This window comes from Bos grunniens, chromosome 16, assembly GCF_055505025.1.
Source record: "Bos grunniens cultivar Pamir isolate PY7600 chromosome 16, Bosgru_T2T1.0, whole genome shotgun sequence".
Classification (NCBI taxonomy): Eukaryota; Metazoa; Chordata; class Mammalia; order Artiodactyla; family Bovidae; genus Bos; species Bos grunniens.
Genome location: NC_141180.1, coordinates 42,755,287 through 42,899,465, shown reverse-complemented (window position 1 = coordinate 42,899,465; position 144,179 = coordinate 42,755,287). Strand labels below are relative to the sequence as shown.

Genomic DNA, 144,179 nt, shown 5'->3' with positions numbered 1-144,179 from the left:
ATTCTTTTTTTCTCTGCATCTCAGTTTAGGAGTTTCTACTGACATTTCTTCAAGTTCTATAATTCCTTCTTTAAGTTGTGTCCAGTCTATTGAGGAGCCCATCAAAGCATCCTTCCTTCTTGCTACAGTGTTTTTGACTTTTGGCATTTCCTTTTGTTTCTTCAGACTGTATTTTTTGTCTTTTAGTATGTCTTGTAACTTTGTATTGAAAGCTAGAAATGGTGTACTGGGTAAAAGGAACTGCCATGTGTGAAGTTTTATGTTTATCATGCTAGGAGTTAAAATGTATTCACTGTTTGTTGTAGCTGTAGATGTCAGAGGCTAAAATTTTCCTATGGTAGTATTACAGTTGTCTTCCTTATTGTCTTTGGGTTTCTTTAGTGATATCATTTTTTTAAAAGTCTACTGCTTCTCAGTAGAACTACAGAGAATATGTTGATACCTCCAAGAAGAAATGGCTGATTGGTGCTCAGAAGGATAGAAAGTATAAGAGATCTCACCAAGAAAGGGTTCCATGCTCCAAATATGTGTGGCAGCAGTAGGAATCTATTGGTATTGAAATGTTCATGTGGGAAGTATACATTTCAATGGGTATGAGTATGGCAGAAAGATTAAAGAGGAGGCAAAAGACTTGTACTACAAAAAAATATGTTGATGAAAGAAATAAAAAATTATACAAACAGATGGAAAGATATACCACTTCCTCAGATCAGAAGAATCAATATTGTCAAAAGACTATACTATCTAAGGTAATCCACAGATTCAGTATAATACCTATCAAATTACCAATGACTTTTTTTTTTTTTACAGATCTAGGACAAAAAAAAAAAAAAAAAGCTTAAAATTTTTATGGAAATACAAAAGACCCTGAGTAGCCAAAGCAATCTTGAGAAAGAAAAATGGAGCTGAAGGAATCAGGCTCCCTGGTTTCAGACTATACTATAAAGCTACAATAGTCAAAGCAATATGATATTCAATGTTATGTGTCAGCCTGGATGGGAGGGGAGTTTGGGAGAGAATTGATACATGAATATGTATGGCTGAGTCCCTTCGCTGTTTACTTGAAACTATCACAGCATTGTTAATCAGATAAATCCCAATGTAAAACAAAAAGTTAAAAAAAAAACACAAAATCCCAAAACAGTATGGTACTGGTACAAAGACAGACTTACAGATCAATGAAACAGGATAGAAAGCCCAGAAATAAATCCATGTATCAGTGACACAAAGAACATACTGTAGAGAAAAAGCAGTCTCTTCAATAGCTAGTGCTGGGAAAGCTGGACAGCCACATGGAAAAGAATGAACTTAGAAAATTCTCTAACACCATACACAAAAACAAACTCAAAATGGATTAAAGATATAAATATAAGACCAGATACTATAAAACTCTAAGAGGAAAACAGGTAGAACACAATTTGACATAAATCACAGCAGTATTTTTTTGGATCCACCTCCTAGAGTAATTAAAACAAAAATAAATAAATGGGGCCTAATTAAACTTAAAAGCTTTAAGGAAATTATAAGCAAAGTGAAAAGACAACACACAGAAGAGGAGAAAATATTTGTGAAAGAAGCAACCAACAAGGGCTTAATTTCTAAGATATACAAACAGCTCATGAAGCCCAATTTTAAAAAATAAAAATTAAAAAATGAGAAGATCTAGACATTTCTCAAGAAGACATACATATGGCCAAAAAACACATGAAAAGATGCTCAACAACACTACTTATTAGAGAAATGCAAATGAAAGCTACCATGAGGTATCACCTCACATTAGTCAGATTGGCCACCATCAAAAATTCTATGAGCAACGAATGCTGGAGAGGGTGTAGAGAAAAAGAAATCCTTTTGCCCTGTTGGTGGGAATGTAAGTTGATACAGCTACTATGGAGAACAGTATGGGGGTGTTCCTTAAAAAACCAAAATTAGAGCTACCATATGATCTAGCAATCCTACTTCTGGGCATATATGCAGAGAAAATAATAATTTGAAAAGGTACATGCACCCCAATGTTCATTACAGCACTATCTACAATAGCCAAGACATGGAAGCAACCTAAATGTCCATCCACAGATGCATGGATAAAGATGTGGTATACATGCACAATGAAATATTATTCAGCCATTAAAAAGAATGAAGTAATGCCATGTCCAATAAATGGACAGACCTAGAGATTACCATACTAAGTGAAATAAATCAGACAAAGATAAATATCACATGATATTTATATGTGGAATTTAAAAAGTGATACATATGAACTTATTTACAAAACAGAAACAAATTCACCGATTTAGAAAACAAACTTATGGTTATCAAAGGGGAAAGATGGCATGGAGAGATAAACTAGGCGGTTGAAAGTAACAAATACACGCTGCTGCTGCTGCTGCTGCTGCTAAGTCACTTCAGTCGTGTCCGACTCTGTGCGACCCCATAGACGGCAGCCTAGCAGGCTCAGCCGTCCCTGGGATTCTCCAGGCAAGAACACTGGAGTGGGTTGCCATTTCCTTCTCCAATGCATGAAAATGAAAAGTGAAAGTGAAGTTGCTCAGTCGTGTCCGACTCTTAGTGACCCCATGGACTGCATGAAGCCTACCAGGCTCCTCCGTTCATGAGATTTTCCAGGCAAGAATACTGGAGTGGGTTGCTATTGCCTTCTCAGCAAAGACACACTACTGTACATAAAATAGATGATCAACAGGATCTACTTATTACAGGGGACTCTACTCAATATAAAAGTATTGGGAAAAGAACCTGAAAAATAATAGATCTGTGTATGTATAATTGAGTCACTCTGCTATATACCAGAAAGTAACACAACACAGTCAGTCAACTATACTCAAATATGAAATAAAAATTAAATTAAATAATTTTTTGAAATTTACAATAAGGAAAAGGAAGTTGCAAGATTTCTTTCCAGCCTGAATTTGTAGACACATTCACATTTTTATTAGATTCCCATGCTCTTCTTTAAATCAGTGGGTACACATCTACATTCAAATGATTTCAGAAAGTTATTTCTCAATTCTCTTTTAATAAGATTCATTTTCTAGAAAATTAATAAACATGGAACAGAAGTTTTGAGCAAACTAGAATTTATTGTTGCAAAAACCACTTTGGATTAAACCCAACCTAAATAACTCAATAAAAAACTATAGAAACTCAAAAGGAATAAGATAAAATAACAAAATGACAACAAATAAGAAACTCAAAAGGGTCAAACACGCTAATACTGGACAGTACGATGAGCTCCTTGGCCAGCTAGATATGACTTAAATCCCCTATGAATATGCAGTGGAGGTAATGAATAGATTCAAGGGATTAGAACTTGTAAACAGTGCGCCTGAAGAATTATGGACAACGTCCATAATATTGTACAGCAAACAAAACCATCCCAAAGAAAAAGGAAAGCAAGAAGGCTAAGTGGTTGTCTGAGGAGGCCTTGCAAATAGCTAAAGAAAGAAGAGAAGGGAAAAGCAAGGGAGAAAGGGAAAGATATATCCAACTAAACGCAGATTTCCAAAGAACAGCATGGAGAGACAAGAAGGCTTTCTTCAATGAACAGTGTATAAAACTAGAAGAAAAAAACAGAAGGGAAAAGACTAGAGATCTCTTCAGGAAAATTGGTGATATCAAGGGAACACTTTGCCCGAGGATGGGCACAATAAAGGACAGAAATGGCAGAGATCTGGTAGACACTGATGAGATCAAGAAGAGATGGAAACAATACACAGAAGAACGGTACAAAAAAGATCTAAATGAACTGGATTATTACGATCTGGTGTGATCAGCCACCCAGAGCCAGACATTCTGGGGAGCAAAGTCAAGTGAGCCTTAGAAACCACTGCTGTTAATAAACTAGTGGTTGTGATGGAATTCGAATAGAACTATTCAAAACCACAAAGGATGATGCCATCAAAATGTTGCATTCAACATGTCAGCAAATCTGGAAGACCCAGCAGTGGCCACAGGACTGGAAAAGGTCAATCCTCATCCCAATTCCCAAGAAGAGTCATACTAAAGAATGTATTAACCTTAGGACAATTGCACTCATTTCCCATGCTAGTAAGGTCATGCCTAAAATCTTGCGTGCTAGGCTTCAGCATTATGAGAACCAAGAACATCCAGATGTCCAAGCTGGGTTTACAAAAGAAAGAGGAACCAGAGATCAAATAGCCAACATTCACTGGATCATAAAGAAAGCTAGGGAATTCCAGAAAAATATCTACTTCTGTTTCATCAACTATGCCAAAGCCTTCGACTGCGTGGGTCATAATAAACCATGGAAAGCTCTGAAAGACATGGGAATACCAGACCATCTTACCTGTCTCCTGAGAAACCAGTATGTGAGTCATGAAGCAACAGATAGAACCCCATTTGGAACAACTGACTGGTTCAAGATTGAGAAAGGAGTATGACAGGGTGCTGTCACCCTGTTTGTTTAATTTATATGCTGAGCGCATCATGAGAAATGCCAGACTGGATGAGTAACAAGCTGGAATCAAGATAGGCGGGAGAAACATTAACAACCTCAGATATGCAGATGATACCACTCTAATGGCAGAAAGGTAAGAGGAATTAAAGAGTCTCTTGATGAGGGTGAAGGAGGAGAGTGAAAGAGCCAGCTTAAAACTAAACATTAAAAAAATTAAGATCATGGCATCTGGTCCCATTATTGCAAATACAGGGGGAAAGGTGGCAGTAGTGACAGATTTCCTCTTCTTGGGCTCTGAAATCACTGCAAATGGTGACTGCAGCTATGAAATCAGAAGACATTTGCTTCTTGACAGGGAAGCTATGACAAACCTAGACAGCGTGTTGAAAAGCAGAGACATTACTCTGCCGACAAAGGTCCGTATAGTCAAGGCTATGGTCTTTCCAGTGGTCACGTACTTGTGAGAGCTGGATGATAAAGAAGGCAGGGTGCTGAAGAATTGATGCTTTCAAACTATGGTGCTGGAGAAGACTCCTGAGAGTCCCTTGAGCAGCAAGGAGAACAAACCAGTCAATCTTAAGGGGAATCAACCCTGAACATTTGTTGGAAGGAATGATGCTGAAGCTCCAGTATTTTGGTCACCTGATGAAAACAGCCAACTCGTTGGAAAAGACCCTGATGCTGGGAAAGATTGAGGGCAGGAGAAGAGGGTGTCAGAGGATGAGATGGCTGGATGGCACCACCGATGCAAGGGACATGAACTTGGGCAAACTTTGGGAAATAGAGACAGAGAGGCCTCGTGTGGTACAGTCCATGAGGTCACAAAGAGTCAGACACGACTGGGAACTGAACAACAATAACAACATGAGCTCTTATTATTAATATTAATAGTGTCACAACTTAGCCCTGTTTTACGTCATTGCTACTGTAGTTCTTTCCATCCAATGTTTCTACCCATTCAAATTCTCTTGTCTGAAACATTACAGCTGCTATAGGCATCACATAAAAAGTTGCTGCAATCATTAGCTTTTCAGTTTAATAACTACCTAAGCATTTTTTGTTTAATCATTCTGAACTCTTCTTCTCTTAAATTTCCAGTCTCCCTTGCCTCTGGATCTTGGTTTGCTCACCTGTTGATGGCCCAACCTCAGACCATCCTGATTGTTATGAGTTGAATTGTATCTCTCCTCCCCACCCAAGTTATGCTGGAGTCCTATCTCCCAGTACCTGAGACTATGACCGTATTTGGAAATAGTCTTAATAGAGGTTCCCTTGTAGCTCAGCTGGTAAAGAATCCACCTGCAATGCGGGAGACCTGGGTTTGATCCCTGGGTTGGGAAATCCCCTGGAGAAGGGAAAGGCTACCCACTCCAGTATTCTGGCCTAGAGAATGCCATGGACTGTATAGTCCATGGGATCAAAAAAATCAGACATGACTGAGCGACTATCACTTTCACTTTAATAGAGGTAATTAAGTCAAAATGACTGGTGTTCACTATGACTGGTAGCCCTATGAAAGGGGAAATCTGGATACAGACAGAAACATATAGAAAGACAATGATGTGAAGAGACACAGGGAGAAGATGGCCATCTATAAGCCAAAGAGAAAGGGCTGGTACAGATTATTCCTCACAGTCCTTAGGACTCAATCCTAATGACACCTTGATTTCAGAGTTCTAGCTTCTAGAACTGTGAGATGACAAACTTCTATTGTTTAAGCCACTCAGTTTGGGGTACTTTATTATGGCAGTCCAACAAACTAATACGCTGATCCTTATCTGATAGCACCTTGTGTGTGTGCTTAGTCTCTCAGTTGTGTCCAGCTTTTTGTGAATGGTACAGCATGCCAGGCTCCTCTGTCCATGGGATTCTCCAGGCAAGAATACTGAAGTGGGTTGCCATGCCCTCCTCCAGGGGATCTTCCCTACCCAGGGATCAAACCCAGATCTCCCGCACTGCAGGTGGATTCTTTACTGACTGAGCCCCCAGGGAAGCCGAAGAATACTGGAGTGGGTAGCCTATCCCTTCTTCAGGGGTCTACACCTTGGGATACAGCTCTGATCACTGTTCCTCAGCTCCAGGCACAGAAACCAAATGCAGGATATCCCATCCCACAAAACACAGCAGCAAAACAGTATTCCTTATGCTCTCTATCAGGAGAAGTAAACTGGATAGCCACACTTTGGGCTTCAAGAGCATTTTCGTTTTATGCCTCTGTATGAGTAATAATTATTAATCTCTTTCAAAACACGTAATTCACTATTGCATTTACTAGTCAATATTGTTAAAGGTATTGTTCACCATATCATCCATAATCCTACATGGAATTCTGTGTGAGAAACTTCTGAAATTCAGTGTTTCATAATTTGGCAATATCTATGAAAATTAGAAATGTAATGATAATCTATGCCCAATAATTCCACATTCCCCTTAAGGTGGATACAAGCTTGGAGTGTTTGAAGATCAAAAAAAAAGGCCAGTCTTAGTCTTTCACCTTAATGAACAATCAAGAGTGGAGTAGAGTGAGAAATATTCTCTAAAAAATAAACTACTTTCTATTTGATCTTTTTGGATCCTTGGAATCTGGGGCATTTAGACTAAGAGTTTCAGTTCAACGTATATCTTGCCCATGCCATGTAGGTGTGACTCTTCACTTTGTGGATCCTCAGATATGAGAGTAAGACTACTTTCTGATACTGTTATGAAACGGGTCAGAGAGTCAAGAAACCCATCAGATGTGTCTTATAAAGTAGCTCTATAGTGTAGCCCAGATAGCACTCAAACTGACATATAGCAAGAATAGGCTGCTTATAAATTATTAATATGAAAGCTCAGAAGCCTTATACACCCAGAAGAAACAAACACTTTGCACCTGCTTCTGTAATTCTTACATAAGTGAAGGAAGAGCTGAAATTTAGACTGTTTTGTGGTTTCTTTGGCTTCTATCTGCCCCAAAGAAAACAAATACACACACAGCTGTTATAGCACTTGCTTTCTGCTCCAGAAGAGGATAAATATGGAATAGAAATCTTGAGTGCCTGCAGACGTTGCCTAATAACTAAAAAGAGACAAACACAGCAGGTCTCTCCTGGCTCCAGTAAGGAGGCAGTAATTCACTAAAGAAGGGACTCTGCACCTGCTGTGATGGCTGCTTTATGCTCATGTGTGCACCAGAGGCTGTCTGTGCATAACCATATAAGTGTAAAGTGGAGGAAGTAACATCACTACTGTGGGTCTGGAGGTAGAGAGCTGTATGAGGATCCCAAACAAAAAAAGGTAAGTGACCAGTCCTACTGAGATGAAAGCAGTCTCCCAAGCTTGGTCCCATTAAGCCAAGGGTGCCAAGGCCAAGTGTGACTCCAATTGAGAGGTAGTGATGAGAGATGGAATCAGTGCAGTTTTTTAAAAGTATATATTTTATTTTTTACATTTCATAAACCAAAGATTTGTGAATTTCCAGATCATGTTCAATTTAAACATTTTCAAAGGGTCATGCAGTTGCAATACAATAAGGTGGTTGGCTGGGGTTGGTGATGTTAATAAATTTAACACTTGTTTTTGACTGTTATTTCCTGTTGTAGCTATTGGTTGTATTGGCCAAAGATGTTATTGTTTTTTTTTAATGCCATTGATTACAGAGAGACAGAATAGCCTTCAAAGTTTCCTTTGGAAAGCCCTTGCTTTTTCTTCTACTATAAATAATCTGGCAGTGGTTTTTAATAAGAATCATTTGGCAAAATATGAAGATATCAATCACAAGTGCTATGAAACATTTCAGAAAAACTCATCCATTCATTCATCCAACCAGCTTTGATTGATTGCTGAGGTGACCTTGAAACTGACACCTGAAGGATGAGTAAAGCTAATCTGAAGCAAGGTAGGTGTGATGACCATTATAGATAAGCAAATGGCATAGGTTCTGATATATGAAGGGGGCTTGGAGGTAAAGTTACTCCAGTTAATGAAAGGATGTATGCTTCTAAATTCTGGTAGAATAGAGGACAAATAAGGAACAGTCCCTGCCCAGTGGGAGCTTACATTCCAGTAGGGGGAACTAGACACGTGAACTAATAAAAGTAATAGAATGTGATCAATTTTGTGATAAGAAGGTGAACTATGGTTCAAAAGGGCCCAAAGATAACTCTACCAGGCTTTCTATAATGCTTGAGCTGAGTCATGAAATATGATCACATACTCCCCAAATCCCCATTTGTCATTTCAGAGAATAACAAGTGCTCCAGACAGAGGAAACTGAAATATGAAGGCAGAAGTTAAAATAGCTTGATACATTCAGACTGCTGAAGCTAACTCCATTTAGAATAAGGGTTCATTCATATACTCATTTATTAAACAAATTTCTGGGAAGAGTGAACAAGATGTGTTCAGTCTATGCATGCATGAAACCTACTTTATAGTGATGAAGGCAGATTTTTAAAGTAAAATAGGTAGCCAGTGGGAGTTTGATGTATGATGCAGGGAATCCAAAGCCAGTGCTCTGTGACAACCTAGAGGAATGGGAAGGGGAGGGAGATGGGAAAGGGGTTCAAGAAGGAGGGGACATGTGTGTACCTAGTGCGGATTCAAGTTGATGTATGGCAAAAACCATCTCAATATTGTAAAGTAATTATCCTCTAATTTAAAAAATAAAATATAAAAATGAAGGGGTATAAGTCATGGCCCCCCCAAAACAAATCACTGTGTAAGTAAAGATAAAATTACAAATTTTAAGTGTTCATAAAGGAAAAAAGTGAGAGCTAAGGTAGATACAGAGAAAGGAACACAAGGAGGAACAGAAATATTCTTTAAAGTCTAGGAAGTGCTCTTGTAAGAGGTGACTTTTAAAGTGACACCTAAAGAATGAACAAAAACTAATCTTAAGCAAAGTAAGTGTGATGACCATTATAAGTAAGTAAATGGCATAGATTCTGACATGTGGAGAGAAGGGTGGGAGGTAAGGTTAATTTATTAGTTAAAGGAACGAAGTGCACGCCATCACTTTACTAAGGTATTTAATCTCAGTCTTGTAGGCAATACAGAACCACAGGGTAATGTTGAAAGAGACAAATATGATCATATTTGCATTCTTTCTTGGCAGGGTAGAGAGATATTAGCCACAAAGTAACCAGTTAGGAAACTGATGCAGAGGTCCAATCAATGGAGAAAGGAATGATAGAAGTGATGTTAAGGAAGGAAAATAGTAGGTGTATAAAACAAGCCCACATTTACTCAAAAAGCTGTGCGATTCGGAAAATTTAGGGCAAAGGGAAGATCAAAAAATGAGAGGAAAACTCATTGGATGTTATTTTTCATGGGACTTCTTTAGGGCCTCCTTTGTGACCCTAACGATTCTTTTTCCTTGGTTTTGAGTTTGCCTACTTAGCGTGCCATGTTTACCAGAGGTCTACATAACTTTCTAAATATTTCAGAGTTATAGTTTTAGTTATGCCTAGGGCAATATATTTTTACAAATTTAAAATTTTAATTTTCTGTTAATTGTAATTTATTTTCATACTTTTCAAAAGGAAATTTTGAGCTTTATTATCTTATGGTCAGAAAAGACCTATTTTATTTCTCCTTTCTGTGGTATTCTTTATGTCATAAACTGTAGTAATAAATGGCTCTTGATTGTAATAACCACAATCAGTTCAACTCTTCTTTGTTTAATCAGTCACAGAAGCCAGTCTTTGACGATCTAAGATTTATATCCGACTTGTTAACAGAATCTTATATGCTCATTAAGAAGTTAGTTCACTCCTGCCTGAGATACAAAAGCAATTAAATTCAAAAGGTATAATATCAGGTAACATTGTGTTTGCCTTCAAAGTGTCTATAAATTTCAGCAGGTGTCTTTTGGGTACTCAAACTAGCTAGCTTTATCCCAGCATCAAAGAGAATTGAGAATTGTAACATGACTGTATTCACGCAATGATGTTCTACCATTAAACTTTATTAATCAAACGTCTTTCAGCATGGTATAGCTGAGCTTCTGCTCACATGGGGAAAGGGGGAATAGGGTCAGCTGGTCATAGGGTGAGATGCACAGGGTATCAGTGACTTAATGGATCACCAAGTCCCACCAGAATTATCCTTCCTTAGGCCTGTGCATGTATTGTACACTTCCAAATATATTCCAAAGTATTCAATGTTAGTAATACTTTTTGTGAAAGTTGCTGAGTTGTGTCCAACTCTTTGTGACCCCGTGGACTATACAGTCCATGGCATGCTCCAGACCAGAATACTGCAGTGGGTAGTCTTTTCCTTCTCCAGGGGATCTTCCCAACCCAAGAACTGAACCAAGGTCTCCTGCACTGTGGGCAAATTCTATACTAGCTGAGCCACAAGGGAAGCCATTTGATTTGTACTGATGTTAAAGATGATAAAGCAACATTATCCTACAGCCTCTGAAGTCTCTTTTTTAATTAATAAACTGTATGATAGCTCCCCACCTGATTTTCCTTCGGTCTGGGTGGCTTATTGGAATAGACTCTACATTTTAGACATTGTCCTTGGAAAATTTATGATTTATCAGTGAAAATCCTAAGAAATAATAATAATGAGAAATTTGATTGAATCTCTTGCTTAAGTTTTCCAAAAGAAAGCCAATTATAGCAATTTAATTATCTTGTTCTTTGACCCTAATATCTATAAAGTTATGTGTTCCTTCTTGGTGTTTCCATTGTAGCTTATGCGTCTAAAAAGGGATAATGTATTTTAAAACACTGTGTACTTGCATGTTATAAAACTACAAATATATAATTTATTTTAAATGTCATCAGATAAATATACATAATATGTAATAAACATTAAAATATAAACCTTTCTTTTCTATTTCCATGTAACTTTCTGTTTATTAGGAAATATCCATCTGCTGGAAATGGCAAATAGAAATGGAAAAAAAGAGTAGTTGATATTCAACTACTGACTACCAAAATGGCATTTTTGAGTCATTTTTTATGACAAGATTCTTAGAAGCCAAGCACTGTGGAAAGAGAAAATAAATCTCTAATTTTTTTTTCTACTCTTCTGAAATATCAAGAAGCAGGACAGGCTGACCTGAACATCAAGTTCCCATGGGTAGAGAGAATCAGAAGACATACATCCTTTCCATATAGGAAAGTGAACAAATTTTACTTCTTTCAGCATAAAAGACTGTGGGAAGAAAAATTTAAAGAGACATGGAGGAAGTTCAGTTCCTTAGGCATTCTCCCCACAAAGCCCCACCTCCTCCATTTTCCCACCAACTCCAGGGGATTTTCCTCCTACTTTCTATTTGCAACTCTTAAAAGAGATGATCTCATAGGGTACTATCTTGTATCAAAACAAAAATAAAGAGCAAACTACATAAAACCAGAAAACAATGGAAAGAGTTGGCTGTTTATAAGACTTGAGCTAGCCCTGCAAATTCTCCATCATCTCCTTTAGTGTATGAAAAGATTCAGAAATTTGTATGCAAGAGGAGGAGCCATAAGGAAAGCAATCAAGCCATTAGACTTATATGGGATTGCTGCAACAGTGTTCAGAGCTCTTATCAAAAGGATCCTAATCTTAGGAAGCTGAGTACAGTGGGCTGAAACTGAGAGGGTTATGCAATGCTAGACAAGAGCCACATTGGAGCTTAGTGAGCTAGGGTGGAGCTCTGGGGCCTAACCAGCTAAGAGAAACAAAAGCACAGTAAAACCTGTGAGAGAGAGAGGAAATAAGTCCCAACCAGCTTTGTCATAGAGGACCTAGAAATCAATGCAGGATTTATTCATGGGCAATGGATCTTATTTGTGGATCTTAGATTCTCTCTCTCCAGCCTTTGTGAGACTTGAAACCCCTAACATTCTCAGAAGCTATCCTAAGGGAAAGCCAGGGGTATGGAAAGCAGGCTGAAAGAGTGAACATTAGAATCCTCAAGGATAAGGAATTATCTCTGGGAAACTATTCAATCCCCAAGAGTCTGTGATACCATTACTTACTGAATTTAAGTTTATTTTGGCCATCCTGGATGAAGGACTAGGGGAATAGATCCATTTTAGAAATGAAAGAAATTACTTTTTTTTAATTTGAAAAATAAAGTGTTCAATCATCAACTCTACTACACAAATCATTTTCTAAACACGTTTACCTTCCCTTTTAGATAGTGAGTATATTGTGTAAAGACCCGAGTTTTCTGTTTGTTTGCTTGTTTGTTTTTTTTTTTAAAAATCTTCAGTGCAGTGTTCAGAGCACTTATCAAAAGGATTCTAATCCTAGGAAGCTGAGTACAGTGGGCTCAGCTTTCAAAAATGGCACCTTTCAAAAATGGCAATGGGTGTGAATATAGAGAAAAAATAATCTAAGTATCCTTTGATTTATAGGATATATAAGCATACATTTTATAATCCTTTCTTTTCCATTTTTCTACCAAGAAATTAGATTGATTATATTCTTTGCATGTGTTAAGTGAGTGAATCAGTGAATGAATGAGTATCTAGTGAAGAAAGGCCTGGGGAATCATTTTAAAAGTACACATTTTGCTGGTTAGGATCTGAGGTAAACAGACATGAAAAGTGCAATGAAGACAGACTGTTGAGAAGGAAAGCTCTGGGTGAAGAGATGAATACTTCGAACCTTCCAATATAGAAAATTAAGCCTCACAAGGATTACCGCATTGAATTATATTTGACCTTTAATCTCAAATGCCATTAAAAGCAACATAAGCAAAAAAAGAATGTTGGAATCTTCACTTCATGTGCTGTCTGACAAACTATTTATACTTTTCATTTGAACTTCAATAAAGCTCTCTTTGTTCTTTTACATGAGTAATGGGTTCAAGGTTTTTATGAGTCTTCTTGCTGCAGCAGGGTGCAGTAGCTGAACTTCTTCAACCTGTATGAGTACAGAGGATATTATCTCTAGAAGGAATATATTTCTCCAACACAATTCAAGAGCAGAGTCATGATAACAAGTCTTCCCAATGGTCTAAGAACAGGAATCTGGCTTCTGGCAGCTGAAGAACATGCTGATGCCAATATGACAAAGGCATCTTTCACTGCAAGTAAAAAATGGCACCTTTCAAAAATGGTAATGGGTGTGAATACAGAGAAAAATAATCTAAGTATCCTTGGATTTATAGGATATACAAGCATACACTTTATAATCCTTTCTTTTCCATTTTTCTACCAAGAAATCAGATTGATTATATTCTCTGCAGCCAAAGATGGAGCTCTATACAGTCAGCAAAAACAAGACTAGGAGCTGACTGTGGCACAGACCATGAAATCCTTATTGCCAAATTCAGACTTAAATTGAAGAAAGTAGGGAAAACCACTAGACCATTGGGGTATGATCTAAATCAAATCCCTTATGATTGATTATACAGTGGAAGTGACAAATAGATTCAAGGGATTAGATCAGATAGAGTGCTTGAAGAACTATATATGGAAGTTCATGACATTGTACAGCAGGCAGGGATCAAGACCATCCCCAAGGAAAAGAAATGCAAAAAGGCAAAATAGTTGTCTGAGGAGAACTTACAAATACCTGTGAATAGAAGAGAAGTGAAAGGAAAGATATATCCATTCGAATGCAGAGTTCCAAAGAATAGCAAGGAGAGAAAAGAAAGCCTTCCTCAGCAATCAGTGCAAAGAAATAGAGGAAAGCAATAGAATGGGAAAGTCTAGAGATCTCTTCAAGAAAATCAGAGTTACCAAGAGAACTTTTCATGCAAAGATGGGCACAATAAAGGACAGAAATGGTATGGACCTAACAGAAGCAGAAGATATTAAGAAGAGGTGGCAAGCATATGCAGAAGAACTATACAAAAAAGATCTTAATGACCCAGATAATCACGATGGTATGATCACCAGCCTAGAGCTAGACATCCTGGAATGGGAAGTCAAGTGGGCCTTAGGAAGCATCATTATGAACAAAGCTAGTGGAGGTGATGGCATTCCTGCTGAGCTATTCCAAATCTTAAAAGATGATGCTGTGAAAGTGCTGCATTCAATAAGCCAACAAATTTGGAAAACTCAGCAGTGGCCACAAGACTGGAAAAGGTCAGTTTTCATTCCAATCCCAAAGAAAGGCTATGCCAAAGAATGCTCAAACTACTGCACAAAGGCGCTCATCTCACATGCTAGTAAAGTAAAGCTCAAAATTCTCCAAGCCAGGCTTCAACAGCATGTGCACCACAAACTTCCAGATGTTCAAGCTGGATTTAGAAAAGGCAGAGGAACCAGAGATCGAATTACCAACATCCAATGGATCATTGAAAAAGCAAGAGAGTTCCAGAAAATCATATACTTGTGCTTTATTGACTATGCCAAAGCCTTTGACTGGGTAAACTACAACAAACTGTGGAAAATTCTTCAAGAGATGGGAATACCAGACCACCTGACCTGCCTCCTGAGAAATCTGTATGCAGGTCAGGAAGCAACAATTAGAAATGGACATGGAACAACAGACTGGTTCCAAATGGGGAAAGGAGTATGTCAAGGCTCTATATTGTCAGCTTGCCTATTTAACTTATATGTAGAGTACATTATGAGAAATTCTGGGCTGGATGAAGCACAAACTGGAATCAAGATTCCCAGGAGAAATATCAATAACCTCAGATATGCAGATGACACCACCCTTATAGCAGAAAGTGAAGAGGAACTAAAGAGCCTCTTGATGAAAGTGAAAGAGGAGAGTGAAAAAGCTGGCTTAAAACTCAACATTCAGAAAACTAAGATCATGGCATCTGGTCTCATGGCATCCGGTCCCATCACTTCATGGCAAATAGATGGGGAAACAATGGTAACAGTGACAGACTTTATTTTGGGGGGCTCCAAAATCACTGCAGGTGGTGACTTCAGTCATGAAATTTAAAGATGCTTGCCCTTTGGAAGAAAAGTTATGATCAAGCTAGATAGCTTATTAAAAAGCAGAGACATTACTTTGCCAACAAAGGTCCATCTAGTTAAAGCTATGGTTTTTCCAGTAGTCATATATGGATGTGAGAGTTGGACTATAAAGAAAACTGAGCACCAAAGAATTGATGCTTTTGAACAGTGGTGTTGGATAAGACTCTTGAGAGTCCCTTGTACTGTAAAGAGATCCAACCAGTCCATCCTAAAGGGGATCAGTCCTGGGTGTTCATTGGAAGGACTGATGTTGAAGCTGAAACTCCAACACTTTGGCCACCTGATGCAAAGAGCTGACTCATTTGGAGATGGTTGGATGGCATCACTGACTCAATGGACATGAGTTTGAGTAAACTCCGGGAGTTGGCGATGGACAGGGAGGCCTGGCATGCTGCAGTCCATGGGGTTGCAAAGAGTCAGACATGACTAAGTGACTGAACTTAATGAACCAGGAAAAATAGTATGCCTGAATGCTATGATACAACTTCTCTTTTTACTCTACCTCCAGAAAAAGAAAGCAAAGACTGAGTCTCAAACAGTCAATGGTACCCTACTTGAGAATGGGAACCCTTTGGTGAGACAAACAAAACGATTAAAATTCTGTTCCTCCCCATGATATATCTAGATTTTTCAATTGCCACTGTAGAGTAAAGTGACTCAAGAGAGTCAAGTGAGGATAAACTGGGGGCTAAAGGTAGGGAAACAGGGAGTTTTGAAGCTAAATCTATACCAAATCTTACATTTACAGTTTCAAACCATTGAACTGGCATTTCTTTACATCACTGATACACACCAGCACAACACACCATTTTGCAAGGTAGTTAATTAAGATCGCATGCCCGACTGTCAGAGAGAACCAAATACTAATATGGCTGGGTAACTCTCCTGGGAAAATTACCTAACGGTAGTTTCCTTATCTAAAACAGGGGATAGTAAAACCTCCCTCCCAGGGTTATTGCAGAGATTAAATGAGATAATGGTTATAAAACACTTAGCACGGTGTTTGGCATACAGTAAATACTCACAAAATAGTAGCAATTATTACTATTATTACAGCTCCAAAGTTATGAAGTTGAGATCACCATGAACACCTGTGTAACTAGGAGAACACTGTCATGTCCTTATATATTTTAGACATCTGTTTTCAGTGCTATAAACCTGTTATATCATTTAATCGAACACATAAAAGCATAGTTAAGGTTCTGCTAAATATCAGAAGGCAGTTTGTGAAAATGATTAATGCTTCTTAGACCAAGTGATATTTAAAGCATTTTTTCTTATGCTTCTACTTACTCTTACAGAAATTCTCTGTGGAAGACACGTGGTAAATGAGTGGCAGTTTCTGCAAGAAACATAATATGAGATATCTTCAGCTTTTGAAGTGGAACATGGAGGGAATCAACTTTTAAAAAAATAAATGGAACAAAAAATAAATGCTCTTTATGTCTGGAATTTTTATATCAACATTATCTTTGTGAGACCCATCCATACTGTTGCATGAAGCAGCAGATACTATTTAAGTATATAAATATGTACTAAGTTGCTTCAGTAGTGTCTGACTATTTTTGTGCTATGGACTGTAGCCCGCTAGGCTCCTCTGTCCATGGGATTCTTCAGGCAAGAATACTGGAGTGGGTTGCCATGCCTTCCTCTAGGGGACCTTCCTGACCCAGGGATTGAACCCGTGTCTCTTGCATCTCCTGCATTACAGTCAGATTCGTTACCATTAGCATCACCTGGAAAGCCCAATAACATAATTTATTTATGCATGATATTGTTGAGTATTTGGGTTATTTTCTCTTTGAGTATGTCATAAATAGTACTGTTATATATTTTTAAAATAATTTAAAAAAACATTTATTTGGGTATATATTTCATATGTTGAACTATCCTTGCATTCCCGTAATAAATCCCACTTGGTCCTCATGTACAATCCTTTTGATATGCTACTGAATTTGATTTGTTAGGATTTACTGAGAATTTTTATTTATGTTCATAAAACATATTGGTCTGTTTTCTCTTCTTATACTGTCTTTGTTAGACTTAACTTCCTGTGATTTTGTCTTTGATCCTTTGTTTAAGAGTGCATTATTTAACTTCTACAAATATGTGAATTTTCAAGTTTTACTTCTACTGTTGATTTCATTCTGTAGTAGTGACAGAATATAATTTGAATCATATCTGTCTTTTTAAATCTATTGAAACTAACCTGAAAAATGCCCCAGGTACAATTAAGGAGAATGCATATGCTGTTATAGTTAAGTAGAGCACTCTGTATATGTTTGTCGGATCTCACTGATTTACTGTGGTAAGTTTTCTATGTCCTTTCTTATGTTCTACCTATTATTGAGAGGGGAGTATTGAAGTTTCCTCCTGTTATTGTAGAGCTGTTTTCCCCTTCAATTCTGTCAGATTTTGCTTCGTAAATTTTGCGAGTCTGTAATTAAGTATGTAAATGTTTATAATTATAACATATTCTTGATGTACTGAAGCTTTTATCAGCACATACTGTTCTTCTTTGTTTCTTTCAACTTATTTTTGATTTAAAGTCTATTTTTTCTGATATTAGTATAGCCACTCTTGCTGTCTTTTGATTACTGTTTGCATGGACTATCTTTTTCCTTTATTTCACATTCAGTATGTTTGCATTTTTGAGGAAAGTGAGTCTTTTAAAGATGGCATATAGTTTGGATCATGTGGTTTTATCCTTTCTGTCAGTCTGTGTCTTCTGATTAGAGTATTTAATATATTTACATTTAAAGTAGTTGCTGATAAGTAGAGGCTTACTTCTGTCACTTTGCTATTTGTTTTCTGTATTCCTTACAGCTCTTTTGTTCTTCTTTCCTGCATTAGTGTCTTCTTTTATGGTTATTTGATTTTTTGTAGTGAAACATTTAAATTTCTTTCTCATTTCCTTTTGTATATTCAATGGCTATGTTCTTTGTGGTGACCATGGTGATTGTATTTAACATCCTAAGATTATAACACTTAAATTTGAATTTATACCAACTTAACTCTGATAACATACGAAAAATTGAATCCTCTAGAGAGGATTCAACCTATTTTAGAAGGAAAGAAAGAGGAAAATCAGCTCAATTTAATCTAGGACTAAACTCTTCACAGCTCTGTCACTATCTGTTCCAGTTGCTGACATCACAAATTTACTGTTCATATTGTGTGCTCTAAGACCTAAATTAATAATTCTTTCTAGAAAATGCATTAGTCTTTTAAATCATGGATTTGACAACATGTAGATTTACAAACGAAAAGTACAATAATACTAACTTTTAGACAATAATTAAAAATGTATTAGTCTCTTAAATCATGTGTAATAGAGAGTGGAGTTACAAATCATTGTATGATAATATTACCTTTTGTAGCTGCCATGTATTTAACTATTGAGATTTTTATTTCTTCAGATGGCTTCAATTTATTGTCTGATTTCCTTTCATTTTACCTTTCCTTTGCGCATTTAACAGGGAAGTTCCAATGGTAACGACGTCTCTCAATTTTTATTTATCTAGGAATGTTTTAATTTCTCCCTCACTGTGAAGGACAGTTTTGCTGTACATAGGATTCTCAGTCGACAGTTCATTTTTCCCTTTGAGCACTTTGAATATATTGGCTCCTGGCCCCCAAAGTTTCTTACGAAAAAAATCTGATGATCTTATTGAGTATCCCTTGTATGTGATGAACTGCTTCTTGCTGCTTTCAAGATCCTCCATTAATCTTTGATTTTCAAAAATGTTATTTATAATGTGTCTTGGTGTGGATCTCTTTGAGTTCATCTTACTTGGAGTTTGTTGAACTTCTTAGATATTTATATTCATGTCTTTCATCAAATTTGGAATGTTTTCTGACATTATTTCTTCAAATACCCTCTCTGCCTACTTTCTTTCTCTTCTCTTTCTGGGACTCTTGCACTGAATAAGTGGTCTGTTTGATGGTGTCACTTAGGCTATGCTCAATTTTTCTTTCATCTTTTTTCTTTCTATTCCTCACTTTTAGTAATTCCCATTGTTCTATATTCAAGTTTGATGGTGTTTCTGCCTGTTCAAGTATGCCTTTGAATTCTTCTAGTGAATTTTTCATTTCAGTTATTGTACTTTTCAGCTCTGGGATTTCTTTTTGGTTTCTTTTTATATTTTCTATCTCTTTACTGGTATTTTCAATTTGTTTACATATCAGCTTCTTGAGCATCTTTAAAACAGTAGTTTTTAATTTCTTCACCCTGTATTTCTTCCAACAGGTATTTTAAAGGAACAATTATTTATCTTTAATAGGCAATACTTTTTTGCTGCTTTGTTTGTCTTACAACATTTTTTGTTGAAAACTTGATGTTTGAATCTAATAATGTGAAAACTCTGAAAATCAGATTCTCTCCTTTCCCCAGGGTTTGCTGTTTTTCTTTCTTTCTTTCTTGTTTTATATTTATGTTTTCTTTCTCTCTGTTCCAAGGATCAGCCTGAGGTGTAAACTTAAAATCTTCTCAGGTTTTTTCTAAGCCTTTACCTTTCCCATGCATGGCCATTTTCTCATTTTCCTCTGTTTGTGCAGTTGCTTTTGAATGCCTTAAGCTTTAGTGTCTGTCTCCCAAAAGGGGAAAAAAAAAAAAAAAAGAGAAAAACAAAGTAAGGAGAGAGGGCTCTGGCCATTTAGGTCCCTTAGAAATCACTTCAGCTTGAGGGGAAGAGCTTGAAAATGGGGGAAATACAACAGTTGCCACCCTTCTTTCTGCACCTCTATGATCACAATCAGTGATCAACAATTACAGCACTATTTCCTGATATTTGGAGAGTAGGGGCTTTTTGCCTACCCCTGCTTCCACAAGCTGTGTCTAGCTGCTGCAGCAATGTGTGTATAGTTGCCTTCCGTGAGGCTGAGGCTAGGAGATGGGTAGTTACTACTGTGCTAAGAGCTAAAATTGACTCGTTAACCTCAATTTACTGTCCATGCTTTCCACTGAAAGTTGCAAGCCTTCAATATATTCCAGAGTTTTAATTTAATTACATAAGACAGATTCTGCCAGCAAAATTGTTGTCACAGTAGAAAGACAGTTTTCTGGTGCTTTCTATTCCTCCAACTCCCTAGAATTCTACTTCTCGTTATTTCTTTTCTCCACACTTCAGACTGGTTATTTTCTTCTGATCTATTTTTCAGCTCACTAATTCTCTCAAACCGTGTTAAACATCTAATTAAACCCATCTAGTCCATGGGGTCACTAAGGGTCGGACTTGACTGAGCGACTTCACTTTCACTTTTCACTTTCATGCATTGGAGAAGGAAATGACAACCCACTCCAGTGTTCTTGCCTGGAGAATCCCAGGGATGGGGGAGCCTGGTGGGCTGCCGTCTATGGGGTCGCGCAGAGTCGGACACGACTGAAACGACTTAGCAGCAGCAGCAATTGTTTAAGTTCACTTGTTGTATTTTTTAGTTCTATAAATTCCATTTGATTCTTACAGTTTCAGGGGCAGAATTCCTAGCCTATTAAAATATAATTACCTTGATTATATTAATTATTGCTATTTTAAATCTGTGTCTGCTACCTCCCATATTTGAGGACACCTTGTTTCTGCTGTGTATTTTTTCTCTTGGTATTATTTCCTAATATAGCTTTTTTTCCCAAATGCTGGCCATTTTGTATGAAAACAATAGTGACTCTGGATGTTATATTCCTCCAGAGAGTATTCAACCTATTTTAGAAGGCAAGAAAGAGGAAAAGCAGCTCAATTTAATCCAGGACTGAGCTCCATCTTTGTAAGTTTCAATCTTCACCTAAGTTTCTTGCATTCTTAGGTTGTAGGTTTCTATATTTCCTAACAGAGAGCCTGAAGAGTTTCCTGAGGATTCTCCTCCTTGATATGCCATGAATTTCAATTTTGGTCTCCTGACCCTTTTGGATTGACAAAATTGCTAATCTGCTTTTTATTCTCATTATGTTATACTGAGCCTTTTGCCTTATGGAGATAGTTAGCAACATCCTGATGGGGAAATGGTATTAATGTTGGTCTTATTTGTCTCAGCCTCACTTCTCTATGAAATCTCAACAACCCCAAACTCTAATTTGTCTTTCTTCATGTTCATACAATTGCATAAAGCTCTGCTGGATTATCTGCTTCTTAGCAGGTACTTTTTCTTTTCTCTTTTTAAAAAAGTCTGTTGTTCTATTCCAAAATGTGGCAGAAAGTGGCAGTCAACCCAACAATTAAGGAGGCTTGGAGAAAGTTTGGTTTACTTCAAAAAGTATTCTTCTCTGGAAGACGATTTTCAAGTGTTGGTTGCCTTGGAAGCTCTTAGATATTCAGGGTAAGGAAGATATAAGTATTTCAGATTTTCTAGTTGCTCTTGAAAAGAGCATTGTTGGTCTGCTTTTAGCAGACATATTAGAAAAAGGGGGAAATTTTGAACTTTTGTTGAGTATTTACTATTGCCAGGCATATAGTAAGGATCTGCCAGGAGTAGATCCTTACTATGTTACATTTTTTTCAGCAGTACCTTCAGATGCTGAGACTCAGATATTAGACTCAAAGGGGCTACATAACTTGCTCAAAGTTTTTAAGAGGCAGAATCAAGAAATACAGTTCCAATGTTTTTAAATCTTTTTCATGATACTAAACTCAACATGGAACATAATAGACTATCTGGTAATGATTACAGGTTAATGTTAAAGTCCTACTTTATGCCATTTGGCTACATATAATTGGATATCTGAAGTCCCATATAATAATTTTAATAAGGAAACTGAGATAGCCAACAGTAATGAAAATTAAAGAGGTCACTAAATTTTGCCCTTCAGATTCAGGTAAATGATTCAGACTTCTGGCTTGAAGAAGAATATGCTCAAAAGAAAAATTGCAGCAAGAGGAAAAAGTAAAAAGATGAGTAGAAAAGGGGAGCTATTTAAAATCATGTATGTTGGAGAGAAGTGATTCTTGTGTATTAAATGCAGAACTGGACATCATGTTTAAGAAAAGCAAAGGTATAATTTGCATAGAAGAGGTGAATAGTAACTTAAAGTGTTGAAGTAATAGGTTCATGATCAGCGAAGTGTTGAAATAATACATTGTTTTAGACTTAAAAAAAAAAACAGATTTCTAAATTCCATTATGTAAATTCTTCCTTCTTATCTGTAGTGATGAAAAGCAAGAAAAGAAAGAATGGCAGGAAAATGTGACTGGAGGTAATAATCTCTGCAACTGGTATACATACGCATTACCTCACAGCACCCTTTTGAGGCAGGCAAGAAAAGAAATGTGAAATTTGTTACTACTATTTACTGTTGAGCAAAATCTAAAATAAGGCAGATATAGATGTGTTCAACATAATAGATAAAAACTTTTAAAGGAGGTAAAATATATACATACCTAACCAAACAAATAAAGGACAGAAATAGTATGGACTTAACAGAAGCAGAAGATATTAAGAAGAGGTGGCAAGAATATACAGAAGAATATAAAAAAAGATCTTAATGACCTAGGTAACCACGATGGTATGATCATTCACCTAGAGCCAGACATCCTGGAGTGCAAAGTCAAGTGGGCCTTAGGAAGCATCACCATAAACAGAGTTAGTGGAGGTGATGGAATTCCAGCTGAGCTATTTCAAATCTTAAAAGATGATGCCATGAAAGTGCTGCACTCAGTATGCCAGCAAATTTGGAAATCTCAGCAGTGGCCACAGGACTGGAAAAAGTCAGTTTTCATTCCAATCCCAAAGAAAGGCAATGCCAAAGAATGTTCAGACTACTACACAATTGCACTCATCTCACACACTAGCAAAGTAATGCTCAAAATTCTCCGTACGTGAACCAAGAACTTCTAGATTTTCAAGCTGGATTTAGAAAAGGCAGAGATCAAATTGCCAACATCCACTGGATCATAGAAAAAGCAAGAGAATTCCAGAAAAACATCTATTTCTGCTTCATTGACTATGCTAAAGCCTTTGACTATGTGGATCACAACAAACTGTGGAAAATTCTTCAAAAGATGGGAATACCAGACCACCTGACCTGCCTCCTGAGAAATCTTCATGCAGGTCAGGAAGCAACAGTTAGAACTGGACATGGAACAACAGACTGGTTCCAAATTGAGAAAGGAGTACGTCAAGGCTGTATATTGTCACCCTGCTCATTTAACTTATATGCAGAATACATCATGCGAAATGCTGGGCTGGATAAAGCACAAGCTGAAATCAAGATTCCCAGGAGAAATATCAATAACCTCAGATATGCAGATGACACGACCCTTATGGCAGAAAGTGAAGAGGAACTAAAGAGCCTCTTGATGAAAGTGAAAGAGGAGAGTGAAAAAGCTGGCTTAAAACTCAACTTTCAAAAAACTAAGATCATGGCATCCAGTCCTATCACTTCATGGCAAATAGATGGGGAAACAGTGGTAACAGTGACAGACTTTATTTTGGGGGGCTCCAAAATCATTGCAGATGGTGACTGCAGCCATGAAATTAAAAGATGCTTGCTCCCTGGAAGGAAAGCTATGACAAATCTAGACAGCATATTGAATAGCAGAGACATTACCAACAAAGGTCCGTCTAGTCAAAACTGGTTTTTCCAGTAGTCATGTATGGATGTGAGAGTTGGACTGTAAAGAAAGCTGAGCACTGAAGAATTGATGCTTTTGCACTGTGGTGTTGGAGAAGACTCTTGAGAGTCCTTTGGACTGCAAGGAGATCAAACCAGTCAATCCTAAAGGAAATCAATCCTGAATATTCATTGGAAGGACTGATGCTGAAGCTGAGGCTCCAATACTTTGGCTACCTGATGAGAAGAATTGACTCACTGGAAAAGACCCTGATGCTGGGGAAGACTGAAGGCAGGAGGAGAAGGGGACAACAGAGGACGAGATGATTGGATGGCATCACCAACTTGATGGCCATGAGGTTGAGCAAGCTCCGGGAGTTGGTGATGGACAGGGAAGCCTGGCATGTTGCAGTCCATGGGGTTGCAAAGAGTCAGACATGACTGAGCGACTGAACTGAACTGCTGCTGCTGCTGCCGCTGTTAAGTCACTTTAGTCGTGTCCAACTCTTCACGACCCCATGGACTGCAGCCTACCAGGCTCCTCTCTCCATGGGATTTTCCAGGCAAGAGTACTGGAGTGGGTTGCCATTGCCATCCCCGCTTAACTGAACTGGAATGAACCAAATGAATGGAACAGACAACAGAAGGTGCAATCAGGATGGTTGTTGATCTATGAGCTAATACTATGGGAATAGTGGAGAAATTGGGGATGAGAAGTGAAGACCTGTTTAGAAAATTAGAGATTTATAGGATTCAGGAGAGGAAAGCAGGTGGAGAATGGGTTGTGCTTGGTTCCAGATTTATGAGAACAGCAAGCCCAAGAAGGTTATCCAAAGTGGTACACCCACTGGATATGCTATAAATAAGCACTAAAGTCAGCTGAAGAGCCTTATGTTTTAAATTGGCAGATTTTACCCAGGCCTGAGGCATTTTGTACCTGTCCTATAAGAGTCTACCCCACTTTTCCTTGGCTTAGAAACAGAGCTCTAAGGGCCCAATGTTTGGGACTCTGCAGAGGCAGCAAGCCAGCCTGGGCCCTCAACTCAGATGTGTTATTTAGGGCCAAGAATCCAGTGAGCATGCAGGTTCTCTATCAGATTGTGGTTATTAAAAAAAACAAATCCACCAGGCTTGAGCCCTTCTGAACAGGACTGAAGGGTCAGCAATGGTTTCCCTGGCAGTGCAGTGTGCTGCTGCTTGCCTAGAACCATTCCCAGTTTTAAGCTTCCTAGTCACAGGCAATTCCCCAGGGTTTTTCTAAAATAAGAAGATAGCAAGAATTTAGTGTCCTATTTTTCCTTAGAGTCCAAAGGAACCTTAACCTGGCCATCTGAGAAAGGAAATCAACAAAGCAGAGGAAGGGAATTAACATTATTTAAATGATGACTATGATAAGGTGATTCTGCTTTTGTTTTCTTCTTGTCTAATCCTCCCTATGGCCATTTGTGGTTTATCTGAATCTGACTGTTGATTAAGACTTGATTTCCTTAGGACAGAGAAGGTATGGCACCTGTACATTCATGTTTCCTCTGAGAGCATTTGGCACATCTTCCTGACTACTGATTGTTATTATGTTTATAAATATAATGTGAATATCCTAAATATTATAGCTACATACTCACATGTAATGTTGCCTATTCATTTGCTCCAGTGTTACTTAAACATCATTTGCAATTTGACAAGCACTTATTCAACTACTTAGTGGCTCAGACAGTAAAGCGTCTGCCTGCAATGCAGGAGACCCGGGTTCAATCCCTGGGTTGGGAAGATCCCCTGGAGAAGGAAATGGCAATCCACTCCAGCACTCTTGCCTGGAAAATCCCATGGACGGAGGAGCCTGATAGGCTACAGTCCATGGGGTCGCAAAGAGTCCAACACGACTGAGTGACTTCACTCACTCACTCACTTATTCAACTACTTAGTGACAGGATTGACACTAGATAAAATAGGCAGAACTGAGTGGTTACCTGGATAAGCTGGAGGTGGTGTCAAAGCGAGAGGAATTTGAGGTAACTGCTAGGTTTCCTACTGGGGAAAGGGGAGGAGCATGGGAAGATAAGGCTGAATTCAGTTTTGGACTGAATTCAGTGAGTTTAAGGTTCCCTAATACAGTGCATGGGCTTCCCTGGTGGCAAGAATCCACCTGTCAATTCAGGAGATGTGGGTTCCATCCCCTGATTGGGAAGATCCCCTGAAGAAGGAAATGGCAACCCACTCCAGTATTCTTGCCTAGGAAATCTCATGGACAGAGGAGTCTGGTGGGCTATAGTTCATGGGGTAGCAAAGAGTCAGACAGGACTTAGTGACTAAACAACAACAAAATGAAGTGCAAGTTCATCAAGAAAATAGCTATTCTTTTTTTCAGGGTTTACTATACAGTAAGTACTATGTCAAATAACCTGCATGCATTCTCATGAATATTTGTGGTTTGTCTAATTTGGAAAGATGAGTAAACTGAGGTGTAGAGAGGTAAGTAGCTTGCCCAGTTTGCCCAAGGTGACAGTGAGTAGGTGGCAAAGCTTAAGAGTTAGATGTTAGGCTCACTGACAAACCAGTGGTAATTGACCCATGAAAGTATGAGATCTTCTACCCGTTTATTGGAAATGACAGAGAGGATGAGGAACAGAACTCCGATAATATGAATATTTAAGGCGTAAGCTGAGGAAAAAGAACCCTCTATGAAAGCCAAGAAGAAGTGGTTAGAGAAACAGAGAACCAGGAGAAATCTCGAAAACAGAGTGCTCAATACTGTCAGTTACTGCAAAGGCATTTAGCAAGTGAAAGTCTGAGAGTGCATTTGCCAACGTGCAGGTCCCCAGTGTTTTTAGTGGCACATGCAAAGTCAGCATCCAGTGATCTGAAGAATATATGGCTCCATTGAAACCACATTAGGTCCCGTGTGAATATGTTGGGCTTCCCAAACTGTAACAAAATGAACCTATTACCAGCTCACTACTTGGAAATGTGTTTTTAGTCCTACTTTCTTTGATTATTGCAAAATTCCCAAATAATCCAATAGGGCTATTGGATGGAGGTGGGATGAGTAAAAAGCATTTACCCATGCATAGGGAAAATGTGTCTAAAATGCCACTTACGATAAGAACCAGAAGTGGGAGGGCAAAGGAAAGTTTTTTCCAAGTCTAGCATAAAAAATCACCTCAGAAACACTAAAGCATGGGAATGCTGCAGAGTCTATCTTGCATTTTACTCTTTCCCCCTGTTTTTTTTTTTTTGGTTGTTGTTGTTGTTAACGAATATATATACTAGAATGTCAACCACGAGGAGTAAAGCATTTCCACCCCTACAGCATGTTATTTGCGTGAGGGTGGTATTGTCTTGTTTACATGTCATGGAACCTGTGACCTGTCACACGTGATTATCATGTCAGCTTATGAAAATGTCAGAGACTGCAACTCCTGGCTTCCACCTCAGAGGGGAAACTGCTTAGGGTCGGGGTGGGGGGCATTCTGCTAGCCAGATGAGGCAGAGTTCTGCCAACCCCCAGTGCCAGGGAACCCCTGGGCAATAATCAATACCAAACCTAACTATGAATAGGACCACCCAAGGGCACATGGCTGGAAACCAAACCTCCTTCCTACCTTGGTCTGATCTCTTGGCAAGTTTCCTTACTAGTCCCAGACTTCCTCCCACTTACTTGGGGAGGAATCTAGAAACAGGAGTTATTTTTAAAAGGTTAGGGCAGGAGGAAGGGTTGGAAAGCCACTCTCAGATACTGGAGCAGTCATGAGGAAGAGAGTTCCGGTTAATTACACAATCCAGAGCTTCACATTTTAATAATCGCTGATGGATGGACGGAAGTCAAGACAAAAGCCAAGGAAAGATGTACACATGTTTGGAGACTTTGAATTAGAAATGCTCTATTCTAACTCTTCCCCAAAGGAAGTCACATGGGGAAAACAAAGTAGTGATTAGGGAACTATACAGGCCACAGCCTCTCTGAGGCCTTCTAAGTTCCCAGGCAAAGCCTGCCGCCTACTTGGGAGATGAACATGTGCTCAGAGCCACAGCTTCTCCTCTTCTGACATCTTTCTGCCAGATGGTTGTTCTCGCATTCTAGAGGTGCTTGGCCCTCCTGGTTCCTGCAACCTGAGCCCAGAGAACTTTGATCCACCAGTTTTCCCCTCCCTCTACCCCGCTGATGATCAGGACCTGGCTCCTAGAAGAAAGGAGAGGCCAGGTGCAGAGACCCTTGGTGCTCAAAAGGCGCTCCCTCTCCTGCCTCTGTGTGCTCGAGGTACCGTGTCCCCACTGACTCCAGGGCTGACGCTGAGGGTTCCAGGTCAGCCATCTCCCGCCTGGCCAGCTGGCAACAGGAATGGACACCTTTTACCATTTACCGGGTGAATGAGCTCCTTGCTCATGAATTTCCCTGTAGAGTTATCCCGATGGCTTTTTATTACAATCCAGAATCTCAATACATTACAAATGTCTTGTGTAAACATAATAAGGGTGTGGATCCAATCCACTAGTAATTGTTATTAGAAAAAAAAAAAAGGCAAAAACCCCCACAAAGACCTAAACAAGCAAAGATCAGTTCTGCAGGATTTGTGCCAGAAGGATTTGCTTTCTTGGGGACCTTCCTGGAGGGTCCTCCCAACTCACCCTGCTTCCCTAGATCCCTGCGGTGAGAACTCTGGGACTTGGTCTCTGCTGTTAAGGCCTATGGATACCCTTGAAGGAGCTGCCTTCTGGAGCAGTGAGGAGTCCTGGGGACCTTTCCCACAGGATTTCAAGAAAGCATGCCTGACTGCAAGAGGTGGAGGTGGGAGTGGGGTGCCACCTGCCTTCAAACCTGGTCCCAACCTGGCATCTCTCTTCCCTTGGACACCCAGGGAGTCTGACCCTTAGTTCCAACTTATTCTGGGATTCAAGGACACTCTGTCTACCTTCTTCCCCTCAAGTAGCTCTCGAAGGCCAACCCATTCCTGGAGCGGGCCTCCCAGGCTTCGGGACTTAAGCGCAGAGCAGACAGCCCCGCTGCGGCAGCCGGACAATCCCGGCACAGTCTGCTGGTATTTGGGCTCTCGGTCCAGAAGACATTTTGGGGAAATATTGCGCATAGAAATGTACATATACATATGTATAAATTACATATTTGGTCGACAAATGTTAAGCAAATGTATCTGGTATTTCGTTGAAATTGTTAGCATCTTGGTATTGGCAAGATCGGTTGATATTATCCCAAGCGGATGATATTAGAGAGCACCTGGTTTCCCTGGAAAACACGGCGGAACAGTACTGGAGACGTTCAGTTACGTTTCCAACTGTTCATCTCTTCCCAGTCGCTCGCTACCTCTCGGTCACCAAGCAGGCAGACGGCACACCCTGGACAAGGCAACTTTCTCCGAAGCTCAATCTCCTCTCAAATGACGGAGGTCAGTGGGTCTTCGGGGTAAGTGGCAAGTCCTGTGGAGTGTCAGAGGCCTCTGGTTCCTTATCCAGACCTTTGTCACAAAGCGCAATTCGGTCGGTATCAAGGACGAGAAGAAATAGTAAAATAGAACTGTGTAATGAGGGTGGGGGAGGAGAGAAAGGCTAGGGCCTGCTCCATTTCTGGGAAGATTCGAGGAGGCTGACTCGGCTCCGGGGACAAACCCAGCGGCTCCTCGCAGTGCGTGGAAAGAAGGGAGAAACAGCCCCTCGGCCCTTTCACCCAAGCGCGTGCAGCCGGACGCCGGGTGAAAAGCTCTCTATGCGATAAAGTCGCGTCCGTTCCAGCCGGTGGCACTGACACACGTGGCGCTCGGCTTCGGGCGCGCAAGCAGCGGTTTTGGAAACCGCGCAAGGCACCCGGCTCCAACGCTCCCACTCCTGCGGGCCCACCCGGGAGTTCGTCCGTCTCCCACCAGCCTTCCGCTAGCCCTGCCGCGCAGCTCGCCCGGGCCCAGACGCGGACAGATGTTTAGACTTGGAGCCGCGACCACTGGGGAGACGGAGCGACGGGCTCGGCGCAGTGCGCGACGCTGGCGGGGCTCTGGGGCTCCCGGTCGGGGGGTGCGAGCTGGCGGGTGCGGAGGAGGGGGCGGAGGGGGTAGGAGGGCGAAGGGATGGAAAGAGGAGGGGGGAGTGGGTGGACTAATGATGAAAAAGTCTTCTCCATCCCGGCTCCTTAATTAAATGCATGGAAAGAACCGAGGCGAGCACATCTGGTTTCAATCTGCAGCCCTTTGATGGCATCAAATGTTCTTTTCCTAGATCAGGGCTGGAAGTTCTGGGCTAACGATGGCCGTTTGGAGCCCAGAAACCATTTACACACACCCGGACCCTTCTTTCTCTCCAGCCCAGCCTCTGGGCTATAGCAGGAAAAGTTTACTTATCAAGCGAGTGGGGGAATGTGTGTGTGTGTGTGTGTGTGTGTGTGTGTGTGTGTGTGTGTGTGTGTTTAAAGAACATAAAACGCCACAAATAAGCACTTAATATTTTACTTACTCGTCATATAGTAACTCATTTCTAATGAGACTATTAAAGCTGTTACTAAATTCCAACAGGTCATGAAAAAATCGCTCAGCACCTCTCTGTCCTCTGTCAAGTTAGGGCTCAGCAGTCGGACGACAAAGCCTTATCCGTAGATTTAGACGCGAGTTGGTCCACCCCTCTCAGTCCTTCCTCCCCTCCCCCATCCCGCGCCAGCCGGCCTGGACCCTGAGCCTCCGCCCGCAGCTGCTCTAGGAGTGCCCTGCTTCCTCCGCATCTGGGCAGCGCGACCCTCTCGGCTTAGCGTTGTAGCCTGGGGAAGCAACCTTGGCCGCACCAAAGAGGTTACGAAATTGGCCAGGGTTGGGGGAAGGGTAGCAATTATGACAAACTCCTAGAGTCCTTTCTTCCAGCTAAATAAATATGTAAATTTCCTACTGCCTGGCCCTGGGATTCCTAGCTGCGCGGAGAGACTCGAATCGATTCAGCGCCTTCTAGATCTTCCCCAACCTGCCTTTAGTCCACGGAAGAAGCGTGGAAGAGCCTTCCATTATGATCGCTCTTGTCATTTTATCACATTATTTAATAGACTCTTTGCAGAACCGAATGTAGCCTTAATCTCCTTGCTGTCTCCCCTGCTCTTAGGCGCTCCTTCCACCCCCACCACCCCCAAATTGTTAGAACAGCAGGAAATGTTATTTAAAAAAAAAAAAAAGCAGAGAGAGAAGAAAATTTGATTGAGACAGTTGTGGATTTTTTCCAACAAATTTCCCCGCAGCTGTTATCAAAACATGCAAATGAGATTTTCCAACAGGATCTTAAATCTGGAGGAGTTAATGCCGAAGCAAAATAATCAGCCCGTTTGAAGTGAATGTGGGTTTCAGTTTGTCTTTTCTCCCCGTGATACTATTGCATGGGAATGATAATTAGACCTTTACTTAAAAAATCCAAAGGGGCTCTCTTCCTTTCTTTTCCCTCCCTCTTCTCCCCCTCCTCCCTCTCTCCCTCTCTTGCTCCCTCCCTCTCTCTTTCTCTCTTGCTCAGAAGTTGGCAAAGGGGGTTTTCTTAATCAGACTGTTTTCTGGTCCGGGGGAAAGGAGGAAGAAGGAGATTGTGATGGAGAAAGGGGGTCTGTAAACCGTCAGGCACCGCACAAAGGCTTTGCCACGTAATTACAGGCTCCTATTAAGTCGAGATCTGCCCTCCCAGGGGTCTCCAATTTTCTTGTATTCCCTACAAAGCCTCCTCTGCATGCCAGTTTGTGCCTTTTGAAGTGCCAGAGAGCTTCTTGATCCAACTGAGAAGGAAAAGGGAGCTCAGCGAGAAGAGGGGGAGAAAGCGAAGGGAACGGGGGAAGCCCACTACCACCCTCCTTCGGACTCTTGGAGCCCCCCGCTTTTTTTACCCCTCCTTACGAAAAGTAAAGTGAGACTCCTGCTCTCCAATACATCTGCAAGACATCACCCTCTCCTCCTGAAACTTTAGTCACTCCTGAGAATCCACAGGAGTGCAGAGAGGGGGAACACGTTTTCTTGAAGATGTTTTAAAGCTGGAACAAGCCTTCTTCTGTTGGTGCTTGAACTCTTGCCTGGGAATAACTTTTTTAACCTAAAAAAAAAAAAAAAAAATCCACTTTGATTCTTCTCTCCCACCCCTTCTTCTTCTCTTCTTCTGTTTGCCTAACTCCCCCGCCCTGCTGGCCTCTCCTTTCCTCTCCCCCTTATTATTATTTTTAGTGCGTGCGTGTGGACGCTTTTGGAGAGCTGGAAGGGATTTTTTTTTTTTTTTTTTTCCTCTCCTGACTTGAACATAGGGTGACTTTTCATTTTATTTTTTGGTGTGGATTATCTCTTTGGACCGCGCCGGACTTGGCCTCAGGAAAGCAACCGAGGCTGTCGAAAGCTGCTGGTGCAGAACTCTCTGCTCTTACAGAAGGGGGTCCCCCGCCCTCTTTCCACTTTTTTTTTTTGTTCTTCCCCTCCTTCTCTCTCTCTCTCCCTCTCTCTCTCCACTCCCCCCCTCTCTCTGCCCCACTCGGCTCCTCTCCCCCCTCGCGCCCACAGCGTTTGGTGTTGATTCGAGCGGGAAAGGGGGGTGGGTGGGATCGGAGGGGAAGACCATGACCTCCAGCTACGGGCACGTTCTGGAGCGGCAACCGGCGCTGGGCGGCCGCTTGGACAGCCCGAGCAACCTCGACACCCTGCAGGCTAAAAAGAACTTCTCCGTCAGTCACCTGCTAGACCTGGAGGAAGCGGGGGACATGGTGGCGGCGCAGGCGGACGAGAGCGTGGGCGAGGCGGGCCGGAGCCTATTGGAGTCGCCGGGACTCACCAGCGGCAGCGACACCCCGCAACAGGACAGTGAGTGAGGGGGCGCGTGCCCGCGGGGTGTGTGTGTGTGTGTGTTTGTGTATGCCGGATCGGGGGCGGGGGCGTCCGGGCTGGGTGGCTGGAGCTCGCCGGGCGCCGGAGGGAGAAAGTCCGGAAAGAGGAGAGGTTGGTGGCAGTGGCCAGAGGAAGGGCCGATCACAGACGGAGGGAAGAGGAGGGCTCCGCTGAGGAACGAGCCCGGGCGGACGCCTGAGGGAGGCTCCGAGGCCCCGGCTGGGGTCGGCGACACTGCCCGCCGCGGACTCTCGCAGAAGCCGGCTGCGCTGCCTCTCCGTCCCGGACGAGCGCGGCTGGCGGATCTTCTCTCCAGCCGGTCGAAAGGGCTGGGCAGGAAAAGGGTCCCAAATAGGTGCAAACTCTGGGAGCCCGCCCTGTTTGAGAAGACATCGGGTTAAGGATGCTGAGTCGGGTCCGAAGGGCTTCTCCTGGCTGGCATAAGCGGGTTGGAGGGCGGAAGGGACCGAAGAGGCGGAGGGCACCGCGTAAAGCGAGCTAGACCCGCGCTGCTTCCGCGGCGCAGCGCGCGCGGGCTCCGAAGGCCGGAGGTGCCAGAGGGGCGGCCCTGGAGCGCCCAGCTCGAACGCTGTATCCGCTTTCTGTCTAGGAATGTAGCCGACACCTGCCTAAGGGTTTAAGACTCTCGGTAGAATGAAAGGCCTGAATGACAAGGGAAAACTCAGACGAAGCAAAGGGAGGGTCCTTTAGGGGTGAAACCCGAGCCGCTGCCCCGCATGGTCCCACACAGGAGAGATGCGCCACGGAGGCCCGGGCTCCAATGCCAAGCCCGGTGTTACATTGGAAGAACTCTCCCTAATAGCTCTAAGATTTCCAGAAAAGTCCATGTAGAGTCTCCTTTTGGCACTCTCCTTGATTGCTATCACGTCCCCAAGGAACTCTCGCCTTGTTACTAGCTGTGCCTTATAAAACGTGACTTCAGGTATATCCATACGTCCTAGAAGAGTCTGTAACAGACCTGTCACATGGCTTATCCCAGGTGAAATGGGGTTGGATATTTCCTCCTCAGGGTTGCAAGAGTCAGAACTTGGCTGAAAGTTTTTAAATGAGGCTGATCCCTTTCCATTCTATTATTTGCTGACTGCTCTTTTGTCTTGGAACTCAGAGGCTGTGGAACCAGGGAACCCACTGGCAATCTATGGTTTTCAAATAACAGTGCCAAGGTCAGACTCTTGGAAAACACATAGCAAAGCAAACAGGATTTAGAAACAGCTGGAAGCAAGTCCTGTGCAAAGTGGTGGGAGAGCAGCACTGAAACAGGCCGCAGGGAGAGCCCATCCCTACCGCAGGCCGCCTGCCCGTCGCCCTGCATCCCTGGTCCAGGCCTGGGCTTCCCTCAGTATTTTAGCCAGAAGCAAACTAGGGCCCATCCACCCTACTGTGGGCATGGGCAGAGGGTGATGGGGGATCTGACCTGGCCAGGCTCTAGGGAAAAACTGAGGAATGAAGACCCGGTGTCCCCAAGTCCTGGATAACGGCTAGGTGCAGAGGTGTCCTTGTTGAGGTTATTGGCACCTTCTGGGGAGCTGCTCGCTGGTGGCACAGGCAGGGAGCAAGTTAATAGATGGTGTAGGCACTTGTAGCTCAAGAAAATGCACTGTGAAATAATATTTAAACACTTTACTAGGGAATATTTTACCAACTGAGCTATCAGGGAAGCAAAGAGTAGGGAGAACAGTATTCTGAATTTTCACGTGCCTATCACTCAGCTTCACAGCTAATTATTAATCACAGCATTTACCATTATTCAAAGAAGGCTGGAGCCACAACAGAAATCAAGGTTGTGAAGAAACTGCAGCACAGAAGGTCAGGGTGCATTGAGGGAGACCAGCCAGAGTTGCTTTGTCCCAAGAGCAAGCAGAGGGCTGTGTAAAGCAGGCCCAGGTAGGTGGCCAGAGCAAGCCCAGGGTCCACACAGGCCAGAGCTGGAGGGATGATGATCGTTCCTGTCTTTTGACTTTATGTGGATGCAAAGAGAGGAGAGTTTGGGTCCACGGTGGCCTCCTAGTGGGTACCCAGCAAGGCTGGGTTGAAGAGACCAGCTAGGAATCACCCCTAATCTGAGGTGAGGCTGCAGGCTGGCGTGGGGAGGTGACTCAGGGATGGCTTCTTCTAGACCCAGGCCTGAGGCTGGGCTGAGCACGTGGCAACTGTGGGGCGCTAGTTCGCTAGGGGACAGGCAAAGGGCAGCAGGAGAAGTTGGGGACGGTCTGTCCTGAGGAAAAGGGATGAGACCTGTGGAAACCTGCCCACTTGATACTTAAGTACATCACAGAGTTTCTAGGAGTAAGGAACGACCCAGAAAAGGAAACTGAGATTCTGGGGGAAAGCGTGCTTGAAGAAGAATGGTAGACAAACAGTTCCAGCAGGAGGCCACAGAATGCAGTACGAAGTGATGGGGATGAACTTTTGGACATCTGGGGAAGTAGCCAAAATCACACACACACCCAAACACCGCCATAGACCTTGCTTTCTGGGGATGACCAGGGCCCATCCTTCTAACAAATGGGTAGTTGCTTTTAGAAGCCGTGTTTCCTCAACCTCCTTCCCCATCTCTGGGGTGAGAATAAGAGGGTCTGGTAAGTTGAGTGGTTGCAAGTGTTCAGGAGGACCTTTGTCCTTAGTCTTGGGCCCCAACCAGGAGATGCCAAGGAAGCTGTCACAGTTACCCAGAAGTCAGGACTGGTGGAGGGCTACTGGGCTTTCAGTTTGCCATGGACAGTGAGGCTCAGACTGTGAATCAGAGAAGAGTCTCCAGGCAGAGGGCAAGAGCTAGGCTTGCCAGCTGCAAGGGACAGAGGATGGCACCAAGAGTCAGGCACTTTTTGCAGCATGCTGGGTGTCTACTCAAGTGAGAAACCATAATCTCCTTTGGAGAGATGGGGAACATTTCAAAGACCCCTTTTCTTCTCAGAGCTATATAGAAACACGTCCTCCCTAAAGTTTCTATTCAACTCAAATAAGTAAAACAGACTGTATTTACACTTGCAATGTTAGATTATTAATTTTGCAGATTTTCCAATTACAAACTGGACCCATCTTAGCAAAGAGGAGCCAAGCACTGTCCAAAGTGAAGGCTTCCCACTGATCCCCTGCAGGCCACACCACAAGTCTGTTTCCCCCCTTTTTATTCACTCCACTTTCCTCTCTGTTGAAGTATTTCTTTCTCCTTTTACTGATATTCCCAACCTAGTAAATTTCTCAAATTTCTGGGTTCAAACACTTTCAGTGATTTAAGAAACGGTTCTTTAACATCGTCAGAAATCCAGTGGCTAATGGGGGAATGTGGCGTGTGAAGGGTGGGTTGGCGGTACAACAGAGGTAGTCAGGGAGAGGAAAGAGGAACAGGGCATAAAAATAGGCAGAACTACCCCTAGGAGGACGGTGCATCCCGCTGTCATTTCTTAATCTGAACTTCTGCAAACTCTTAAAAAAGCGCCTGCCTTCCACGTTCCCAACCTCTAAATTAGTGAAACCAGATTGTCCTAATAAGACCTTTTGTTGGAAACACATGTAGTCATAAAAAGGTAGACGGAAAGTCAATTAGACACGCGCGCGCACACGCACGCATTCACAAGGCGGTGCTAAGTGTGCACCCGGAGCAGCTGGGCCCCGGGCCGCTGTGCGAGGCAAATACAGAGCAGCGGCGCGGGGAAATCGATTTGTCACAAAGGGAGAGGTGTAAACGCGGCGCGAAGGAATCACCCGCCCAACCCGCCTGCCGCACTCCCGGGGGCCCATTTCTGCCGGTTCTTCAAGGCCAGGGAAGCGCCCGGGAGAGCACCGGGCGCTTGCTTCCCTGTTGGAATTCACATCGGAACATCGGGCCCCTCCGGAGTCTCTGTATTTGCAACACCTATGGCACCAGAAATCTGCGGCAACACCCCGGGAAACCTGGAGCCGGTGCCGCCACTCTGAATTTGGGCCTCAGTGATCTCGATTCAAGGGGGAGTCAACGAAATAGACCGTTTTAAGCGTAGCCTGGAAATATTTTTTACTCTTTAGAGGAGGCAGTGAAATCCAGGATCAAGGGAGGTCACTGAGTCCCCAGCGTCGAATGTCAAGTCCAGAAAAGATGTGGTGAATCTTGTTTATCTCACATGCAGGAGCAAGGGGCTGAATGGCCTCAATATTTCGAAGAAACTGACAGTCTAGTGACTTCCTCCCGCTTTGGAGCGAAGGGCGCTTGGAGTTTGAAGCGTCGGGGAGGTGAGCCTCTAAAATCCGAGGCCCCGGCTGCTAATATTCCCCGGGGCTCCAGATCCCCCAATTTTAGAAGTCAGTGAGTCACTGGCTCTATCGTACATTTCGCTGAGGAGGCCCTGGCGAGACTCCGGAGCGCCTTTCTCTCACCTTGGGCGTCATGCAACCCTGCTTTTTTGCTTGGCGACCTTAACCTTCCCCCGGCAAGCTCAGTTCAGAACTAGGGGCGTCGGGCGAGCAGCAACAGGTCACACGGGTCCCTGCAGTTCCTTCGTCTTCCCAGGGGCGTCATTTTAGATTTTACGACACGGGTAAATAAATCATCTCCAAATCAACAAGAGTCACCCCTCTCCCGCCCCTTGCGAAAAAATACCTCAGCAATTTCAGAGCCAAAATTATGTTTCTACTTCACCGGCTCAGATCCCCTCAGATACGAATTTTGAACGTTGCTTTGGCCAGTAGCCACCTCCGAGAACATTACATTTTTTCACTTTTAAATAACATCTATAGATTTTCAACGATGAGGATCTCTAGACCAATTTGATTTTTCCTTTAAAAGATGTGTTTCTTTTACAGTTCCTCTCCCCTCTCTTGTTTACCTGTTCCCTCTCTTTAGTAGGGCAAACCGTCTAAACAGACCTGTAGCTCCCGGAAAACCCCAGTCCTTTGCCCGAGCAAGCGCCAGGGCCTCGGGTACAAGGAAGTTGCAAATGTGTGCGCGCCTGTGCGTGCGAACCTCGCGTGCCTCCCGTTCCTGGAGGTGCGCACTTTTAATGACTCTCAGAATATGTATTTATTTTTTACCCTTTAGTAGAGATGGGTCAGTAAAAGCCATAAGAAGTACACATTTTAGGAATGGGGGAGTGGATTTGTAGAAAAGGAGATAAGGCTTGCATTGTGCTCATATTTTTCTTTGCAGAGGGTGGAAAAGCTTTGGGGGGAGGGGGTGACAATCCTTCCGAGGAACAAAAACGGAGGTTCAGCATCCTCCATACAAGTGATTTGTAAGTTCAACCAACAGGATCCTCAGATCATTCCTCCGAGCTAGGGATCCCGACATTTACAGGAAAAAATTCGGTAAAGGTCCAATTCCCAGTTGCCACTTGGTGTCCAAACATTTACAGAACTACCTGTGATTGCGCACGATTGTAATCTGATTGGACGGGTTTTTTTTTTTTTTTCTTTTTCTTTCTTTCTAATTGGGGTTTTAATTTAAGGTGGGGCGAGTGCCAGTCCCATAGATTTGGTACCCCCTAACTTTTAAAAAAGTCAAAAAAGATGCACATGTCAACAGCATTATTATTATACACAAGATTTTGGATTCTTGTAAAATCAAATAGTTTGATGAGCAGGTTAAAAACACTCAATTAAAAACCAACCATCTCAAACAGTAAATAATGGTATCAACAAACCACCACGACCTCCTTTTCTCTGAATGCTGTTTGTTATAAAATCAATAAATGCGGAGATACAAGGCCGGGATGTCTGAGGGACAGTCATCGGTGTTTAGCGGTCAGAGGGTTTGATTTTCACGTATGAAAATTTTTGAGCAAGGAGTCTCCACCGTGGTCTGAATATTAGATTCTTGGCGTCGTCATTTGTCCAATTTAGTGAGGCAGCCTGAAGGAAGCAGTCGTACAGAGAATTATGGGCTATCAATTTTAGGTTTAAGACCAAAAGAAAGAAAGAAAAAAATCCCACTACATTTCACTTGTCCTGGAACCACTTTTCTTGATGAAAAAATATTTGGGAAGCCGATTATAGGGGCAATAGCCACTTTAGGGGAGGGGAAGGGGAACAAAGGCATAAGTGGTGGTGGGTTAGGGAAAGTTTATGAAAGAAAAGAAAGAAAACATGTCAGAACAAATCAATCACAAACACAAGTGGCTTCTCAGACGAGTCTGAGGACAAGCAGAGTCAAGGATTCCGCTGCTCCCCCTGAAGCTCTCAAATGCAGGAATTTATGTAGGTCTGAGTTGGGACCAGAATGCTGTCTTTGGGTCCTTGGAGCACCGGATGGCCCAGTTGCTTTGCTGCACCACGGTAATGAGGGAGCTCTAATTCTTAAGAACTTTGGGCCTCCTTTTTACCATTATTGGTTTTCCCCAGACTCAGCTCCAAAGGAGAAATGCGTTTGAAAAAATGTGTATTAACTTGAATCCCCAGGACCCGAGTTATGAGAAAAGACAGGGACAGCTTCTCTGGTTCCTATTTTGTCTACTTTCATGGAGTTATTTGCAAGCGATTAGAAATGTTCTTAACAAGCGGATGAGAGACTGTAGTGAAACTTTCATGCAGGAATGGCGATCGCACTGGCCAGAACTGCAGACTCTGACTCTTTTTGCCGGGTGGGTTGCAGGCGATGTGGCGGAAGAAATAAAGAGTAAGGGAAAATTAATTCAGTAAATCAGCGAAGATAAATAGAACCATAGTATTTTAGATTTTAAAGTTCTCCATCTCTGCTGGCCTGGACAAAGATGCAATCCCCCGCCCCGTCCCACCTCAACCCTTGTCCTTCCAATTCCAAGGGCGCTGGGGCGCAGCTCTCAGCTAAATCGGTCTCTCGAACCTTCCTAGAAGCTCCTTTCCTTGCTTCCTCTCGCCGAAAGGGGGCGCATTCCTCCTAGGTCAGGGCTGGAACTTAACCCCCGCCTTCAAAAACTCTTGGGTGCCAGCAGGAGAGAGAGAAGTACTGTAGAGAGAAGACCCCTCTACACAAGTAGCAAGAGATGGGAGATATCACTAGCGTGCAGTCACTTCAGGGACTGCTGAACTGTATGCTCCACATGCGTTTTAACGGAAACAACTTCTTTGCAATGAAAATGGTGAGGATTCCAGGGTTAGCAGGGAGAGGCAGAAGGAGAGTGGGACTAGATGACCCTGGATAAGTGGGTGATTGGGCTGACGCCTGGGTCCCATGGAGAAGGAGAAGGTTTGTCCCTGTGGACGTGGGTGAGACTTTTCTGTAGATGAACTCCAAGTATTTACAGAAAGAGGGGCAGATTTGAGAGACAGGGAGCTAGCCGTATCAGTGAGACACTGCAAAATGGCCACAGAAACCCTCATAGTACCTGGAATCCTTAGATAGGGCTGAGCTTTGGCCACCTTAGAGTTCCTTTTCCCCTCAAGAAAGAACAGTAGCTGCCCCCACTGTCTTATGTGTGCATGCAACTTGGGCATTTCCAACCCCTGAATCTAACTCCTGGCCTCCACTGATCTTCCTTTTGGGGCAAGGGTTTCAAGAGACTTACGGGAAAGATGAGGATATACCTTTAGCAAGTCTTGGGATTTTTCTACTTCTCTCTTGGTTTATTTCTCGCTCTTTGACCTTGGAGGGTCAATAGGACAAGTCAAAGCTGGGAAAAACAAAGTGGCAGAATGAATATTTTGTCTTCTTAGCATCCATGGTGGTTAATACATACTTTCCAAGATAATCTTGAGCTTGGGTATTCACTAGAAACAGAAGCATGAGGCCAGAACTGGAAGGGAAATTGCTTTCCCACAAAGGTTTGTCTGAGCGTAAGAACATTTACCTCATTCACTTAATTTCTCACCATCAGCCATGTCATTATGTTTTAAAGGACCTCACAGGGCTGGAAGGTCTGTGTAGTTTTACAAATAAGCATAAAAACAGATGGGTGCTCTTCCAGTGCTTTGAATATATATGGGGAGGCCAAATCTTTTCAAAGACAATTGAGATATAAAACTTAAAGGCCAAGGGGCCCAACTCAATAAAAATTTGAGCCAGAATATGCTAAGTTCAATCAGCTTGACTATGGGCAAAGTGAAGGGCCTAGCCAGCACTTTGGATATATACAGAGAACCATGTTTTCTCAAGTTTCCATTGTATTTATCCACACAAAGTCATGCTAGTCTGCAAAGGGTTTAGTAGAATTGGCTTGGGCCTGGTGAATGGTAGGGAGACAATATCCTGCCCTTCTGAGCTTATCCATCATCCTTTTCTTTGAATTCATTCCCTGTACCCCAACTGGCTATCCACAACCTGTGTGCTGCAGAAAAAACTGGTGCCAGGAGGCCACATGCTAAGTCACTTCAGTTGTGTTCGACTCTTTGTGACTCCATGGACTGTAGCCCACCAGGCCTCTCTGTCCATGGAATTCTCCAGGCGAGAATACTGGAGTGTTTTGCCATGCCCTTCTCCAGGGGATATTTCCAACCCAGGGATCCAGAAGCCTCTTAAATCTAGAATCCTTAGAAAAGGTGAGGACTTTTGATCAATAATGTACCAGGCATTTTCTCATATTTGTCCTCTCTAACAATTCATTTTGTAATGGCCTAGTTAGAGACTTCATGGGGACTGAGGTTTGGGGAACTGGTTACTAGTCTGTTTCTTTTACAAGTAGCTCATAAATATGTGAAGTTGAGCATTCCAGTAGAAATAGGCATTGAATCTAAATCTTTATAACTGGGCACTGACACACATCACCATTAATCCAGACTGGGAGGTGACACTAAATAATTATGTACATTGTGACTTTTCTTTCAATTTTCTACCTGTGCTGCTTCCCTAAATGCTGGATTATAACAGTCATATACCGCTGGGCCAGGTGGCAAACTCTCGCCTGTGCTCAGTAAATGTTTATTGTCATAGAGTGAGCTCCCCAAGTTTAGTGGATCCCCTTGCCAACCTAATGTAAGAACTAGGTCCCCTCCCCTCCTCTTCACGCTCTAAACCCTTTAAAGGCTTTAGCGATCTCCTCCGTGTTGCGTGCTTAGTTGCTCCGTTGTGTCCGACTCTCTGCAACCCCATGGACTGTAGCCCGCCAGGCTCCTCTGGCGTTTTCCAGACAAGAATATTGGAGTGGGTTGCCATTTCCTTTTCCAGAGATCTCCCCTAGGCTCACCATTTTAGTAACCATCTATATACAAATGACTCCCAGGATATATCTTTAAGGCCCCCCTTGGAGCTGCAGATTTGTGTATGCAGCTACCTAGACATTTCCATTTGAACAACTCAAATGCTTCAACTTCAAAACAACCAAAACATGGCATCAGTGAGCTCATTTTCCCAATCTTATCCTCTGATAGCTTTTCCTATTTTCCTGTATCAAAACATGTGGTTGCAATACTCAGAAACTTTGGACTCATCCTTGACTCCTTCCTTCAAGCCTCTGTTCAATCCTACTCTAAATGTCGACAAATTTCTCTTCTCATTTGAATTCATCTCCTTTTAAAATCTCTAAAATATCTCATTTGCTCTCTAAGCCAGCTTCCTAACTTATTGGGTCTCCCTGCATCCATTGGAAGCATTGAGTGGCCCTTCTGTTTATGAAATCTTTGTTGCAAGTAATTTTTAAAATATGAATAATACCTAAGTGTGATACAGGCTCATTTTAGAAAATGTATTATTTTACATTAAAAAGTTTTAGCGGGAAAATCAGGTCACTTATATTTCACCACCCTGAGGTAGACGCAGGTAACAGTTTAATATTAAAGTATTTCTTTTTATCTTTTGCACAAAGCTTGTATTAACATTCTTGATGGCCAATTTAAAAAAAAATTTTTTTCAAAGATTGTGTTTCGCCCAAATTAAGAAAACACACACACACTGAACCCACTTGCTCTCACCGAAAAGTTAAACAAACACACAAACAACAAACAAAAGCTCTCCAAAGATGATGAGAGCTGTGACATCACAGCTATTTCCCAGCGTTCTCAAGTTCCAGTGGGTACATTTCCAGCAGTAAAGACCTTCTGAGTAAACAGTTTCTTTTTCTTTTCTGCTTGTTCTAGCTGGGAACCTTCCCTAGACATGAGCACATGTCTCCTTTAGAAATTGGAAAAGCCTGCATAATACCTAAAGGACATTCCGAGACCACAGTTGGAGAGCTCCAAACAAAAAAACAAAAAAATTCGTTTTTACATGATTTAGTGAGGAAAAGTGCCACAAAGCAAATTGCAGAGAAAATATCTTAAGGGACTGAAAATTTTCTATTATTGTAGATCCCTGGATCTTAACTTTCTTTTATGAAATGTTTTGAGACTCATACATGTTTTTGTAGAAAAAGGAGGAGGAAAACGATATTTTTCTGTACCCTGCAGAATGATGATCAAGCTGGATAATGACCTATCCCAGCACACAGTAGTGTGTTTTGACAGAGAAAGAAGCACTTAGCAAAATCAAAGATAATGCATTTATCCAGATATGAAAGTCGGCAGTCCCCCAGCCCTTACTTAAAGTGATAATTGCAGAGAAAATATAAATTGTTATTATGAAGTCTGTGTAAAAATCATTCCCAGGCAAGTTTATGTTGAAATATTTGCCTGATGAGTGCAAATATTTTCTTTAGGGTAAGTATTAGCAAGTGATAAAACATCATATGGAACAAAATTTTAAAATTATTATTCGATAGAGCTAAATAATTCACCTTCTTCCTTCTCATGAGAAAGGGGGAACAGGGAGAGTAATCATCATTTTTGAGGACTAAAAACCACACTTGCCCAATAAAAGTTTCTGCAGTTTCCCACATTGCCTAGTTCTAAAGGAGGGGAAAAGGAGAACCACCCAGAGCGCTTTGCCTACAACCAGATGTGCTGCTCAGCTGCTCTAATCCTCAAGTTCGAGGGAAGACCACAGGATGAATCCTCCACACATTTAAGAAATAAAACGTAATTTGGTTCATTAATCATGAAACTGAAATCTGCAGTCTTGCTGCACATATTTCAAAGGCTGAATCTCCTCTGACAACAGAAAGAGAAAATAATATCACTGCACGTTTGACTGTTCTCAGCTTCCCTCAGGGAAGAAGAGATTTTTCTGTGTGTGATCATTTTTTACTCAAAATATATGAAGTGTTATTTAAATTTATAACTTTTTCCCCTTTACCCTAACATTCTCCTTTTTCAGGGTGGTGAGAGTATCTGTTGTCTGCACTGTTTTGGATTTTTTTTTTTTTTTTGGTTTGAAGATTCAAGGCTACCTTGAACAGCCAGGAAATTCCAGCTGTGTTCGGGTAGGCCTTAAAAGTATAATAATTTAAACTGCAGTAATATACTCAGACTGCTGGTTTACTTAATTCTTTCCCTTTATTACTTGTATAAATCGATGACCTACTTTGTCTTAAAGAATTAATAACATTAATAAGAAGGATAAAGTGAGATAAAATATGAAACTACTTCACAGATTCTAAGAACATATGCCAGTGCTATTATGTTTTATAAAGGCAATTCTAAGAAATGAGTTGGGATCACATAATTCTTTTTATTTTACAGATAAGGAAACTGTGGCTTGGAGAATTTTAGTGAACTACTGTTGAATGCCTTGAATCTTTCTCTGCTGATTCCATTTTATCTTTTTTTTTTCATTGTGTCCCACCACCTTTGATGTCAACAGATTCTTTTAGATACATTACTGTCTAGGGAAATAACACTGACTTAGGAGGGTGATGCCAGCATGCCACTTCATGGTACACAGCTGTGCTGCACAAATCTCTTTTAATTCTTCTGACTCTTATTCTTTGTTATAAACTGGGCATATAACTTCCACCATAAACTGTGCCTATCTTCCTCATGGGAATGTAGCAGGCCAAAAAGACATTGCATTTGTGAAACTATTTGAGAAATAAAGGGCTAAATTTATGTACATTAGTGTATGATAAGGAATACTAATAGAGGCTTTTCTAAATTAACGTAATAAATAAAGATCAAAAGTAAGAATGAATTTCAATATATTTAAACTCTGTTCTCAGAAACAAGAATATTTAATTTAGATTTAGGGACACTAGGAGATTCAGAGCATTTTACTTTGTTTCTAGATAAATCCATGTTAAATGATGGTTCCATTATTTAATTACTGGTTGACTTTAGACAATTCTCTGGGTCTTGGTTTTCTCATCGAAAGAATTGGCACATTAATATCTATCACTCGGGTTTATTGTTTGGAATGATGAGATAATGTAAACAAAGACCCCAATGCCTTACTCCCCTTCTCCCTGAATGCATGCCCTTTCCCTGTTCTGCACTTCAGTAGCATCTCTGAGAAGTTCAAGCTCAGTTATGTGTTCAGTGTGGTTTCCCAATCCATGCTGGAGGGCATTTAATGTCACTGAAATTAGGACTATTCCCATCCTCCAAAAGTCACAGTCTTACATCATATCCCTTACTGAATGACTAGGGAACATCTGTTTTGATCTACAGTTAGGAGCTTATGCCTTACAATTTTTAGTGACACTCATAAGACCACACCATAAGTTCCTGCAGCACCAGGAGTCTAGCTCAGACATTCCCGACTAAGGTTATTTCTTTCAGGTCAACCTCCCCTTCTTTAGCATGAAACAGTATTACACACTTTTTTCAAGTTCGAGATGGCATCAGCCTCTCATATCTCCATGTGCTTCATCTATCACTACAGACCTTTATTGTGACTGAAGAAGACAAATACCCATCCCCAGTGTAGACATTGAATTTAATTATGACATATGCTTAGGATACCAGGTGTCAAGACTTCTTATCCAGATCTGACACAGCCAGTGAGTTTCTAGGAAGCCAATCATGTTACAGTTTCTCTGTGGTATAATATCTGTAACATAGCTAACTGTCTTACCACTCCTATGAGGTTTCTGTGGGGTTTACTTAATTTTTTTGTACATGAATAATATCATGTTAACTGTGATTATACATAAAATTGCCATTCTTTTTGCCAACTTAGACTTCCTAACCAGTTGAGTAAGATAAACATTCTGTTCTGAGTTTGATACGTGACCTGCTTGCATATGTATGGCTTTGAAATCTGATAAACTTGGAAGACATACAGACTGCATTTCTATATCATGAAGCATCCAAGACTCTTTTTTTTTTCCAAGCAGTTAACGATTAACTCCCCCTGGCATTCTTCCAGAACAGAACAGCATGGCTAATGCTTGTGGTGCATGAAGAGAAAATGGGTCACTGTGGGTGAAGCACTTTGATGATGGTTTACTGCAAGACTTATGTGCTAGATGTCTAGGGAAGCAGGGTGCCATATATCTTCTGCACACGATAGATGAGAGATCATCTCCTAAACATACTCAGTAGTTATTAGTCAGAGATTAGGAGCATAGCTCTGTCAGGATTATTGGTTTTGACATATGGAAAAGTGTTTGTGTGTTTGCTAAAAATACTTTGTGCACTTTACAGTATTATGTAGTCTCTAATTGGGGGTGTAGATAAGTGGCTTACTGCCTTCATTTAGGGAGCGTGTAGCCCTCATCTAGGAAAATTGTCCTTTGGTCCTTGTAGTCTTCCTTTCTTTCTCCTGTATATGTCTCTCCCACGAGCAGTTCATTTTTAATGATTTGGAGAAAAAGGATGAAGAGAAATAAACAGATAATCTGATTCTTCCCCTAATGTGTTTGCCATCTAATCCTGTATGTCTTTTTAAAAGTTTTATTTAATTGATTAATTTCTTTTTGGTTGTGCTGGATCTTCATTGCTATACTGCTTTTTCTATACTTGTGAGTGGGGGCTACTCTCTTAGTCGTGGTGTGTGGGCTTCGCATTGTGGTGGCTTCTCTTGTTGCGGATCATAGGCTCTGGGATGCGTGGGCTTCAGCAGTTGTGACACACGGGCTCAGCAATTGTGGCTCCCGGGCTCTACTGGGCCCAGGCACAGTAGTTGTGATGTACGGGCTTAGTTGCTCCATGGCCTAGTGGGATCTTCCCAGATCAGGGATCGAACCTGTGTCTCCTGCATTGGGAGGCAGATTCTTCACCACTGAGCCACCAAGGAAGCCCTAATCCTGTGTATCTTAGAGTGTGTTGCCTAACTCATCCATGTGCATCCAAAGAGAAAGTCTTAAAATGCAGATTCCAAGACCCCATCCACACCCAGTGAATCAGAATCTCACAAACACCTGCATTTTAAATATCCTGGATGGTTTTTATACATCACAAAGTTTGAAAACACTGATGTACACCACTTTCGTTCATAGTAATTGGTATCAAATGATGTGTTTTTCTGTGGCATCCACTGTGTAATGTGTTTTCCATTGTTATTTAACTCTCCCTAAGTGTCAATCTTATCTTCTTAACTAGGTGTAATATAGTTTTGAATACAAGGGCAGAGAGGCAGATATTTTATAACTTCAGAGTACTTAGCGTGGTGTTTTTCATGTTGTAGATGGCTTAATAAAAAGCAGTTATTTAAAAAAATAAATGTATGAACAAAGTGGGAGATAAAAAAAAAATATACACAGAGCACTCACTAGGTGCCTGGCACTGTTTTAAATGCTTCACATAAAACAAAGAAAAACAGTTTGAGGCAATTATTTGGAGTTGTAAAAATCCCAACTGTGATGAATTTTCAGTGATTGTTATCTCAGCTCTTCTGGGAGAAAACCATGTGTCATAGAAGGGGCAGTCTATCACTCAGATACTAATATTTGCAATTACACTTTAGTTTTAAGTAAGTTTTCAGATGAAAGTATTGCACATTTAGAAAGTTATAATTCTGTATTTAATATCTTATTGTCTTACAAAGTTCTTCCTTTCTGATGGTGGATAAAGCACAGTTTTTCTAATATTATGCAATTTTGTGTACTTCTGCATGGTCTGAGGAGGCTAAAGTTTAATTTACCTTTTTTTTCAGACATTGTGGGAAGGTTGTATTTTGAAATTTCAACACTACTTTTCCAAGTTTGCCATGCTTAGAGACAAATTTATTCCATTAGTGGGCACATACATTAGCTTGGCACATACTAAAGTTACATCTCAAATGTCTCCTTTTAAGGTGTGCGCCAGGGTTTTTGCCCTAAATGGACTTTTCTGTTAAATGTCAGGCTTTGCTTTTTTTCTAATGAAGTATATGTAAGTCATAGATTGCTGTCCAAAGAGTGTGTGGGGAGATGTGGATAGCCTTTTAAATGACAGATCATTCAGTTAAAAAGGAGTTGCATTTGGAAAAGCAGGGTAAGTGTGATTTTTAGAAAGCTCAGAGGAAGAGAACAAGAAAGGAGGGCCTTTGCAGCCATGAGAGGGGCAAAAAGCAAAGGGAAAGCTTTCCTGGAGTCATAGCTGCAGCAGAGACCACTGCTGAGTTAGAGGCCTCGAAGCCCATCTGGGATCCTTTGGTGACATAAACTTTGCTCTAGCGGTTTATGACATCACTGGAACCCCCTGAGTGGAATTACAACTCCATAATTCACAGTTAGCTGTTGTTTATTTTATATTTAATCATTTGTGGAGCATACTGGCAGCATACTCAGGGGAACTATGTGGTTATGCTCCTGCAAATCTTGTTGTTGCATAATTAAGTACGTCAGAAGTAATTCACCAGTGTCATAACATCCCATATTTCAGGTCTTGCAGATGCTGGCCTTGCTTGTGATTGTCCTGAAAATTATCTTTGTTGACTCACTTATCAATGAGTTTTTCTCTGAGCTGAACAGTTATGAAAGGCAGCTTGGGCTTTCTGGTTTAAATGATTTTCTGAGTAGCAAGGATAATGCTTCATAGAAAAAAATAATCCCCTATGTGATATCAATTTCTATAGTGTATCTGTAAAGTGTGCTTCAATTCCTATTAACCCCAAAGAACATAAAATGTATCAATGAGATAACAAAGGTTCTTGGATTAGTAAAGTGAATTTAGATTAGTCTCTCTATTTCCTTGTGTTTGGCCCTGTGGCTCAGAGATGATCCCACTTTAACGTCTTTGGATTTTTTCAATGGAGGAAGGGAGATAAAGGAAAGAAATTTAGATTCATTGAGCACTCATCATGAACAGGTACTGTGCTGGGTGATTTATACTACTTATGCTGTTTTATTTTTCACATAATATTAAGTTGTAGATATTATCATGTCCAATTTACAGCTAGGGTTTTGAGATTCAGAGGGCGTTGAGGAACTTGCCTTAAGCCTGACAAAACCAGAACCTGCCTTGACCCCTCTGGTACCCTGTATTCCATCACCCTATCATTTATCCTCCAGTGGCTGGAAAAGTGGAAGAAGATGGTTGAGGTGAATGTGACACAGAATGTGGCTCTTCTGTGACATTTAGCGGTATGTGGTACCCCTGTAACTGTGGTACTGGACTATGTATTGGGATTACAGTTTTAAAAAAAAATAGTCCTTTAGAAAACTGCATTCTCACAAAGAAAACCTCTCATGACACTGGATACTTCAATGACAATTAAGCAGCAATGGTTTTAGTCACTCAGGCATGTCCGGTTCTTGCAACCCCATGAGCTATGGGGCTCCTCTGTCCATGGGATTGCCCAGGAAAGAATACTGGAGTGGGTTGCCATTTCCTCATCCAGGGGACCTTCCCAACCCAGAGACTGAACCCATGTCTCCTGCATCTCCTGCATTGGCGGGCAGATTCTTTACCACTAGCTTCCCTGGTGGCTCAGATGGGAAAGAATTCGCCTGAGATCCCCTGGCTACCCACTCTAGTATTCTTGCCTGGATAATCCCATGGACAGAGGAGTCTGATGGGCTACAGTTCACAGGGTCACAAAGAGTTGGACACGACTGAGTGACTGCTCACTCATAGTTTCCTGCTATGGAAATGATTTTTATTTTTTGTAGTGAAAAATAAGGTTTTATTTAAAAGAATCAGTCTGATTTGGTTATTTGGAATTGAAAATTCATTTTTCCAGATGCAGTGTTATAAGTAGTGATTAGGGTCCCAGGACTAAGATCCCACTAGGGGCTTCTTATTGACTCAGTCGGTGAAGAATCTGCCTGAAATGCAGGAGACCTGGGTTCAATCTCTGGGTCAGAAAGATCCCCTGGAGAAGAAAATAGCAACCCACTCTAGTATTTTTGCCCTGGAAATCCCATGGACAGAGGAGCCTGGCAAGCGCCAGTCCATAGGGTTGCAAGAGTCAAACATGACTTAGCAGCTAACCCCCACCAGGTCCCAGGAAGCCGCCCTCCAACGAGTAAATGTGTGATATAGATGAAGACCAGTGACAACAGGGGCGTCCAGAGAGCTGTGTCCTGGATGAGTGTCCCAGTGGCTCAATCGTGAGGAGGACAGGGGTGTCTTTCTCTTTTTACTAGTGTAAGTGCTGGGAAAATTTAGAACTGGATGAATTTAATCTCTGGGCAGCTGTCTTCAATTCCTACCTCCTGAACAGCCGTGTCTGACTCCATCCCTCCTCTCTAAGTGCTCTCATGTCATGTATGGCATGGTCACATTGCCCAGTTTCTTTAAGAATGCCACTGAGATTTCAATGCCTCAGTCATTCTGCTTACCCCTCTTCTCTCTTAGTTCCAGGAAGAATGAAAAACACACAGAACCAGTAGTTTAATGGGAAATAATATACTGATTTGCCATTATCTAGGCAAGTACTCAATAAACCCAGGGCTGCCCAAGGCTCTGTCTTCTGAGATTTGCTAATGAAACAAATTTGGAAACCTAGGTTGATGTCGGTCATGATTGTGGAAGACTCCTATTCCATCGTCTTTCTCTTTCTGTCACTCATTTCCTCGTGTTTGACAACTATGTACTGAGTACTTGCTTGTGTGCCGGTCACTATTCTAGATGTTAGAGATACAGAAGTCGAACTGTCACAGAGATGAATTGTTTCTTCTCAGAAACCTTACATTTTCTTGGGAAATAAAGGCAATAGACATGTGAATAATGAACAATTAGATAAATGATTCAACTACACATGATGCTAAGTCCTAGAAAGGAAATGAACAGGATTATATGAGCAAGAATATAAATGAAATAAATGAGCTTACCACGATGAGCATAAAGAGCCTCTCAGGCAGTGGGCATGAACAGCAAGTGCAAAGGCCCTGTGGCAGGGACAAACTTGATGGGTCTAAGGGACAGAAAGAAGGTCAATGTGACTGGAAGATAGCAAGTGATAGGATGTTTGGCAGATGAGATCATAGACATAGGGAAGGGACTGGTGATAGTGACCTTGTAGGTCAAGGTGAGACGATGATAGCCATGGGAAGCCAGTGGAGGGATTTAAGCTATGGAGTTTTAAAATCTGATTGATGTTATTTAAAAGAACAATATGATTGCTATATGGAAAATAGATATTAGAGGAGAAAGGAAAAGCAATTAGGTTATTGCAGTGGGCCACGTTGGCGGGTGAGAGATGGCGCTATTGAACCAGTGTTATGAACCGACCATATGAATATAAAGCTGAACATAGGTATAGGTGGCAGGCACCAGACTGTGGCTACTCTAGGGGCTCCAGAGGCAGCTAGGGACCTGCTGGCTTAGTAGATAAGAGAGGCCTTAACTACTGGAGGACTGACCCCAGGTGCTTACTTTTCTTAGCCTCATCTTTTCTGTATTTCCTTACCCAGGTTTTCTCTCAAACTTACAAGCCTTTTCTCAGCAGGCTTTCTGGAGTCAGTTGACAAAGAAGCGGGAGTGGTTGGGTGCAGCGGGGTGTGAAATGAGAGCAATTTTTTTCTTGAGTTTGTGATTTGAACAGTTTGAGTCTGTAATTCAGGTACTGCCTGTAATTTTCCCAGAAAGGAAGGGTTCTGTTTTAAGTTATACAAAAGTGTCCTCTTTATAATTTAGCAAAACATCAGAAAGCAGTTTTGCTAAGGACCACAGTGCAGATGCGTGATAACTGAAATGTCTTGAGACATTAGTTGTATTTCCTAGGTTGGAGTACCCACCTCCCCTCCGCTTTTAGTGCATGTGCGTGAATACGCCAAAGGTCAGAAGTCAGTGAGGTCTTTTCTCCAAATGTACGCAGAGTTCAGCTGAGCTGCAATCAGCACGTTTTACCTACCACCGATCGTTCAGCTAACAAGTATTTGTTGTGTTTAGCACCATGTCAAGCACTTTGGAGGATTCTAAAGATACATATGACACGGGCTTTGGTCAAAAAAGTCACTCATCTAACTGGTGAGATGAATCTAATACTGGCCTTCACATAGCTCACTTTTGGTATGATTTTAATACAACCAATCTTGAGATCACCAGTCCTCTATACCTGTTCCTCCTCTTCTCCCATCACACAAGGATACCGCAGGCTACCAGGTGGAACCAGCTCCAGCTTTCAACAGAAACTGCAACCCCTATTTGTCTTCTATTCTACATGCCTGTTTCTCAGCTCAGGCATTTCATCTCACAGGGGCTTGATCAGATCTTTCCTTATAGTTCTTTACAGATGGAATTTTCTATGACCTGAAAGTGGTTCTAAACTGGAGGAAGAATTTTAAACATGTGAGAAACTACTAGTTGGAAAGAAGAAACTTTGAATAGATACATCTTGCTTCTTAAAAAAATATTTTAAGAACTTTTTTTTATCAGCATATAATTGATCTAGAATGTGGTGTTAGTTTCAGGTATACAGCAAAGTGAATCAGTTATACATGTACATATCTCCATTCTTTTAGAGTCTTTTCCCATATGGGCCTTTACAGAGTATTGCATAGAGTTCCTGTCCTTATTAATTACCTGTTTATATATAGTGGGCTTCCCTTGTGGCTCAGCTGGTAAAGAATCCACCTGCAATGTGGGAGACCTGGGTTCGATCCCTGGGTTGGGAAGATCCTCTGGAGAAGGGAAAGGCTACCCACTCCAGTATTCTGGCCTGGAGAATTCCATGGACTGTATAGTCCATGGGGTCACGTAGAGTCGGACATGACTGACTTTTACTTCCACTTTTCACTTTTTAATATATAGTAAATGGCAACCCACTCCAGGACTCTTGCCTGGAAAATCCCATGGACGGAGGAGCCTGGTGGGCTGCAGTCCATGGGGTCGCAAAGAGTCAGACACGACTCAGAGACTTCACTTTCACTTTTCACTTCCATGCGTTGGAGAAGGAAATGGCAACCCACACCAGTGTTCTTGCCTGGAGAATCCTGGGGATGGCGGAGCCTGGTGGGCTGCCGTCTCTGGGGTTGCACAGAGTCGGATACGACTGAAGCGACTTAGCAGCAGTAGCAGCAGCAGCAGTGTGTATATGACAATCGCAGTCTTCCAATTTACTACCCCCCCCCCGCCACTTACTCCCTGGTAACCATAAATTTGTTTTCTATATCTCATCTTGCTTTTGAAGAAAATTTCGAATTACCAGTACTTTAAGCATTGTGCAGCTTGTAGTACTGTGAGAGTTAAGAAATGCCTCATTATCTCATCTTCCCCATCATTCTAAACCTTCTAAACACTTCTCATGATATTTCAAGTTATTTGGCAAATGATAAGTTATAGTCAGCATAAACATACAAGTATGCAATCGATTAAGCAGACCATGCAGAAAAGTTCAGTATTTGGAAAGAAAAGCTCAACCTCGTATAAACTGAATCTTGGAACAATATTTCAGACCCCTGACTTCAAGAGTAGAATTCAGAGACAGTTTATTAATTTCTTCACACAGGGAACTTAACAATATGTTTCCTGAGACTGAAATATTGACTTTGCAACAGGGCTTATTTGAAGTTTTATTAGGCTTCTCGCGTCTTCTGAGCTTCCACTAATGTCTTTACTAATGATTTGAAAAACGGAGCAGAGGAAATTGGGTTGGAATAAATTGCTTTACACCAATGGTAGCTAGAACAACCAGCTGTGCACATCTCCTGATTCAGGGGGACTTAAAGGATAGTGTGAGGTGGGGAAGGCCTGTAGCCTGGGAAGGCTGGTCACAGGGTGATTCAAGTCCTGACTAGTAGCTGACTAGGGACCAGCTCAGCAGTTTTCAGAAGGCTGACTCCAAGCCAGGGGGTTTATAGAGACAATCTGCAAGACACATTTAGAGGAAAGATGATTTGGGAATTACAGGGCTTTCATCCAGACTCAGAAGTTTAAAAAAAAATTTATTTCAGTAGATGAAAAATAGAAGAATTTGGATTTTGGTATCAGATAATCTAGATTTTAATCCTGCCTTTATTTTTGCTTATGTGTGCTATTTTTGGCCTTTATTATACCCATCTATAAAATGGAATGGTAATGCCTGCTTGATTTGTCTTTTTTTTTAAATCATGGAGTCTTGAAGGGGGCATAACTTAGAAGAAAAGATGTATATGGTTTGAGGTCTGATTAACACTAATATAAAAACCTAGTATCACAGGAGGGTAACAAACTGCTAGGGAATCAGAGGGTAGATTTTTCAAATGAGCAGGAAGACACGAGGAAAGGCTTCCTGGAAGAGGCAGCATTTCAGCGGGACTTGGATATTGTAGAATTTTTTTACGAGTCAGAATATGGTGAGTTAAGAATACTATAAACACTAGGCAAGCAAATTTCAATGGACATGTACCTGTTCAATCCCACAGAGACACTTCCAAGCCTAAGGGGGGGACCTGTGAATTTCCTTGGCAATAGCTGACATTGCTTGTCTCTGCTGTAGTTAAAGATACAGACCCTCTTCCAGGCTGCCAATCTGGGCACTTTTCAGCAGCATTAAGCTCACTTAAAAATGACTTGACACAGCCTTACATTTTTTAAAAAAGCCTGGTCAATTTTTCATCAAAAGTACAAAAAACAAGTTGCTGTTTGTGTTCCAGATATTTTTTGAAAAATATGGTCTGGTGAGTGGAGAGTGGCACCTTGGGAAAAAAGCTGGCTTAGAGGACTGAAAACCTAAGAGGGCAGAAGCGGGCAGCTCTGCACTTTATAACCCAGCTCTGCACTTTATAACCCCGCTTTTCTTTAAAGGAGCTATTGGCAACCCTGGGAAGGGGTGGGGGAAGCAGAGGGGAAGGAGAGAAGTAGGGAAGAGAATTTCTCCTTCAAACAATCCCATGGTTTTCAGCAAGGTCAAAAGTCTGAGAGTTCTGTGGTGCCTTGGGGAGTGGGACTAAGGAAAATGTGACTTGGCAAGGTCAGCAATTTCTGACACTCATTCAAATTCTAGCCTTAGGGGGGGAGCTATTTGATGAGAACAGAGGAAGAGGTGGCATGAATAGATGACATTTAACATCGGTAGGAGACAGGCGGCTGCAGCAGCTTGTGCACTCAATTCCAGGGGAGACATTTCCAGAACAAACAGAGTCACCTCTTAATTGCCTGCATATGGATTTCCCACTTGGTGGATTCTTTGAAGGTCTACGGGTTGCCGGTTGTCAACTTTAACTTGCACACTCCAGAGGTACTTCATTTCATTATCCCAGAGACTACATGTTGAGAACCCCAAATCAGCTGGAATCTAAACCTAGGCTAAACTTGTTAGAAATGTATGCCTCCTAGGTAAACGAAAACAAAGAAACTGTATAATATTTTTCAAGTGTGAATATAGAAGGCTTCTTGGACTACCTTTCGTTTTGGGGAATAGAACTAACATTGAATACCTTGTAAAAGGTCAAGTTTTTCTGCTCGCCCTTAGTTAGAACAATCAAGAATTGATTGGACCTCCCTCCCATTCACCTCTTCAAGAGGGAGGAAATATATGTATACGTATAGCTGATTCATACGTATTCATATGTATACGTATAGCTGATTCACTTCACTGTACAGCAGGAGCTAACACAACATTGTAAAGCAACTATATTCTAGTAAAAAAATGAAAACTAAACTTACATGTGAGATGAATACCACACACAAAAAGAGTTAATTGAACACTTCCTCATCCCCATCTCAGATGTCATTTAAGCTTTTTTTTGTTAATACTAGGCTCTTTCCAGAGTAACACAAAGTTAAACAAAAAGCATAGTTTTCTATGATATTAAGAGCTTTTGAAAAAAGGTCACCCTGACCATTTAGGATTCTTCTTTTTTCTTACAGGTCAGAGTATATTGTGAGTGGAGAACATAATAAATACAAAAAAGGCAAATTTCAAACCCCATATGTGAAAGCTGGTTTTTAAATAATGAGAAAATGTTGATGTCGTACATTTACAGTCTTTTGATGTTTTGTTTGGTGAACAAGTTCATGGGAGGTATTCAGGGAGGTTAAACAAAAACTTTTGGTCTATAAACCCTCTCTGGCCTCTAGACTTTGGATGTTCAGGGATGCTTCACAACTTGTGAATTCTTTCCTCTCTGTCCTGTGCTAAGCCAACAGGAGAAGAGCTTTGTTCTGAGAGAGCACCAGGACCCACTGGCTAGGAATGTGGACTTAGCACAGCAGCCCGTTTTGTTTCGTTGCCTCACTTCACTTTCTGTGATTACTCTCTGAGCCTCACTTTCCTTTTCCCCCAAATGAGGAGTGCAAACCCTCCCGTTTAGAGCTGTTGTGAGCATCCAGTGACATAACGTATTGAGAATGGTTAGCAGTGTGCCTGGTGTGTAGCAAATTCTTACAGAATGGGAGTTATTTTATAATAAGCACTTGCTTGTTATTTTACAATGGAACAGACACTGTGGAGTCCTTTATCACTCAGCCATAAAAACTGTGTGAATATTTCCTTGAAATATTTGTAAACATCTGGAAACAATTTAGTCTGAGGACAGTTTAGGTAACTAAAGGGACTCATTCTTAAAATGAATATATAGTCTCTGGAGACTCCGGGGTCAGAGAGCAAGTGACCAAATACTTCTACTCAATCCAGAAAGCTTTGTGGGGATAGAGAGGGAAACTGAAGGAGGAAGAAAGAGAATGGGTTGGAGAGAAATAGATTTTGCTTAAAGCTAAGCTTCAAGCATATTTCGTTTGAGAAACAACATGTTGCTTACTCTGTGATTTCCAAGTCAAAGCATCTAGGTTATTTATCTATTTATTTGCTGAGTGACTTCTAAGTCCAGTGCAGTACCTCTCAAAACATTATTACTGTTATTATTATTATTAAATCTATTAACCTAGAGCTCTTGGGAGATAAAGGTTAGAACTGCCTACTGAATTTGGACCCAGTAAGCAGTATAAAATCACTGAAGGGAAACATTAGCACTTAGAGTACAATGTGGATCAAAAAATGAATGTTTCATAGTGTTAAGAGATAGCTGTGAAATTAGGATACATGTGCAAAAATGAAAGCATTGGATTTTTTCTATTTTTATTAGATATTGCCTTTACTTAAACAATTCATTTGCAAAAGCAATTGGATTTTTAAATTTTGCTCTTGAAGATAATATAAAGTCAGGTATGTTTTAAGGGGTTCCAACTTTTAGCCCTTTAAAATTAACTTCAGATTCATGCTTGGGATAATGTAGACTTTAGAAATTTATTTACTTGTAAAATTTTATTTAAAAAAATTCTGGGTGCCCTTACTTATTTAGCCAAATAAGGACATTTATATAAAACTCATATTCTTTCCTGACTATATTGTTTCATAAAGTAAAGGATACTATAGCACTAAAATAATAAAATGAATAAAACACAGGGGCTTCCCCGATGGTTCAGCAGTAAAAAATTTGCCTGCAATGCAAGAGAGGCAGGAGATGCGGGTTTGATCCCTGGGTCAGGAAAATCCCATGGAGGAGGAAAGGGCAACTCACTCCAGTATTCTTGCCTGAAAATCCCATGGACAGAGGAGCCTGGCGGGCTACAGTCCAAAGGGTGGCAAAGAGTCAGATACGACTGAAAAACTGAGCATGCACGCACACAGAATAAAACATATGGGGATACTCACTGTTTTATACTTATTTCCTTTCCAATTTATGTTGGAATCTTGAAAGCTTTGTCTTCGTTCTGAGGACTCTTTTTTTGAAAGTCTCTGACTGAGGTATTTTTTGCTTCCTATATATTCACTGTGTAATTACTGATTTCATTATTGAAACTCAATGATTTCATGGTGACCCAAGTTCAAGTAAAATTCATATTATTCTTTAGCTATGCATTTTCAGTTCTTAGTTCTGTGTCCAAAAGAAACGTTATCATCAATATTCATTAACAACCAATTACATATTTAAAACCAGATGGGAGATAATCTGAGTTAAAAGTAGACGTACATTTGCACCTCTTTTTTCAGGAATTATTGATTTGTTGTTATTGTTCAGTCACTAAGTTGCGTCTGATTCTCTGCAACCCCATGAACTACGGCATGCCAGGCTTCCCTGTCCTTCACTATCTCCTGGTTGTATTAAATCCATCAGGATATACTTTTATCTTATCCACTAGTACCCAATCTTAGATTCCCCAACTTCTTACAAGCAATGATAGAAAAACTTCTAATTTTCAGTTATTTCACAACACCTAATGAAAATACATGCTTACTCTCTAAAGACAAAGAAAAATCGTGATTTATTGATTGGATTGATATTAATTTACTGTAATTCCATGGAGCTTTCTCTAGCTCTTAAAATACAGTATGTGCCTGTAACTCTATGGACTGTTGCCCACCAGGCTCCTCTGTCCATGAAATTTTCCAAACAAGAACACTTGAGTGGGTTGCCATGCCCTCCTTCAGGGGATCTTCCTGACCTAGGGATCAAACCTGCATCTCTTATGTCTCTTGCATTGGCAGGTGGGTTCTTGACCACTACTGCCAGAATATAGCAGGGGGCTCATTAAAAAGCTGATTGAATGCATAATGAATGATGATATTCCTGGCTGTCACAAGCTAAATGACACCATAGACTGACAATTTTGAGTTTACTTAATGCACCATAACAAATTATAGCTTATTTTCTGGTAAAGTTTTTGCAACATGGAATCTGTGAGGGTGGGGAGGTGGTCCATGGAGATGAAAAGATGGACAACATTCTTTTTTGTGTGTGATGATGTGAGTGGAAACAAGGCTGTGCTTTGAGGGAGTTTTGTGTATTTAATTTTAATGTTTGTGACCAGAAGTCATGCCAAGAAGCATGTGATTTTTTTTTTTCACTTTCAGTATGATTCTCAGGTCCTGATATTCATCAGCTTAAAAAAAAATTCTTTTTTCATTTCTTAGATATTTTTCTTGCATTTGGACACCAGGTGGCGATATGAGGTGTGGTGTGGGGAGCTTGGGGCTCTGAGGTTGGATCCTGTCATAGAGTGCAAGGAAGCAGGTAATGATCTGGAGAACAAACTGATCAGATATAGTAGTGTGTGTGTTTAGAAGACAGATAAGTTAAAAAGGAAGACGTTGTAATGATTTGGCTGTATTTTGGCTAATAAAGACTAAGTTGGCATTCATCATCGGTATGAAAACCACTGTTCTCACCAGATTCCAGACAGTTATTTCCCATGGAAAATTCAGGAGTTACCAGAAGGTGTGTATCTCCTGCGAGCCATTTTGATTAGTATTTCATAATATACAAGACCTACCTTCCTCCCTTCTCTCTCTATATGGAATATACAAACCTTGGGCTGAATAATGAAAGATCAGTTCAGTTCAGTTCAGTCACTCAGTTGTGTCCAACTCTTTGCGACCCCATGAATTGCAGCACGCCAGGCCTCCCTGTGCATCACCAACTCCCAGAGTTCACCCGAACTCATGTCCATCGAGTCACTAATTACTTAGAACAGATTGGGGGAGGGAAGTTATTATACATGATAGCACATTTTGCCACCACAAACAGTTCAAGTCTGTGTGGCTCTGTACAAGAAAAATTGGTTGAGTCTTAGCATTTAGCCAGAGTCATACCCAAAAGCAATGGCACCCCACTCCAGTACTCTTGCCTGGAAAATCCCATGGACGGAGGAGCCTGGTAGGCTGCAGTCCATGGGGTCACTAGGAGTTGGACACGACTGAGCAACTTCACTTTCACTTTTCACTTTCATGCATCGGAGAAGGAAATGGCAACCCTCTCCAGTGTTCTTGCCTGGAGAATCCCAGGGACAGCGGAGCCTGGTGGGCTGCCATCTCTGGGGTCGCACAGAGTCGGACACAACTGAAGCGACTTAGCAGCAGCAGCAGCAGCATACCCAAAAGCAAAATCAGTAATTATCATTACTAGATTGGTTTTGAATTTGAAAATATGAGAGAATTCATGTTTGGCAAAACCTCCCCACCTCCTGCTATATATGAGGATTTGTGTGATAAAAGTAATTATAATATTAATTGGACTTTAAACATTCAAATGTTTTTACAGGTCAGGATGGATTAAATATGGGCCATCTAGATTTTGTGTCAGAAAGATCAGGAAGTGTGATTCTGGGAAGTTTGAATAAAATATAGTTTAGAAGCTAATCAGAGAGATGGGAATTTCAGAAGAGTAAGAGCCAGGAGAAAGAACAGTTAAGTTGGCTTGATGCATGCACTGCCTTTGGGGTCAGAACCAGAGTCCATTAGAAAAGGCTTGATGGCAGGGAGAAGGGACTAATGGTTTTGTCCCGACAAACAAAAAGTATTTAAAGATAATGTGATTTTTTTTAAAAAAAGGTGTTTCTTTGACAAAATTTGGGTTTTAGATTGATGTGGAGAGAGTAGAGTAATTCTTCCAAGTGAGAGACATGTTTTGTTCACCAGTACAGTGGCTCAGTGGTAAAGAATCTGCCTACTAAGGCAGGAGACGTGGGTTAGATCCCTGGGTTGGGAAGATTCCCCCGGAGAAGGAAATGGCAATCCACCAGTTTTCACGCCTGGGAAATCCCATAGACAGAAGACCCTGGCGGGACACGAGTTGGACTAGAATTGGACATAAGTTAACGACTAGATAACAACAGCAAACAACAATTTTTCCAGTGCCCATCACAGACCTGGAAAATTGTTCCTCAAAAAGTATTTGTTGAATAAAGGAAATAAAGCATATGGGTTGGGTGCCAGCAAGCAAACTCCAATTGGGTTAAAAAATGTTTTTTAGCCAACCTAGGTGTGAAATATAAAGTGATGTCTTAGACACTGCTGATGGATTTAATCAGATCAGTGTTAATCCAAGTAGTGAGAACCAACTTGTTTTTTTAGAGTGCCACTCGAATGCTGACTTCAAGAAGATATTACATTCATTTCTTCCTTCCTTATTCCTCCCTCCCTCCCTTTTCTTGCCCTTTCCTTCCTTCCTTCCTTCTTTTTTTTTCTCATGTTTTTGTTATTATTTCAGTACACTGAATTACATTGTTCCCATTTTTCCCTTCTCGCTCTCCTTCTTTTCCCCTTCCTTTTCTTTTTCTCCCCCTATTTTTTTGCATTCCCTTTCCCACCCTTCCTTTTCTCCTCACCCCTTCTTTCTTTCTCCTTCTGCTTCTTCTCCCTCTTCTTGTATGAGTGAAAAATATGGAATTGAAATAAAAAAGCTAAAGGAGCATAGTCCCAAGGGTTTAATGTAACCTTGTACTCTGGTGGCTGACAGAGATTTAACAGCAGGTTTCAGGAGACCCGATTACCTTCTATTGCAGTGAGGAGAGCAATGCCTTATTACAACACTTAAACCTGCCTTTTTGCAACGTTAAGAAATATTTAATGCACAATCATGTGTACATGATTCTGTGTTAACCATTCTGAGAACACAAAGTTCCTTGTCTCTCAAGAAACTTGAGTTGATAGATCTAGAATCTAGATTCTAGATTAAATAAACACAAAATAATTATAATATTAAACAGAAAGTGGCGTTATAAGAGAAGAACAAATTATTTGCTATGGAAGTTATTTTTATCTTGGAAGCCCAAAACTGAAGTAGGATTTATATTTCTGGGAAAGAATATGCATTTATTTTAACAATTTTCCAGAATCAGGAAGTTCCTAAAACTGACATCCTTATGGGTTAAAAATCTAATTATTTTTCAATAGTTTTAATATTTTTGATTAAATTTTTAATTTGAAGGGTTTAACTCAAGAGAAGAACCTTGAAAATCCCAATAAATGGGTTCAGTAAGACAGTTGAAATATTCTTCCTTGTTTCACTATTGAATTATATATTAGAATGTAGATCATTTTCTAGAATGTAGTTAAAGGATAACCTTACATTGTTATAACCCTATATTATAATGAGCATTATAACCTTATTACTAAATTCTGTATTACATTTATTTGATGAAAAATCAAAGCAGTTTTTATTTCAGGTTACTAGTATTCTCTTATTATTTTAGAATTAGATTTGTCCTAGTGTGGAATTTTTTTAAGATAAAAAATGATTGTTTATGACAAGTATTGGGAATTTAAATGGGTCCAATTGAGAATCTTCATGGAAGTAAGTTAAAGAAATCTTTTACTAATTAATGTCCCATCTTTCTCTCTCTCTCGCTCTCTCTCTCTCACACACACACACACACATACACACACCCCTGCCTCTCTTACACTTCTCTGCATCTGGGGCTTTTGGAATTTTTATATCATCAAAAAGGCTTACATTCTGCAGAAAGCCCTTGACCTTAAGGTACCTTGGGAAACTTTAGGAGCTGGCCTAATCCTATATATATTCCCGGCAAAATTTGACAGCCTTATTGCTTTTCATCATTAAGTGATCCTGGAACTTTTCCTAAATACTTGGGCATATTAATACCGGCATCTTGATTCATTTCCAACCCAACCTTCAATTTATTCCACTTAGGCTAGTCATAGCATTCTGCCCTGCTCCTTCTGTGACCTAAGCCATTCTGGGAGAATGCTGTATGTGCTGTTAGTATTTGTAGAGGTCTCAGGCGACAGAAGCCATAGAAAAGCCAAATAGCATGGTTTTGTTATTATTACTAATCACAGGGCTCTACCTCAAAGCAATGAGGGTGAGAAAAGATCATTGAGCTTTGATAAATGACTTGCAAAATAGAATATGCTGTAGAAAGATTCTAAATATTACTATACATAAAGAGTGGAGACAGCATGCAAATGTGATTAAGGAGGTGGGGTCAGAGGGCAAAACTGGAATATGGGTGCATTTGGGGTCAATGTGGCTGAATTGTGCTATGATGTAATTTCCTGCACATACCAATCGCAGAGTTAGGGTTTCAGGAAACAGGATATTTGATATGGCAGCACTGCCCTACTTATGAAGGGGACCAGGAAAGAACAACAGTTGACTTTCTTGCTGGGCTGTGATCCCCCACTTCCCCTACCCCAAAGCCCAATAAACTCAACAATCACTACCATAAATAATTTGAAAATTGGTATTACTAGATAAAACTTGCTCAGCCAGACTCTAAAAAGGAGAACTTCTAGGAATGAAATGGTTGATAGTATGGTTGGTATGATGAATGCATAATGAGCCATTCATTACTTGAAATTTCTTAGAGATTGAATTAAAAATGTGAGAAGATCAGACCTTGAATTGGACTAAAGTTTGAGATGAGACAAGGGATCAGGAAAGATCTATTCTCTCAGAAATCTGATCTGATTGGAGGAAAGTGAGACGTCATAGGAAAGCAATCAATCTACGTAGTATACATTGCAGGCGAGTTTTTGCTTACAAAACAAAGTGGTTGGGGGGCAGTAATTCCATTTTATTTCAGACACTTGGTTCCTAATTTCCAGGTTCTCTGTCTGCGAGAAGTAGAAATGGTATTGTTCATCATACATAGATACCACGGAGTTTTAGTTTTTGATAGTACTTCACAGTTTTTTTGGAGGAAAGTTGCTGCCACAAAGGATTTTATAACCACATTCTTTGGTTTCTAGGTGTAAGTGTGTCCAAAATCCTAGGTGCAAATGGATCCAAATTTCAGCAACACAAGGTTTTAGTTTCTCATTTGTGTTTGTTATAGTCCTTGCCAACACCTGGAACACAGTAGAAAGGTTGGATCAATTTTTAAAGCGAATTTAGGAGAAAACAGTAACTTACAGAATCTCTGAACTCAAGGTTCAAAGAGAACTTATAAATGATTGCATCAAATCTATTCTGGGATCTGGAATTCCTTCCCTGGTATTCCTGGCAGACAGAATCCAAAGCTTGCTTAAAGATTTTCACAGCTAGGGAGTGCACTCTCTAGTAGAACAGATGTTTTCTTGGTAGAATGGAAAGTATCTTTACAAAATGTATGTGAAAACTTTGTACATGTATCTGCTTGTGTGCATGTATAATACATATGCCCATTTAGAAGAGGCATATATATTCCCTATATAACTTCATTTTCTTATTGGAAAGCTAGCCATATGGGCTAAGAAGTGTGAGCATGCTTATGGGGAAAATAAGAGAATTGGAATAGTGTTTAAAATCTGGGAAATGTGCCCATGGTATTGACCAGTCTTTTAAGAAAACATATTTAGGCTTTTAGTACCGAGCACATCTTTTTATTGACTCAGGACCTTCTACTATTTCACAATGAAAGCAGACTGTAAATAAAATGTTACTGATTTTCTTTTTTTCCTTTTTCCTGTAGTAACCAAATGCTTTCAGCCACTGGAGTCTAATGAGAAACAGCTGTGCTTGAAGTGTTGTTTCTATAGATGAAAAAATTTAAGTACGATAACATCTAAGGCTTTTTTGTTGTTAGAATAACAATAGATGCAGGAACTAAGAGGTGGCTAAAGGCATCAGTTCTTCTAATTTGTCATTCAGCTTCTTCATGAAATAAATTTGGAAGTGGCAGTCTAACAATCTGGTGCACTGGGAGAGAGGCTGAGGTTCTCTGACATAGCACGTAGTTGCAAGAACTTGCAATGGGAGAGACTAGTACACCCACTGAGATGCCTTTGGAGGCCTGATTTATAAGATATCTGATATTAGAATGGCTAAATGCAATAACTCTACCCCCATAGACTAAGGGGCTGGAGAAGGGGTCCTTCCAGACCTCTTATTTGCAAATTCCTATTATATGAGGAATTTGAAGTAATTTGTATAAGATCAGCTCACTGATTGCAGCCGGAGCGCCTGTTAAATGCTTATTATTTTCCACCAATGGCTTTTCCAAAGCTGCCTTCTGGTTGTAACCACTCAAAATAAGATGCTAAACAAATACTACACACCTAAACATTTAATCATTCCCCCATCCCCCCTTAGCAAAACCTTTCTGGAATGTATTTGATGCTGGTGTCGTCTCTGTGTTCACAACACTTGGTGAAGGAGTGTGTCTGTTTGGGTGGAAAGGTCATTCTTTCATGCTGCGAATACATACGCGCATGAAATTCTCAGTCACAGTTAGACAGAGAAGAATATTTTCTTCTTCAGAGTCAGGATCCAAAGCCTTTATATTGCCAGCTGTGCTTGAGTTCTTTTCACTTTGGACACATCAAACTCCAGTCAATTATATTTCCTATTAGTTCTTTTCACTTGGACATATCAACTCCCAGTCAGTTGTATTTTCTACTACTTCAAATCACTTCCTATAATAATACTGTAAATTAACTATAATTCAATTAAAAGATAAATACAGATTAAAAACTCAAAAAGGAAGATAGAGACTATCACCACCAGCATTTTTGGATTTGAATGCTGGCAAGAGAGTCAAACATCAAAGAAATTTTGCTGCAAAGCTTTTAAATTCAGTGGGCCCTGGACTGTGCTAAAATAAGTGAGGAATTGAAGTGGTGCTGTTCATTATTTTGAAATATTAAATCTGCAACATGTAAGTAATGATTTGACTAATAATTGATAGTGACTAACTATGGATGTGCTTTTTTTTACTCATTTCAGTGAGGAATCATTTTTAAAGTCTTAATTCATGAACCTGTAGTCTCATATTGGCATTAGATAGTTTAAGATATTCTAAAAATCAATCATTCTAAGTTACTGATAAATAATAAAAAGAAAATATAAAACTATATGTATTTGAAATCCTGAAACAATTTTATTTATTTGATCTTTATTCTTTAAAATAAAATGTGTACAGATTTAAGGTAAAAAACATCACTACCTATTAGTTTCTATTATAAAGTCATGTCTCCAGTCAACAATTAATTTATAAGAGGTATGAAATCACATCTCCCCGCCCCCCTCCACCCCCCCAGCTATCCTAATCGCATCTTCTCTTTTCACTTCTTTTCCTGGGTATACCCCTTTTTTGCTGTATTTTCTGGGACCTTTGCTGGAACCCCAGCTGAGGTAGTGTAGCACAGGATTAGAACAACTTGGGATGATTTTTCTGGGACCTTCTAGATGTTTAGTGCAGAGAGATAAAATATAGACATGCTTCCCTCTAGACTTCAGTGTAGAAGGCTTGGGCTTTTAGTTTCCTCTCCCTGTAATGGTGTGTGTGTTCAAACTCCAGTACAAGAGAGAGACAGAGAGACCCACTCTTCACACCTGTGCTGGTTACTCATGCAAGGTGCCAAGTAGTCAGGAGCAAAGGAGAGAGTGATACGTGAAAAGTCCCAGGGTCATATGACAGTAAGACAGAGCCCGGCGTGCTTGTCTAGAGCTATTTAGAAACTTGGTGGGTGTTACTCCCTAGGGTACTAAATTGTGTCATTAGTCAAAACCAACAGTGACATGTCTGTATTAGAGAAAAAGAGGCAGTCTTGAATCTCAATATCATATTTTTTTTTGTCTTATGTTGCTTATTCCCTAGTGTACAGTTCTCAGAGAGGAATGCGCCCCAGTATTCCAATAGTTATGAAAAGATAACAGAAATACAGCTGCTGGTCCAGAAGGGATGTGGTTAAGATTTGTTAAACCTCTTGATGTCCCTTACAAGTAAAAATACCTCACTGATTAATTCTGATGTTTCAGTTTTCCAGTTAAAAAATAAATGGGCAAAGAACACATTTTGCCATTTGTGTTTGAGATTTGTATCTCTATTTACGTGCAAATTACTTTAAAAGCTAGGAAAACCTATAAAATCATAAATATTCCACACTGGGGACTCAAACTAAGAGTATTTGTCAAATAAAATGAATTCTTCAAGATCTGCTTTGAGCCACTTTCTTTGCATCTAAGCACAGCCTCTCTTAGAGGAAGGAAATAGTAAAGTTCTCACAGAGAGAGAGAAAACGTTTACCACTCAGTAAAAATCCAGGGCCTTGCCGTATGAAAGCTTTAATTTAGCTCGGCTCACTGTTCCGTGAGTTAAGTTAGAGCACGAATAAAAGGAGATTATTTTTGGGCAGAGAATCTGCCTGGCACATTCTCTGAACCTAATAGAGATAAATAAAGCTATCCAAACGCCTGTGATTTTTGGAGGAGGTCACCCACAAGTGATAGCCCTGTGATAGTTTTTAAGAACACAGTGGACCAAGTGAGAAGGAACTTGCCCTAATCTGGAGAGGTCAGGAGCCTCAATATATGAATGCTACTGCTGCTAGGTTGCTTCAGTCGTGTCCGACTCTGTGCGACCCCATGGACGGCAGCCCACCAGGTTCTTCTGTCCAAGGGATTCTCCAGGCAAGAATATTGGAGTGGGTTGCCGTTTCCTTCTCCACAATATATGAATAGAGCCACTTAAACACACATTAACAGGAAAAGAAATGAACATGCAAGTGTGCCCGAGTGTACACAAACACACACATACACAGACACACATCAGTGCAGGAGGCAGCAAGAAGAGAAAGTACATAGGCTTAGAAGCAGAGTAAGATGTGTCTCAGTTTTAGCTGTGGTACCTACCTGGTTTCCATTGGGAGAGAGATAAACTTAATCTCTTTAAGTCTCAGTTACTTTATAGGAAAAATGGGAACACTTGGAGGGCTATCATATTGGATTGGAAAAGTATAAACATTCACAATCACCTTACAAGCCTAATATTTTAGTTTTGATTTTCTTCCTTGCCTTTACCTTTTCTGTTTTTTTCCCCCCTCATAATAAATGTAAGACAAACTCATCATTGAAACTTAGAGAAGAGTATAGAAAAGACAAAATTTTTCTATTGTCTATTATTATAACAATATATCTATTATTGCATCACTTAGAGGTGAATACTCAACATTTTGATTTATTTCCTTCTAGTCTTATTTTGTTGAATATTTTTTCACATAGTTAAGAATAAACCATATGTCTAACTTGCATGTATACATATGGACATAAATGTTCACAAGTGTTCTTTCATAACATTAAAAAGCCTTTATAAAAACATATTTTAATACTGCATATTCCTTCTCCTCATTTTTATCAACATTATTGCCAACATCATCATTATCATCATTTACGGATCACTATGTATAGTGATATATGTATGCTGCTGCTGCTAAGTTGCTTCAGTCGTGTCCAACTCTGTGCGACCCCATAGACAGTAGCCCACCAGGCTCCGCCATCCCTGGGATTCTCCAGGCAAGAACACTGGAGTGGGTTGCCATTTCCTTCTTATATATATATAAACAAAAATAAGTGGTTTATATATATTCTTTTATTTTATTTCATTCTCATAAAATACTGATGTTTGTATGCTGAGACAAATATAGTCAATAAAAACAAAATATTGAAGGGAATAGTTATATTAATATGTAAGTCTCTGAGAGAAACACCAGGACCATTTAAGTTAAGTGGCAACAAGGTGATAGTAATATTGACAATGACCTCATACTTCTCTGGAGAGTTAAATCTAATGAAGATATACACATATGTTTCTTGAGAAAGATGCTGTATCATTTATATATACACTTGAGAATAATCTTTAAAAAAATTTTAAATCTGGAAAACAAAGCATCTTTTTGTTTTTCTGTTCCTAGGAAAGAAATCATTTAAAGATGGCTTAATGCCTTAGTGAAATGCAAAAAGACTTCTTCCAAGAATACATAGGCACCATTCAGGATTTGGGAAAGTGTTTTAAAATCACAGTAGAGGCCTTTTGCATATTAAAATTCACTATTTTTCTGACCAGTTAGCTTCTAAATGAAGCAGCTGAGAGGAATAAAACCATATTATTTCTTTAGTTTTCAGAAACCAATCATGTCATTTCCATTTTTATCAACAGAGCTCATTCAGAGCAGAATTGGAGCAAAGTTGCTGCTGACTTGATTTGGCCAGAGATTCCTAAACAATGCCTTAAACAACCACTGCATCTTTCTGCTGGCTTGCTGGTCTACCAGCCTCTGTTAGATGAGGTGAAGGGAGAGAGAGTGCAAGAGATGGGGGAGTCAGTCTTCAAATGGGAAAAGAGTGGGCGAGGAAGGGTCCAGGTGGCTCTCTGGGGAAGGAGCTGTTGGTGTTTAATGTACTAGTCCTCCCTTCAGAGTGGCCCGCTGGCCGCCAAGGCTGTGTTATCCTGTGTGCAATGTTGATGGTCTGTAATCCTTTGTCAGGGTAATTGACGGTGAAGTCTGCACTTTTGCAGCTAATGATAAATAGGGCTTTTAAAGGCTGTAATTTCTTGTTTAACTGATGCCAGTTGCAAATACTTTGTGCTGAGGAATAATTCCTCTCTGCCAAATAAAATACAGTGGAAGTCTGGGGCGTGTTTTTCAGCTTATTGTTAATCACAGCTTGCCTGACAGAGCACTTTCTATGTAGGAGATAAATGCTTGGGCCGTCTGGCTGCCAATTTCAGTACAGAAAGGACTTTTCTTATGGAAAAAGCTTTTCTGTTTCTCCAGCAAACATTAATAAACCTTGTTTATTTATTTTTTTTAAATTTTTATTCTTGTATAAAACTCTTTCAGAGAGGCAAATGTTTGGTTCCTTGAAAAGAGGGATTCTTTGAGTTTCTGAATGTGTCTCACTTCTTCCTCTGTTCCATCCTGGGGCCGTGTTTTGGACATAGCTCCTCCAGATAAAGGGCAAGAAGGCAACTTTCTCAATTCACAGAAAATTGAATTATGAGCAGTGGGGTTGAGGATGAGGATCCTGAGGGTTCTGCCCATTTCAAGAAAAAATGGAAAGTTATAGTGAAAAGGGCTGGAAAATGGCAAAGAGGAGAGAAATAAGGGTTCCTGGTGAGCTCAGAAAGAGACAGGCTTGCTTGGATTTGAATTGGAAAAGGCAACACAAAAACATGATGAGAAATACCAGTTTGCCTTAGAGTATTTCTGCATTTCTGGCATTTTCATATATATATCTAATTACATTTTAAATGTACAGTAGAGTTAGCAATTTAAAAATATCCTGTAGTCAATATTTTGTCATATCTGATACTATGTTTATGGAAATTTTCATTTTTGGAATAAATAAGTTGCTTAAAGTGAGACTCCTCAGGAGCTCAGGAAGCTCTAGTTCTCAGGTGGAGTGTTGGAGGGTGGAGGCAATTCCTGGTAGTATAGACCCTTTGATAGTGTTACTGCAGGTTCCTTATGGAGGGGTGCATGGTCTTTTTGGATATATATTTGGACCATTTGGACAGTCCTTCAAAGCTCTCCCATATATTAAAAAATGGTGCTTCTTCATGTCCTGAATTTGAACTTTGCATCTTCAGTAATTCAGACACACATATACTTAATAGATTGAAAGAAAGATGAGCAGGAGAGTTAAACACAGGTTCACACAGGAGAGTCAGTGAGAGATGATGGACAGGGATATTAAGAATCAGAGATGCCTAAAGCATCCTAAGCATTCAGAGTAGCAGGATGGACCACATTACTAGTACCAACCTTTGCAATCTATGTAACATCAATGTTTGCCACATGCCCATCCAAAATTGTCCTCTATGCAGTTACCAGGATGTTATCTGAAAGGCAGAACTGCTCCTGTCACCCACTCCCCTGCTGACTCCTGTGCACTAAAGGATGGAGTCCAAATACATGTTGTTAAGAGGCCCTCCACTATCTGGTCTTACTTTTCCTACAGCTTCATCTTTTTCCTCTTGGATCTCCCAGTGCTCAGCTTCAGCAACTTTTAATAAAGTCAAGATCATGTCACTTAGCAGCTCTGCATTCTTGAGATACCTGCTTTCCAGAACTTCTAAAATTAGGACAATGCATGCTCCTTCATGGGGCTGGAATGAGAAATAAGTGAAGTGAAAATCCTCTATTAGGAATGAGTAATACTGCTTCGTAGCACTGCCTTTCCATTACCAGTAGTCTTTCCCCCCAGGTCAAAATGTGTATTTTTCCCTTCAAAATCCAGTGCAATTAGTTTCTTCTTTTCTGTGACTTTTTTCATCAATTTAGACACACTTGATCCTTGATTTGTTCCACAATTTTATAGTGTATGCCTCCATTACTTAGCTCATTTTTTTGAAGTTACTTGTTTATATATTTGTTTTTCTCAGTAAACTGTGAGCTCCTTGTGGGGGTGGGGGCCACTGACCTTTCATATCCACCAGCCAGTGGGTGTTCAATAAACATATGTTACACTGAATAGAAAGAAAACACAAATAGAAAACCCGAATTGATTCATCATTGCAATTTATTTTTAATTCCATGGTTTAAGGGCTCATATAAACTTTGGGAATGAACTCAGTTTAACTTGTTGGCTACTGATCATTCCATCTCTACTCAAGCCAAATGCTTTGCTTGCTTTGTTCAAGAACTGCACATTTGTCAGATTCCCCCCTGTGGAGTTGGCATGTGTGTGAGGTGCATGTGAGGGGAAAGCAGGCACACATTTCTGCTCACAAATGTAATTTCCATCACAAAAAAACTAAAAAGAGAACTACCCAAATTAATTTCTTAGTGGGGCTAACCAGATCCTTTGATTGAGGTTCTGATGTCTATGTTCATATGTCAAATTTTGATTTTTTTCTCATGTTTTCCATTGTTCTATCACACCCTTTCAAGGATAAACACTTAATTTTTTAATTTTATTTTGATAGCACTCAAGACAAAGACAGTATAATATGGTTCTTCCATAAATGGCAATAGCAGAGTATTTCAAACAACTGGGGATTCCAGAAAGCTGAGGTTGTGGCAGTTCAGTGATTGATGATGCTGAGTGTAATGGATGGGTACTAGATCTATGCAATTATCTTGTTCCCATTGGTCTTGTACATAATTGGATTTATCCTCCCATAATTCTGGGAAGAATTTGTAACTAGATGATCAGGAGAAGAATAGAAATATCTTGTAGGCTATAACTTCAGCATTTAATATTTTGCCAAATCAAATGCTCAGAAGTATTTCTCTGAATGAAACACCTCTTATACAAATCATACAATTGCAACCCAATCATATATATGAAGAAGTCGGTATATTTATGTATTTCAAATTCTCAGTTAAAATTATACCCAACACATGCCCACAAATTTCTGTGTACTTCTTAAAAGGTTCTTCTGTCTTTTGATAGCTTTAGGAAGGAAGTTTCATAATCTCTGCATTCTTTGAGGAAAGAATGACAGTTCTTTGAAAGACAAGCAGAGTAAAGCATTTTAAAACTTAGGCTCTGTAGTCAAACTGCCAAGGGTCAAGTGTCAGCTCTGTGCCCCTGGTCAGGCTGCTCAATCCCTCTCAGCCTAGGTTTCTTCATCTGCAATATGAGGATAATAATAATATGACCTCTTAATGAAATATAAAATAGTCCATATAAAGTTCTGAAGAATGATTCTTGGAAAATAGCAAGTACTCAGTAACTTTGTAATTGAGAAATATTAGTTAAGTACTTGGGAAATCATCTTAATGCAACATCACACCAGATCCTGGAAAATAGATAAGAAAGGTACAAAACATTGTCTCTGCCTTCACAGAGTTTACAATAATAGTGTCTTATTTATATGCATAGTATTTTAAAGATGAAAACCATCTTCTTTGAATCTCACAACAATCCATTAAGATTTTTTCATTTGTTAGTAAAGAAACTGGAGCATAGGAAGGATGTTAATTTGTTGAATGATAGTGAGGGGCAGACGGGATGGGCACTCAAGGCTCCATCTTCTTGTTAGTGTCATTTCCAATACACGCCAGTCTCTCCCTTTGAGTAGCTATTGAGACAATGGTACGCTGTGTAACAATGTGTTAAATTGTGTGAACCAAGCACTTAAAGCAATTAGAGTTAAGAAAAGAGAACAATTGATGTGATCAAGAAGAGTTGGGACAAGTAAAATAAAATTTTTCATTAAAGATAAAAATAATGAATTTATCCACTGTCCATTTAAAAGTCTGAATGCCAACAAACATTGGTTTCCCTTGTATATTAAATTAATGTTACTTAGTTTTGCTGAACTGTATTAAATTATCAATATATATTTTTCCTTAAAATTGTATTAAGTACTCTTCTCATTTCTTATACCATAAAGACATTTGGAATATAAATGAAATAACATATGTGAGGTGCTTTATGATCTTTGGACGAAAGACACCATATAAATGCAGCCTCTCAACCCTCAGAAGTTATGAACACAATTACATTGTCTCTCTCTAATGGAATTCTGTGCTCTCCAACTGCACTGAGAATAAAGTGGGAGACACAGATTTCTAGTTCTTTTCCTGAGGTTTAAAAATCTCTAGGCTGTGGTTAACTTCTGGCTTGAGACCACAAAAAACACTCTCCAAATATTCATCATATCCAAAGGTTAAGTAGGGTACAAAGATGGAATTGATTTATTGGTCAATGGTCACTGCAGTCATTGTATAGGACTCTTTGCAAACTTGCCTTCTCAGCTGTTCTGTATGCTTAGAGGAACCTTGCAAAGCAAACTAGACTTGGGAGAACCAGTGACATACGTCTTCCTGTCTCCTGTCCTGAGCCCCCACAAGGGATGATCCTGGAGAAACTCGCCATCGTGATAGTCTTTGTTGAAACAAATAAAATGGTAGACAGATTTGCCCCAACAGATCTGCACCTTGTGTGTGACAGACTACACACCAAACTCTTCTTAATCCTAAATGTCAGAGTTATTCTCTTAGCCTGGGGAATAAATTGTTTTTTTGGATTCTCTCCTTTTGGAAGAGGCATCAACTTGCAATGCAACTAACAGGCCTAAATTCTGTTGTTACTGGATCCATTGTAACATTATTTTTCCAGCCCTGACAAGAAACTGCTTTTCTAGAGGGACCCATAAAACCTACCTAGTTGCTTTGGTCTGGACTTTGAAACATATACTGCAAATGGTTCTAAAGGTTTGCATGTTACTTGGGTCCTGGTGGGATAGTGTCAATATATAAAGTCTCCAAGTTTAATTAAAAGCCTCCTTAGTGATTCATCTTTAATGCACTCCTACTCCTTTTATGTCACTTTCCTTCCTCTGTGTCTACGTTATGCAACAATTTAAGACTATCAGACGGTAAAGAATCTGCCTGCAATGCAGGAGACCTTGGTTCAATCCCTGGGTCAGAAAGATCTGCTGGAGAAGGGAATGGCAACCCACTCCCTTGGCAGATGTGGGCTACAGTCCACGGGGTTGCAAAGAGTCAGACACAACTGAATGACTAAGCACATTGATACAGCACTTAGTTGTACCGACCAGCACAACTTGGCAATTGACTTACTTGGAGCTTTATACACTCTGTCTTGGTCTATTTAAATTTTAAACATCTGAAATATCTATTTAAGATTTTGTTGTTGTTGTTTACAGCTGAGTCCAGCTGGCACTGATATTACACGAGCCATTGTCTGGGAGCTCCTACCTAGAAACTAATATGTCAAAGTGAGTTACCAGATATAGCTGGCATGAGATTAAGTAATAATGATCGGTCTTTGCAGTTTCCGTGGGCTATGTGGAAAGCCCAAACAAGTAACATCTTTCACAATGCCAAGAATTGGTCCTTTCCACTGTGGGCAATTGGATCTGCTTCTGGTTCTCGTGTATATAGCACTGTTGCAGTTCAACCCAGGATTCTCTGAGTCATACACACACTTATACAGACACACACAGGCCCACACACATGCATATACACACAGACGTTTTATAAAATATGTCCCCCACCTCTAAATATCAGATTATTTTAAAATTTCGGAACTTTATAAAATGTTTTTTCATCTTTACTTTCTTTTCAATTGTTTGTGTATGTGTGTGTGTGTGTGTTAGTCATTCAGTCATGTCTGAGTCTGAATACCTGCTAAATCTAAACATTTTCTTTAAAGTTTATCTAAAAGAAAATGAGCATCTATGCAATGTTGAAATAAAAACATCCACAAAGATCATCAGTAATGTTATTTAAAGCATCGAGAATACTACAGATTTGACCACAAAAATGTGTATCCATGGGATTATATAATTATAGATTTCCAAATTTGAGATAATTAGGAAACAAATATATTATTCTTTACTATATACCTCTCTGAGGGCACAGATTTTTTCACTGGTCAACTATTTGAAGAAGCATTTATAATTTAAAATCAGGAAAAGATATTTAAAAGTCTAATGACATGCCCTATTTGATAACAGTAGAGATGGAAACCAAGCTTGGCAAAGGTACATCCTTAAGATCACATGACTAGGAAAAAAAAAAATCACATGAATTTTTAGAACCAGACAGGTCAGGAACCCAGGTTATCTGACTTTTACCCACTGGCGTACCTCCCCACCCCACCCCTGCCAATTATATAAAATTGTCTTTATAATAAAATTCTATTAAAAGACATGAGCATCGGATTGCTAGGAAAGGGTATAAAATCACTATTGTGAAAATCTGATCTGGTGCTATGATTAATTAGAGATAAACTTTGATATACAAATAGACTCTCTCTAGTCAAAAACTTAACTCTACCGATGCCACTTGGTGACCCCCTAGGCTTAGTGGCCAACAAAGTTAGTGCCCGTTCAGCTTTTGGAAAGTGCTGAGGCTGGTGCTAAAACTGGACATCTTCAGGAGAGAAAAATCATGATAATCCTCCAGCCAAGCAGCTTTACTCCCAGATTGACAGATCATTAGTAAAGAAAGAAATTTAATGATGTTTTCAAGGGAAGTATGACCACTAATTCTGGAAAATCTTAGTATGAAAACAACCAAATAGAATAAAGTGAAGAAGACTACCAGCGGGTCTGCAAAGCACAACTGAATAGCCAGAAAGGGACCTGATTTCCTTATAGGTAACTCCCTCTTTGGCTAGATTTCAAAAATGTAAAGCTGCAATTTAGGACGGTCTCACCTGCACTCCATATGCATACTTTCTTTAACCAATTTATAGCAAACATAACTTTTTTCCCCCAAAATCTCTTCTCCTACCTACATACCTAATCCATATTATGGTTTGGTTTTTGTGTGTGTGTGTGTATGTGTGTGATTCACCTGAGTTCATAAAATCTTCCATTTTATTTCAGAGATACTTTGTTTTAAAGGTTCTACCTTTCGGTAAGCTAACCACATTGTCAAATCCTACACTATTTTACTTAGAATTGCAGAAGAATAGAGGGGAAAGAAGAAAGTCAGCAAATGAAAGTTCTATCAGTGACTAAAGAATGGTTTTGTAGTGGAATTCAACTCTAGTTTGTCCTGGTTTGTCTTTCTTCTTGGTTCAGCATATTGCTATGAAGTCCTTTCTTGAAAGTAACTTAAAAGCTGGGGAAGAAGAAAAACCTCAAGGTAGAGAAATCTTTAAAAAAAAAACTCAAGGATGTGGAAGGAAGAACGGCTGTATTGCATTAAAGGCACACTGGAAACAGCTGTCAAGGAAGAGAGTGATTTAGGTGGTGACTAAAAAGCCACTGTTCTTACCCTTGGTCATCCTCCATTTCTAACTATCTTCTTTTTAATCAATAAAACTTGTTATTAGGTCTTTCCTCTCTCCTGGCTTCTTCCTGTTATTAGTTAAGCAGTATAAAGTCTTCTTGCCAACCCTCACATGATGGGGAGTTGGAAGTGGTGGCTATGACATGAGTCACAGTGACATAGAGATTACTCATAGATTTCCACTCCAGGCAGACAGAATCACCTATTAACAAGGAGTTCTTTAGGGCTGTTCAACAGCAGGGGACATGATTCAGTGGAATAAGATTATCCCTCATGGATTTTTGAGTGCTTTGCCCAAAATCTTTTTTTCTCTCAGATGACCTTAGTGCATCGGCTTCCTTACTAGTTAAAAGTCACATATCCTTAGAGAGGAAATCACCATATAATTAAGGTTTAGGTGTGGCTGACAGACAGTAATGTTCTTGTATGTTGGAGAATGAATTAGTCATGCTTTTTCCCAAGCTCCTTTACCAGTGAAAGGGAACAGAAACACAGTGACTAGAAATGACTAATTAGAAGAGAATCCAACCTAAAGCCAAACATGTATTTTTAGAACAGATATAACTAGATCAGGTCAGAACTAAAATGTTCAATAATTCTATATGTGTCATCATCACCAAGGTCAAACATTTAATGAGTGCTATTGAGAAGTATAGAGCTCTGTTCTACATACTTACCTGCCTCAAGGCTTTCTTCTAACTAGAGAGATAATTACTCATGGGGAGTCATATACAAAGAAAGTGCATGAAAGCCCCAGATAACACATGCCTCTGGAATTTACATGCCTTGTAGAGAATGCAGTAACCCTTCATAACAGGAAAGTTTGTGTGCCAAGACTTTATAGAAGCTCATCCCTGAAAGGGCTGTCAGGTTTGATGGCTGAGTGTGAATCAACGAGGTGTACGGAATAGGCATTTTCACCAAGCACAGTTAACATATATTCATTCAGTCATTCAAAGAAAAGAGCCTAAAGTATATCAGGCACTAATGCTAGAGGGTGGGATACTACAGTTAAAAGTCAGAAAAGGTTCCTGCCCCCTTGAAGCTCATATTCTAGTGTGTGAGCCAACCAACAACAATAATTACAAATTGTCACAAGTTACAAAGCAGATGGTTCATTCAGATGTTGGAAGGGCAATAGTTACACCAAGGTTACTTCTGCTTGGTGATCAGAGAAGGTCTCTATGAAGAGCTGACAGGTTAATGGAGACGTGGAGGAGGAGAAGGAGACATCAGTATAAAGAGTCAGTGGATATAGGGAAAGGCCTAGAATGTGTGGTTAGGCAAAGACATACAAGATCAAAGAAGAACATGAATGAAAAATGAGGAAGGTGTGATTTGTCACATCATCAGTTGCACAGTTGGAATGGGGTGAATGGAGGGACACATCATAATGCAGCTGAGGAAGTGTTGCTGAACTCACACATGACAGAGAGAGGCTCATGCTAACTGTCTTCTCACCACCCACTTCTGTGTCTCCGTTATCCTTCACTCGTTAATGGCTCTGATGGCCACCACATCTACTGGAATATCTTTTCTCTGTTATTACTTTATATTTCAAGGACCTGTGGCCTCATTTCCCAAATAAATTATAAAGTTCCTTGAAGGTGGACTATGTATAATATCTCTCTATTTCTCAGAGCATCCGCTTGCCTGGTGTGTAGTAGATACTTAATGTTTGTTTGAATGAATGAAGACGTTGATAGTGAGAGGATGTGTAGGTCAAGAATAGGTGTGATTGTTCTCAGCGGCACCAATTTGGGGATTGGTCTGAAGTGGTTGACGTAGACAGTGTTTCAGTAAGTCTGCTGTCACCCAACCCGTGGTTAGGTGGTCAAAACTAGGAGAAGTAGCAATAGAAATGGCGTTATTCTCATTTCTGTTTTTTTTTTTTTTTTCCCCCTTTGCTTCAGTTGTATCTGACTCTTTGCAAACCTATACAGGTGGACTGTAGCCCACCTGGCTCCTCTGTCAATGGGATTCTCCAAGTAAGAGTACTGGGGTGAGTTGCCATGGCCAGGGGATCTTCTGGACCCAGAGACTGAACTCGCATCTCTCACATCTGCTGCATTGGCAAGTGGATTCTTTACCACTAGCACCACCTGATGTTAAAATAACTGCTTCTTTGTGAAAGTCACTCAGTTGTGTCCGACTCTTTGCAACCCCAAGGAATTTTCCAGGCCAGAATATTGGAGTGGGTAGCCTTTCCCTTCTCCAGGGAATCTTTCCAACCCAGGGATCGAACCTTCGTCTCCCACATTGCAGGCAGATTCTTTACCAGCTGAGCCACAAGGGAAGCCCAGGAATACTGGAGTGGTAGCCTATCCCTTCTCCAGGGGATCTTCCTGACCCAGGAATCAAACCGGGGTCTCCTGCATTGCAGGCGGATTCAACCCATTCCTGTATTCTTGCCTGGAGAATCCCATGGACAAAGGAGCCTTGGAGGCTACTGTCCATGGGGTCACAAGAGTCAGACATGACCGAGTGACTTTCACTTCTTTACCAACTGAGCTATTAGAAACCTCTTAAATTTTCTCTTTCCCTAGACTATACTTAATGGGTGAACTAATTTTTTTTAAAATAAAGATTCACGTTAATTTCAACTTGAAGACCTATCTCTGCAGAGTACTCTGAGCATGGAGGAACAGGTCAATCACCTCAGCTTCCTCCAGGAATGAGTAATTACAGAACAGTCTTCATCCAGTGCATCGTCTAGTGAAAGATTTTCCAAAACAAAGACAAGAACAAAACCAAACCAAAAGCATAACAAAAACAAAAGAACACGATTCAGTCATTGCCTGAAACAGACAATTGTTAAAAATTTTCTATTGGGCTAGATGCTGATAATTTGAAAGCAATTCTAAAAACCCACAATTCTGGATTTGAAAGAGATCTTTGTTACCAAGTCCAACCTATAATTTTTCCAGTAAGGACACTGAAGCCTAACATCAGAGATTTGGTCAGTAATCCTATTGAGTTAGGATCTGAGCCTCCTGATTGCTAACCTAAAGCCCCAACTGTCAATTTCCACAATTGTTTCATAACAGAATTTAAAGCAAAATAGGAGGAAATGTGTACACCTAGTTGTTATAATTTTAAAAAATGTATTGCTTATATCTTAAAGCAACTCATTTTACAGACAAAAATGTTGAAACCTAGAGATGTTATAGTGTGGTAGAGTTCTCAAAAAATGTCCAACTTTAAATCACTGGTTACACTTTGGCTTTTTTTTTTTTTTTTAGCTTTTTATTTTATTTTATTTTATTTTTTCTAATTTTATTTTATTTTTAAACTTTACATACTTGTATTAGTTTTGCCAAATATCAAAATGAATCCGCCACAGGTATAATTCTTTAAAGAGAATTTTAAATTCCCTTCTCTTAAACATTGTTTAAAAATATCAATCTTATCACGTTGACCGTTTTGGCAAATTTTAGTCTTTATTCAATTTAGTTCTATTCAGTTCAATAGAGGACAGAATTGGTAGAGACCTAACAGAAGCAGAAGATATTAAGAAGAGGTGGCAAGAATACACAGAAGAACTGTACAGAAATGATCTTCATGACCCAAATAATCATGATGGTGTGATCACTCACCTAGAGCCAGACATCCTGGAATGTGAAGTCAAGTGGGCCTTAGGAAGCATCACTACAAACAAAGCTAGTGGAGGTGATGGAATTCCAGTTGAGCTATTTCAAATACTGAAAGATTATGCTGTGAAAGTGCTGCACTCATTATGCCAGCAAATTTGGAAAACTCAGCAATGGCTACAGGACTGGAAAAGGTCAGTGTTGATTCCAATCCCAAAGAAAGGCAATGCCAAAGAATGCTCAAACTACTGCACAATTGCACTCATCTCACACGCTGGCAAAGTAATGCTCAAGATTCTTCAAGCCAGACTTCAGCAATACATGAACTGTGAACTTCCAGATGTTCAAACTGGTTTTAGAAAAGGCAGAGGAATCAGAAATCAAATTGCCAACATCCAGTGGATCATCAAAAAGCAAGAGAGTTCCAGAAAAACATCTATTTCTGCTTTATTGACTGCACCAAAGGCTTTGACTGTGTGGATCACAATAAACTGTGGAAAATTCTGAAAGAGATGGGAATACCAGACCACCTGACCTGCCTCTTGAGAAACCTGTATGCAGGTCAGGAAGCAACAGTTAGAACTGGACATGGAACAACAGACTGGTTCCAAATAGGAAAAGGAGTTCGTCAAAGCTGTATATTGTCACCCTGCTTATTTAACTTATATGCAGAGTACATCATGAGAAACACTGGGCTGGAGGAAGCACAAGCTGGAATCAAGATTGCTGGGAGAAATATTAATAACCTCAGATATGCAGATGACACCACCCTTATGGCAGAAAGTGAAGAGGAACTAAAGAGCCTCTTGATGAAAGTAAAAGAGGAGAGTGAAAAAGTTGGCTTAAAGCCCAACATTCAGAAAACTAAGATCATGGCATCTGGTCCCATTACTTCATGGGAAATAGATGGCGAAACAGTGGAAACAGTGTCAGACTTTATTTTTCTGGGCTCCAAAATCACTGCAGATGGTGACTGCAGCCATGAAATTAAAAGACGCTTAGTCCTTGGAAGGTAAGTTATGACCAACCTAGATAGCATATTCAAAAGCAGAGACATTACTTTGCCAACAAAGGTCCATCTAGTCAAGGCTATGGTTTTTCCTGTGGTCATGTATGGATGTGAGAGTTGGACTATAAAGAAAGCTCAGCGCTGAAGAATTGATGCTTTTGGACTGTGGTGTTGGAGAAGACTCTTGAGAGTCCCTTGGACTGCAAGGAGATCCAACCAGCCCATCCTAAAGGAGATCAGTCCTGGGTGTTCATTGGAAGGACTGATGTTGAAGCTGAAACTCCAATACTTTGGCCACCTGATGCAAAGAGCTGACTCATTTGAAAAGACCCTGATGCTGGGAAAGATTGAGGGCAGGAGGAGAAGGGAACGACAGAGGATGAGACGGTTGGATGGCATCACCGACTCGATGGACATGGGTTGGGTGGATTCCGGGAGTTGGTGATGGACAGGGAGGCCTGCCATGCTGTGGTTCATGGGGTCGCAAAGAGTCGGACACGACTGAGCGACTGAACTGAACTGAATTAGTTTGATGTCAGAGACCAGAGTAATACCTGAGAAGGGCTTTAATTTCCTCTTTAGCCTGCTTCACCTACTGTAGACAGTGTTACGGAATTATCCTTGGCTCCATCTTTATTGTGAGGAAAAACTAATTCTCTGTTCTCAGTGGCTTTCTCTGCTCTAGGCATCTGTCCTTTTAACTTGAGATGAAAAACATAAGGAAATAGAAGTCATGCTTCTACTCTTAAGTGTTCAAATGCCTCATAATTGTCTTTTGTTTTATCCAAATAAAAGAATCTTATTCTACCAGTACTGTCCTTTCAAGAGCTGAGCTGACTTCCTACTTATGTATATCTCCTTCATTGCTACCTGCCTCTAGCTTTATATATTTTTAAAGAAACCTATTTTTTTTTTTACCATTTTCCTTCAGTACATTAAAAATTTTTACCCCCCAAAAATGAATCATTAAAAAAAAATGACTCATGGCAGTTGCCTCCCATAAAGACACCAGTTTCTACAGCTAATGTTGAGATTGATGTTGTGTCTTTTACAAAATGACAACAAGCCTTACTACAAAGGAAAAATGCTACCCAAAGAAGGCAGTGGCTTATGACTCCTCTGGAGCTTTGTTTGTAATCCTACTCAAATGCCCCACGCTTCCAAGGGGACCACACACCTGGAATATTGCAATTTTAGAAAGCTTTTAAAATCTCAGTCAGAACTCACTCCTTTCCCAGAACTTTGCTTTCCTTGGTTTCTTTGTATCCTTTTGGAATTCATCAAGGCGCTCAGACATTTAGAAAAAAAAAGTCACTGAATAAATATTGAGTAATATGACCCAACTTTTGTGTTTTTAGACATGTGGCAACCAAATTAGTCAACCCAAGGCAAACAGCCTGAGGAATCATTGAATTTTCATAGCCTGGGTTTAGCTCTTGGCTGTCTTCCTTCTTCCTGTCTCTTTCTTTTTCACTCATTTTCAGTGAGATGACTTGTTAAAGGAGTAGGTTGCTTACCTGTCTTTGAGTGTTGGAATCTGCCTGCTTTCTGAATGTTTCTTTTCAAAATTTGTATTGAGAAAGGAAAATTGCCTTGTTAGAGAGCCAGGAAATTGATTAGCAGTAAGCAAAGAGATCCAAATGGGGCTTTCGGGACAAACTTCAATGCATGATTTCCTTGTACAATTTTGAGTTGATGGTCATGTTTCAGTTCTTTTTAATTTACAAAGTTTTTACTCATTTTTCAGCCTCCCTAGATTTCAACGATGCTCCCCCATCAAACCTAACTAAGCCATAGCAACATATTTGAATGTTTTTCTCACCATCTCCCCTGTTAGGCTGTGATAGAGCTCTTAGTGAGCACTTAGATACCAGCAAGCAGTGAATAGAAGAAAAAAACAGAATAAAAAAGGAAGAACAGCAGTGATTTTGACTAGTCCCTCTCCAAGGAAAAATCACAGCAGCCGTGGTTGCTGTAAAATCCACCACTTACAGATTGACTGCTATGTGTCAGTCTGTCTGCCTGCTCTGTGTTTGTTGAATTTTCAAATGACCCTAGGAAGTACATAGTCTTTCTTCCATTTTATTGTTTTGAATATTGAGGCTCAGAGAAGTAAAGTGTCTTACCCAAGTCCACACAGCTGATGAAGTAGCAGGGCCTACTAGAGAACACAGGTCATTCTGATTGCCAAGCCAGTGACCTCGCTTCTCTATTCCGCTGTACTCTCCCGATTATAGTGTAGTTGCTTCTCACTAAAACACTCTCATTTCCCACTTTTCTTGACATCCAGAAATGAATTGAAAAATGGGTAAATAAGTGATTCATCCATAGAGAAATTGGGAGTAGTTTACATATCTGAAGCCAGAATTTTATGTCTTTATCAAAGAGAAGGTACTGAGTTAGCCAAAAAGTTCATGCTTTCTATAACATCAGCTGGGAAAATCTGAATGAACTTTTTGGCCAAGCCAATATTATTGTGTACTCCTAAGATAATAGTTCTAATGTATGAATAATTTATATCTGATTACTACTTTGTATTCACTGAATCCGTTCTAAAGGAGATCAGTCCTGGGTGTTCTTTGGAAGGAATGGTGCTAAAGCTGAAACTCCAGTACTTTGGCCACCTCATGTGAAGAGTTGACTCGTTGGAAAAGACTCTGATGCTGGGAGGGATTGGGGGCAGGAGGAGAAGGGGACGACAGAGGATGAGATGGCTGGATGGCATCACCGACTCAATGGACATGGGTTTGGGTGAACTCTGGGAGTTGGTGATGGACAGGGAGGCCTGGCATGCTGCAGTTCATGGGATTGCAAAGAGTTAGACACGACTGAGCAACTGAACTGAATTGAACTGAGCATTGGAAAGAGCTTCAATTAAATACATAAACTTTGTACTCTGAAATTACAGTCTAAAATAGACCCAGAGTAACATGGAAAATGACAGCATGGGGGAAATTATCAACATAGTCCCAGTAGGGCCACATGGGAAGATTTGCTTTTCACCAGATATCCTCAAGATTCTGGTCAGCTGTCCTTTCAGAAAAATGTCTTAAGACAGTTAAAGTAGATAAGGTGATGTGGATTGTGTTGGTATTTTTGACTCTATGGAAATGGATTTCCTACAGAGGTAAAAGAAAATATATAAGATGAAGTGAAGAGCAGTACACACTATTATGATGCCTCATATTTGCCAGTGTTTTCTATTTCAAATGAGACTTGGCTATACTCAAAGAGCTTTCAACTTTTACCTGAATCTGCATGAAACCACTACAGCTTTACACAGAGTCACTGATCCATATTTTGGGTGAAACCCATTCAAAATAATGTTATTTCACACATTTCTAAAACATTTTCTTCTGCAAAGAACATTTACTCTCCAAATATTTAAGGTGTTTTAATCCTACAATCTAAGGTTTATGACTCATACTTGACTAAAAGTAAACCACGTGTATACCAAGTTGATGATAAAGGAAAAACTGTACTCGTCAACGATCATCATGCAAAGTTCAGGTTCTGGCAGCTGAGATGTGATAATTCACCATAAGATGAATCACAGCTGTACAGTTGGACATTTGTATTGCCTGAAACCTGGTCACTCTCCTTTGTATCTTGTATTGGGGTTTTGTTGTTGTTCAGTAGCCAAGTCGTGCCCGACTCTTCATGATCCCATGGACCGCACCATGCCAGGCCTCCCTGTCCCCCACCATCTCCCAGAGTTTGCCCAAGTTAATTCCATTGCATTGGTGATGCCATCCAACCATCTCCTCCTCTGTCTCTCTCTTCTCTTTCTGTCTTCAGTGGGGCTTCCTTGGTAGCTCAGATGGCATTGAGGTAGAGCTGACTAATAACATCGTGATAGTTTCAGGTGAACAGCAAAGGGACTTGGCCATACATATACATGTATCCATTCTTCCCCAAACTCGCGTCCCATCCAGGCTGCCATCTACCATTGGCAGTGTTGTTTCATTCCACTCCATTGGAGTGGAGTTCCTTGTGCTAAAAATCCTGGTCCCTGTTGACAGTTGCTGGCATTGAGTGGTGGAAGATCCTGCGTATGCTGCTGAGATCTGGATGTGCTACTGAACTTGGCTTTGGTCACTGGGATGTGCTAAACTCAGTCTACAGTCATCCCAGTGAAGGACCTATGTGCCATTTATCAGAGCACTTATTAAAAGGATGCTGTCCTAATTAGAATTGGAGCTTAGTGTAACCAAAGAAACGCAAATGAATGCCACAGCTGTATCTCACTGCTTTTCATAAGCCTTGCAATAAAAGCTAAACAGTTTTTAGTGGCTTTTACAATTATACTTCCCTTCAATTTTCCAAAGGTTACAGGGCCTGAACCACACAAATCCCATTAAAGTAAGTAGTTGTTGTGCAATATAAGTTCCTTTGAAAACATTCTTCAATGCCCATAAAATGATCAGCGGGCTCCTCTGTAGATCTGCTTGCTTGCCATGTTTTCAACCAAAAGACAGATGACAGGCTTTGATGTGGTGGTTGGTTTCTGCTACTGAAGCTGGCATTTTATCTTCTTGCATCAGATTTCTTCTCAAATGGATGTGACTCAGGCATATGAAACACATTTTTTTCTTCAGATTTTATCCCTAAAATATGTTTTTGCTGTACCTTTAAATTACATTTGGCTGACCGATTTGGAATCTCGAGTCTCCCACAAGATACAGAGCAGGAGAGGGTCAGGGTCTTTGGGAGTTAACTGGAGCCCAAGTGGGGAGTACAAAGCCTTAGTGAGGAGGGATCACTGTCTGCTGTCTGGTCCTCAGGCTTGAGGCTGACACTCCTCCCTGTCTTCTCCACCCTCCCTTCAGTGTAACTTCAGCAGTCCCAAGTCAAGTTCTGAGTGAATTTCAAGCTAGAGTCAAGAACGGAGCTATTGTTCTCTTTAACTTCTCCATGAAAGCCTGAGGCGTCTCCTCACTAGAATTTAGAGCTTTCTTTTCTAAAGAGGAGCTTGATAAGTATTCTAACATCCTATTCCATTGGAAACTCCATTCTCTTTAAGACTCTTCCTCCTGTTTGTTTCAATTATTCATTATCTTAGATCTACTTATCTTGTAGGAAATAAAAATGAAGGACTAGCTCCTTCATTTAGGGAAGAGTCAGAAGCTCTCTCCCATCTTTAAATCTGATGATGAAGCTATTTAAAAGAGAAACATGGTAAAAGAATGTTTTCTTCCTCTACAGATAAATAATTTTACCAGGGACAAAAAGATAATGTTAACCTAATTATTTGCTATATGCTATTAAAAAGACTAATTGGAATTCAGACATGATTCATCCTCTTAAACTTTAGTTAAATCACCAGGGTGGGTCCTGGTGGCTCCGATAGTAAAGAATCTGCCTGCAGTGCAGGGGACCCAGGTTTGATCCCTGGGTTGGGAAGATCCCCTGGAGAAGGGAATGGCAGCCCACTCCAGTATTCTTGTCTGGAGAATTCCATGGACAGAGGAACCTGGCAGACTACATGGGGTCCATGGGGTCAGAAAGAGTCAGACATGACTGAGTGACAAACACACCCACAAATCACCAAGGTTCTAATTTTCTGAAATTACTTCTATACCACAATACTCTTTCAAATTTTATTGTCACTTAATTTATCAAAAGACCTTATGTCTTTTTTATAGAAATACCTGAGTGCATTGAGGTGATAAAACATTTGCATAGAAAGAAATGAATCATACTTTTAAAAAATATTTGATTATACACTAAAATATGTATAGGAATTTAGATATGAAGGAATCAATATGGATTGGAGGTATCAGCAAATTTTATAGAGAAAGTAGAATTAAAGTGTGTCATAGGAAACAGATTTTGCACTGTGTCCTAAAAGGAAAGAAAGAGAAATGCTAATATGAATGTGGGGAGAAGACAGAAGATGAGGGTTTACTGCTGTGTGAAAGTAACCCTGCACATGCTTAACTGGTGAAGCAAGGACTTACAGAGGCCTTTGAAATGGAAATCCAAGAACATCTCGATCAAAGTAGCTGTCCTACATGAGAATTGTTGCATTTTTTTTAATGGCTTTTCTGGCAGAAATAACATGTAGAACACATGGACCCCCTTCCTGAGACCCTCTTTATATGACTAGTATCGATAAACCTTTTTACTGATACAGAGTTTTCCCGGGGTAGTGTTTTTTTACTTATATCTCTGACTTAATTGTCTCACTCCTGCGTGGGGCGTCTATTGTCATTTGCACTTAAAAAGTAAGGTGGAAATAGAAGTCCTGGCTTCCACACTACTATATATAGAATGGATAACCTACAAGGACCCACTGCATAGCACAGAAAATGATACTCATATTTCGTAATAACCTATAAGGGAAAAGAATCTGAACAATTATGTATATATTCTTTTGTACATATTGTACATATACTATATATATTGCATATATAAGATACTATGTAATATATAAAGTAGTATATATCACACATATACAATATTGTATATTATATATAGAAAATATTATATAAAATACATACTATATATAAAATAATATATAGAGAGAAAATTCATATACATATGGATATATATTTGGATATATATATCTGAATCACTTTGTGATATACCTGAAAATAACACAACATTGTAAATCAAGTATACTTAAATAAAAAAAAAAAGAAGTCCTGGCTTCTAGCTCTGGCTCAGTTTCAGCTTGTATTGTGATTTGAGGCAAATCACTTCATTCTTCTGGGCCTCACTGACCTCATCTATAAAATAAGAGGTTTGAATTACATAATTTCTCTGGTTTTATGTGGTGCCAATATTTTATGACTCATGAATCAAGTGAAAATTCACCTGTTAATAAGATAAACAGGTGATCTTATTTTTTTTTTGCTTGTTTTTGTTGGAAAGCATGAGAATAACTACGTTCTTGAAATTTACACAATCATAACATAATCTTCCATAAAATCTGTAAACACCTTGGATTTGAAACATAATTTTGATAAATATGTATCCATATACCCTGGTGGCCCAGTGGTAAAGAATCTGTCAATGCAGGAGACACAAGTTTGATCCCAAGGTCAGGAAGATCCCCTGGGAAAGGAAATGGTAACCCATTCCAGCATTCTTGCCTGTGAAAACCTATGGACAGAGGAGCCTCATGGGCTATAGTCTGTGAGGTCGTGACAGAGTCAGACGCGACTGAGCGACTCAACAACCACCACCACCCTGTGGTTATTCTGCGCTTTGGTGAATCCTACCTGTTCCAGAATTCCAAGTGTGTGAAGTTGCTCAGTCATGTCTGACTCATGGACTGTAGCCTGCCAAGTTCCTCTGTCCATGGGATTTTCCAGGCAAGAATACTGGAGTGGGTTACCATTTCCTTCTCCAGGGGATCTTCCCAATCCAGGGATCGAACTGTAGTCTCCCACACTGCAGGCAGACTCTTTACCATATGAGCCACCAGGGAAGCCCCTTCCAGAATTCCAAAGAATTAGCCATTTCCTGATGTCCAGTTGGCTGTCAGTATCCTTGAACAGCATCCTTCTAAACTGACCTTTTATAGTAGCTGTTTTTACGAGAAAGATAATATTCCAGCAATAATAAAAATACACTAGTTTCTCTCCCCTATATTCAACCAGAGTTTATATTCTAAGTCTTTATCGCAGGTGTTTCAAATGTCTCACATTTGTAAATGTGCTGTATTTTGTCCACATTTCCTTTCAAGCCGCTGATGAGACTGTACGGGATCCTGTTCTGTGTTCCTGGGGGAAAACAGGGAGCTCGTAGTTCGTGATTAGTGAGCAAAGACAGACAAGCCCAGGGCTGCCGCTTGAGTGGTGTCTGCTGGCCCCTCACTGTCTCTTCCTATTATATTACACTTGTGCTCTGAAGGATGTTTACCAGAGCCACACTCTGTGGACCCCTGTCATTTGTGTGTCTTTTCTCACCTTCAACATGATCTGGACTGGTGTTTTCATTTGTTAAAAACAACAAGGACATTCACTGGGAAACTTCTGCTGGAATCCTTTCAGGTCATCATAGCTATTTATTCTCTGTCATAAACTATAATTCTCCATCCCCTTACCCCCTCGTCAGGGGAGTCGGTGGTTTATGGTGGACAGTCAGTGGGATTTGAGTGAGCAGTGGAAGATTTCAGAGAACTACTGAGAGGTTCTGTAGCAGGTTGTAGCACTAAGAACAAAACATAAAACCTTCTTGTTCTCCATCACAGTTTGGCAGTACAAGAAGAAATGGGCTTCCCAAACAGCATAAAGGATTTAGAATTTGTGGCTATACCTGTGAAAACAGTTCCTCTGAGGAAAGAAAGCAAATCATGGGATTGGATTAATAAGAAATTTCCTTTACATGATTAAAATGGCCCAGGGTCTGATCACTGGTCTCAGTCTGGGGTCGGTATGGAAGTTAGAGATTTTTTCAGACTTCTGTTTAACAGGAACATGAAACGCAGTTGTGGTGCTGTCATAAAGGCATGAATGACCGAGAGAGAGAGAAGCCTGAAGCACAAGACATGTAGAACTGTAAACAAAAAGATTTGGAAAGAGAATGGGAGCAACAGGAATGCCTCCATATATTCAAACATGAAGGAGAATACAAATGCAAGGCAACAACCGAAAGATGTATGATCCTAGGTGTTTGAACTGTAGTGTTGACATTGTTGTAAAGTAATTTTTCTAATAGCTAAATGGTGGTAAAATCAAGGGTGTTGTTGAAATATTCCAGGCTTTGATTGTTGTTGCTGCTGTTGTTCAGTCACTCCCAGAAATCATGATAATCAAACTGGCTTCATTCTCAAGACGCCACTGATCTGACCTTCTTTCTTATTGAGAGTGTCACAGAAGCGCCTTCAAAGCAGGGCTCCTGGTTGAGGCACCACCATGGAAAGAACCAGAGAGGTGGTCAATTCTGAAGACAACCATATTGATGAAAGAATGAATGTCAGCAGCTTCTTAGACACGGAATGGGGGGACGGGGTTGAGATCATATGGTTTTTTTCCTACAGAAACAGTTTCCTCAAGACAGGGAAAGTTTCACATTTTCCCTGGACACAAATTCAGCAAGCACTGACTGTATACGGGTGCTCTACCTCTCAGGAGGGAACGAGCAGTCTCTGTTCTGAGCTCCAAGGGCATCACTGGTGAAGGAGCACTCGTGGAGAAGGTGGGCTCTCAGCAGAAGTCTTGGAGGCCTCAGGTAGGCACTGAGAGATCTGGGCTGGGAGCTCCTAGATTTAAGCTGTACTCTGAATCCCCACCCAACTCTGGAACATGCCCCCAGTCTACAGGAATTATACTATAGCTCAGGTGTGGATCATTCCTCCTGGGACATCAGGATTCACACTAGTAGTTTTCTTGAGTGTTTGTGTTTTCATAGTTACAGAGGGTCAGGAGACTTCTGTTGTTGTTCAGTGGCTCAGTCATGTCTGAGTCTTTGTGATCCTATGGACTCTAGCCTTCCAGCCTCCTCTGTCCATGGAATTTCCCAGGCAGGAATACTGGAGTGGGTTGCCATTTCCTTCTCCAGGAGGTCTTCCCAACCCAGGGATCGAACCCATGCAGGTGGGTTCTTTATCACTGTGCCACCTGGGAAGCCCTCAGGAGAATTTACATGTCGAAAAAAAGCGACTTGAGAGCTACTTCCATTGAATGTGGAACAAGTGGCCATGCTCTCTTTCCCTCCATCCTCACTTTCACTCCTTGTATTTTTCTTCAAGATGAGTGGGGAAAGCGATTGGAAGTGTGAGTCTGGTTCATCAGGCTGAGCATGTGACTTGGGCCTGAGCAACTCGAGCTGTAAATCTCTGAGTACTTCAGGGGCTCTGTGGTGCCTTGAGTATGAGGGTGAGGGCTAAGACAGTGATGTTAGCACAGCTGGTATCCTGCTCAGCTCCACAAGTCCAACGCTCCTGCTGAACCGAGGGAGGGCAGCCGGACAGGAGCACACTACTCTCTCACAGCCCTGGGCAGGCTGGACCAACTGGCCATGGTGCCTTTGGGGTAACTCCGAGAAAATCAAGGAGGAATCTTGATGGCTAAAAACTTGAGGACATGATTCTCCAAAGGTTCCTAAGACTTCAAAGCCCTAGAACTCAAATTTGGGGTGAAACTGGTTCAGAGGTCTTTCAGGACTGTTCTTGAGTTCTTGGTGAGTTCAAGGACAGCGTCAGCTGGGGTGGGTAGGTGTTGTAGCACTAGCCCTGATCTAAGCTGATGCCCTTGATGCCTAACTCAACAACAGCATGGAGCCTTGAACAAACAGTGAGGGATTATTTTCTTTTTCCAGGAAGATGCATGGGAAAAACAGAAATCCTTCTTATCTGTTTGAATATGGCTTTTCCTTTATAACTGCATTTGTGTTGATGTGGGTTTGTTGAGGTGACATAACCAGGGAATTGTTCGGCTCCTCGGTTATGAAACTGTGTGAATGAACATAGCATTACCTAAGACAAATGAAGTCCAAGGCAATCTCTTCTCCTTTCCCCATCTCTGGAGATGTCCAGAGAATATAGAGAGGAGTGAAATATTTCTTTAGCCCTCTTTGACAAAACAGGCTTCAAGGAGCATATGAAAAGATCTCTCTGACAGTTCAGGTCTGGTTGAAGATTTAGAAGCAACAAATAAACATCAGAACTGCTGTGGGTTCTTGGTGTATGAACTTGAGGGCACCAAAACCTGTATTTGCACCTGGAAAGTGGCATTTGGCCCTAGCACTTTGATGAGCATGGGAGCCAAGGAAACAGTTTTACTGTGGATACACAGTGAAGAGGTATAAACCAGACCTCTGACATGACTTTAGCTCCTTTATCATCAATTTCTTGTATTCCAGATGATCAACTGAACTCAGAGGAAAAGAAGAAGAGAAAGCAGCGGAGGAACAGGACAACCTTCAACAGCAGTCAGCTGCAGGCTTTGGAGCGTGTCTTTGAGCGGACACACTACCCAGATGCGTTTGTGCGAGAAGACCTTGCCCGCCGGGTGAACCTCACTGAGGCCAGAGTGCAGGTAACCAGAGTACTCCCCACCTCAAGGGCACATCTCTGAAGACTGTTGAAAAACACCACTTGTAGATTTCAGACCAGAGCTGATAGTAAGAAAGATTATAAATGGGCAGCATGAGGACAGAATCAGTTTTTGACTGTGTTTCTTTTGGCAGAAGCATATTTTAAAAAATCAAAGTGAAGGCCTTTCAGTAGGGCAGAATATGCCTTGCTAGCGGTCTCACTCCTCTCATTGTTTCCCGCCTTTCCAGATTCATGTTATAAACATTGTCCATCAGCGCATTTGGCTCTGCACCTTCCCCACCACCTTGCCCCAGCTTTCAACTTGAGCAGTCAGGTGCTCAAAGAGATGAACTCTCTGTCCCCCACCTCAGTTTTCTTCCCCAGACTTTGGGAATGTCCAAATCTCCAAGAAACATATTTATAGTGATGGACATGGATGGCAGTGGGGAATGAACACATCAAAGATCTTGAACTTAGAAACTGCATTAAGAGCACATTTAAGTAGGTGATTTTGTGTTTCTGTGAAGTGAAGATGGGTAAGTATGTAAAACAAGGTGAAGAGAGAATAGTAATTCTTTCAAATATTAATGCCATGGCTCATCAACTACAAGCCAGGCATCTAGAAATAGTACAATCTGTGATTAGAAATAATAATGATGATAATAATAACTAATATGAGTTGAGCCCTTATATGCCAAACAGTGTCCTTAGTTACATAACTGATCTGTCTAATCCTCACCCCAATTCAGTGAGGTGGATAAAATTATTCATCTGACAGATACGGAAACTGAGACTCAGAAGTTAAAGGATTGTGTATCACGTGACACAGCTAGGAAGGGGCTGAACTAGAATTTGAAGACACATATGCAGATCTGGAGTTCATGTTTTTAAGCATTACAGTAGGTTTTAAATAAATACATAAATACAAGTCCTCTGGCTACATGCTTTTTCAAGCAGTGTTTTGCTATCTCTGCTCAGAGTCCAGATTTGATTATCTTCCATATTGCTAGAGGTAGGCTTGTCTTCCCTAATAAATTATTGTTTGTAAATCTGTGTCCAGTCTGAGATTGAAGAATTTCTTCTTGAAAAATACTTTTTTAAAAAATGTATTTACTTTTGGTTCTGCTGCATCTTCATTGCTGTGCGGGCTTTTCTCTAGTTGCAGAGAGCGGGGGCCTACTCTTCATAGCAGTGCATGGGTTTTTCATTGCGGTGGCTTTTCTTGTTGGGGAGCATGGGCTCTAGAGCACAGACTCAATAGTTGCGGTGCACGGGCTTAGTTGCTCTGCAGCATGTAGGATCTTCCTGGACCACAGATCAAACCCCTGTCTCCTACTTTGGTAGGTGGAATCTTCATCCCTGAACCACTGGGGTAGGCCCTGGGCTTGAAGGATTTCTTTCTGCAAACGATAACTCTCTTGATGGGGGACTTGGGCTAGGGTGTGGACGGGTGTGGAGGCTAGGAACTGTATGCAGAACCCTATACTGTGAGAGATATTTGTTGAGTTGAGGGAGAGGGTCTGAGAGGTTGCCTCAGCCTGAAGACAGTGTGCAGGCATTGTCCCTGTGAAATGGGGATTTCACCCAGAAGTCCTCCCCAGGAGAGAAAAAAAATGTCTTTGACAAAAGGAGTAAGTTGCCTGGGCGCTGTGGTACCCACAAGGATAGGTTAAGAGAAGGCAGATGTGAGGATGCTGATATTACTATGTGGGAGTCTCTCGGGGCTCAGATGAGAGTGGTCCACAGGCACAGACTCAGTTGTGCTCTCTCTATCCTGCTGTCCAAAGCACAACTCTGAGGTCTGCCTTCCCACACCCTCTTCCCCCATGCTGCTCACCACAGATCTCCAAACACGCTCCCTGTTTCTACTCTTAAATCCTTTCTTCTCTCCTCCAAAACCCATATTTTTTATGCCCCAGGCTTGTCCTACAGTGGCATAATAAATAATTTTAGGTCAATAACTCACAATGCCTGAAAGTACCACTTTTGCTATGGCAATTTGAATTTTAAATAAGGGAACCTGAACAGGGCAATGCTGGGAATTAACAAAAAAAGGTGTAAGAGCAATTTTGGATTAGGGAGCTAAATTGGTCCCATCACAATAAGCAAATGACTTTCTTATATGTTGAAACTGTTTTATCTTCTTCCTTTTCCATCCTACTATGTTCTAAAGTCTTTTAGAATTGTGAACATTTCCCATGTAAGCAGGACAGAGTTCTCCCTTTGTGACTTTATTCTTCCTCTGTGAAGACTTACCCTTTGCCAGTCTGAACCACTGCCTCTGAATCTGGCCTTCTTTATATTTATGGCCTTTATCACAATGTGACATATATTATATTGAGTTGTATGCAGGCCAACTTCCCCAGCTAGACTGTGAAGTTCTCTTGGATGGAAGCCATATCTTATCATCTTTACAATCTCATTTTTTCCCTGTCTTTTTTTTCTTTCAAATATTTATCAAGCATCTGTTATTCTCTTGGAACTGGTTTGGGTTTGCTGGGGATAAATAATAAACACTGGCTCTTTCCTCAAAGATGTTCCAGACTGGGAGCAAAGAAGACAAATGTGCAGATCATACTGTTATCAGAGCATAAGATGATTCCTACACTAAAGGAATGTTCAAGAACTAGTGATAGATCAGAGGAAGGAATGATTAAATCTGCCTGGGGAAAAAGAAAATATATGAACGTTGAGTAGTCATTCTATGCCAAGTCTCACAACAACCTGTGAGTTGGTATTATCATCTTTACTTGATTGTGAGACAAAGGATCAGAGACATATATAACTATCCAAGCACAAATCTTTAAGTCATGGAGCCAGTATTTTTCTTTAACTCTGGTAGATTTTAAAGTCACGTTCCTTCCACTCTAACATTTCACAAAGAAGATGATGTTCAAGTTAAATCTTAAAAAAAAAAAACATGTCTTTGGCACCTGGATAAAAGGGGAGAATACTGCAGACAGAGAGAACATTGGGTGTGAATACATATAGGTGGGAAAATAGCCAAATGCATTTGGGAGTCTTAACCCCAGAGTAAGATCTGAAATGATGAAGCACCAGTGCATGAGGGCCAAGTGATACAGAATGTGGCTGAATCAATGGACAATGAGCTAATTCTTGAACAGTCTTTGTTCTAGAATAAAGATAAGATATTATCTTTGATATGTTTGATAAAACATTTTGATTTTATTCTGTGGGTGACAGAGTCAGTGGATGATAGAAAGCTAAAGAGAAGCACTAATATAATTATATCTGCATTTAAAATGATAACTCTAATAGGAATGTGAAGGACACCTTAGAAACAAAAGAGCTGAAGCCAGAAAAGATTCTTCCTCTACTGATTTGCGCCCTGGCCTTCCATGGGGCACCAATCACGTGGTACTCTATGTGAATGTTGCCAGCTAGCGCTGTAAAATTGTCCTACTCTGCACTGTAGGATTTCTTTCTCCCACACCTTGTCATGCCTTTCCAGAACTGTACCTAAAATTCTTGCATTGCTGTCTTTCAAATTTACATGTCTATCTTCTTTTAGTAGACTGTGAGCTGCTTATGAGCAGAGAGTAAGTCTCGTCTCTCCATCGCAGTATTTAGGCCAGGAACTAGAATGCAGTCTCCACAAAGACTTTGTGAATGAGTAAATGAAGAAATAAAATTCCACAGCAGTACAAAAGAGTTGTCAGATCATGAGTCAGATGTCCTTGAGCTCAAAAACTCAGCCATTTTTTACTTCTGTGAACTTCAACAGAGTCCATATCATTGAGATGGTTTTCTCAACTCTGAAATAGAAATAATAACACCTAATTGTGGAATTGTCATAACTATGAAAAATGTAGGTAACATGTTTGTATAAATTCTTAGCCCTAGTAGCACTTCGGAGAAGGCAATGGCACCCCACTCCAGTACTCTTGTCTGGAAAATCCCACGGATGGAGGAGCCTGGTGGGCTGCAGTCCATGGGGTCGCTAAGAGTCGGGCACGACTGAGCGACTTCACTTTCACTTTTCACTTTCATGCATTGGAGAAGGAAATGGCAACCCACTCCAGTGTTCTTGCCTGGAGAATCCCAGGGACGGGGGAGCCTGGTGGGCTGCCATCTATGGGGTCGCACAGAGTCAGACACAACTGAAGCAACTTAGCAGCAGTAGCACTTAATAAATGGTAGAGTTTTTATTAGCTGTCCTCAATGGTATCAGTGCTGCCCATTTCCTTGGAAGCCTGCAATTAAATATACTCCAACCAGCTTCCAACTTTCAGTATCTGAATTTCTGTTTTACAAGTTTCTTTCTAGAACTTCAGGAGACATGCCAGAAGTGTTGGAACACTAATAACCAGTGACTGACAGGAGCCAATGTATGAATCCACAACTCTTTCACCCCTCCAGTGGGAGGTGTGTGCCCTGTGTTACCCTTAGGGTCCCTCAAGGACTAAGCTCCCACAGACAGAGCTGGTTCAGTAGCACACCAGTTAGAGGCTGCTTTTCTTCTGTTACTTCCTCCCTCTTCTGTGGTTATTCCTTGCACCTCCCAGATAAACAATTTGCTTCTGAAATCCTTAACGCAGGGTCTACTTCTGGGAAGATGGGAGATTTTCTTTAAATATCCAACAAGTGTCATAAAAGCAGATGATGTTTCTGCCCTTTGAAGAACTTTGAAGAAACTTTAAAAACGTCATTATACCTGTGGCAGAAGTCTGGATGAGATTTTTCTTTTTTATTATAATTCCAAAAGGAATTATAATCCACAATTTGCTGTCAAATGGGCTCGTCATGGGTTCAAATGGGTTCCCATATCTGGTGGCTTGATCATTGGAAGCACCTTTTAGTCTTTGTTCTTAATAGCCCTGGTACATGGCCCACTGGGGAAGGATTATGGCATGTTCTCGAAAGAATCCCATGCTTAGTCTATATCTTCCTTGGGAAGGTATTATATGGTAAAAATCAACCAGGAGTTTATTCATGGAACCTCTCCTTTGTTTTTCCTCTCGCTCCTCATGCCCTTCTCTCCTTCTGACAATCTTCCAGGTGTGGTTTCAGAACCGAAGAGCCAAATTCCGCAGGAATGAGAGAGCCATGCTGGCCAATAAAAATGCTTCCCTCCTCAAATCCTACTCAGGAGACGTGACTGCTGTGGAGCAGCCCATCGTACCTCGTCCTGCTCCAAGACCCACTGATTATCTCTCCTGGGGGACGGCCTCTCCGTACAGGTGAATGACTGGCCCACTCTCCCTTGCTCCACCTCCACACATTTCTCAGCGGTTGGTCACATTCAAAGCTGCTTGTGCAGCTGGCTGACATTTCTTACTGGGTTAACCTCTTCAGAGACATTCAACTTGCTGACATCCCCAGATTTTCACAGGAGATCACTAGTTGCCCCAGGAGCAGGGTCTGGGGCAGAAGAGAGAGGGGCAGGCCAACAGCAGTCTCCTCTTGGACTCAGGAACTCTTGCAAAAGGTTTCAAAGATGGGGAAGAATCTAAAAGAAAAAATCATTAAGCTATGCCCAGAGTCCCTCTTGCAATCATTCTGGAACAAAACTTTATTCCATTTCCAAACTGGATAGATCGGTTGGATTATGCTCAAGTAGGAATTTAACACATAAGGCTCTAAGTGTAGGACCAAAGGCAAACTTCACAATAAAACTGATGTGGAATGAAAAGAAGTAAGGAAGGGGAAAAAGAAGGAGAGAGACAGAGAGAGAAGGGAAAAAACCCAAGATCATTCAGATCACTCTAATGGCCATAGTTCTTTATTAATAGGTGGGAATGTCTTATGATCCAAGATGCTTTCCTATTCTATTGCTAGTTCTTGTCAACTTATTTGAAGTTCTTTTGGGGTTAGTTTGTGTGGGTTTAAGAAATATATATATGAAAGCAGTGTATAATTTTCACTAAATTTTTATATTTAAAAGGTGAAAATATGAAGGAAGCAAATAACATAATATTATTTCAATTGCTTGGAAAGCTTTTAACTTTCATTGATTATGCTGTTCAGAAAAAAACAGACAAATGCCAGAGGGAAGCTGAAACACACGTGCCTAATGCATTGTCATCAGTCTAAAGTGTCTATTTGAACCTAAGCCTGAGTACTCTTAGAAAACAGGTCAAGGCTCTGTGTTCTCTGGCCAATTGCAGCAGAGGAAGAAGTATTTACAAACCACTTACTATTCTCCTGTTTACCTTTTTATTGTTAAGGTTAATTAAGAGTTTAAAGAGAGGTTTTAAACTAAGTATAAGAGATTATCTCCCAGTTGATGCTGAGTTCCTGATGTGAAATGCAACATTAGTGAAATGCTGATAGTTTCAAATTTGATCTAATTAAAGCAAAAACCTTACCTAAATATTCTTTCTGTTTGAAATCAATTCCTTGAAAGAAATGCCATAAATGCATTTGGAAATTTCTTTTCAATTCCCCATTATGAAATTAGCCTGAATTGCTTTGGTCTATGCTTAGGAAATTGGAAATTACTATTGCTCTTAGACATAATATGCTTTGCTAATTTCAAAAGATTAGTCCTATTTGTGTGTCCTTTTTAAAATTTAGACTCCTCTCCCAAAGGATTTACTGAAAAATATATTTTGCAGGCCATTACAAAATCACATATTCTTTAATTTCTTAAATAAGTGAAAGATTGCTTTGGTGGTTTTTTTTTTTTTATAAATATTGATAACTCATAGACTCATTAAATGGTTTGGGAAATGGATGTGGATCAGAGCTTGAAGTCTCTGGTTTGAATTTGGTCACAACCAGGAAGTTTAGCTCCTTTTTATTTATTCCTGGATCCTAGTAAGGAACTTTTTTTACCAGCTGTAATAACCCAGATGGCTGTCATGTGGTCCTTACCAGTGAGAGATGGAGGGCAGTATACTGCATAGTGGGGATGAAAACCTTAATATTGGACTAGATTACCTGGACCTCAGCAGAAGTTCAAATCCCATGCCTGCATTATACATACTTTGTATATGGGCATCTAACTGAAATTATTAGCATGCAATTTATGTATGCCTTTTGGGAAAGTGTTATATTTTAATTTGAAAGATTGTGTAGAAATACTAGATACACTTTTAAAAAAACACTCATAATTCCACCATCTTGAGATAACTAGTGTTTATTTTTGCAATTAGAGTTCAGTATTTTATATAGTATAGACATAGTGTAAATACTATTTTGTATTCTGCTCCTTTCACTTAAAATCGTATAACCTAGTTACTTCTTATTCAATTCATGGTATACTTTTATATCTTTTCTCTCTTAGACACAGAGTTTGTTAAAAAATAATTAAAAATTTCACAGAATCTGACTGTTCATATTCTGTATGAAGAATAAATTAATCTCCAGATTTAAGTAGAAAAATGATGGTTTAAACAGTAATTTAATCAACAATTATGTTTTTGACCCAGTGTTGACTGAAGTGTTTATATTTTGATTAATTTCAAAAAGTGGCAAAAAATTATTTTGTTCCTTAAAGATATTTCTGCTGTGTTTAGAGCCAAAATACTCATTATGATCTCACATTTTGAAGCTTGGTAGGAAATATAAGTGTTTTTAAGGAAATATAAAAGAAAACCAAGTGATGAAAAGCAAAGGAAATGATAAATCTTTTGTGTTATGGAAAATTAACTCGCTATTTCTGTTGGTACTATTATGTCAAATTAGTTATCTCACATGTGACATTCATTAAAAAGCATTTCTCTTGGTTAATCCTTGGATGCTCCTGTGTGGCAGCTTTGTCCTTGATCTGGTTCCAAAGAAGAGACTGAACACTTGCCCAAATTTAAGCCTTTGGCACGCAGAGTTAGAGCCAGGGCTCGTGAATCCTGTTTCTGTCTAATGTATTAGGCCATATAACCCTACTTTCATTCACATTAAATCTTACTCTATTGAAAATAGTAGAAAGAATAAGACTGGAAAACTACGTAATCATGCCTGTTTGATTCAGGATTTGTCTCAGATGTGGGAAGCATGCCTGCCACTGAGGTCCATGTTCTGGAGTGTGTGGGCATTCCCTGGCATGAGTGAGACATGCAACCCAGGGACTTTGAGGAGACAATTTTGCCAGAGAGGACAGTTTGCTGACTTCCACAGCTCTCCCCTGGAAGAAGAGAGGAGGAAACCAAGTCTCAAAGCAGATAGCTTGCGTATGGTCAGAATTATAACCTGGGAAACAGCCAACATTTTTTTTTTTCTGGGTGTCTTTTATATCCAGAGTGGTGGTTGTATAATTAATCATCCAAACTGGGACACTTGTGAGAGTAAAAGGGGGGTTCTATTAATAATGACACAAGGACAACAGGCTTAAACTGGGATTTTCCCTGGCAAACTGAGACATATGGTTCACTCTATTTATAGCATGTCCTGACCTCCTTCATTACCTCGAGGATATTAGAGGTGATGATGTCAGGCAGGCAACTGAGTCGCCCAGAGTAGCAAAGTAATCCCTAACTGGACACTACTGTCCTGGCAGGTGTCTTCTTTATCTACCCAAAGCCAGTTGAAAAAAGCTTGTCTTCAGCGCGCATACTCACTGGTTTGCTCAGAACTGTTTCCTTAGGCAACTGAAAGCACACACAAGCACCAGAGTTATTAAGACTCCTTGACTTGTACAGTTTTGCCTCTTGGGCAGCAGTGATTTACCAAGTCCTGGACTTTTGACTGTTGTTTTGAATGAAGTAGTCAAGAAACCTTTCCTCAGGGACATCCTTTCCTGTGAAAGATAGATAAAGAATGGTCTGGCTCTGCAGTACTGGTCTGGAGTGCCATTTCCAGAGGGAGGGCTGGGCTTCAAAGGAAACTAGTGACAAGTGAAAGAGAGGCCAGTGATCCTTATCCACGATTTCCCTCCCCCAACCTTCTCCTCCTCCTCCCCTCATTTGATCGTGGTCACAGTGCTGCCTGACATCTGCTGAACGCATTTGGCTCATTTCTCCCTTTCACACTTTCAAAAATAGATCCTCCTCCCTCCCAAGATGTTGTTTACACGAGGGGCTTCATAACGGATTCTAACGGAAGACACTGAAAAGGTAACTTGTCAGAGGGGGAAGAGGGTGGCTGCTGGGGGTAGGGTGTAAGTGGGAATTAAGTATGTTCAAGAAAGCGGGGCTTACAGTCCTAGACATGAAAGCGGTGAGGTCTTCCAGTGGGAAATACTATTGGAAACCAGAACTGCAAGAAAAATATGTCCATAGAGTTCAGGGTAGCCTGATAGCCTAGAGAAGGGCTCTTCAAGGATTACTGGGCATATGAATCACCTGGGATCATGTTACAGCGCAGACTCAGATTCAGTGAGTCTAGGGCAAGACCTGGGAATTGCACATCTAACATGCTCCCATGTGATGCCCAGGCTGTGGACACTTGGTACATGCTTTGAATAGTGAGGCTTTAGAGGATATAGGACAGAGGTCAGAAGAACTATGTTCTTGTCCTGGCTCTTGTTGCTCTTCAGGCCAGTTGAGTCATGGATCTCTTATGTGCCTTGTATCTAAGATTGAGCTAGTAAGAATTTCCCTATTATATATCACACAGGGGCGTTTGGAACCTATGGTTAAGCAATGTGCATTTCAAAAAGAAAAACAAAAATCACTGAGACAGCAGAAAGATGCAAGACTTCATATATAAAACATTTTTAGAGGAAAAATGTTTACAATGGCAGATGGATCACTGAACATGCAGTGCAAACTGAAGTCTTAGTAATGAAATATGGTCCAAATGTGTCTACTTTAAGAGCTAAATGCACATTTAAAGAGATCAACTTCTAAGTTTTAAAAACAGAAGTTGGAAATGATTACTTAAATTACAAAAAATCACTTCCCAAAGGATTTATCGGGTCTCTCTTTAAAAGTTTAAATTCCCCTAGGAAAACTCATATTGAATTTTATGAGATGGAAGCACGTAAACCTCTGTTGTTCTTGCACTGACAACAGAACAAACCCAAGAGATGATCTCCAACCTTTACACATCACAAACAGACTCACAAAAACCTCAAGCTCTATAGCCTTTGGAAAAATCTGAGAACCCCTAGGATCCCAGAAAGACACACAGACTTCTTGGGCTGACAGATCTGTCTTTGGGGTGAATTTTTCCATAGTTTGTTATCATTTGTTCGGAAGAATCAAATAGAAAACAAAGAGTTGAAAACTGAGTCAGGTATTATCCACCCCCACCCTCAGCTCTCCTTAATTGTTTTGTGATTGGTGGGATCTACATTCTGGGTGACTGGAAAGCAGAAGGGGAGATGTTCGTAAGTTTCCTGGCTTCCATACCATAGTATTTTCCATACTTCCTTTGGTGTTAGACAGGCATTTTAACATATTATTCCTCAGGACAACCTCTCAAGGTAGGTTGAAATTATCAAAAATTATTTGTCCCCAAGTGAAAACAGAACTCTAACCCTGCTGGTGGTTAGCATTCTGCTGTCTATGGCTGAGCTCCATCTGTTAGGAATCTCCAAATAAGGAGATGGAAAAATTTCAAGCTTACTTAAATGTGTCAGCTCTGTGCAAGTTCCAGAGCAGATTCGCTGAATCAACAGATGGGATACAAGTATTTCTTTTTCATCTCTGATTCCTCAATGCCTTTTATTCATCAGTGTGATTTCTTGGTCACGGACACAAAGAACTTTACATTCTTAAAAACCAAATAGAAATGCTGCTTTGGCCAAATGCTATAAGCCCAGTCTTAGTACTTATCTCATGTCTCCATCCTGTTAGGGGAATAGGCAGAAGGTAAGATCAATGGGCAAGATCTCTAGGTGTCAGTAAGCAAGCTTTTTGTGTTATCATGTGCTTAATAAATTAATTAGTTTTAACCTCATCTTTTTAGCCCAGGAAACTTAATCCTGTTTAGGAAGGCCATGATCTGAATTGCCCCCAAAATTTGGTTGAAAACAGCTTATTAACCTCATTGGTTTCTGTCTTGTGAGAAAACATTTCAGAGTTCTCTTTATTTTCCTAACACAGAGCTTCAGAAGTTTTGATGACATGGAAAACAGGTGGTCATGAACAATCTTTCAGATTGGCAGCCACTCAAGGCTTTCTTGCATCTGTTGTTACTTTTGGAAGTGGGTCCTCTCCATCATATTTCTAAGGCTTTTTAAAAGCATGACTAAGCTGCTTTTAGATTAATTTTGTCTTTTCTGACAGTAACATGTCTTGATTGGCACTGGTATGTCAAGGGACTGGTCCCTACTTGCCTAAATGGCACTTTTAATTTAGGTTGAGAGACTAGACTCATGTCAAACTACTGGAGGGAAAACAGACTCATTTTCTTTAGTATATGCACAAAATATTGCTGAGGTCTCTGCCTATAGAGTTGTGTATTCCAAGCATTTATTTAGAGGCTGTGAATTAAGACAGTCTCTGTTTCTTCATCTTACTTCTTATGGCTATGCAATGCTGAAATGTTAGACCAATTTTTGAAAGTTTATAACTTTTCTAAACATTTATCAAGTGAAAATCTTATCACTTATCAAGCATCTAGGATATTGCAAAACTCATTCATTAATAGCAACTTCTTTCTTTTTTATTCTGATAACTTTCTAACTTGAGAAATACCTATAAGGCATTACCATGGTATCAAAACACAGTGGTGTCTTTATAAAAGAACCACAGTACAATTAGACAAGAGTGCTGTTCTCAACTCTGCAAACACAGCCTGTTGTTTAAGGAAAGGTGTCTCAGTGAAAATCTAGTCTCCCAGATAAAATACAACTCTAATTTCACTAATTTGGGTTTGAGATGGGAAGTGGATCAGCATTCATCTCATTTGGAATATTAACATTTGGCCTGCATTAGAGACAGAGTCTCAATATTTCCAAGAAATGTGTTACCATACTAAGTCTTCAGACTAGAAAACCAGATGACACTAGTAAATTATGAAGTGTACAGCAAAATGGTTGTATAATAGACAAAATTGAAATCACAAGTAAAATACACATTTCTAGAAAACAGTAACAGCATTTTCAGCAAACTAATCCCCCACAGTTCTAATTCCCTTTGTCAACTAAGGAAAATGGACCACACCCTTGATTATCAAAAGAAAAAGAGAATCTCTATTAAATGAAACTTTCCTTGTCCAGAATCTCAAAGAATGTCTCAAGAAACTGAGTCAAATACTTAAAAGCACAGTATTCCATGTTTGCCATATTTCCAGTTTGCCATCAGAGAACTTTTTCTCTTTTTGCTCTCTCATGAAATTTTACCTTCCTGTTTTCAGAAGCCATTCAATTTTATTCTCAGTATTTAACAAAAAAAAAAAAAAAAAAACCAGATAACTCAAGATCCCAACTTATCTCCTATACATTTAAACTGGTACCATATATCATCTTTAGGACTTAATTCTCTCACAGAAATCTGGCTAAGAAAGGCTGATTTGGTTGATTTCATAATATACAATTTAGGTTCATTTCCTAAATCCAGTTGTCTCTTTTCTTAGATACGTAGATTTTTTTCTTTGAAATCTTAGATTTCAGTATATCCTAGAAATTTCTCAAGTATGTGATTTATGGATTTGCATTTCTTTCTGATAGGGTCTTGAATGGAAGCATGTAATTCATATAGAATTTGAATGACAATATGTAAATGGATTTTGAAAATAAGTGAAACTTCTTGGTATATTGTAACAAAAGAAAAAAAACTTGTCCCATTTTAACAGGTTGTTCTGATTATTTTTTTTTCACTCCTAATTAAAACCTACTGAATTGAGACTGTTTTTCAGCTGTTGTCTTTTGGTAGATAGTGGTTGGAGTAATAGTCTATTCTGTAAATCTAACCTGCACCAATATTTATTCATTTTTGGGTTACTGTTAAAAGCTATTTGTGGTGGATTAAGAATATGCAGTCATCAGCCCCTGCTTTTGTTATGTCCCTTCTGATTTTTCTCATTCTAGTAAGATGCCAAAATTAATGGGAAGGACTGGTTCCTTAAAATCAAAGTCTGTTGGTAAAATACTTTTAGAAATCATTACTCACAGCAGGGTGACAGAGATCACTGATACTGAGCAGTAATCAGTTTAATCATACAGTACCTAGATATTTCTCAGTTACTTATCTATTCACTAAATACTTTCTTGAATGCCAAATATGTGCTAGATATGGTGTGAGCTCTACCTGGAGGCACAGTGGTGAACAAGGCAGATGTGGTGTCTCATCTATGGAGCTTATAGTTGAGGAATTAAAATTAAGTGCTGAAAGGAAAAGTACAGGGTGCTATAGATGAACCTAACTTTGTCTAGACAGTTAAGATCAGGTACCCAGAAAGGAGTAAGAGTTTTCATTTTCAAAAATGAAAGAGCGTAGCATTATTTTGGAATGCTTCCGAGTCTTCCTCCTGCGATAGGACACCCATATAAACACTCACACATACCAGTGTTATAAGGGTCTTAAATTAAGGATGTATTTTCTAGTAAGACATATTATAATTTTTAACCCAGTTTTCCTGGGTTAATTGCTAGTAATTGAGCTGGAACAAGCTATTGTGAGTCTTGACTATAATTCTTGACTTGAAGTCTTGACTGCATGGTATCCCAAATAAGTATTAATGATATGTAATCTTCCTATTTGTAGAGTAGCTTTAGTTTTTTTCTCTTTCTGGTCCAACACTTGATCCCCAGAACCACAAACTCCTGTGTGGCTGACAAAATTGCACAGGAATGCAGGCACCAGCAGAGCACATGTCATTCCATTTATAAGTCTATCTCATTCCAGCCCTCAGTTGAAAGGTATTTTGCTAATCTTAGAAACAACTAGAAATATGTTCATTTAATTAAAATGAGTTGTTCCTTTATATCTATTTAGTATCAAGTAATAGATACCTTGCATCCTAGTCTAAGAAATCTTTACATTTCCTTTTAAAGAAATTCTTAGATGCAATTAACAGAAAGCCACTAATTACAAATTTCTGTCCAGTGGTATTCCTAGGTCTTAATTACAGTCTCTGACTTTGGGCTTTTCTCCACAATAAGAACAGTCAGAAACAATTACCTCTGAGGTCAGGAATACTGAAACTGGATCATTTGCTAGTTTATATAGGATATCTAAACATTTCCAAAATAATGGACACGGCATGCAGTGTAAGCTGCTCAAGTACTTTTGAGTAAAAGTTATAAAATGAAGGCCAATAAGGATGGAAACTTCTTGATTATGCAATACTTGGTACCATCAACCAGTGGATCAAGAAAGCCAGAGAAGTCATCTTAGGTTGTTTAACTGGTTCTTCAAGGAAACTATTTAATATGGTATTCAGTGATTATCTAAAATGCGTTAAAATGTGTTAGAATTCAAGTCAGCTACCTAGAGTGAGGAAGGCAAAATGTCCTTTAGTTTCTTTTTCCAAATGCCTCCTTCTCTTCCTTCTCACTCCCAGAAACTATTGATAGAGGCAGGACAAGATTAAATACTGTTTTAATTGGTCAGCTGATGAAACACCTGCTATCCACCATAAGCAGCTTTCGTCTCTCACCCCAGAAATAAATCATTACTCACTGTATCCAACACAGAAAATACTTCCCCCCTGACCTTGTTCCACTCTCCACTGCTTTCCCCTGCCCTTCAAAGCACTTGCCACTAAGGACCTTCAACACACTAAGGGCCTTAGACTAATGAAAACCTGGGGCTGTGAGGGACCTCAGAGGTCATGTAGTCCAACCTGCCTGCCCCCATCCTGAGAGTTGCACCCAGCTGGGGCACAGACTTGCGACTTCATGAAACTAATGCCTCTTATTCTCCCTGCTCTCTCCTTTGTCCCTACAGCGCCATGGCTACTTATTCTGCCACATGTGCCAACAATAACCCTGCACAGGGCATCAACATGGCCAACAGCATTGCCAACCTGAGACTGAAGGCCAAGGAATATAGTTTACAGAGGAACCAGGTGCCAACAGTCAACTGAGGAAAAAAAATAATTAAACAGGCCTAAGAAGAAGTCAAAAACCATAAGACACCTATCCTGCTCTGTCATTTCTACATCTGCTGGAAAAAAAATAAATAAATAAAAACAAACAAACAAACAAAAACCAGAACTAAACTATTGGGACCATGGCAGAGAAAAGCAGGAGAGGAGCAAAATGAAAAGTAGTTAACAAATGTTCCTCCTCCCTCTGGGATACCACCACCACTTGCTTCTGTGTGTGTTAATTTTGTTTTTCCTTCTATTCATATGCTTTGCTTAATATACTCTGAGCTTCTTCAGTTAAGTTCAGCCCACCCACCCCCATGATTGTATGGGTTTTAAAAGAATCGACAGCAGCCAAAGAAACCATATATGTATATATATATTCAGAATACTTGCCTATAGTCTCCTCAGTGAACCTCAGTGCCTTACCCCACCCTTCTTCCCAGTTCTCTGAACAGAAGCTCTAGGAACTTCTGAAAAGCCAAAGTCTTTCTGAAGAATTTGTGCCAGACATAATTCCTTTGCTCATTGTCTCCATCTCTGTTGGTCATGGTAAGGTTCCATCAGCTACTATGGGGTGGGGGGGTGGGAAACAAAGCAGTTGTATACAACATCTGGTCACTGGCCTGTCTAATCCAACGTGATTGGCTACATCTGGCTAATTCTAAGCTCTAAGCTCTAGATTTAAGCTCTAAGCAATAGAGGATAATATCACCTCACTACTACCCCTCACCCCTATCCAAGCAAACAGCCATCTTAAGTTAAAGATATTTGTTGTTTCTTGAGTAATTTGCTAACATAGGCTTATTTGATAGAAGACATATTTTTCACTTGAGAGAGGAAGAGACATTTCTCTAGGAAGACAAACACTAAGTTGTGAAAGGCATGGCCTACATCTCTTTGGTGCCTTAAGGGTAGTCAGATGCACACTTATATATATACTGTATATATTTATATATTATATATATATATATAAAATATTCTTGCAAGCTTGAGTTTGCAGTTTCTCAAACACTACCAAGAGCAAATTTCACACCATCATCAGTGTCCTTATTTCTACCGTGGTAAGACTTTTTATTAGGGATCTTGTTTCCTTTCCTTCTCTACACAAAATTCTCACTATGGCCACAGAGCAACTGATAAAGCAGCTGTTTGAGAACAGTTATAATTTTCACATTAGCATTTTAAATACATTAGAAACAATCGAGGCTATGAAAATGTCCTTGAGTTTGGCACCTGAACTCTGGTGAAAGGCTGATACATACTAAACTAGCATGAGAATTAGACTTAGCAGAGGAAAAGCCATTTAGTTATCTGTCCTTTTCCCACTCAACAGGAATAGGAAAGATACATGATTCAGTGAAATACTTAAAGGTTTATCTAAATTCTAAGAATCTGAAAGGCAATTGTTGGCTATTTGTGTCTTCTAATCTATTGACATAAAGTTTAGTATCTAGGACTGATCTTTTGTTTCTTTCTCTTTGTTTCCACCCATGCTTTTGTAACTTGTCAGGTAGACATGACCAAACCACATTCTCATGCCATGCCTTGGTTTACCTTTTTTTTTGTAAAATGGGTTTAACAATACTTACCTACCTCACAGGGGTGTTGTGAGGCTCTAATCATTTGCTCCTTTATTCTTTCCTGTATTCTCTGTATGTCCAGCACTTTGTAGCCATGGGAGGGAAGGGACTATGAAAGTAAATGATGTTAATAGAGGGCTATGGTACCCAGAAGCCTTGTTTTCTAGCAAGGAGAAGCTACCTTGCTGTAAATACTTATAACCTTGCATTTGGAAATGAGAAATAGGCTTATATTTGCAGACCTCTCAAAAAATCACATCATTTGACCAAAAAATAACTTGAGACACACAGAACAGACATCTCTTTGACTTATATTTTCATCTTGACCAACTTGGATTTATAATAATTTTTTAAATTAGTTGAAAAGCTTTAGATTGATTTTGGCCAAATATGCCAACTGTGAGTAACAGGCAAGGATTTGGGATTTAAGGTGCACTTTCAGTACACATTCGTGATTTTCCCTGGCATATCAGATTGAACTAATGGTGGTATTTTCAGTCAAACAGTCATCGATCTGGAAATGTATTACCAATGTTGATTCTAAACTTCTTTTAATAAGAAGGAAGCCCATCTTATATGCATTTTGCTTTCATCAACTGATTTCCTCTTCTTTTAACATACTATTAAGTCATTTCTTACTGAATGGTTTATGTAGGCTGGCCGAACAACACACATTACTGCTTCCTAAAGTATTCTTCAACTAATTCTCTTGTCCCACTAGCTGCCGTGGATTATCAAGTTTTTATCCTAGTAGATCAAAACATTCTTTGTGAAAAGAGTGCAGTCCAAGAAACTAGTGAACCTTTGGAGTTTGGGGAGAACAACTAAGAGAAGGTTTGGGGTGTATAGTGCAGGGAAGAGACATCACAGGTGAAAAGACTTTGCTAAAAATGGGGGGAGTCTTAGAAGAGGGAGTAAAGAGGTAGAGGATCATGTAAAACAAGGTCATTTGAAACTTTTGTCCTGACATTCATTTTGAGTGGTGAAGAGAAAAGCCTGAACCCCCATAACCCCAGTGCTGGATGAAATTAGGCAGTGCCTGGGCAAGTGCTTGCTGTCCAGGAATATCATAGAATAATCAATGCTGTCAGCCATAGGAGCTTTTATTGCTAGTCAATCAATACCACAAACATGGACTATATAAGGATCTGATGGAGAAATGTACACAGGGTACCAGCACTCAATTTTGTTCATTCATTATTGATTTAAAAAAAATAGAAGTTTCATATGTGATTTGAAAGAACAGCATGCTGGCTCCTAAACCAGGTGTGAGAGGGCCTCAGGTCCATGAAGTTCAAAGGCATATCCCTGTTCTTCATCATCTATACCCAGATAACAGATGAATACATACCAACCGTCTGTGTTCCCAGTCCCTCCCCAAACAAGACACTGATATGTAGAGTACTTGGCAGGTTAAATCAAGCTGGAAGAGGTGACTGGATAAAAAAGGGAATGACATTTAGGGTATAAAGATCTCATAAGAAATGTAATATGTAAATTATATCTTGCTTTATGATGTAAAATATACATTGTTTGCGCTAGAATAGAAGTGATTCCTTTTCAATAAAAAGAAAGAAGGATACGACTATGTCTGCTGAGTCTGATGGTTCTTTTCCCTTTGAAATTTAAAAACAGATCTGCTAAGATCTAAGACTGCATTCAGAAAAAAAGTGAAGGTAAGAGGAATTTCTGAACAAGAGAACTTCTTAGAGTATAATAATATTTTCTACATATTTTGTTTGTTTCTCACAGACAAAGACAACAGTGAGATAAGGTGGGGGCATTTTTTAGTAGAATGGGTAAGTGTAGAGTGAACCTTTAAGGAGAGTTTTGCTATTTCTCACCCACCCCTTTAGTATCCACAATAATGTACATCATTAGACAAAACAGATTCAGTTCAGTCAGCTCAGTCGCTCAGTCGTGTCCGACTCTTTGCGACCCCAGGAATCGCAGCACGCCAGGCCTCCCTGTCCATCACCTACTCCCGGAGTTCACCCAGACTAATGACAGCCTTTTCTTTTAGAAAAAAGAAGTAACAAAGTAAAATTTCTTAAGCACCTATTGTTACAGTATTGTGTAGTAAGTAGGGGAGGAGGTGGTAGAAAAGTGAAATAGGAAAATAGTTCTTTTTCATACAAATTAAAGTAAATCTGATTTAAATGGCAACTATAGCATGAACAAATTTATGCAATAGAAAGTGAAGTCACATCCGACTCTTTGTGACCCCGTTGACTGTAGCCTACCAGGCTTCTCTGTCCATAGGATTTTCCAGGCAAAAGTGCCAGAGTAGGTTGCCATTTCCTTCTCTAGGGGATCTTCCCAACCCAGAGATCGAACCCAGGTCTCCAGCATTGCAGGCAGACGCTTTACCCTCTGAGCCATCAGGGAAGCCTATAGTTCAAGACAGTAAATGTGTCCAAGAAATAAAACAGATGGGAGTTCAGAAAAGGAAGCAAGAAAACACTGAGCTGAAATGGGAGAGAGTTTCACTGAGGAACTGGGACTTGAGTTTCATCAGCAGGGATCTGGGCAGGAGAAGGGGGGGCAATGGATTTCAGGTGGGAGGAGTGGTACAGAAGAAAGGGTGAAGGGAGGGATACAAGAATGAGGAATTTGTATTCCAGGACCATGGCAAGATGGGCCTAGAAGGGATGGAGAGCTTATTTTGAAGCAGAGTAGAAGAAAACACTGAAGATTGAAGTTGATTCTTCATCTTGCAATGTATTATGTGTCAAAGGAGTATGGATTTTTCCTCAGGCCATCGAGATTGATTGAAAGTTAGCAGGATTGTTGTGGTAAAAGGATGGAGATGAACTAGAGCAGAACAGAAACTGGAAGCAGAACAGATAGAAGAGGAACAGAAAACAAAGGATGCATAGGAAACATCTTGCAAGGAAAAAATCAGCAGAACTTTATGATGGGAGAAAGAGACTGGAGTCAAAGTAACCCTGATTTGAAACCTGGGCACGGCAGGGCAGATGAATCACTGACAAAAGTCAACAAAAACAGGAGAGGGCCAATAACAGGAGAAAGATATATTGCACTCTAAGGACTTCCCTGCTAGTCCAGTGGTTAAGGCTCGATGCTTTCACTGTGTGGGGCATGAGTTTGGTCCCTAGTCAGGGATCTAAGATGCCACATGCGGCATGGCATGGCCAAAAAAAGAAAAACCTGAAATGTAAGTGTTCAGTAAGTGAAGGAGTAGGGCTTAGAACTGACGTCAAGGGTGGAGACAGAAATTTGGGATTCATCTTTAAGGAAGTGACACCTTGAGGTATAAGTATGAATAATTCTTTGAGAATAAAGAGTAACATTGTGACTCAAATAATTATTTCAGTAAGTGCCTTTTGGAAGTAATTAGCCCAGGGAGAAAGACAGGACTTTGAAAAACACTTTCAATTAGGAAAAGAGCTACTGAAAGCAATTTACAAGGAGCTTTTCAAGAAATAGGGGAGAGCTCAGCTTCTTTGTTATCTCAGATTTAAGAAAAGAGAAGTTTTTAAAAAGAAGGGAATCACATTTCTCTAATAATTAACAATGTTGAACATCTTTTCATGTGCCTCTTGGCCATCCATATGTCTTCTTTGGAGAAATGCCTTCTGCCTATTTTTTGACTGGGTTGTTTGTTTTGGTGCTGTTAAGCACCATGAGCTGTTTATAAATTTTGAAGATATCACCTCACATCAGTCAAAACAGCTATCATCATAAAAAAAAAAAATCCACAAACAATAAATGTTGGAGAAAGTGTAGAGAGAAGGGAACTCTCCTACACTGTTGGTGGGAATGTAAATTGGAGAACAGGATTGAGGTTCCTTAAAAAATTAAAAATAGAGCTACCTTCAGTTCAGTTCAGTCGCTCAGTCGTGTCCGACTCTTTGCGACCCCATGAATTGCAGCATGCCAGGCCTCCCTGTCCATCACCAACTCCCGGAGTTCACTCAGACTCACGTCCATCGAGTCAGTGATGCCATCCAGCCATCTCATCCTCTGTTGTCCCCTTCTCCTCCTGTCCCCAATCCCTCCCAGCATCAGAGTCTTTTCCAATGAGTCAACTCTTCGCATGAGGTGGCCAAAGTACTGGAGTTTCAGCTTCAGCATCATTCCTTCCAAAGAAATCCCAGGGCTGATCTCCTTCAGAACGGAGTGGTTGGATCTCCTTGCAGTCCAAGGGACTCTCAAGAGTCTTCTCCAACACCACAGTTCAAAAGCATCAATTCTTTGGCGCTCAGCCTTCTTCACAGTCCAACTCTCACATCCATACATGACCACAGGAAAAACCATAGCCTTGACTAGACGGACCTTTGTTGGCAAAGTAATGTCTCTGCTTTTGAATATGCTATCTAAGTTGGTCATAACTTTCCTTCCAAGGAGTAAGCGTCTTTTAATTTCATGGCTGCAGTCACCATCTGCAGTGATTTTGGAGCCCCCAAAAATAAAGTCTGACACTGTTTCCCCATCTATTTCCCATGAAGTGATGGGACTGGATGCCATGATCTTCGTTTTCTGAATGTTGAGCTTTAAGCCAACTTTTTCACTCTCCACTTTCACTTTCATCAAGAGGCTTTTTAGTTCCTCTTCACTTTCTGCCATAACTCTGTAATCCCACACCTGGGCATATATCCAGAGACAAACATAATCTGAAGGGATACATGCACCCAAATATTCACATGCACCCAAATTGCAGCACTGATCACAATGGCTAAGACATGGAAGCAAGCTATGTGTCCATTGACAGAGGAATGGATAAAGAAGATGTGGTACATACATCTAATACTAGCCATTAAAAAGAATGAAATAATGCCATTTGCAGCAACATGGATGGACCTAGAGATTGTCATACTAAGTGAAGTTAAGTCAGAGAGAGAAGGAGAAATATTGTATGACGTCCCTTGTATGTGGAACCTAAAAAGAAATGATACAAATGAACTTACTTACAAAGCAGAAAGAAACTCACAGACTTAAGAGAACAAATTTATGGTCACCATGGGGGAAAATAGCGGGAAGGAATAGTTAGAGAGTTTGGGATGGATGTGTACACATTGCTGTATTTAAAATGGATAACCAGCAAGGACCTACTATACAGCATATGAAACTCTGCTCAATACTATGTAGCAGCCTGGATGGGAGGGGAGTTTGGGGGAGAATGGATACATGCATATGTATGGCTGAGTCCCTTCACTGTTCACCTGAAACTATTACAACATTATTAATTGGCTATATCCCAACACAAAATAAAAAGTTTTAAAAAATAAATAAAAAGAAAGGAATTCTCAATATACTCAAATGCTGTAGAGCAGACCAGCTAATTGGAGATAGAGAAAAGGCCCTTGGATTAGTGATTTTCTGGAGTACAGAGTACTTGAGTGCTGGAAGAAGGTACATTGTGGCAAGTTATGGTAAGAATAAGTGCTTGATAAAAATGGAAGCAGTGGTTGTATACCAGAGGCCCCCAAGCCCCAGGCCTTGGACTGGTATAGGTCCATGACCTGTTAGGAACAAGATGTCACGGCAGGAGGTGAGCGGCAGGCGAGCAAGTGAAGCTTCATCTGTATTTACAGCTGCTCCCCATTGCTTGCATTACTGCCTGAGCTCTGTCTCCTGTCAGATCAGTGGTGGCATTAGATTCTCATGGGAGCGGAACTCTACTGTGAACTGTGTACGTGAGGGATCTAGGTTGCATGCTCCTTATGAGAATCTAATGCCTGATAATCTGATTCCGCACTGTGGTGAGCTGTATAAGTATTTCATGTAATAATAATAAAGTACACAATGAATATAATGCACTTGAACCATCCCCACCCTGCCCTGGTCTGTGAAAAAAATTGTCTTCCACAAAACTGGTCCCTGATGCCAAAAAGGTTGGGGACCACTGCTATAGATCACTTGCTTGAGATTTTTGGCATTGAAAGTGTATTAATAAGAATCCTTTCAGTGGCAGGTGGCAGAAGCCTATCGAACTAGTTCAAATTACTCAGAGCTTTACTTAAAGGACACTAGGGTTGCCTACTGAACCCAGAGAAATACTGCTGGAGCCAGAGTAGCTCTTGAGATCCCAAACACTGGAATGAGGCCCATACCCTTAGGCCTAGCAAGATCCATACACCTTGCTCTGGGTCTCAGCAGCACTCCTCTGACTGCGCAAAGAATCTATGGGGCCAGATGAATGTGCCCACCTGGATTCTGTATCTCTCATTGGAGACCATCCTTCATGCACTTGGGGTTTAGAAGTCCCTTTCCAAATGATCTGGAATCCACTTTCAAGGTTTCCATTAGCCTCTTTTCCTGGGATGACTATTTGTGGGGGTTGGGGTAGATAGGTGGTCCTCGGATATGCATGCTGCAGTTATTCCCAGGTGGCTCAGTGGTGAAGAATCCACCTGCCAATGCAGGAGATGCAAGAGACGCAGGTTCGATCCCTGGTTTGGGAAGATTCCCTGGAGTAGGAAATGACAAGCTGCTCCAGTATTCTTGCCTGGAAAATTTCTTGGACAGAAGAGCCTGGCAGGTTACAGTCCATGGGGTCACAAAAGAGTTGGACACAACTTAGCGACTAAAGAACAACAATGCATGTCTACTTTTGGTGCAGGATGGGGCTGGGTGAGAAGAGAAGTGGGTAGGCTACAGGCTGCAGTCTAAGGCCTGGCCAGAGGCTCTCTACACTCCCATGTTCTGGAAAGGAACTACAAAGCAAACAGCCTGAGAATTCAGAATGAGAACCTGGCTTTTCCTGTCACTATAAATGGGTTCATTAATGGAGGAGGGTGGAATGTAATTTGTTTAACAGTTTGTTAGCTTAATTTATAATGTTAGTGTCTGGATGTGAATATGCAGGCCTTTATTTGTTCTCTAGCCTGAGTATGGCTCTAGCATCCCCATGGATGAGCCACCAGGCTTGGCTGCCTTTTGATTTAATTTCTGGAGATTACATTAACTAGAAATCAGTGCCAGAAAGCTTTCTGAGTCATAAATCTTCAATATGAACCCATTCTGGCCCCACATTTTTTTTCTCTCTTAGAAATTGGACTCAGACCTCTGTGCATCTGTAGGACCTCAGCTTGAAGGCTTCTTTCAAATCTTCCTTGGAACAGGGTGACAGGAGAGTTTTGAACAGAGTTTATCTGTCCTGTGGTGGCTCAGATGGTAAAGAGTCTGCCTGCAATGTGGAAGACCCAAGTTCAGTCTCTGAGGTGGGAAGATCTCCTGGAGAAGGAAATGGCAATCCACTCCAGTAAATTTGCCAGGAAAATACCATGGACGGAGGAGCCTGGCAGGCTACAGCCCATAGGGTCTCAAAGAGTCGGACACAACTGAGCAATTTCATTTTCACTTTATCTGTCCCCTATCAGTCAGCATACCAATTTATTGTGGTTTACCTGGGTTGTGGTTTACATTATGCTTGTGGGGAGACAGAACAGCAGAAAGGTTTGAGAAGGGGCCGAGAAGGAAGATTTCAGTTATTGCTTTAGTTCCTCTTAAGCCCCAGTACTTTCCATTGTGTCTCCTTGTGTTTCAAACTTCTTTACTTGACAAGGGGGGATTTCTGTTGCAATTCAAAGTTTTCTATGGTCTGACCCTTGGAGTCTTGCAGACCTGGCAATGGGTTGAAATCCTCCCTGTTGCACAGAATACCTCAGGTCATTTAGTTTTAGACTTGAAGGCCTGTAATACTCATTTCTATATTGTCAGGTGCACTTTAGTTGCAAGTGGCAGAAACCCAAGTGAAATTAGGTTGAGGTGGTTTAAATAGGGTGTTTATTAGCTGGATTTGGAGGTAGATCAGAGGAAGAAAGAAGGAGTCAAGGGAATCAAGGTAGCTCTGAGAAGCTCAGTCACTAGAACTGAGACTTGACATCACCAGAACCCTCTGTCTGTGTCTCATCTCTGCAGGCAGGTTTTCTCCATGGAGTAAGGAAAGTGGCTGCTGGCAGAGGAGACTTGCATCCTTTCAGCTTAGAAGAAAGATCTGAGAAACCATCTCCTGTTATAAATATCCTGGGAGATAACTTTAACGTCCTGGTTTGGTTTATGCACACTCATGATCCAATCACTGAACCCTAGGGGTGGAGATGTACTAAGTGTCTAGACCAGTGGTGTGTGCCTTTTTCAGGCACCACTTGAGCACCAGTGCAATGCCTCTTGTCCTCACTTCTGCATCTAGTCAGTACTGAAACACTCAATCCTCAGTATATTTCCAGAGTCTTGTAGATAGCACATCAACTAAACCAATGTATAAATGCTCCCCACTTTCATTTTCAGACATACCAACTTTGGACATCAGTCCCGAGTGATGGTGGCCACCTTGATAATGAACCCTTGCATTGGTTTTCCATTTTCATCCTTTTATTCCCTCAGCTCCTCAATCCTGCTCCCTGTGACCATTTTCCAAATAAACCATCTGCATGTCAGCCATTACCTCCATCTGTGCTTTTCTGGGGAGAGGGTGGGAGAAGGTATCTGAGTAACATGGAACTTTATCTCTTTTGCCAGGGGGCATCCTCTCCAAAACTTGGATTGAGTACTGGGAACCTGTTGTTACCAGAAGAAAGAGAGAATGAAATGAAATGTAGGCAGATAAAAATAACATAGGTTCTCCAGATCGAGGAAGGAGAAAAGAACACTTTTGACTGTCAATTGTTTTCCATCTCAATTGATATTGACTTGCTTCTTGCTGATGTTGACAAATGCTTGCTGCAAATACGTCAATTAAAACTGTACCAATTCCTTTCTTCATTCTTGTTGAAGAGACAACTAGCATTTCAACCAAGTCCGTTTACTCTTCTTTCTGGGCACACGGATAGGTTTCATTCCCTAGCATCCTTTACAGGTAGGTGTGGTCTTGTGACACCTCCCAGACAATGGAATGTGAGCAGCAGTGGTATTTGACAGTTTTGATCCTGGCTCATAATTCCGAACTGCATTTTCCCTTGCTCTTTCTTCCCTGTGGCTGAGTGCTAAGACAGCATCCAATCAACTTTGGGAGCCACATTTTAAGGATGGTAAAGCAACAGTCAACCTGGGACTGGAAATGTGACTTCAGGAAGAAAAGTTGCAACCCTTGCACCCTGGGAACAGTCTGGAGTATTATATGGTGGAGAAAATAAAGTTCTATTCTGTCAATCCATGTCATGACAAAGTCTATTTGTTAACTGCAACTCAGCCCAACCTAAAACCTCCTTTTCCTTTCTTTTCCCTTCTTCCTTCAATATCATGTGCATTTCAATATCCTTGTAACTCACAGACATATGAGTTACACATAAGCATATGGAAGAATGTGTTTGAATATTATAGTATATGGTTTTGTAGCATCTTGTGCCCTTTGTATAATACATAACTAACTGAATGTTGTAGTAAATAAATACACTAAATAACACTTTCAATAAATTAGTGCCTGACACTGTAGAGTTCCTGGAAAATATGTCAACATGTTATTCTACTTTTTAAAAAGGCAGCATTCCTGAAAGTAAGAATGCCAGGTCATCTACAAACTGAAGACATCTGAAAACTATTTATTAAAGTCACATATTTATCTGCTTAGTGACACTCAGTTACTCAGAGGTAAAATAAGGCTAGAAATCCTGGACAGCTAGAGAAACTCACATATGTGCACAGGAAGGCATGAATAGAAATGTTCATCATAGCACAGCTTGCAATAATAAAATATTGGAAACAAACAAGATGTCTGTCAAAGACAGAATAAACAAACTGTGATATATTCATACAATGGTATACTATTCAGAAATAAAAAATGAATAAATGAGAAATGGCTACATACCTCTAGTTGGAGACCTCTCAGAAACATCACTTTGAGAAGAAAAAAATAAATTGTAGGGATATATGACACTATTTATATAAAGTTTAAAAATAGATAATAAAATTATATATTATTTATAAACACATGTGTATGTGGTGAAACACGCATACATATAAATAAAAAATGAAAAATAATTTCAAAATACTAATTCTGAAAAAAGCAATTTCTGAGTAAGGAGGTAGGGGACAGAATCTGAACAAGCACACTAGGTGCTTCAAATAAATCTGAACTATTTCATTTCCTTAAAAAATATGAGATGAAAATAAGACAAATACTAAAGTTTGACAAAAGCTGGGTGGCAAGCACTGCTGCTGCTGCTGCTAAGTCGCTTCAGTCGTGTCTGACTCTGTGCGATCCCATAGACGGCAGCCCACCAGGCTCCCCTGTCCCTGGGATTCTCCAAGCAAGAACACTGGAGTGGGTTGCCATTTCCTTCTCCAATGCATGAAAGTGAAAAGTGAAAGTGAAGTCGCTCAGTCGTGTCCAACTCTTAGTGATCCCATGGACTGCAGCCCACCAGGCTCCTCCATCCATGGGATTTTCCAGGCAAGAGTACTGGAGTGGGGTGCCATTATGTTCAAAATACTGATCTCTGTAGTTTTGTATGCTTATGATATTTCAGAGTGTGTTAAATGTGGGAAAAAAGAATGGGGATGTATATCTCACAACCTCAGCAGAGGGTCATGCAAGACTGTTGGTGGCTGTGTTTGTGTGATCTTAGACTTTGCTCTAGGGCATCCCTGGCAGCTCACTGGTAAAGAATCTACCTGCCAGTGCAGGAGACTTGAGTTTGATCCCTGGGTCGGGAAGATCCCCTGGAGAAGGAAATGGCAAGCTGCTTCAGTATTCTTGCCCAGAAAATTCCATGAACAGAAAAGTCTGGGGGGCTGCTGTCCATGATGGGCTACAGTCCAGTCAGACACAAATTAGTGACTAAACAACAACAAGAAGAAGACTTTGCTGTAGCCAAGCGGGGAGCAAAGATGTTATAATACATTTTAAGAGGACTTAAAAAGAGTTCTACATATAACTTAACTCACTCAATCAAGCTTCTAGACATGGAAGAAGCAATGCCCCTTAAAGATTTATACCAAGAATATTTTCCTTGGCTTACTACTGTAAACCTAAATTTCTGCCTTCACAGGAAGGGTTTCCAGGAGTCTCCCATTATCTGGGCTGTATAGGTATCCTGTATATAGGCTGGAAGTATATATATATATATATATATATATCTCCAATTTATATTATATATAAATAAATATATTCCATATACATGGAATATATATATGGAAGCTACATTCAAGATATAACTTCTATATCTTGAAGTTATTATTAGCCATTATCACTCCTGCATGGTCTTAAAGGCATAGGACATAGTTTTGATGTGTGCGATGGAAGCAGAGGAGAAGTATGTGTGTGGGGTATGGGAATCCTGTGGCAGAATACCAAACATTGATGGAAAAATCTACAGAAGGGAATATTAGGGAATAATATGATATAATGGAAAAAGCATGAACCTTGTTTCTAGTCTCTGCTTTCTTATTTGTGGTGTAATCTTGGCAGGTTATTTATTCCCCATGAGTCTTTTTTCTTCTTTTCTAAAGTAATACCTACACTGTGGGCTTCCCTGGTGGCTCAGTGGTAAAAAATCTGCCTGCCAAACAGGAGACATGGGTTGGATCCTGGGTCAGGAAGATCCCCTGGAGGAGGAAATGGCAACCCTCTCCAGTATTCTTGCCTGGAAAATCCCATGGACAAAGGAACCTGGCAGACTGTAGTCCAGGGGGTCAGAAAGAGTTGGACATGACTGAGCACCTGAGCATGAGCACAGTTACCTACACCACAGAATGATGAGGGATGAAACAAGGCATCATATGGGAAGGATTAACATACTACTTAAATCACATCATAGATTTCCTTTTCTATTCATACTTACAAGCGACATCTCAGATACAGTAGACAGAGTCTTGGTTTGTAGGTTAGAAGGCCCAGAATCTGTGCGGTGACATAGCTGAAGGAATTCAAAGATGAGAGCTATGTAGCAACCAATGAGAGGAGGAGGAAAAACATGGAAAGGGAAAGAGGGAGTATATAGAATGTGTGTGACTGCCCTCTTCTTCCAGGAATTATATGCAAGATATTTCTCCTGTTGCCTGTGCTGTACTTAGTCGCTCAGTCATGTCCGACTCTTTGTGACCTCATGGACTGTAGCCCGCCAGGCTCCTCTGTCCTCCAGGCTCCTCCTCCAGGCAAGAATACTGGAGTAAGTTGCCATGCCCTCCTCCAAGGGATCGTCCCAACCCAGGGATCGAACCCAGGTCTCCCACATTGCGGGTGGATTTTTTTATAATCTGAGACACCAGGGAAGCCCAAGAATACTGGAGTGGGTAGCTTGTCCCTTCTCCAGGGGAACTTCCTGACCTAGGAACAGAATCAGGGTCTCCTACATTGCAGACAGATTCTTTGCCATCTGAGCTACCTGGGAAGCCCCTCCTGTTGCCTCAGTTCAGTTCATTTCAGTCACTCAGTCGTGTCCAATTCTTTGCGACCCCATGAATCACAGCACACCAGGCCTCCCTGTCCATCACTAACTCCCGGAATTTACTAAAACTCATGTCCATTGAGTCGGTGATGCCATCTCATCCTCTGTTGTCCCCTTCTCTTCCTTCCCCAATCCCTCCCAGCATCAGAGTCTTTTCCAATGAGTCAACTCTTCGCATGAGGTGGCCAAAGCATTGGAGTTTCAGCTTTAGCATCAGTCCTTCCAAAGAACACCCAGGACTGGTCTCCTTTAGGATGGACTGGTTGGATCTCCTTGCAGTCCAAGGGACTCACAAGAGTCTTCTCCAGCACCACAGTTCAAAAGCATCAATTATTTGGAGCTCAGCTTTCTTCACAGTCCAACTCTCACATCCATACATGACCACTAGAAAAACCATAGCCTTGACTAGGTGGACCTTTGTTGGCAAAGCAATATCTCTGCTTTTTAATATGCTATCTAGGTTGGTCATAACTTTCCTTCCAAGGAGTAAGCGTCTTTTAATTTCATGTTGCCTGCTGCTGCTGCTGCTGCTGCTGCTGCTAAGTCGCTTCAGTCGTGTCCGACTCTGTGCGACCTGCTAAGTCTCTTCAGTCGTGTCCAACTCTGTGCGACCCCAGAGACGGCAGCCCACCAGGCTTCCCCGTCCCTGGGATTCTCCAGGCAAGAACACTGGAATGGGTTGCCATTTCCTTCTCCAATGCATGAAAGTGAAAAGTGAAAGTGAAGTCGTTCAGTCCTGTCTGACTCTAGGGACCCTATGGACTGCAGCCCACCAGGCTCCTCCCTCCACCGGATTTTCCCCTAGCTACTCTTCAAATTGAAGCTGTTTTCCCTCCCTGTCCTTTGGATACAAAAATGAAACAAAGTTTACAAGCCTCTTTCCCCACCCCCTTGCAAATTCTACAGAGTAGTGAGTGAGAAGAGTTCTGATGAATTTTTTTCTCTTTTGTATTAACACAAAACAGTCCAGCCCCGCAGAGCTGATTCTTGAGTGAAGACAAAGCCCCCAGGTTAGTTCACTTCAACCCCCTTTCCCTACTGTTTGTTGCTGTGCAATGCCCTTGATACTCAAGGATGGAGTGTTTGGTGTTGGTTAGCTGAGGAGAATTTCCCTCAGCCTGGACAGCACTTCTGATTCCTCCTGACCCCTTACCTTCCTCTTTTGGTCTTCAGGTGAGTTTTCGGTTTTCTTAAAGTTAACTATTTTTGTGTAGTGAAAAGAAAAGCAGCCACCATAGATACTTAAGAGAGATTATAAAATGTCCCTTCCTCAAGCTTTAAAAAAACTAAAGTAGGGGACTGTGTCCCACCTGCCCCTGCTGCCTCTGTCACCAGGTACCTAACTCAGCCCCTGTCCTCCCAGGTAGAGAATGAACCTCCTTCTCCATCTTACCCCAACACCAAATGAATTGCTGATGGTCAGGTGGGATTAAGCGTATCCTGCAAATTTGCTGTAGACAAGAGATGCACAAAACACAGGGGTAGAATTTTGAAGAAAATGTAAATCAGTTGAATACTAGGCCAAAGAAACTGGTCTCTAGACAGATAATATAGACTGCTCCCCAGGTGGCTCAGTGGTATAAAGAATCCACCTGCCATTGCAAGTGATACGAGATTGACCCCTGTGTTGGGAAGATCTCTTGGAGAGGAAATGGCAACTCACTCCAGTAGTCTTGCTTGGGGAGTTCCATGAATAGAGGAGCCTGGAGGACTACATTTCATGTGGTCACAAAAGAGACGGACATGACATAGCAACTAAACAACAATATTATAGACTTTAAAGTCAAGAGTACTCTTAGGATAGGATAGATCATTCCATAAGGGTGAAAAAGAAAAATTCAACATGAAACCATAAAAATTTTAAATAATACTTAACAATATTTAATGACAGTCTTAAAATTTATAATCCATACACTGACAGAATTACAAAATAAAATTTAGAAATTCACAATACAAATTGGAAATTTTAACATACTTCTCTCAGTAAATGATAACCACTAAAAATTAGAAAGCTTATAGAAGAGTTGAACAATTCATAAGCTTTGTCTTTATACATATTGATTATATAAAATAAAATTTAAATATCAAAGAACTCATATGAGTGAAAGAAAGTGAAAGTGTTCATCACTCAGTTGTATCTGACTCTTTGTGGATCCCATGGGCTATAGCCCACCAGGTTCTTCTGTCCATGAAATTCTCCAGGCAAGAATACTGGAGTGGGTTGCCATATCCTCCTCCAGGGGATCTTTCCAATCCAGGGATCGAAGCCGGGTCTCTTGCATTGCAAGCAGATTCTTTACCATCTGAGCCATCAGGGAAGCCCCATGTAGGCAGCATACTATATCTTTTATCATAAATTAATTAAATGCAATATCATTAACAAAAGACCTATGATGGGGAAAACACTATGGGCCATGTTCAAAGTTCATAGACAGCATTCAGTATTCCAGAAGAGTAGATTCAGGAAGGTACTTCAATGTTTTAAGGAAAGGAGATAATAGGCATTATACCTATATGGGTATAGGGGATAAGCCCTACAACCAGTCAAAGGTCCTGATAGTCTGGCTCCTGGAAACTTCAGAGCAATTAACTCTTGTCCCTGTTGTGCTGTACTGGGTTCAGGTACATACCAGGACTAGACTCATGTTGGCCTATAGGAGTTGAGGGAAGTGACTGAATGTACTATATTGAATTGGTCCCAGCAATAATATATAACAGTAAGTTTGATGAACTCAGGCTTATATTCTGACAAGCCTATGCTCAGGCCTCCTCTGGTCTGTATAAGACTGAGAATGCTGGGTTTCCTGAAAAGTGATATTACTCTCATTCTTTTAGACATTATAAGCCATAACTGCAGGATGTTAGGGTGTGGAAATTTTCCCTTCCATTTGTGCTAGAAAATGTGCTGTATATCCTGACATCACTAACTTTATTAAGGATCCTTTAGAAAAATGATCCCAGATTGATTTTCTAAAGCAATATCTGTTTGAACATTCATAAGTTTAAGCCCCCTAATGAAATGTATTAAGTGTTGTTTGACTTTACTTCCCAGGAAACTATAGAGTGTCTGCTTTTTGAGAAAAAAAAAAAAAAAGAAACAAGAGAGTATGGCCACAAACAAGAGGATAGGATTTAGTCAGGTACTTTATGCTAAATTGGCAGGATTTGTAGACAGGTATATTGGGATTTTCATTCCTGGGAGACTTTTAAAAATTAGGAAAACTTATTACAGCAGCCTTTACATACTTTTTTACCTGATGACTTTATCCTCAGACTGGTAGCTAGAAAGTTGAAAATGTCCAAGAAAATTTTTGAATAAGTTTCTCATTTTTCAACAGAAAAAATAAGGAATTTTGAGATAGATAATGATATAGTACAGTTCAATATAATTTTTGACTGACTAGGATTTTTTCATTAGTACGTATTTTGAATCTATTACATGACATTCTAGAAAAGATAAATCTAACCTACAGGAATAGGAGTTCAGTGGGTTGCCTAGGGCTGGGGTTGGGAGGACTGACTACAAAGGCTACAAGAGATCTTCCTGAGGGATGGAACAGTTCTCTACCCTGACCTGGGTGATGGCTCCATGATGGCACACATTTGGTAAAGTTCATCAAGCCATACTCATAAACTATGTCAGTTCAGTTCAGTTCAGTCACTCAGTTGTGTCCGACTCTTTGCGACCCCATGAATCGCAGCATGCCAGGCCTCCCTGTCCATCACCAACTCCCGGAGTTCACCCAGACTAACATCCATCGAGTCAGTGATGCCATCCAGCCATCTCATCCTCTGTTGTCCCCTTCTCCTCCTGCCCCCAATCCCTCCCAGCATCAGAGTCTTTTCCAATGAGTCAACTCTTCGCATGAGGTGGCCAAAGTACTGGAGTTTCAGCTTCAGCATCATTCCCTCCAAAGAAACCCCAGGGCTGATCTCCTTCAGAATGGACTGGTTGGATCTCCTTGCAGTCCAAGGGACTGTCAAGAGTCTTCTCCAACACCACAGTTCAAAAGCATCAATTCTTCGGCACTCAGCCTATGTATTTGTATGTAAATTATGCTTCAATAAAGATTAAAAATAGTATGATTGTAGAAATCTAAGAAAATGCTAGCAATATCAATAAATCATCTATAATAGTAGTAGAAACAGAAGTACCTTGAATGACCCTTTGAAGAAAGGTTTAAATTGTAGGAAGGGGGAATCTAAGAACAGTTATTAATTAATGACTTGAGCTGCAAAGCAATGAACAAACTTTTGGTACATGCTGGTTAATTCAATTAACTGGGCATTCATACCAAAAAAATTCCCATTGTAATTTCAGAGAATATTATTTATTCAGAATTGTTTTGAAGGCCTTAAGGATTAGGGTCTACAAACAAGCAATTACAACTGTTATCATGATCCTAATTATTTTTAATTACATTTTCACTTCCCTTGGTGAATAATATATCTTATGTTCATATGGAAGTTTCCTGAAATTTAAACACAGTCTATCATTGGAAGATAATAACGTTGGTACCAAACACAAACAGAACCTGATTTTCCAATATGAGATAATGTGCTTCCATTTCACATGAATGGAAATCACAGAAGAATAATGGAGAAAACCTAGGGTGTTGCTTTTAAAAACTAAAATTCAAAGATGGATGTCAATCTATGAATATGAGAGCTTGATTGTAATTTAGGTAAAACCACAGACTGATCCTAGATGCTAAAATTTTCTCTGCTGAGACACAGTCAGGTTGGTCCTAGAAGCAAGCCTAACTCAAGAAGAGTTATACATTGTACTCTCTCCAGATGGAGGCTCACCAATTTTAGTGAAGGAAAAGTGACTTTTACATTTTATTCTAATTTTGAATTAGGTACCTATGAGGACAATTTTAAAATACCCTTTTTAGAGTATCCTGATATATTTTCAATGCTTGAATGGCTAGGCACCAATATGAGTAAAATGCCAGCAAGACGCCAGCTTCTGGTTAGCTAGCCGTTCTTTGGGTTCACTGTGGAATATACTAACTCTCAAGTTCGTTGAGTTTCCAAACCTCTTGTGGCAAAGTTAAACTCAAAAAAGAGAAGAAACAATCCTTTGACATATTTGCTTGCTGGGCAGTCCTATCACATAGACTTCAGAATTAAATCATTAGTGTTGATGAATTTTCCTAATTATGCTTGGGAGCCTGGCACACAGTTTTGAGAGTTGCTTCATGTTGTCCTGCCCAGCTTGAACTCTAAAAATTGTTCAATTGCTAAACCAAACATGCCCTAGGTTTGCCAAGGAAAATAATCTATTTTCCTATTTCCTGTGCTCCATCAGGGTACAAAACACAGAATAAGCCAAAATTCCTCCACAGTGGGCTTGCAGTCTTGAGGAGACCATTATTTTTGATGCAGAAAGTCAAATATTTTTTCCAGACCCAATTTTCTTGCTGACCACACCGAGCATTGAGAAATCAGCAAGCGCCTTCTTGGGAAAAATTGAATTGAAGAAGGAATTTGGCTTTAGAAAACAGGAAGTGGTTTTCTAATACTGTATAAGGCCAAGAGAGAAAGACATCTAAACCACATTGTCAAAGGTGTGCGAATAATCTCTAGAGGCAGTAACTATTCCTTCTGAAGCTTATCTAAACCAAAGCCATCTTTATCCATTATTCCTCATATAATGACACAGGATAACACCAATGGACTTTTCTCTCTGTTTAAGGAAGAGGAGATCGAGTTGGGAAAGACCAGTTCAACACTTTTAAGAAGTCTTTAGTACAAACATATTTCATCCATTAGGGTAATGTTTTCCTCAGGCTTGTCCAGGAATAAATCCCAATCTTCTCCCCTTAACATCCCAAAGACACAGTTGATTTGTTTTTAGTTGGGGCAATGAAATGTTTAAATGGGAAACACATGTCCATTTGGTCTGGAGAGGACATGCTAGGAGCTTCTTTTTTACGAGGCCCCCATTCAGCAATAATCTGACAGCCACAGAAAGACTAAACAAGCAACTAGCAATTAACTCCTAAATAATAGTTCTTCCTGGGAAGATAGTGGATTTTAAATCCACGTAGAACACTCAGTACCTAATATAAGATTTAAAAGGCTCTTTATTTCAAAAAGGAGGAAGTGCTGTTAAAAACCTTACTTAGTTGTTGTCCTCTTTCTTGGAACACAAACAATTTGATCTAACTGTTCCACTCAAATGCTCATGATGCTGCCTGTCCTAGGTGGTATTTCCACCTAGATATTTCTTCCCAGCATTTCTTTGACCTTTATATTCTTTTATAAATTCTAAAACCCAAAGCACAATCTGGGAAATTGGGAAGAAAAATATTATCTCCTAAGACAATTACCAGAGAAGGCAATGGCACCCCACTCCAGTACTCTTGCCTGGAAAATCCCATGGATGGAGGAGCCTGGTAGGCTGCAGTCCATGTAGTTGCTAAGAGTTGGACACGACTGAAGCGACTTAGCAGCTGCAGCAGCAAGACAATTACACTAAATAAATAACATAGAGAAGTTGCTGAATCAAAAGAATCTCAGGAGATGGTGACATGTGGAGTGGAAGTTTAAGGTCAGCATTTTTGGTACCAGGACAAGAGCACATAGGGGGATCACAGTTTAATCAGTCTTGCTTGTAGCTGTTACCATGGCATAAGTGTTTGCTCATGGCCCTGTGGGCTGTTAAGAGTGAGTCTGTCTTGTAAATAAAATATAGTAAGTTAAACACATGGAATATTTTATACAACTGCTGTGAGTGGTGTTTCTGGAAATAACAGGTTTTAGAGACAAAATAAGTTCTTAAACTGATAATGTTGACACATGATTTCATATACTACTCTTAACTTTGTTAGAAGATCTAAATGTTACATTATTTAAATCCCACCCAATAATGTTTTCTCGTGTTTTCCAGTGTTTGTGTATTTTCTATCAGACTATAGTTCTTTTTTTAGTACTCGATGGACGTGAGTCTCCGTGAACTCCAGGAGTTGGTAATGGACAGGGAGGCCTGGTGTGCTGTGATTCATCGGGTCGCAAAGAGTCAGACACGACTGAGCGACTGATCTGATCTGATCTGATAGTTCTTTTTTTAGTACTATTAAACTTAATATATATCATTTGTAATAATGAACATTAATACAGTAATAATAATAAATGTATTTATAAAGAAGGATTTCCCAGGTTTCTCAGTGGTAAGAATCCACCTGCTAATGCAGGAGACATGAGTTCAATCTCTGGGTCCAGGAGATCCTCTGGAGAAGGAAATGGCAATCGCTCTAGTATTTTTGCTTGGGAAATTCATGGACAGAGGAGCCTGGGAGGCTAAAGAGTTTGACACAACTTAATGACTGAACATGCATGCTTGCACATACTTATAACCAAACATGTTTTGGATATTCATAATAAAAAGTAAAGAGCATACAGAATGTTGAAAATATTTAAAGAATAATTCATGACTTTGGGAATTCTAATTTTTTGTTTCTAAATCCTAAGGTTAATACTTGGGAATTTGAGGCACTAGTCCTTGGTGAACTTGGGAGGAAACATCATTCATGAACAGAACACCAAGTTTCAGTATTTAGTGCCTTAGCAAAGAGTGGTGGTCAAAATGTTTTGAACTTAGAAATTGGAAGAGCTAGATTAAAAACCTTCTTACAGAGACATACCCTCTAGACAGCCTTCGGCAACCAACTGGCAATATGAAAATACTAACACTTTACTGGATTGTTGATGAGCTCAAAGAAGATTAAGAATTTCACTTTGTACCCTTTTATGTACTTTCAGGCAATTATCTCAAATAATCTTGCCAAATTTTGTGTGCCCACTGTAAAGTTGGAAGGAGCCAAAACTGAGGTGGAAGGCTGACTGGGACATTGGTAGAAGGAGCTTTGTGGGTAGTTCCAAGTATTCTGCCCATAATAGACTTCTCCATCTGCAAAATGGAATCAGGAAGGAGCATGGTGAATGGCTCATGGCTTTTGAGATTCTGGAGGTTTCTACTGACTGACTCCTACAAGTTTCCAGATTCAGTGGCCTTTCTTTTTCAATACTAGAAAATCTTTTACCAGCCTAATGAGAAAACAACCAGAAAAGAATCAACCAGAACAAAAATCAAAAATCAAATGTGACCCAAGAGACTGACATGTACACACTGTTATATTTAAAATAGATAAGCAGCAAGGACCTATAGTACAGCCAAGGAACTCTGTTCAGTATTCTGCAATATCAGCTAAAAATAAGGAAAAAATGTGACCCAAGCATACTATCCAAATATTTAAGGTCATTAAGATACCTTAACTATCCAGCTTTTCTACTGTTTCCAATTTCAACCATTCAAGTACTATATTAAACTTTCTACAACATCTGTATAACATCCGTACTCCTTTCTTTAATATTGCTCTTTAATTTCGTCCATTTCTAGTCTTGTCCAAAACAATAATAAACATGAAATTATTGATTCATGTGCAAATTTTATTTCCCTAAAACATATTTGTACAACTATTACACATATCATAACACACTGGCACGTAACTATTACAGTAAACAAATGTCCATCTGTCTACCATTTCAGATTATCTTGTCTACCACTGGACCACACTTTGATAAAGAGTTCTAAAGACTACTTTCACTGAGTTTACTAACAAAGCATAAGGAAAGGCATTTTGTCCTAAGTGAGTAAATGAAAGCAGACCTGTGAAGTCACACAGGACCCCATGCCCAGAAAGGTCCCATGTTTGGTGTAATACTCTGTTGTCACCTTCCTAAAATTCTTAATAATTTTTGAACAGGAAGCCCCACATTTTCATTTTGCATAATGTGCTGCAAATTATATAGTCAGTCCCAAAGGGATGCTAATGCTAATGCTAAGTCGCTTCAGTCGCGTCCGACTCTGTGCGACCCCATAGACGGCAGCCCACCAGGCTCCACCATCCCTGGGATTCTCCAGGCAAGAATACTGGAGTGGGTTGCCATTTCCTTCTCCAATGCATGAAAGAGAAAAGTGAAAGGGAAGTCGCTCAGTCGTGTCCGACTCTTAGCGACCCCATGGACTGCAGCCTACCAGGCTCCTCTGTTCATGGACTTTCCAGGCAAGAGTACTGGAGTGGGGTGCCATTGCCTTCTCCGCCCAAAGGGATAGAGGACTATAAAAAGACTGAAAGCCCAGAGCTAAATCAACACACCTATGGACAACTTATCTTTGACAAAGGAGGCAAAAATATACAATGGAGAAAAGACAATCTCTTTAACAAGTGGTGTTGGGAAAACTGGTCAACCACCTGAAAAAGAATGAAACTAGAACACTTTCTAACACCACACACAAAAATAAACTCAAAATGGATTAAAGATCTAAATGTAAGACCAGAAAATATAAAACTCCTAGAGGAAAACATAGGCAGAACACTCTCTGACATAAATCACAGCAGGGTCCTCTATGACCCACCTCCCAGAGTAATGGAAATAAAAGCAAAAATAAACAAATGGGACCTAATTAAACTTAAAAGGTTTTGCACAATGAAGGAAACTATAAGCAAGGTGGAAAGACAGCCTTCAGAATGGGAGAAAATAATAGCAAACTAAGCAACTGACAAAGAATTAATGTCAAAAATATACAAGCAGCACATGCAGCTCAATACAAGAAAAATAAACGACCCAATCAAAAAATGGGCCAAAGAACTAAACAGACATTTCTCCAAAGAAGATATACAGATGGCTAACAAACACATGAAAAGATGCTCAACATCATTCATTATAAAAGAAATGCAAATCAAAACCACAATGAGGTACCATTTCACGCTGGTAAGAATGGCTGCTATCAAAAGTCTACAAACAGTAAATGCTGGACAGGGTGTGGAGAAAAGGGAACCCTCTTACACTGTTGGTGGGAATGCAAACTAGTACAGCCACTATGGAGAACAGTGTGGAGACTCCTTAAAAATCTGGAAATAGAACTGCCATATGACCCAGCAATCCCACTGCTGGGCATATACACCGAGGAAACTAGAATTGAAAGAAACACATGCACCCCAATGTTCATCACAGCACTGTTTACAAGAGCTAGGACATGGAAGCAACCTAAATGTCCATCAGCAGATGAATGGATAAGAAAGCTGTGGTACATATACACAATGGAATATTACTCAGCTATTAAAAAGAATGCATTTGAGTCAGTTCTAATGAGGTGGATGAAACTGGAGCCTATTATACAAAGTGAAGTAAATCAGAAAGAAAAACACTAATACAGTATGTTAACACATACATATGGAATTTAGAAAGAGGGTAACGATGACCCTATATATGAGACAGCAAAAGAGACACAGATAAAAAGAGCAGACTTTTGGACTCTGTTGGAGAAGGCAAGGGTGGAATAATTTGAAAGAACAGCACTGAAACATGTATATTACCATATGTGAAATAGATGATCAGTCCAAGTTTGATACATGAAACAGGGCACTCAAAGCCAGTGGGACAAACCAGAGGGATGGAATGGGGAGGGAGGTGGGAGGAGGGTTCAGGACTGGGGGACACACATATACCCGTAGCTAATTCATGTCAGTGCATGGCAAAAACCACTACAATATTATAAAGAAATTAGCCTCCAATTAAAATAAATTAATTAATTTAAAAAAATGATTGGCATTAGAACATAGTTCAAATGTGACACTGAAATTTGTTTTTTATCAATAATTCTTTCCAATGAATCATTAAGTAGTTATTAGAAAAAACTATCACCCTAAAATTACTCAAGACATACATGAAGATTTAAAAAAAAAAAGTAAGATATTTACTACTTTATAGTAGAGCTTGTAGTCGGGTTGGGGAGTTAAGGTGATATTCATTAATCAATTAGCTACTCTATAATTAAGAGCTGAAGCACATAAAGTGGATAATAACTATAACAGTAGTTTAGAAAAGAAAGGCATCTCAGAGCAGGAACAGTTGGAAAAGATGTGAAAGGGAAAGATTTGAGCTACTTACCATCTCAGATATTTATTTTCAGAAATGTCTATGCTAAACTGTCATGTAAAGTCCTCCACAGTCTAGTCCCAACCTCTCTTTCCAACTTCTCTAACCAGTTTCCCCAAGTACAGATATGTCCCTAAAACTTGAAAAACCAAGGTCAAAAGTATCAATGGAGGCTCACATACCATGTATTTAGATGTTTAAAGTTATAAAGCAAGGTGAAAGTGGAAAGTGAAATGGTTAGTCACTCAGTTGTGTCCAGCTCTTTGTGACTCATAGACTGCAGCCCAACAGGCTCCTCTGTCCATGGGATTCTCCAGACAAGAATACTGGAGTGGATTGCCATGCCCTTCTCCAGGGGATCTTCCTGACCCAGGTATTGAACTCAGGTCTCATCAAAGGCAGATTTTTTTTACCGTCTGAGCTACCAGGGAAGCCCATAAAGCAAGGTAGTAAACTTAGATAACACCTGTCAGAGTATCCTGCCTGCACTGATGATCCTATCTTTATAACAATCTGGAAGGCTAAGTTCAAATTTAGATTTCCTGGACTCTTAAGAATGGTGAGGTGGGAATAGCTGGCTCCCAGCCTCAGGCTTACAGCCTGCTCCCCTTCTGTTACTGTATCCTGCTCTAGCCCACAATGTGAGGAGCCCCATACATACCATGTGGACTCCTAGCTCACACATCCAAGTTCATCCATACCCGCTTGCCCCAAATATCTGCCTACTGTCGTCACTTGAGTACAGATGAATTCACATCAGCAGCATCATGTGCCTTGGGAAGATGAATTTGGGGGAAAGATCTGTGCAGGTCATCAAGCAGGATTAGGGACATTTGGGTAAGGAAAGTCTGGAACCCAGGAAACCAGATTGGGGTCTGCAAAGGGCAGAGGTGGGAAGGAGGGTTATAAAGGGTGGACATGTGCTATCGGCAGGCATATCTTTTTGCTCATGGACTTGTTCCATGGAAGGTATATCATTGAGGAGGACTGAAGCCTGCTCCTGCAATACACAGAGCCACAGGAAGGTACAGCCAACACACCCTACGTGCTCTGCTGTGCTTAGTCACAACTCTCAGTTGTGTCCGACTCTTTGCGACCCCATGGACTGTAGCCCGCCAGGCTCCTCTGTCCATGGAATTCTCCAGGCAAGTGGGTTGCCATGCCCTCCTCCAGAAGATCTTCCCAACCCAGGGATCAAACCCAGGTCTCCCACATTGCAGGTAGATTCTTTACCATCTGAGCCACCAGGGAAGCCCAAAAATAACGGAATGGGTAGCCTATCCCTTTTCCAGGGGATCTTCCTGAGTCAGGAATTCAGCCAGGGTCTCTTGCATTGCTGGCAGGTTCTTTACTAGCTGAGCTACCAGGGAAGCCCACCTTATGTGCTACCCACTTCCTAAACTGAAAGTGTTAGTTGGTCAGTTGTGTTTGACTCTTTGCAACCCCATGTACTGTAGCCTCGGAGAATGCAATGGCAACCCACTCCAGTACTCTTGCCTGGAAAATCCCATGGACGGAGGAGCCTGGTAGGCTGCAGTCCATGAGGTCGCTAAGAGTTGGACACGGCTGAGTGACTTCACTTTCACTTTTCACTTTCATGCATTGGAGAAGGAAATGGCAACCCACTCCAGTATTCTTGCCTGGAGAATCCCAGGGACGGGGGAGCCTGGTGGGCTGCCATCTATGGGGTCGCACAGGGTCGGACACGACTGAAGTGACTTAGCAGCAGCAGCAGCAGTACTGTAGCCTACCAGCTCCTTTGTCCATGGAATTCTCTAGGCAAGAATACTGGAGTGGGTTGCCATGCCCTCCTCCAGGGGGATCTTCCTGACCCTGGGATCAAACCCAGGTCTCCTGCATTGGAAGCAGATTCTTTGAGCCACCAGGGAAGCCCACTTCCTAATTTCTCCGTTTCACTAAAAAAGTGTTTTTAAGTATCTCCTTGTCTTTATACACACCACTCTGTCTCTTGTTCATCTAGAATAACCATGCATACTCGTTGAGTATGATAAGAACTTGTTCATATGCCAGTTGATCTTTAAAGATCTGCAAACTCTGTTAGACAAAGTTCATTTCTGCTTCGTGGTCCCTTGACATTTCATTTGTGCCTCTATGATGGCCTTTATTACCCTGTATTGTAACCACTATCTTCTCTACTGGATTATAGATGCTTTGTGCATGCTTGGTGTCTTGTACCAAAAGAGGGATTGGTGATACACAGTACTTTGTCTTAGAAATAGATTTACTAAGAGAATAAATGAATGAAATATACTCTCGTGGCCCCAGATGTACCATGCTATGTAGAAGTTTATTTATCTTGGAGCATTACCAGTCTCTAGAAGTAGACTTAAGCATCTACATGGCACCATCCTGATGGAAACTGGAAACATTTAGTCATCCAGATGTTAGGTGTCATGGAGATAAATCCCCAGATGACTGACTGAATTTTTCAGTTTTCATCAGAATGATTGGCATTGTGTATATAGGGCTTTATGTTAAGAACCCTTGTACACACACTGCAGTAGGTTAAAAAAGTTACTATTAGAGACGCAAATGCTCAGCAAGCTATTAATGGGATGCAGCATTCTTCATGTGCTACTCACGTGAAAGCCGACAAGTTTGGTGCCAAAGGTGATTTCAGTTCATCAGTTCTCATTGTCATTAGCAACTAGCATTTATTAGGCAGTCACATGTGCAAAGCACATTTTGAAATGAAAGACATCATGCCAAACACTAGCTGATGAGAGGCTTTTGTTTTTGTTTTTTAAAGCCATGGAATCAACTTTCCTTCTGCCTACCAAGCTATTTTATAAGAATTCTGCTAAAGAATTCAGAGCATGTACTATACTTTGATTATTAAAATTGCACCCATTTTATGGAAGTCCTCTATTTCACCAGTTCCCTGCTCTTTGTTATATTCTTGTTCTGTCTTTTATCCCTAACTTTAATAATTGAGAATGCATTGGTTTGTTATGGGCTTCCCTGGTGGCTCAGATGATAAAGAATTGGTCTGCAATACAGGAGACCTGGATTTGATCCCTGGGTCAGGAAGATCCTCTGGAAAACGGAATGGTTAACCACTCCAGTATTTTTGCCTGGAGAATTTCAAGGACAGAAGGGCCTGGTGGGCTACAGTCCATGGGATCGCAAAGAATCAGAATGACTGAGGAACTAACACTTTCACTTAACATTTGTTTGTTATATTCTGTCACTTAGCTTGGGTAGCTGAGGTACAGTGGAAATGCAAGTGGAAATACTAAGAATCAGAAGCCTGAATTCCACTTTACTTCTGTCATTTGGGGATTTGAGGAAAATCCCTGAACCTCTCAGAAGTGAAGTTTCCTAATTTGTAGTTAGCAATACCTGCCTTATGGAGTTGCTGTGAGGATGAATTAGATACTGTATGAGAAAGCACTTTGAAAATTTCAAAGTAATGTTGCCCATAAGTATTCAGGGTTATCATTAATTGCGTTTAAGTACATCTTTCTGGGGCTTCCCTGGTGGTTCAGTGGTACAGAATCTGCCTGCAACGCAGGGGCCACGGGTTTGATCCCTAGGTCAGAAAGATCCCCTGGAGGTGGAAATGGCAACCTTTTGCAATATTCTTGCCTGGAGAATCCCACGGTCAGAGGAGCCTGGTGGGCTGTAATCCGTGGGGTTGCAAAGAGTCGGATATGACTGATGGCGACTTAGCATGCACACCTTTCTATTTGAGTTGAGATTTTGTCTCTTTTCAAAAACAAACTGGTGATGTCTGAGTAATGGTTCTTTTGGGTGCCCAGATATAACAGTAAAAGAAGTCAAATAAAACATAATATTAATAAACAGTAATGATGATGACTGAGATGGGTAGGAAGGATAATCTTTAAAGCACAGGTGGGAAAGTCAACACCCGGAATTTTCCAGAGATTTCCAAAGAGATCCCATGACTTCTGATGCAAATTCCAAAGCTCAGTGTGCTCCTTCTATTGCACTGTCCTCCCCTTTGCAATAGTTTCCCTTAGGGAGTTATAAAGTGAGACCTAATTTTTCATGTGCTTTTATAAGGCTCTCATGATGGAAGAGCTGGAGAGCATCAGAAACCAGCTCTGGCCAGTGTGTCCAAGTGGTGCACAGAGCACAGGCCATGGGGTATCTCGTGCCAGGAGCCTGCCACCCAAGCACTGCTATTCCATGTGGTGCTGTGAGAAAAGATGGCAGCCAACAAATATAGAATTGTCCCCCTTCCTTGGAGCAGTGACACGGGTAAACGTGTCTGGCAGCTTTTTCTGAACAAACACGTTTGGCTGGACATTCCCCTCAGCTTCTAGACGAATTGGAGAACACAGATATTTTAAACGTCCAACATTAGGGGGAGAATATAAGTGCATATTACAGAATTGACAGATAGGATTCAGGAAAGATCTGCTTAAGATTAGCACTAGTCCAGGGAAAGGCCCAATGGCTAAAAGCAGTAGTTGTTTTAATTGCACAACGATACCACATGGCGGCTCTGGAAAGAACTGCACCGAGAAGACAAAATGACTAAAAGCCGATTTCCCTGCAGCAACCTCCTTCTTCCAGGCATGGTGAGAATTTCACAGAACAGGTACAATTAAAAATAGGAAATCCACTGAATATTAGAAATTGCTCCCTAAATATTTCAAAGAAGTATTTTATTTTTATTTATTTATTTTAAAAATATGATTTATTTATTTATTTGGCTGTTAGCTGTGGCACATGGGGTCTTCAAACTTCTTTTAGCATGAGGAATTTTTAGTTGTGGCATGAGAATTCTTAGTTGTAGCATATTAACTCTCAGCTGTGGCATATGGGATCCAGTTCCCTGACCAGGGATCAAACCCAGGCTCTCTGCTTTGAGAATGCCGAGTCCCAGCCACTGGACCACCAAAGAAGTATTTTTAACTATTTTCTCTTATGAAACCTTTTCTAATAGTCCCCGGATGGGTAGGAACTTCACAAGACTGGATGTGGTAATCACCCACTTCGCCCCTGTCTTTCTCACCCAGGAGGGGTAAATCCCTTAAGGACACGGCAGTGTCTTTCATCTCTGAATGGCAGAGTAGTGTAGTGGAGACAACATCTATGAGACATCAGCCTGTTTCCAGGGTTAACTGTATGACCGTCAGAATATTATACACGTACTAGACTTAGTTTCCTACTGAAAAAGTGAAGATCAAAATAACAACTTCAAAGAGTCATTGCCAGGAAGATAAGTTCATGGGTGAACACTGCCCAGTGTATAGCAGATACTTGAGAAACATTTGTTGAATGAATATAAGACGTATCTGTAAAACATCTGCTATTGTATTTTCTATTTTGAAATCTATATCTTCAGCATTTTATTCAGAAATACAATTTAAAAAGAAGTATTAAAATAAAACTTTCTCTTTGTGTATGCTTCCTGTTCTTTCTTTTGATCTTCTCTCATATCACTTCTTCTGGAAAATACTCCTTGAATTGTGCTTGTCTAATTTTTTTCAGCCTGTCTCTTTAATTTCTCTTCTTACTACACATATCAATATGTTAATAGATTTATGACTTGAAAATACTTGCTTGACTTGCCACTCCATCAACCTAATCTTTTATCTTTCTCCATTTTACTATCAAAAGTGTTAAGTGAGCTTTCTCCTTCTAATGCTTTTTTGTGAAGACATACTACAAACTCTCAAAACTGGTTTATTACCCACTATGCTACAGAAAGCAAATATATTCTTTAATATCTCCAATGACTTTGTAATCACTAAATTTATGGACTTTAAATATTATATCTTCAGTTCAGTTCAGTTCAGTCGCTCAGTTGTGTCCAACTCTTTGCGACCCCATGAATTGCAGCACGCCAGGCCTCCCTGTCCATCACCAACTCCTGGAGTCCACTCAGACTCACGTCCATCAAGTCAGTGATGCCATCCAGCCATCTCATCCTCTGTCGTCCCCTTCTCCTCCTGCCCCCAATCCCTCCCAGCATCAGAGTCTTTTCCAATGAGTCAACTCTTCGCATGAGGTGGCCAAAGTACTGGAGTTTCAACTTTAGCATCATTCCTTCCAAAGAATCCCAGGGCTGATCTCCTTCAGAATGGAGTGGTTGGATCTCCTTGCAGTCCAAGGGACTCTCAAGAGTCTTCTCCAACACCACAGTTCAAAAGCATCAATTCTTCGGTGCTCAGCCTTCTTCACAGTCCAACTCTCACATCCATACATGACCACAGGAAAAACCATAGCCTTGACTAGACGAACCTTTGTTGGCAAAGTAGTGTCTCTGCTTTTGAATATGCTATCTAGGTTGGTCATAACTTTCCTTGCAAGGAGTAAGTGTCTTTTAATTTCATGGCTGCAATCACCATCTGCAGTGATTTTGGTACCCCAAAAAATAAAGTCTGACACTGTTTCCACTGTTTCCCCATCTATTTCCCATGAAGTGATGGGACCAGATGCCATGATCTTCGTTTTCTGAATGTTGAGCTGTAAGCCAACTTTTTCACTCTCCACTTTCACTTTCATCAAGAGGCTTTTTAGTTCCTCTTCACTTTCTGCCATAAAGGTGGTGTCATCTGCATATCTGAGGTTATTGATATTTCTCCCGGCAATCTTGATTCCAGCTTGTGCTTCTTCCAGCCCAGTGTTTCTCATGATGTACTCTGCATATATATACTTAACCAAGATATAAGAATAAAGTGAGGTAAAGTTCTTTAAACACTGAGAAGTGTTCTACTCATATTAAGAATTATTGCTCTTATTACTGTTATCAGGGACACAAGATGAGTTAGAAACAGATCTCATTCTGTAGGACCCTACTGTCTACTTGTATAGCAAGACCTATGCAAGATAATTTAGAAATAGGCCGATGATTGCCGAAAGCAACAGTATAAAAGTTTTTTGTAAAACATAAAATGATTAGGCTGGAGTGGATAAGGAGCAGGCATTTGATTACCCTTGGAGTTGATCAAAGAATGATATTGATACAGAGAATAAATCTTTGAGTAGAATCTTAAAGATAGATAAGAAAAATGGTAGGAAAATGATTTCAGATAAATAGCCCTGTAGGATATATATGGTGCAGTAGTAGGTGAAGATCTTGGAAAACTAGGTAAGAGCCATAGGGGTGGTACAACTATCAGTTCAGTTCACTTGCTCAGTCGTGTCCGACTCTTTGCGACCCCATGAATTGTAGCACGCCAGGCCTCCCTGTCCATCACCAATTCCTGGAGTTCACTCAGACTCACGTCCATCAAGTCAGTGATGCCATCCAGCCATCTCATCCTCTGTCGTCCCCTTCTCCTCCTGTCCCCAATCCCTCCCAGCATCAGAGTCTTTTCCAATGAGTCAACTCTTCACATGAGGTGGCCAAAGTACTGGAGTTTCAGCTTTAGCATCATTCCTTCCAAAGAGATCCCAGGGCTGATCTCCTTCAGAATGGAGTGGTTGGATCTCCTTGCAGTCCAAGGGACTCTCAAGAGTCTTCTCCAACACCACAGTTCAAAAGTATCAGTTCTTCGGTGCTCAGCCTTCTTCACAGTCCAACTCTCACATCCATACATGACCACAGGAAAAACCATAGCCTTGACTAGACAGACCTTTACCACTATATAATTCCAAGTTAGCCTGAAAACATTCATATGGTACATAAGTGACCAGATGTCCAAATCCAAGGAAGCAAATATTCTGATCGATTTACTTTTGGGGTCATAAAACATTCCTTATAGCTCTAGCATAAGTGTAACTTTTTATGGTATATTAGCATTTATATTTAAGCAGAAGAAAGCACTTTTTGATTTACTATATAGAAAATTAATTGAAGAAAGACTAATATTTCTTAGTTTGTTATAGTTTAACCCAGTAGACTTGACTCTAGCAGAAGGCCCTGTGGAATCCAGTTCTTAACTCCCTTACTTCTGTTTGAAGCTGTCATGGCTGTCATTCAGTCAGAATGGAATCCCTAAGGCTAGAGAATCTGGTGCTCTAGATTAAGCTGCTTCATGCTGAGCCTTGGGAACCTGCCCATCCTCTACACAGGTCTGATAGCTATAATTATATATGGGGAGGACAATGCCATAATCTGGGAAATGAGTACAGATTCCTGTCATGCTCAGAAACAAGGGATAATAGTAGCAGTGTTAGTCGCTCTGTGTGTGTATGTGGTGTGTGTATATGTGTGTGTACTCTTGTCCGACTCTTTGCAAACTCAAGGACTGTAGCCTGCCAGGCTCCTCTGTCCTCGGGATTTCCCAGGTAAGAATACTGGAGCGGGTTGCCATTTCCTTGTCCAGGGGATCTTCCTAACCCAGGGATCGAACCCATGTCTCTCACTTAGTCATGTCCAACTCTTTGCAACCCCACAGACTGTAGACCGCCAGGCTCCTCTGTTTGTGGGATTCTCCAGGCAAGAGCACTGGAGTGGTTTGTCATTTCCTCCTCTAGAGGATCTTCCTGACCCAGGGATTGAACCTGGGTCTCCTGCATTGCAGGTAGATTCTTTAATGTCTGAGCTACATACATATATAATACATGTACATACTTAAATAAATGCCTATCTGCTATATTAGAGGGGTGGATCATAGCCTATGCACATGTATTGAAATTCAAGAGAGAAAACAGTTTTTAGTTACTTTAGAAAGAATGATTATTTATTAAAAGTTTGTTATTTATGTAATTGTATATTAGCAAGGCACATTAACAATAGAATGCTAATTAAAATACATCACCAAAGCATCACTATTTTATAACACTTTTTAGACTTAATTTTTTTTTCATGTTTTATTTTTTTTTCTAATTTTAAATTAATTTCTAAAATTAAAATTAAAAATTAGACTTAATTTTTATCATCTGAATTATAAAACAATCTATTAGAAAAGTTTATTATTTTGAGTAGTCACTTCCTTCACTCTTGAGTTAAATCAAATTGTTCAAATTTTTACTATGTCTTATATCACAGTGCATAATTTTATTTTTTGAAGAGCAGCTCTATTTTCTACAGAAAGACAAGAGACTTTTTTTTAAAAGCACACTAGATTAGAATAGGATGTTCAAGTTTCCCTTCTGACATTGTCATAGCATAACTGTTTTTGAACTCATTTCAAAATTGTCCTGCCCCCTAGATTTCAGCATCCTCATCTATTAAATAAAGGCTATACAACCTCTAAGTTCCTGACAGCTCTGTGGTTCTTTGAAATTACCATCCTTTTCTTGTTCTTCTCTCTTCTGCTCTCATTACTTCTATTGTTTCAATTTAATTTTTTTTTGCCAACTTTGTTTATTTATCTGTTCTTTTTTGATCACCTTTGTTTAGCTCAGTTTATTGACTAATGTAGTCATAAAAGGGTCCCCTCCTTCAGCCTATGTTACATCATGTTGATTACTGTAATTCAGTTTAACACTATTAAAGAACAGAGGTTTGGAGGCAGGCAGACTTGGTTTGAATCCTGGCTCTCCTACTTACTGTTTCACTCTGGGTGAGTCACTTAAATTTCTTGCCCACCTGGAAATAGGGTCAAGAATGTCTTCTTTTTAAATTTGTTGTAAGAATGACTTGATCTGTATACTTATGCCAACACATCCAGCTTTTCAGTGTTGAGTTTCTGCCTCCAAGCAACCTTCTTCTTTCCATAAAAACGTGTTTATTCAGTACTTACTATATGCAAGCATGCTTCTAGATGCTTGGGTACCTTGATGGAGCATATGTCTCAGAGACAGACGGTAATCAATGTATATAATAAAATAAGTTTTATAGTGTATTAAAAGGTAATAATTGTTATGGAAAATAGGGAACAAAACAGAGTAAAGAGAGTCAGTAATGCCAGGGGAGGAAGCAAGTTGTAACTCTAATGTAGTGCTTGCCTCTGGAGCAGAATAAGCATTATAGAGGCTGATAGGAGATTGACATCAGAGAGCTAATGGGTAGTTGGATAATACAAGGCCCATAGATCGTTATAGAAGGTTTGGTTTTAGCATAAGTGACACAGAGGAATTTTGCAGCATGTTTAATAGAGGAGTGCCCAGATTTAATTTTGTTTTTAAAAACTTTTGTTTTTAATTTTGTTTTTAAAAACATCACACTCTAGCAATTGTGATGAAGATAAACAAGGATAACCCAACTTCAGCACTATTGACATTTCAAGTCAGATGATTATTTGTTGTGGTGCTGTTCTGTGCATTTGTAGTATTTAAAGCATCTTTGACCTCTACCTACTAGAGGCCAGTAGCACCACCTTCCCAGTAGTGACCATCAGAAATGGTCTCCAGATACTACCAAATGTCCCTTGGCAGAGGGCACAAAATTGTCCTCAGTTGAAAGCCACCTGGATAGACTAGTGAGGGGCAAGAATAGAAGTAGGAAGATATTTCAGGGGACTACTGTAATAATCCCGACTAGAGATCATGGTAGTTCAGAGTGGGATGGTAGCAGAAGATGTGATAAGTAGTGGTTAGATTCCAGATAGATTTTGAAGGTAAAGACAAATAGAATTACTGATGGAATAAATGTATGATGTGAGAAGAAGAGTTAAACAGAGAAAAGATATTTTTGAGAATGGTGATGGACAGGGAGGCCTGGCATGCTGCAACTCATGGGGCCGCAAAGAGTTGGACATGACTGAGCGACTGAACTGAACTGAAAAAACTTTGGCCTGCACAAATGGAAGTGTGAAATTGATGTTAACAGAGATATGTATTGCTATGGGAGAAACAGGTTTAGGGAGAGCAGCAAAGAAAATGAGGAGTTTAGTTTGGAACAGGAAACTCTGTAACCTGCAACACTTAGAGGTAAGGAGACCAGGAGAAACCAACAGAAGGAAGTTGAGAAGGAGCAGTAGGAAGAGAAAATGCAAGAAAGTTGATGTTGTGAAAGCCTAAAGAAGACATGTTAAGGAGAAGTTATCAATAGTCTCAAATATTGCTAATGGTTCAACTAAGATAAAGCCTGAGAAGTGACCATTTGGGTTTAGCAGTGGAGAAGTTATTAGTGACTATGTCAAGAGTGGTTTTGATCAGGGTGGAGGTACTAGCTTGACTAAAATGACTTTAAGAAATTAGAGGAATCAGAAACACCAACTACAGACAACACTTAGCTGCAGAGGGAAGCAGAGGAATGGGCTAGTGATTATAGATGAAGCAATATTTTTGTTTTTGGTCTTATGATGAAAGAAATAATAAGATATTTGTATGCTGATTGGAATTTTCTAGTAGAAAGGGGAAAACTCATGTTATAGGAGTGAGGGGGAGAACTGGAGTAATGTCCTGAATAGATGAGAAGGGGTGAAATCTGTGTAAATAGATAACTTGGTCTTATATAGGAGCATAGACAGGGTTATATGTTTGACAATAGGCAGTAAGGCAGAGTATATGCCTGCATCACATCATATAAGTTGATGTAACAATGGGAATCTGAAAATTCTCCTCTGTTTTCTCAGTAAAACAGGGAGCAAGTTCATCAGCTTAAAGTGGGCATGAGGGAGGAGATGTTGAACATTTGAGGAGGAAAAGAAAAGGTGTTAAATATTCATCTAGGACACTAGGAGAGTAAATGAACTAGGCGTGGATACCTTGACTTGCTGACAGCATTAAGGCCAATGTGAGGTTCTTGGTTATAAAGTTAAGATTTTTTTTCCAGCCATGCTCAACTACCTGAGTGCAGGCATGGAATAGAGGGCATGGAACAGATGGGATAGTTGGGCTTATGGGCTGCAGCTTTGACAAAGTGGGAAAGGTCAAGGTTACTGAGAGTATAAACAATGGAATGATTCTAATGATTAGCTATAAGTTTAATTATGTAAGGAACAGGAAAAAAACATCAAAGGAGTGAGATTCAGTGAGAAAGTGGTAGGGTTATCAATTATGATGAGTTTGAAGGATTGATGGTTGGGAATAGATTGATGAAGGGAGTGAGTGGAAAAGTAGAATAAGAATTAAAAACAATTTAATAAGAATTAAAAACAATTAATTAAAAATAATTGCAGTTATTGGTAGTGACAAAGTCCAGGGAATGATCATGGGAGGGTGTGATTGGGGTCATGGAGGATAAGATTATTGATAGAAGAAAAGTCAAGGACCTGAGCGGTCACTGTCATTCTAGATGTGTGAGCATAGAGAAGTTGAGAAGTAGAGTAACATGCTTAGTGTCTTAGTGTGTTAGTCACTCAGTCATGTCTGACTCTCTGCAACCCCATGGACTAACTTGCCAGGATCCTCTGTCCATGAAATTCTTCAGGCAAGAATACAATATTGTAAAGTAATTAGCCTCCAATTAAAATAAATAAATTTATATTAAAAAAGAGAGAGAGAGAGAGAAAAAAAAAAAAGAATACTGAAGTGGGTAGCCATTTCCTTCTCAAGGGGATCTTCACAACCTAACCCAGGTCTCCTGCATTGCAGGCAGATTCTTTACTGTCTGAGCCACAAGGGAAGCCCATGCTTAAGAGGCCTTCAATTAATTGACCTTAATTTTTCTGAGCCTTTATTTTATCATATATAAAATGAAGATTTTAGCTTCTTCCTACATAATTTAGAGGGCAATTGTAAGGATCAAATGGTACAATATATCAGGAAATGCTTTGTAAATAATGCACCAATGTACAAGCATGAGAACTTTGTTATGTTTGTTTTTGTTCATGGCTTCATGGTATGGGGCAGAAATTCAGTGAAGTACTGAAGATTTTAGATTTTAAAGGATTAATAATAGGGAGCTATTTTAGGATCCTAAGCAAGAAAGTGACACAGTCAAACACAGTCGGTAGGATTTTCTCATTTACACTGGCTAGAGATTAATTTGTAATTATTTACTAGTTATTTCTCTTCTCTCTTTTCTTGTACAAATTTTACACTATCATCAAACAAACAGATTGGATCATCACTGTTTCTTAATATCACCTTAATATTCTCATTGTTTATACGATAACATCTATATTCCTTTGCTTGGTGTTCAGTAGCCTCCAAGATCTGATGTA

At 40.3% G+C, this 144,179-nt stretch overlaps 1 protein-coding gene across 2 annotated transcripts; it reads left to right on the top strand.

The window, feature by feature from the left end:
- Nucleotides 1-31,337: 31,337 nt before the first annotated feature.
- Nucleotides 31,338-109,523, top strand: PRRX1 (paired related homeobox 1). 2 transcript variants are annotated; one of them, XM_086342632.1, is made up of 5 exons: nt 31,338-32,640; nt 91,301-91,476; nt 96,495-96,676; nt 100,418-100,489; nt 106,214-109,523. In XM_086342632.1, exons 1-4 carry the CDS (start codon nt 32,400-32,402, stop codon nt 100,470-100,472), a joined length of 654 nt encoding a protein of 217 aa, XP_086198758.1. In that variant the 5' UTR covers nt 31,338-32,399; the 3' UTR covers nt 100,473-100,489; nt 106,214-109,523. The 2 variants fall into 2 exon arrangements, with proteins under 2 accessions (XP_086198758.1, XP_086198757.1); XM_086342631.1 differs by lacking the exon at nt 100,418-100,489 and having other exon boundaries at nt 31,348-32,640.
- The last annotated feature ends 34,656 nt before the right edge of the window (nt 109,524-144,179 follow it).

Bases quoted from the DNA above. Each gene is read 5' to 3' on its own strand.
- PRRX1 (XM_086342631.1), top strand. From the start codon at position 32,400: ATGACCTCCAGCTACGGGCACGTTCTGGAGCGGCAACCGGCGCTGGGC. The intron at 91,477-96,494 runs GTAACCAGAGTA...ACAATCTTCCAG, and splicing joins TCACTGAGGCCAGAGTGCAG to GTGTGGTTTCAGAACCGAAG. The intron at 96,677-106,213 runs GTGAATGACTGG...TTGTCCCTACAG, and splicing joins GGGACGGCCTCTCCGTACAG to CGCCATGGCTACTTATTCTG.